The 144,179-nt window shown below is 39.8% G+C and overlaps 2 protein-coding genes across 12 annotated transcripts; both read right to left on the bottom strand.

Annotated features, from left to right (window-relative positions):
* Positions 1-34,187: 34,187 nt before the first annotated feature.
* Positions 34,188-59,080, bottom strand: elavl2 (ELAV like RNA binding protein 2). Of its 9 annotated transcripts, none has more exons than XM_088346645.1 (9): positions 58,728-59,080; positions 53,878-53,972; positions 48,532-48,619; positions 47,235-47,478; positions 46,072-46,175; positions 44,385-44,538; positions 41,314-41,539; positions 38,676-38,714; positions 34,188-35,786 (listed from the first exon to the last, which is right to left on the bottom strand). In XM_088346645.1, the coding sequence occupies exons 3-9, from the start codon at positions 48,601-48,603 to the stop codon at positions 35,459-35,461; spliced, it is 1,167 nt and encodes a 388-aa protein (XP_088202771.1). In that variant the 5' UTR covers positions 48,604-48,619; positions 53,878-53,972; positions 58,728-59,080; the 3' UTR covers positions 34,188-35,458. The 9 variants fall into 9 exon arrangements, with proteins under 9 accessions (XP_088202771.1, XP_088202775.1, XP_088202776.1 ...); XM_088346649.1 differs by having other exon boundaries at positions 47,235-47,475; positions 58,728-59,077; XM_088346650.1 differs by lacking the exon at positions 53,878-53,972 and having other exon boundaries at positions 41,353-41,539.
* A 4,380-nt stretch (positions 59,081-63,460) lies between these two features.
* LOC148357001 (general transcription factor II-I repeat domain-containing protein 2A-like) lies at positions 63,461-130,035 on the bottom strand. Of its 3 annotated transcripts, XM_088347378.1 has the most exons (3): positions 128,545-130,035; positions 67,981-68,126; positions 63,461-63,547 (listed from the first exon to the last, which is right to left on the bottom strand). In XM_088347378.1, exons 1-2 carry the CDS (start codon positions 129,746-129,748, stop codon positions 68,092-68,094), a joined length of 1,239 nt encoding a protein of 412 aa, XP_088203504.1. In that variant the 5' UTR covers positions 129,749-130,035; the 3' UTR covers positions 63,461-63,547; positions 67,981-68,091. The 3 variants fall into 3 exon arrangements, with proteins under 3 accessions (XP_088203504.1, XP_088203502.1, XP_088203503.1); XM_088347376.1 differs by lacking the exons at positions 63,461-63,547; positions 67,981-68,126 and adding an exon at positions 127,292-128,475; XM_088347377.1 differs by lacking the exons at positions 63,461-63,547; positions 67,981-68,126 and having other exon boundaries at positions 127,292-129,351; positions 129,514-130,035.
* Between the last annotated feature and the right edge of the window lie 14,144 nt (positions 130,036-144,179).

Genomic DNA, 144,179 nt, shown 5'->3' with positions numbered 1-144,179 from the left:
CCACTTGTTTGTTCCTGATTCCTCGTTTGTCTCCGGCTACGACCATTTTTTGACCACCGACCACGTTCTGATCTCCCGTCCCGGTTAACAATTCGTTTTTGACGACTGACCAGGATCTGATCTCTAATCCCGGCTAACGACCTGTTTTTGACCCTGGACCACACTCTGATTCCCCGCTCCGGCTATTGACACGATTTTCCCATTCGACCATGCTAGGATCTCCCACTCCGGGAGATCTACGCTCCGATCCCGTGAGCGGCTTGCTTCCCTCGTCCAGTGAACACCGGATGGCTGGCGTTTATTTTTCTTCTATATCTCAATAAACTTGTGAGTAAACGATAAGCATCTGGGTCCTCTTCCTGTTCTGGTCCTGACATAAATAAGCGGCCGACTTGGCTCCTCCAGCCCTGTCAGCTAGCATCATTTCGGGAGGTCGTCATTCCAACAAGATTTAGTGCGTTCTATTGTCTTTTTGTGCAGATAATAATCGATAAAGTTAGTGATAAGGGAAAGGATAAGAGCAAAACAGCGAGAACAACAATCAAGTTAAAAAAGGAAATTATTGTCAAAAACAAGAATTGTGTACGAGTGTATGCCATTTAAACACTGCTCAAAGGAACAGTAAATGGCCTCAAATTGTCTCATATTTTTTATCTTTATCTTTATTATGTCCACATTTAAATTATTATTTTTCATGTTTTATTATACTATGGATATTTGGAAGGCTTAAGAACATATAAAAAGACAATTGGTGGTTGAACACAAATCCCTAACGGATTATGCTCAGGGATCAAATATCACTCTATGTATATCCTATGTCGTCTTTTTTGGGGGTTTTCCTTATTTAGAAGTACAATAGTTTGTTTCCAAAACTATGTTCTGTGATAGCTTAAATCTTTTGGTGTTTTTTTTCTCCTGAAAAACGTAAATAAAATGTGTAAATACATCTTTTTTTCTAAAATTTTATTTCGTGTCTATACTTGTGAGATCACTTCTCCAGTCACACCGGATTGGACATTGTAGAGACTAATGCAGCTCTCTACAATGCATTGAATCCAACAAACCAAACCATTTTTGCTGGCTTAAGCATTTATTAACAAATAAGTACTGTATAATGTACTTGTAACAACTCTCTGAGGCTGATAAGCCAATCATATTCAAAACCCAATGCAAATCTGTGAAGCAGCAACATAAGGGCTATACAAATATACATGACTTGACTTGTGGAGAGGGATTGCTATGTTACGACGTTCATAGATTATTGTAAAGCCTTGTGAAAGCAAAAAAAGTCCATATTTGTCACAGGTCAGCATAAATTAGGGCTGCAATGATTAATCGAGGTTGGCGACAAAAATCGATGATAGAAGCAAATGACAAGTAATTCAATTGACGGCTACTGCCACAAAACAATCTTTCATGAATATAATTCCTCTGAAAGTTGCTCATGTGGAATAGCGTCTCGAATGGTAACATACAGAAATGACTGTTTCAACATCAAGTACGCAAACTGAAACTTCTCTGAAGTCTCGGAGCAATTTAAGTGACATACAGCAATTAAAAAGACTACTTGCAAAGCTTGCAAAGCAAATCTTACATATGATGGCAGTACCTCAGTGACACAGGAACATTTAAAGATAAAGCAAGTCGGCAGTTGAACAAAACTTTGTAAAATTCAAGTAACATTCAAGCCAATACGATTTTGACATGTATTGTACATTTTAGATTCGTATATTTCGCTATAAAAGGGCTTGAGCGTTATGCCAGACGGCAACAAAGAAACGTCAGTTCTTCTGTTACAGACCTTGCAGTTGACCACTGAATGCACTTCACAAAATGCATATACCATGTGTTCTATCTATTGTTGTACTTCTGCCGATAAACCGTTTCTTTTTTTATAGTGATACAAAATGTTTAATTCATTTTAACTGATTATTTATTTGCCTGTCCTTAAAAAATATCTAGAGGTCTATTTATGGATTTAACCAAGCACTGTGCCCATTCGGCTTTAGATAGGGAATTTTATTTATTTTTTGTACTAATTCGCAGTATGTATTTTTTTATTGCGCCTGTTTTCTTGTGTTTATCATTATTCGCCACATAATTAAAATAGCATCATGCTAAATTTAAGAAAAAAACAAAAATGTTCCAATTGATCGACTAATTGTTTCAATATTCTGTAGCTAGTCATCTATTAAAATTATTTAGTTGGTTGAGTTGGTTTGTGTATCAGTCAAATCTGCAGTATAACAGGGTGCCATTGGTAAAACAATAGCTTATACAGTGTATTGAGCTAAAGAGTTAAACAATCTGAGATATTTAAAAAAAGGGTAACAAAACATCAAACTCAAATTGTAAAAAGCTATTGAAGTGTTTCAAGCATGAACAGAAGCAGGTCCACACACTGGAGAATAACCGTCTGCACATTATCATCGAATATCGTTATCCGCCATCTTGGTCGGCGGCCAAGCACGAGTTTGCCTCCAGGAGACGAGAAAAAAAAATCTATTTCTGCCAACATAAGAGAGAGAGAAGAGTGGCAAACACCCACGCACTGGACTTTTCACTTGACATGTGAAAATAGGCTAATTTGATGTGTACCGCCGACGGTTCCGATTCAGGAGTTCCTCCTGTGGCTATTGAAACATTGGAGTGAGGGTCAGTGAGGCATTGCAACATCAACCTCAGCGCGGGGGAGGGGTGAAGGAAAAAAAACATTTTGGAAAATACAGTGAGACCTCGGTACTCAACCACAATCCGGATCGGTGTTCAACTACTGAATTGCTCCAGTGCCAAAGCATTTCTTCCTATACTAGGTCATGGTGTTCATATTTATACTATTCCTATGCATTCCAAATTACCCCAATAATTTATAAAACATGTACCGATACAATGATTATTTGAATGTCTAGATAATAAAGAAAAAAAAAAGATATATGTAACCATTTTTAAGCTTTCACTGTATATCTGAGCTGGCAAAAAAAGTTAATATAACGAAATAATCATAATGAATTCTCAATACATATTGTTGGAATGTCGAGCTATCATAAAGCCGACTGGGCAAAAGTAGCTAAACTGCCCTCTAATCTGACTTAGCGGTGTTTGCATGTTCTGATTTGTTTGATTTCAGATTTTTTTTTCGAAGACTGCAGCAAAAATTTTTGAAATGCACGTTGATTTCTTCAAATTTAGATTTTGCTGGGATTAGCTGTTTGAAATGCTATCCAACTGAGCCCCCTTATTAAATAACCGTGTTTTCACGAACATCTGGTTCACTGTGTTAAAAGGCAGTCTTTATAGCTGGTTCTATTTCTGTATTCAACACATACTGTACATAGGGCACACCTGATTATTGGGCGCGGGTGACCTCCACTGCGGCTACTTTATAACAACACTGACAAGCATACAATTAATGCATATTTAAGAATCGAGCAGGAGCAAAACTGAGTTGTTGACATGTCAAAGCTCGTTTTTCAGCTTCGTCCAAATTGAAAACCATCGATTTAGTAAACTAAAATTGTCTCACCACTGTTCGGTTTCCATGTTCTTCAGCATATGAATCAACACACTATGACAAACAAAAACACTTGAAGCATTCAATGGAGGGAAAGTGAAGTTTTGGATTTGATCACATTACCCCTATTTTAGCTAACCTGCACTGGCTCCCTGTTAGCTTAAGATGTGATTTTAAGGTTCTGTAGGTATTATACAAAATCATGCATGGACTTCCCTCATATCTTTCAGACTTAATTTCCCCCTATGTTCCGGTCCGGAGCCTTCGCTTTGAAAACGCGGTCTACTTGTGATCCCAAGAGCCAAGAATAGATCCGCAGGTTTGAAAGCGTTCTCCATCTGGGCCCCTGTGCTGTGGAATGCTCTTCAGCCTGAGATTCAATCTGCAACCTCAGTGGAAATGTTTAAATCTAAGCGTAAAACACACTTCTTCTCTATAGCATATGAATAATCTATAGTTTTTGTTGATAATATGTGTATTATTTGCCCTCATGTAGGTTTTAGATGAGGGGATGGTGTCACAATAGTCTGTAACAATAGTTTGCAATAGTCTTTGATCTGTGCAGCCCTTTGATACTCTTTGTGACTAAGGGCTATACAAACAAACATGACTTGACTTGATTTGAATGAATACTTAGGGGGACAACTCTCCTCAGCCTCCGGTCGCACAATAAATTTCAAATTGCTAGATACAAAACAGCGATAGCAACCATGCGTACTTTGTCATACAATTCGCGCATTGACGTCACGTGTCCTCTTCTGTGCATGTGGGAAACATGTTGCGTTCACACAGAAGACGAATATAAGTCACATTTCCTTGTAAATGTGAACAATTTAAAAAAAACATTGGATTTCACACAAAAATAGAAATCGAGCATTAAGCTCTGCAGAATGAACCTATTCATATATATGCATCCCACACCTCACCATTTAGCAGTGACGCCCAACCTTTGGCAACCTCAAGGTATCCACAGCTATGTCCACCAACTTGATCGAGCAAGGGGTCGACCAAGGACCAAGGTGTCACTGTATGGTAAGCCCACTTTTTTTGCTGGGGTTACACTCCATAAATGCCCATTGATAGTCAAAAGCTGTGAAAGTAGGTACATTTATTTATTCATCAAAAACACTAATTTAGGGGCCGGTCACACAGCCGTTTGCGGCTGAATCACGGCTAAAATTTTGCGTTTTTTTTTTGCCCGTGGTTGCCCGGGATGGAAGATGCGCAAATTTGGCCAACCCGCTGTTCATCTGTGGTATGGCCGGGAAAAAGACGCCGGCGACTGTTCCGCTTCCTCATCGCGTCATTTCTGCGTCATTTTCTCGTGTGGACCACGGGTATAAAAGCTCCCGAGCCGGTGTTGTGCCCAAATCCGACTCCTACGCAACAACCACACCGCCCCAGCCCCCCGCGTGACTTTTTCATCCACGTTAACAAACGCATTTTGTAGAATACGATCGCACTTTATTGTTTAAATAAACGCGTTATATAGACTAGGATCTCCCAATTGTTATAATTAGCTCGCTTTATAGTTTTAATAAGCGTTTTATATAGAATACGATCGCTTTCGTTGGAAGCGCAGCAGAATGCGCGTTCACGCGAGGGGGGGAGGATTTTATATACGGTGTGCATTACTGTTCGATTACGTTCACAACAAAAACAAAGACGGAATGGATTATGTTGTATAACATTTCCAACAAATGCAAGACGATGTGGTTTTAGTTATATGTACGCCATTACATTACTTAAAAGTGAGATAAAACGAGGTAAAGGTAGTTGTATTAGCGAGAGGATGCAAATCACGGCACCGGGCTGTAGCAATCTTAACCGCACAAGACACAGTCCCGTAAGGATCAAGATTTCAAGCTATGGCGCCAATTTTATTTTGTTATCCTGAGAAGAAATGCCTAGAATTAAATATGGATTAAGACGAGAACACTACGCTGCCGGGGGAGGGGGGGGGGTGTTTAGGGGAGATTGCTCTATCTTCTTTATTCATTATCCATTATCGATCAGTTCATAATACGCTACAGAGCTTAGGAGCGGGGACTCTTTTTTTTTTTTTTTTTTTGAACAATTTTATTGAGACTTATCAGCAAATAAACAATGTGAGGTTTGAACATTTTTTCTCGACACTTTTAACAGCAATTAAGCATATTCACAATTTCGTTATATCATTTTCTAACAATATGACGTTTGAACAATTTTCGTCGACATTTTTAACAGCAATTAAACTCATTCACAGTTTATTTCATCATATCATATTCCAACAATATAGAATAGAATAGAATATACCTTTATTGTGGGCAGCACGGCGGCGCAGTGGTTAGCGCTTGTGCGGCACAGTTCATGTCATGGGAACCTGTCGTGGGTTCAAATCCAGCTCCAGACTTCCTGTGCGGAGTTTGTATGTTCTCCCCGTGCTTGCGTGGGTTTCCTCCGGGCTCTCCGGTTTCCTCCCACGTTCCAAAAATATGCATTTCAGGTGAACTGGCCGGTCCAAATTGTCCCTAGGTGCGGATGAGCGAATGAGTTGTCTGTCCCTGTGTGCCCTGCGATTGGCTGGCACCAAAAGGCCAAGCTAAGGTCCCAGATTTAAAGTATTGCTGCGAATGCACCGAAAGATTTATTCGAAATGAAGAGAAACTACGCTGACGGGGATCCATGTTCACCCCCTTGACGTCACGAGCACAAATGACGTGTGCTCGGCATTCGCGCTGTTTATACGCGGAGAAAGGCGTTTGACTGTCACACGGTAAAACACGCTAATTTTACGTAATAACACCGCGATACAGGCGCAGACATGCTATTACCATGCTCCACCCACGATTACCCGCTGAAATTTCCCGTCCTACCAATGTGTAACCACGCTCTGGCCGCGGCCAGAGCACGTCGTTCCGCGTCATTTCTGCGTCATTACCTCGTGTTGACCACGTGTGCGGCACGCGGTTTAACACGTGCTCAAACTTTTGAGCAGCTCAAAAGTTTTGAACGCGGCCAACCACGTGAAAATTTCCGACCGCGAGTAAAGCACTGCTCTATCTCGTCTATATGGCGGTCTCAAAACGTCCAACAGCGCTCAACAGCATCTGCTTCACGGCCAGAAATTTCTGGCCGTGGTTCAGCCTCAAAACACTCGTGAAAGGCTGTGTGCCCGCGCTCTGAAGAATTGAGCAGCGCTACATAATTTCGCGCTGCTACCCGCGCGCGAATTTCCGACTGCGTGTTAAGCACCGCTGTTTCTCGTCTGAATGACGATCTTAATGCGTCCAATGGCGTCCGCCTCAAAGGCAGAAATTTCTGGCCGTGATTCAGCCGCAAATGTCTGTGTGACCGGCCCCTTACATTGAAACCAAAGAACTGACCTTATTAACAGTCTCATCCATTTGTTTAACAAATTAAAGTACTGCACTATTTTTTAACAAATAACTGCATCAAAGCAAAACAAACAGAATGAAGGAATAGCTTCTTTCAAAGAACCATCCTGAACTCCCATTTATAGAGTTCTTAAACAGAATGCACTGCGCAACTGCTACTGTGAATATGCACATGTTTCTTATACATTATCCTATTACAGATGTTGCTTTTTTACATTTTGTATTTTTTTACACATTTTATCTTTTCAGTTCATTTTATTTTGCACTGAAAGAAGGTCTCAAATTGCTTTGTACAATTGTTTAATGACCATAAAAGTAGTTCTATTCTGTCATGATTACCTGTCCCGTTTTTTGCTCCCATTTTTCCACCTGTCCCTTCCTAATACCCCCGTCTGTCTCCGGCTACGACCTGTTTTGATCCCGACCACGTCTGCTCTCCCGTCCTGGCTTACAACCCGTTTCTGACTCCGACCACGTTTTTGCTCTCCTGTCCCAGCTATTAACGTGTTTTTTCCTCCCTGACACCGCCATCGCCCGCTACGGAAAATCCACTTCCGTATTCGGATCACTATCCGATTGCGAGAATGACTTGCCTCCCGCGTCCAGTGAGCACCGGATCGTGGGCGCTGCCCTTCGTCTTCCTATATCTCAGTAAAATTGTGAATAGTTACGCGATTGGGTCTACCCTGTGTGCTGGTCGTGACACTATTCTATTCTATTCTATTCCATTCTAATTTAAAAATAATCTTCCTGCTAAATTACACTGCTGTTTACAAAAAGGGGGGGAAATGATTTACTGCAGATGATTTTTTTACCATCATGTGAACATTTTTGGGAAAACAAAAATATGGCATCAAACTATTTTCACCTTCCTTTAGCATGTGGAAAAGTGCCACTTTGTCGGCAATAGAAAGCATCTTTCCTCGCATTTTGGTGATTTTTTGGGTTCCAGAGCTTTTTGTTGACATGATGGCTTTTAGAGAAACTGGAAATTTAAAGAGGATTCCATGAACGTAACATTGTTATTGATGCACACGCAGACAGGGGCAGAAAAAGGGTGCGGCGACTTTTTAGCCAATCAGAATGCAGAAGTGATAAAGAGTGATGAACAACAAGAGTACGAGTATGGATGTTAAGAGGGGACTGTATGAGAGCGTGATTGTGCCGATTGTGTTGAATGGTGCAGAGACTTGGAGCCTGAACGCAGATTTAATAAGGAAATTGAATGTTTTTGAGATGAAGTGTTTGAGGACTATGTTAGGAGTGACAAGATTGGATAGATTGAGAAATGAGTATCGTGGAACTAAGGGCCCGGTCACACAGCCGTTTGCGTCTGTATCGCGGGTAAAATTTTGCGTTTTTTTTTGCCCGTGGTTGCCCGCGATGGAAAATGCGCAAAATTGGCCAACCCGCTGTTCATCGGTGGTATGCCCGCAAAACAGACGCCGGCGACTGTTCTGCTTCCTCATCGCGTCATTTCCGCGTCATTTTCTCGTGTGGACCACTGGTATAAAAGCTCCCAAGCCGGTGTTGTGCCCAAATCCGACTCCTACGCAAACGAAAAAAAGATTGAATTACCACGCCTATTAAAGGACATCTTTGCACTTTTTTATACAGTTCACAAAAATGAATGGAACTAAATTTCAAAAATGAATGGAACTAAATTTCTTTTGGACTAATCTTAGAAAAGTCATAAAATATAAAGTAAGAAAAATATCATGTCAGGATTTTTTATGGGTTTTTAACAATAAAGCGGTGGGTCATTTTGACCCAGGGGAACAAGAGGGTTGCATACAAATTACATGTAATATCATATGAATGTGGATTATTTTAGGTACTCGAGAAATTTCTATCTATTTGACTTAACATGAGCCTCACCTAGAGTCTCACCTAGCTGTCATAATTGTGCGCCATCTTGCTTCTACGCATGGACAAGAAAACAAAAACGTTGGGAAAGCCCTGACAAATATATGAAAACGAAAAATGGTTGTTTTGGTCACTTTGAGTCTCTGTAGTTTGTATTCTTCCGTCTGCGTTTTAGCAATATCTTTTGGCTGCCTGGCATACTACAGCAATGTGTAGTGATAAAATAATAGATACTGTCCTCTTAACTTTCATGTTAAGGGAGGGTCTCAAACTATCACCTTGAGGGCCGCGAGTTTGAGACCCCTGATTATCCTAAAAAAAAAGAAAAAATAAGAGACTTGGCATGACAGCTGTGAGCAAGCAAGGTAGAGAGAAGAATAATCTGACCAAGGCAGTGAGACCTGTGAGTCCTCTTTCGACCCTGTTCTTTTCTATGGTTTTGCCATTTTTCTATTTGATGTTGTCATTCCAGTTAGTAAAATCTTCGTTGAACTGGGACTAGCCTAGCCGCTACTCGACCGAGAGTCCGACGCGCCACACGCCTTGTCGACAGTCGCCCGGCAGAAAGTGAAAAGCGGGGCTAGACGTAGAAGTAGGTCAGCTCCGAGGCGTTTGTTACATCATCATCATGGTCTTCATCATCAGCATGCATATTCATCACCGTCGCCCAGTTGTTACGGAGCAAACTCGCTTCACGCAGACATTCGCTTCTGTTCCCCTTAATCAACCCATTACGGGATAAATTATAAATTGTGATATTTTTACTTCAAAGGAGTGGGAAATCTTTTCCATGCACGCCGCCAATTAGTTACAAAGCCAAGGTGGTTGCCAGGCAGCTGGAGGGGTTACTGGGTTCCCGCGTCGGGCCATTTAGTAGGCAGGAGCTCTTCTGGCTGTCTGTGAACAACGACACTCCAAAAAGAACTCTAGCCCAAAAAGATTTTGGAGTAGAACTACCAAATATCGAATTATCGTTATTTCTGCACTTCCAGCTGCTGCTTTTTTATATAACACTGAGGCTTACAATATGATGTGGCTTATTCTTTTTTTATACCACGGTTCGCCAGGGTATCGGCAACAGCTTCGGATGCACGCCGGGCCCTTTCCATGTATCTCCCCAGCAGCGGTGCCCACTCTGGCCTTGCGTTCACGCGGCAGCGCTCTACTCCCCGTACGGTGTTGTTTTTCTACAAGCCGCACCAGATTTTAAGCCGCAAGATTAAACGGCCATAAAAATAAACTCATTAAATGTCAAGTCATGTTTATTTGTGTAGCCCTTAATCACAAGGAGTCTCAAAGGGCTGCACAGACCACAGATTATTGCAAACCACAGACTATTATTACACCATCCCCTGATCTAAAACCTACGTAAGGGCAAGGAAAAACTCAAAAACCTCAACATGAGGAAAATGAAGAAACCTTGATAAGGGTGCACGCAAGAGGTAATCCCCCTTCCAGCATGACCAGGCTGCAAGAGATGTTGCAATAACAAATAATACACAGATATTGTCAACATACAATATAGGTTATTTATATGCTATAGAATAGAAGTGTGTTTTAAGCCGAGATTTAAACAGTTCCACTGAGGTTGCAGATCGAATCTCCGGGGGAAAAGCATTCCACAGCACTGGGGCCTGAATGTAGAACGCGCTCGAACCTGCGGATCTCTTCTTGGCTCTTGGGATCATTAATAGACCAGCATTTTCAGAGTGAAGGCTCCGGACCGGAACATAGGGGGAAATCAAATCTGAAACATATGATGGAGCAAGTAAATGCATGGTTTTGTATAATACCAACAGAACCTTAAAATCACATCTTAAGCTAACAAGGAGCCAATGCATCTTAGCTAAAATTGGGGTAATGTGATTTCTTGTCTTAGTTAAAAGCCTCACTGCAGCATTTTGTACCAGCTGAAGGGTCTTGATTTTGGACTTTGGGAGACCGGAGAGTAGTGCAATATAGTAATCGAGACGAGAGCTAACAAATGCATGAATTATAATCTCCGCATCCGACTGAGACAGCATAGGGTAAATTTTAGCAATGTTGCGAAGATGGAAAAAAGCTGTTCTAGTAATATTCTTAACTTGTGTTTAAAAGGACAGATTAGGGTCAAATATGACACCTAAATTTTCTACTGAGTCACTCTGGGAGATATTACATTTGTCAATGTAAAAAAAAAATCATCAGGGAATGGTCTAGAACAGGAAACTAACACACGGTGCCGTGATTAAGAAACTCGTTTGCTGACGGTGTCCGCGGGTGTCAATCTTAATAAACTACAGCAGTATTCAATGTCAATTAAATTGGCAGTAACATTTACGCAGGAGTTTGACAAAAACAAAAAGAATCATTGCATATACCAACACTAGTTACTAACCAAGGAAGGGTACACAACAATAATTCTTCAGGGCAGAGTCCAAGGGTTTAGGAGGAGAAGACAGAAAAAGACCTGGGCTGCCAACATGAAGGAATGGACTGGTGCCAGCTTTGCCACAACCCAAAAACAAGCCAGGTAATATCAGCAGTGAAGGGAGCTGTCCAGAATTATGTCCGTAAACCTTAAACTGTAAACACAATCATTTTGAACAGCTTAATTTAGCGTCCCCATATTCGTCCCAAAAGGAAAAATATACCCAATATTTGGTTACCTGCTGCCACACTAAAATATTCAATCAGCTTGCACTTCCAGTGAGAAAGATTCTAAGCATTTATGTATAACGATTTATTTTTTTATTTTCGATGCAGCGGTAGTAATTCTCCTCTCCATCACTTTTTTAATGTGTGCAAGGGATGGGAGATCTTAAGATCATTTGCATGGCTCGGATTGTTGTGTGACAAGCTGTTGTTATTGTACGGGCTTCAGAATTTTAGTCAGTACAGTACATTGAGTTTTGTTTTAAGAATGTTTTTGTTGCGTCCTGCGAATATTGTTATTAAAATAAATCAATATTGACTGCTGGGCTAGTTGATTGGAGGTGTTGACTGGGGCTCATTTCAGCATACTGCGGGGCTTCACAGTGATAAATGAGGGATTACAGTAATTTTCAAAGGCTGTCTTCTAAAATGATGACAAATAGTAAAAAATGTCTTTATGGATTACAGTAATCCCTCGTTATCTCAAGGTTTGCTTCCGAAAAAGGTCACCGTTATTCATTTATCTATTTATTAAGTACCTTACTAGAACAAACAAACAAGAAATTACAACAAAATGAAGCAATGTTGATGGTTTACAAGAAAGAGGCCCATTGTTCCATGCCTGGAAAAGACAGAACGTCATGGCCAAATGTACTTTAGAAACGTTTTTTTTCAACTTGTAACTTCTGCACTGTCAAATTAGTATTTTAAAAATAATTAATAATCTGTTTTGGTTTGGGACACAATCAACTTTACTTCACATTATACTCTGTCACCATCCTGTGGGCGTTATGGAAAACCGTATTCACCTTCCGACCGGTAATCCCAAATTTGAAAAAGCGTTATTGGGCCGCAAAGAAAACAAAAAAATATGTCTGCAGCATTAAAAAATTAAAGCCTTACAAGGAAGGAAAGACATACTGTATCCATCTATATTCGATGGAAAACTTTATGAATGTTTGCCTTTTACAGAAACCATATATTTTTAGATAGTCAAACATTTGTTAAAACGCGCCAGGGAGCACCCAAGTCCTAGTCCAACTTTGTTGGTGATAGAAAGCATCTTCCTCTGCCATTTTGCCCCAGCCGCTAGTGCTTTTGTCAGTCTGGATCCTTTTGTTGAGATGATAGCTCCAATAAAAAAACTGTAAATTTAAAAAGATTGTATTACTTACGTGTACTACTCAGACCTAACCATCGTTGATGTGGAGGTAGACACAGCATAAAGGGGGTGGGCCGGTTGCTTCGGTAATCTGTTTTCAGATATCAATGCATGATGAAAATCTGCAAAGTAGCGAAACCAAAATAAGTAAACCCCTATATAGCAAGAGATTACTGTACCATGACTCCCCCTGATAGTCGTGTGAGACAGTCAGGCTTACATATTACAACAGCGGGTTTATTGTTCCTTGGGAAGTTCTGCATATTGTGTGCTTTCCATGTTATTCTTCATGCTCCACAGCCCCGAAGAAGAGGATGACTATCCTATAGCATCAAGTCAGCTGAAGGTCATTTGACCTACCAGCTCCCTCTCGGCGATGCAACCTCCCTCCCTCTCCTCACCTCCCCCACTTTCATCACCCTTGAAGCATGATCCTGAAAAGATATGACATTGACAGACACATAAACCAGCAGCCCCTCAATCTGACAACAACCAATCCGCCCCTCCCCCCCTCATGTCCTCCAGTCCCGGCTCCGACTAATGGAGCTTTGCCAATAATAAAGGAGCAGGAATCACACACTGCTTGATCGCTCTTCTTGTGGAGCATCAGCCAATATTGAAGAAAAGCCTCCCAAGCCCAAATGGCAGCGCTGCTATCTTCTCCGTTTGCATTATTTATTCAGTGGAAGCGATGGTGGCTTGTGTGTGTAGAGCAAAACAAGCACAAAAAAAGCTTTTTTTGGGTATGTAATGCTACATGTAAATAAACTAGGACGTTTTGTGGATATTTATGTTTAGCTTCTGCAACGCTGCAATACTCTCCCAAAATTTTTTATGTCCAGTTTTACCGTGATTTCTACCATTATACTGCAATTTTAAAGTTGTTCAACCTATTTTTATCCCACAACAAAAAAAGATCGTATTGACTCATTGACTTTAAAGGTCTCTTTACAGGACATATGTCAAAGTCACGGGCCACATCTGGCCCTCTAGAAGGCCACTGTAAATATCTTGATTTATTATTCAGTATCAAACACCAGCAATCGTTGTGTATTTGTTTTCCATTTGTGTTACTTCTACTTGCAATATATTTTATTGTAGTCAAGTAAATGATTATAATATTGCTAAAATAAAATATATAAGCTACTGACAGTGTCTGAATAATAGTGGTGGTGGTCGGTCCAAATAGCCATATAATTGAAAGTACGTCCTAGTGGCATCCTAGTGGCAAGAAAGAGAAAGAAAAAATATTAGAAAAATGAGAGAGAGAAAGAAAACACAGGATTTAACATTGTAATGTTTCACTATTTGCAGATGGGGGGCAAGTACTTGGATCAGATCGATACTATTATTCTGGGATCAATACTATACTAATACCCCTCAATCAATTTGCTACATGTAGATAGAACAATTCCGTATCCCTCCCAACACACAATGACCAGGTTTAAAAAGCTTAATGATTGTTTCTGTGGCAAAAAATGGTCATCATCAATCTTATCCTTGATTTCTGCAAATGCTAATCAGAAATCCAACAGAATGTACCATATTTTCCGGACTAAAAGGCCCACTCAAAAACCCCAAACTGGCCAGAATTTTGAACGTGTGCCTTATTATCTGATGCACATTATATGCGGACACAATTAGAAACGCGTTACCATATTAGTGCAATTATTGATCAGTCAATACATTTTATTGGTGCCCACAATTGCATAAAAATCAGGAAAGCAACGGTGACAGAACTGGATCATAACCACCAGGGACATTGATGGTTGCTCACAATTGCATAACATTAAATGCAATTGGAAGCAAACTCCAGTTATGCTGGTCAGGATCCTACCACTCGTCCACTAAGGATACAAACAACACATGAAAAGGAATTAGGTCTTATCTCATTATCAAACGATTTTTACCAGATGTGTTTTAGAAATGAGAAAATGTAAAGTGATGAAAAATCTGAATACAATTTTGTTTCATTTTTTCTCAGCTCAAACTAAGCATTGTACGCATTGCCATACGTTTTGAATACGTATGGCAATGCGTCTATTCATATCTTTTGGGACGACAGAATTACTATCCACAGGGTCTTTCTCTTCATTCAGTTCAGATTGGCCGAATATCTTCCCACAATGCCCTTCACTTTGTTTGTTCAAAATTTCGTGTGTTTCCAAAAGACTTTAAGAGTCGGCAGTAAAATACAGTATTTCAGTGGTCCCAAACCTTTTTTGTACCACAGTCTGTTTAAATGTCTGGCAATATTCTCACGGCCCGGCCCAATAATAGCTTTAACATTTTGGTACCGTGACTAATAATTGTATGCCAATATGATACAACCTAATGCTTTTTCTTAAGCTGCCTGTATCCTGCACTAGTTCCCAAGTGGTCTGAATCCAGGACTCACCATTCTTCCCAAATAACAAGTTGAGACCCAAAACAAGAGAAACATGTCACTTCTTAATTAAAAGGATTGTGCAGTTTAAGCATATTTAGTAAATAATATTCCCTTTTTTTCCGAAGCAAAATGACAAACAAAACCAAAATGACAAAAAGTATCGCAGAGACTCACATCGAAGATAACATCACATATGAGCAACCCCCTAAAATGATTTATAAATGTATTATACCAAAAGTAATTCAAAATAATAATAAAGCGTTTCTACAAACATGGCTAATTATTTATCCATGTAGTCAATAATAATGTACCAGTAAAAATGTAAAAATATATATTTTCTAAAAAATTTAGGTTTCAGCAGCACTTTATTAGCAGACACTTCCACATCATTTTCGTATTTTGCAATTGTTGTTCCTTTTACCCAATCTGTGTCACTGTTTTCCACTTTCCTTCCACTTATCACTTTCTCAGGACCCATTATCATGGGCAGAAAAGAAAACCAATAAAACCACAATAATATGAGATGTGGTCCCTCTTAAATGAGCCGATTCACTGAACAGAAATAAGATAATAAATAATTATCGCAATCTACTGTTAGGGGGAGTAATTGACCTTCCATTTTTTCTCAACCCTTGCATTATTGTTTGAAGGCAATGACCCATGACCAATTTTCCCTCTCATTTTCCACGGGTCTGAGCATTCACCCAAAGTTTGTGAGCAACGCTTGAAACAACAGTGAGCAACAGCAATCCCAAGTGTGGCAACTAAGTCATTATCAAACATGTCCAAAACTTAACATCAAGTTACATTTTGCTGAGTTTCCGGCAATGCAAAAAATGTTTTCACTTTTGAATGAATTGACTAATGTATTATTGCAATGGTTGTACGGCCAACAAACGTCATTTGTTTTTACAACAATTCTTTCACAAGATTTCCATTTCTTTTTTTTTCCTGGTATCTTTTGTCGCATAATACTAACATTTATGGGGGCTTATTTAGTCGGTTGCACGATACACAACTGTATTTAATCACATTTCTTAGTGGAAGTACAATGTTGGCAACAAGATTGACTGCAAAACAAACTTTTTCCTCTTTTTCCCTGTTTTTTTCTCCTTTTTTTAAAATTCCCTTTTAAAAAAGTCTCATTGTGTTATTTTTTCCTAGCTGTTACTTTTTTCTTTTTGTTCTCTATTTACTTTTTCTCCTTTGTTTCTTTCTTTTCTTTTTTTGGCTTTTTTTCTGAAATGTTCCTTCTTTTTTCTCTTCCTTTTGTTTCTTTTTTTCTTAGCTTTTCACTACTTTTTCATTTTGGTATTTTTTTTCTTTTTTGTTCTATTCCCCTTCCTCTAAGTCATTTTGTGCATAATTTTACATAATATTTGGTCATATAGGGATGAAAGAAGCAAAAACAACCTGAAGAGCCGTTTAGGACCCGAAAGAAACCGGTTCTCAAAAAAATCTACTGACTTTACTCAACTTCGTTCTACTTCGACCTTGACTTCAAAATACCGCTTTTAGAACAGAGCGTCAGGGGAAGCCGTGTATTTTTTTCCTTCATGCACTGTAACTTTGACTTAATTCGCTTCTTAATTAGCAATTTTGAGCCCTGATTTTTGCAAGCTGGCTAGATTTTCTTGTGCGCGGAAAAGCTCTGGGTAGTGCGCAATTGCGCATGCGCGCAGCTTAGAGGGATCATTGCGCTGGATAGATTTTCCTGTGCGCTGAGAATGCGCGGGCAGTGCGCGATTGCGCACGCTCGCAGCCTAGCGGGAACATTGCCCATGACCCACTAAAAGCAGGTCTGTGACACACTTTTAGATCTTGAACCACTTGTTGAGAACCACTGCTCTAGTTGATAGGATGTGGCGCACTCCCTGCCACGATCAGGGTTCAATATCCGTCTTGTCCAATGTGATAGGTGATATATTCCAACTGATCAATCAATCATACCTACGGTACATTTTTTTTTTTTTTGGTGCATCCTTAGCTCTTACTGTAGTATTTATTACATGTGTCTTACAGTCCAGTGTGCCTTAAATATGAAAAACATATATAAGAAAGGACAATTTTTTGGGGTGTGCGCCCTGTAATCCGGAAAATATGGTAAATATTCATAAATCTGAGGGGTGATTTTAAAAAATACATACCTGCCAAGAGTGGACGCCAACATTGACTTGTTTCACCGAGACATTTTACGGGAGGCTCAGTGGACTGTCACTTTGGATCTGCAGCGGCAAGCGTGGCTGTGCAACTCCCTCAACCGCCCTATTGTCCCTTTGGCCGCACGTCACGCATCTGTCATATTTGCAGTGATTCACAGTGCCTTCGCCAAGCATTTCCTCCCACTCTCCAGCACTCAATTTACGACGCTCCCTCTCCGCGCTCGTTGTCTTTGTTCCCCGGTTGTTACTTAGAATCTCCTCGGCTGTCAGTCTTTCCACCCTAAAGCTGCCTGTTTGACCCTTAGCAATGAGTCATGTTATCATTGGATTGAATGCAAAAGTATCAGTTTGGGATGGAGGTCGACCCCATGACTAGAGGCGAACTCTAGGTCAGGGGTGGCTAACACGGTCCTGGAGAGCCGCACGTCCTGCATGTTTTGGATGTTTCTTTGCTCCAACAGAGGTGACGCCAATTTTCAGCCTATTAGCGGGCTTTGTGAGAGCTTGATAACAATTCAGGTGATTGGAATGACCTGTATTGGAGCAGAAAAACCTCCAAAACATGCAGGACATGCGGCTCTCCAGTACCGGGTTAGCCACCCCTGCTTTAGGTATTTTATCTGTTATGGAGACAAAAAAAAAAAACAGATGTTTTGAGCACACAAAATAACCATTTTTGTTATTGCACTATTGATTGAATTTTTCATTGCACTATTGTTACAATGCCCCTAGAACTAGGGCTGCAACTCACGACTATTCTAATAGTCGACTAGTCACCAACTATTAAAAGGTTTAGTCGAATAATCAGATGATTAGTGATTTCATATTTAATTTAGCATGAATGTCCAGCTCATTGGCGTGATTTGTTTTGAAACGCTGATCTGAACCTTGACAAATGTAATATCACCCATAGTGACTCGGTCAAAAATCTAGATGTTATATTTGATCCTAGGAAATCTGAAAGAAAATGGCGCACTACCAAGCTTGAGGTTTTCCATCAAACCTGGAGTGACAGCTTGTTAAAGTATAAAGCAGCCCTTGCCTCTGCAAAATCAGCCAATTTTTGAAGGTGATTGCGGCTCAAAAGAATAACCCCCAAATCCTTTTTGGCACTGTAGCATCGCTAACAAGGCACGGATTATTCCAGATAGTTCTACCCATTCAGCCCATGACTTTATGGTCTTCTTCGATAAGAAGATTCAACACGTACGGGAAGAGATTTCTAAAGACCATGTCACATATTACAGGTCTGAAAATTATAGATGCGCGACATGGTGGCTGTCCAGGGATTTTTTCCCAGTTTAGTGATCTGTCACTTGATAATCTTAAACAGGTGGTGAATACGGCCAAACCGACTACTTGCCTGTTTGACCCGCTTCTGACTTCGCCGATTAAAAGTCTTTTTGGGACCTCGGACCTTCAGTTCTAAATATTATAAACATATCACTCCCCTCAGGTGTAGTTCCAGCGGCTTATAAGTCCGCTGTTATTAAGCTTACACTGAAACGACCCAACCTTGATCCAGAAAGCTTATGTAATTATAGACCTGTGTCAAACCTACCGTTTCTTTCTAAAGTACTTTCTAAAGGCTCACCACTCCACTGAGACAGCCCTGATTAAGGTAACCAATGATTTTCTACTGGCAATGGATTCCGGCGCTTCATCACTCTTGCTGCTGCTGGACCTTAGTGCTGCCTTTGACACTGTGGACCATAATATCTTAGTGGACCAGTTGGAAAAATGGATTGGTCTCTCAGGAACCGTCCTCTTATGGTTCAGATCCTACCTCTCAGATGGGACGCACTGTGTTGAATATGGTGAAATGACATCTGAGCCTTTTAGTGTTACCTGTTGTGTTCCGCAGGCTTTAGTACTTGGCCCCCTTCATTTCAGCATTTACATGCTTCCATTAGGTGATATTATACGCAAATATAATATCAGTTTCCATTGCTACTCAGATGACGTTCAACTTTATCTTTCGATGGAGGAATCTGCCACACTAAACTGTGGAAATTTGAAAACCTGCCTCACTGAGGTAAAAGAATGGATGTCACTCAACTTATTGTGCCTTAACTATGAAAACACCGAAATATTAGTTATTGATCCATCTAAATGTCGTGACTTGTTCTCAAAAACTGCTCCGGACATTGACAATGGTAATATCATCCAGAGAGACTCAATCGAAAATTTCGCTGTCACATTTGACCTTGATCTGTCCTTGCAAACACATGTTAAGAATATTACTAGAACAGCTTTTTTCCATCTTCGCAACTCTGAAAAGACCGAAATGATAGTTATTGGTCCATCTAAATCCCGTGACTTGTTCTCAAAAACTGCTCTGAACATTGACAAACGTAATATCACCCAAAGTGACTTAGCCAAAAATCTAGGTGTCATATTTGACCCCATTCTGTCCTTTCAAACACACATTAAGAATATTACTAGAACAGCTTTTTTCCATCTTCGCAACATTGCTAAAATTCGCCCTATGCTGTCACAGTCGGATGCGGAGATTATAATTCATGCGTTTGTTACCTCCCGTCTTGATTACTGTGATGCACTACTCTCGGGTCTCCCAAAGTCCAGCATCAAGAGGCTGCAGCTGGTACAAAATGCTGCAGCAAGGCTTTTAACCAAGACGAGAAAGTTTGATCACATTACCCCGATTTTAGGTAACCTGCATTGGCTCCCTGTTAGCATAAGATGTGATTTTAAGGTTCTGTTGGTAGTATACAAAATAATTGTTGGAATTTAATTATCAAAATCTACCGTTTACTAAATTGTTCAAATTAGTTATCTGACTCCATGAACCAAACACAACCTGCATTCACCCAACAATTTATGCGCGCTCGTTTCTTGAGGGAAAAATGATCAGGAACGCAGGCATTTTCACACAGGGGCAGATTTGTTTTCCCTAACAATTTACTAAGTGTACTCCATTGAAAACGGCCGAAGTGACATTGGCGTCCGTGGGAAACCTTCTGAAGTCCTTTAGCTTTCTATTCTTGGCCCACGGCTCCCCGCAAGATGGCGTCTCGGCTCCTCCCATGGGCGTGCCAAGGAATTGCCTTATTCTCAAAACAACGCCTGCCGTCCTCCGTCAGAGTCCTTTTATCAAAATTCCCTGGACAAAATATTATGCATTTCGAACAGCCTGTCCTGTTATTGAACTAAAGCCCACTCGGTGAAAATCTTGCATTAAACTCAATAAATGTGAATTGTATTCAATCGTATAAAATCCTTTATAGTCAAATGTATAAAATCCTTCATCATGCATGGACTTGCTCCCTCATATCTTTCAGATTTAATTCCCCCTTATGTTCCGGTCCGGAGCCTTCACTCTGAAAATGCTGGTCTACTAGTGATCCCAAGAGCCAAGAAGAGACCCGCAGGTTCGAGAGCGTTCTCCATTCAGCCCCGGTGCTGTGGAATGCTCTTACCCCTGAGATTCGATCTGCAACCTCAGTGGAAATATTTAAATTAAGCTTAAAACACACTTCTATTCTATAGCATATAAATAACCTATATTTTATGTTGACAATATCTGTGAATTTTTTGTTATTGCAACATCCACTGCAGCCTGGTCATCCTGGAAGGGGATTACCACTTGTGAGGCTCCTTCTCAAGGTTTCTTATTTTCCTTGCCAGCATGTTGGTTTAAGATCAGAGGATGGTTTAATTGTAACCTATGCAGTCTTCTTAGACATTCTGTGATTAAGGGCTATACAAATAAATGTGAATTGACTTGTTTTTCTTATGCGGAAAAGGATTATAAACACAAGAAAAAAAGGGCGCAGTAAAAAATACAACTTTTATTAAACATGCTGCGAATTTGTGCAAATATTAAATAGTAATGTTCCATCTAAAACCAACCAGGCAGTGATTGGTCAGTAGACATATATCTATAAATGAACCTTTGTCCATTATTCCATCCATCCATCCATCCATTATGTGCACCACTTATCCTCAGTAGGGTCCCGGAGGTGCTGGAGCCCATCCCAGCTGGCTTCACACCTAGGGACAATTTGGACCTACCAATTACCATGAAATGCATGTTTCTGTAATGTGGGAGGAATTCAGAAGGAAACTCAAGCAAGCATGGGGAGAATATGCAAACTCCGCACAGGAATACTGGTAGCTGGATTTAATCCCAAGACCCCAGAACTGTGCCACAGACGCACTATCTACTCAGACAAATAAGAAAATTAATTAAAATCAAGTAACCATTTTTTATCCTTGTAGACTCATTAGCAGCAGTAGAACAGTAAATAAAAGAAATGTGTGTGCATTTAGTGGTCAACTCCAAAATCTGTAAAAAAATAATTAACAATTTTAACAATTTTAAAACAGATTCATGATTGCTGATTCAGGGCACCTGTGACAGCCCAATTTGCGCCAACAGCCCTGAGGGCTGATTGGTTCAGAGACTATTTTTAAACCCCTGGCTTCCAATAGGAAGCCATCAGACCGTATGCTCCCAGCTAGGCAAGCTCATACCTTCCGACATTTTCCTGCCCTGTTTTCTCCTGCCTGATACCTGTTGCCAACCTGTTCTGGACCCGTTTCTGCCCTGATCTGCCTTCCCGACCATCGACCTGTTTGCCCTGTTTCCTGCCTGATACCTCTTTTCTGAACTCGATATCGCCCTTGCTCTCCCGTCCCGGCTAGTGACCAGTATCCCTGCTGCCTACGATTATCCTCGCTCGACACGGAAGTGCCACTTCCCCGTTCTAGCCACCTGCTACCCGTGTCCGTCGATCATCGGATCGTGGAAGCAAGCACTGCTCTCCCGCTTTATCAATAGAACTGAGTAAACGAACGCTACTGGGTCCTGTCTCCGTTTCTGGCTTGTGACATTTTAATCAATAGGGTTTTAAAAATTGATGTTTCTTTTTTAACGTTTTAACAACTGACGTTTTGTCTTAGGAGCGCATGCTCTAAATTTCCACTCAGTTTGTCAGGCAAAGTCTGGCATAATGCCCAAGCTATTTGATAGTGAGATATACGGGTATAGAATGCACTAAACATGTCACCATAACCATATTAGCTTGGTTGTTACTTGAATTTTACAGAGGCGAGTCAGACTCTGTTTCGTTCAAATGTCTGACTGTTCTGCTCAAATATTTGTGCATCACTGAGGTACTGCCATTATACGTAAGGTCTGCCTTGCAAACTTTGCAAGTAGTATTTTTATTCGTTGAATCCAGGCTAGAACGCTCCCAATTTTTAGAAACATTTGTACTGCTATTTCTGTATGTTAGCGCTCTAGACAGAGACAGAATTGTGCATGAGCAACTCAGAAGAGATTATATTTATGTAGAGACGTCTCACTCTGTGGGGAAAACTGGGGACATTAGTCGACAATGGAATTCAGTGTATTTTTTATTATTGTTTTTGGCGACAACGTCGACTATCGTTGCAGCCCTAATTGGACTTTGGTCAGCTTCCAAGCTCTATCTCGTAAATATTTTTGTCCATTCATCCTGGCATTCCTTTAATCTTATTTTTATCTTTTAAGTCTTTATTACGTGTTTATTCTGGAGTGCCACGTCTTATCTTCTTGTAAACAATGTTCACAATTCGTGACGATAATGACAATTTTAATACTTTTTCAGCCTGCAAACTATTTACAAATTGATCAAGTCAAAATTACCAGAAAAAAACCCAAACATCTAATCATTTTCAAATCTATTTAGGATTCTTTGTACAATATTCCCATTTTCTATGATTGACCTGATCGCAATCAATGTAATGAGCATCCCTGTACTACATCAATATTGCCCGAAACGTACAGATAATCCAACTTTCTCCTGTAAAAAGCATTCCCAACCACGCTTACAGCCTTAATAAAATTGACAGTAGTTACAGTAACGAAACCAGGACTCCCTTGAACTGTTTTTTATTGAACAGGAAACGATTGAAAGGTGAGGTAGCCTAGCTACGTAAAATTGGTTATTATGTTTTGCATAGTCACTGCGAATAAATGCAGTACAAAAAATACTGTATTGTCTCACCAACTTGTTAAGTCTTTACGAAGCACATGAGATTCGGAGCTGGATGAAGAGACATAAAGGAACCGTGGGAAATAGTTCAGCCAATAGCATACTGTCATTTTCATAATGCCGTGATGCAAATCACCATTCTATATGGCGTCAACCCTTAGCAGACAGGCATCTTAGAACTCTGCATAAACATGAACTGCAGCACATAGTTTGAATTTTATTCCTTTTAAAGCAAATAAAACAATTAGTTTCTATGTTGAGGTAGCCTAGCTACGTAAAATTGGTTATTATGTTTTGCATAGTCACTGCGAATAAATGCAGTACAAAAAATACTGTATTGTCTCACCAACTTGTTAAGTCTTTACGAAGCACATGAGATTCGGAGCTGGATGAAGAGACATAAAGGAACCGTGTTAAATAGTTCAGCCAATAGCATACTGTCATTTTCATAATGCCGTGATGCAAATCACCATTCTATATGGCGTCAACCCTTAGCAGACAGGCATCTTAGAACTCTGCATAAACATGAACTGCAGCACATAGTTTGAATTTTATTCCTTTTAAAGCAAATAAAACAATTAGTTTCTATGTTTCTTAGTGGGGAAATGCCGTAAAGAGGGGCATAAAATCATCTTCCACACTGTAAAGTAAAAACATAAGGCGAGGACGTCATATCCCGGCAGTCTACCGTATAGGCTTTATAAAACCAGTAATGATAATGTGTACTGTAACTGTTTTCAAAGTGATTTATTATTGGCATTGGCATCATAAATTGCTATAACTATTAATCAAACCAGAAGCAAACTTTAAAATTGAAACAATTTTTTTTATGGTTTGAAGTAACAGACATTATTGTGTTAACCACTGTTCAAACAAAAGATAAAAATCAAATGTATTTGTTAATTCTGTCACATAGACATGCCTACATGATTTCCTTTGCCTAAAAATTAACTTAAGTAATTTTGGAGCAGAGCTAATTGAGAAAAAAGGTGATTGTGAAGGACGCTCTTACAATCCATCTACATACATACTGTACTAAATCTAAATCAGATGCAAATCCACAACGTCTCTCCATCAATTGTGGCTTCTGACGCTTAACAGGAACAAAAAGCAATGTGGTTAATTATCTCGAAAGGTGGTCGTTTTATCAGGCAGTAATCACAACTGAGAGGTGTGATTATTAATGTGCAAGCAGGCTGTCACTGATGTTACATAGAAGAAGTTATTAATACACCTACACTTATAAAAAGGTAAGGTTTTTTTAGGTGTTTTTAGAGGACCAATCAACCTACAGATATATGCCATATGAATTAACTAACACATAAATAATTCACTTAAGAGCTGAATAGATGACATAATGCAACATATATTTATGCATTTTGTCATTTAATTTATTTCAGTGTCATGATGACTGATTTGGCTCACCTGAGCTTGCTCATTTGGCGCCAGACGCTGCGGGCTACTTGATTGGTTCCCTGTCCTTTTTAAGCCCAGTCCTTTCTCTCTCCTGTTGTCAGTCCGTCAGCGAACCTCTGTTTTCTACAAGGCAAGCACTTTGACTCCCGTTTTTGCACCCGATTTTCCACTCGTCCATTCCTGAGCTCCCCCTTTGTCTCCGGTTACTACCTGTTGTTGAGCCCGACCATGTTTGCTCTCCCGTCCCAGCTATCGACCTGTTTTTTTTCCGTCCTTGACACCGCCATCTCCCGCTCCGGAAGATCCACTTCCATATTCGGATCACGATCAGATTGTGTGAGCGGCTTGCTTCCCATGTCCAGCGATGAACTTGTGGTTAACGCTATGCATTTGGGTCCTGATTACATGGTGATCGTGACATTCAGTATTTATTTAGTAATATTTTATGTGTATTTTGTTGTGTAAATTGTCGTATATTGTCGCTTATTCTGTCATTTAATTATTTCAATATTTATTTTGACATTTACTCATTGATCAACCAAAAGTTGAAAAGCTCAGCTAGCTTTACCTCTCCCCTTATCTGAATAAGATTTTGTTGTGACAAAATACACACAAAAAAATAACAAAATGACTAAATGACAATTAGTGAGAGAATTACACAACAAAATGCACGACAAAGTGGATGAAAAATACACCACAAAATGCTAGGCAAAATACAGGACAAAGTACAAAGCGTAATACAACACAAAATAAATGAAAAAACACAGAAATGACAAAATACATGAAAAACAAAAATTCAAATTCAAACAGAAAGCAAAATACAATGGAGTGAAAAAGTATTTGCCCCCTTTCTGATTTCTGTGTTTATTTGTCGCTCACAAAGGTTTTAGATAATCCAATTTTTATCATCACACAGAGACAAGCCAATGAAAATAAAATGCAGTTTTGGAATGTTGTTTCCATTTATTCAGTCACAGAAAAAATATCAAAACCTATCTGGCCCTATGTGTAAAATTAATTTGCCCCCATGCTGAATTACGGAGTAACTGTGACTAACCACAGAGTTTAATTCCACAGGCCACAACCAAAATTGATTGCCACCACCTATGTTGAGTCAAGAAATCACTTTAATGGAATCTGTTAGACCAAGTGAAGTAGGCTACATAATCTCAAGAACACAATTCACATGCCACGATCCAAAGAGATTACAGAATATATTAGAATAAAAGTAATTGAAATATATCAGTCCAGAAAATGTCACAAAGCCATTCCTTAGGCAGTAGGGCTCCAGCAAACCACTGTCAGAGCCATTGTACACAAAAGGAGAAAACTGGGAACCGTTGCAAACCTTCCCAGGACTCGTCCACTATATAAGATTACCCCAAGAGTGCAACAACAGCTAATCCAGGAGGTTAGAAATGAACCTAAAAAACAACCCAAGAAACTGCAGAATTCTGTTTACCAGAAGACCCTAAAGGAGATCATACGGCCATCAGTTAGTGCCCTTAAACTCTTGGATCATGCTGCAGGACATCTCAAAAACAAAACAAAATGAAGGTTAGAGTGGCCAAGTCAGAGTCCGGATTCAAAACCAATTGAGATGCCGTGGTGTGAGTATATGCAAGAAAACCATCCAATATGGCAGTTTTGAACAATTTTACAAAGAACAGTGGGCCTAAATTCATTCACAGTGTCATGAAAGTCTCATTACCAACTATGGTAAATGTTTAATTTCTGTTATCGCTACCAAAGTAGGCCCAACTCTCTATTGGGTTCAGCGGGCAATTGCTTTTTGATATAGGGCCAGATTTTTTTTACATTTTTGGTGCTTTAATAAACTGAACCAACATTTCAAAACTACATTTTTTTCTTGGGTTGTCTCTGTGTGATATTAAAATTGATTTAATGATGAGTGTAAAAATTTGCAAAAAACCCACAGAAACCCACAGAGATCCCAGTTCGAATCCCGGCTCGTCCGTGTTACATGTCCTTGGGTAAGACACTGAACCCCTAATGCCATAAGCAGGTTAACGCCTTAAATGGCTGCACGGCCGCTATTGGGAAATGTGAAGCACATTGTAAAGCGCTTTGGAAAGTCATTGACTTGAAAAGCGCTATATAAATGCAGATCATTTCATTTCATATCAAAATGCAAGACAAAACACATAACAAAATACATGACAAAAAATGCAAGACAAAATACACCAAAAAAATACAATTATAAATACCTATATAAAAGAGAAAGTACAGGAAAAACTTGCGTGACAAGATAATTCACAACAAAATACACAACAACATATGTGGAAAAATACCATACAAAATCCATGACTACACAACAAAACATACTGGACTGTCTCGGAAAATTTGAATATTGTGATAAAGTTCTTTATTTTCTGTAATGCAATTAAAAAAACAAAAATGTCATACATTCTGGATTCATTACACATCAACTGAACTATTTCAAGCCTTTTATTATTTTAATATTGCTGAATTTGGCTTACAGCTTAAGAAAACTCAAAAATCCTATCTCAAAATATTAGAATATCATGAACAAGTATACAAGTAGGCTATTCAACTAATCACCTGAATCATCTAATTAACTCGAAACACCTTGCGAGGTTTCCTGAGCCTTAAAAACACTCAGCTTGGTTCAGTAAACTAAATCACAAGTATGGGGAAGACTGCTGATCTGACTGCTGTCCAGAGGACCATCATTGATACCCTCCATCAGGAGGGTAAGACACAAAAAGAAATTTCTCAAAGAGCAGGCTGTTCACAGAGTGCAGTTTAAAAGCATATCCACAAAAAGTCTGTTGGAAGGGAAAAATGTGGCCGGAAACGCTGCACAACCAAGAGAGATGACCGCAGCCTTAACAAAATTGTGAAGAAGAGCCGCTTCCAGAATTTGGGGGAGCTTCAAAGACAGTGGGCTGAAGCTGGAGTCCAGGTATCAAAAGCCACAGTTCACAGACGTGTCTGGGAAATGGGCTACAATAGCCGTATTCCCATGGTCAAGCCACTTCTGAACTCAAGACAACGGAAGAAGCGTCTGACTTGGGCTATGGAGAAGAAGCACTGGACAGTTGCAGAGTGGTCCAAAGTCCTCTTTTCAGACGAAAGCAAGTTTTGCATTTCATTTGGAAGTCAAGGCGCCAGAGTCTGGAGAAAGGCTGGAGAAGAGCAAAATCCAAGTTGCTTGAAATCCAGTGTGAAGTTCCCACAGTCAGCAATGGTTTGGGGAGCCATGTCAGCTGCTGGTGTTGGTCCACTGTGTTTCATCAAGTCCAGAGTAAATGCAACTGTGTACCAAGAGATTTTAGAGCACTACATGCTTCCATCTGCTGAAAAGCTCTATGGAGATGAGGATTTCATTTTCCAGCATGATCTGGCACCTGCCCACAGTGCCAAAACCACCAGTAACTGGTGCACTGACCATGGCATCACTGTCCTTGATTGGCCTGCTAATTCCCCTGACCTGAACCCCATCGAGAATTTGTGGTGTATAGTTAAGAAGAAGATGAAAGACACCAGACCTACGAATGCAAATGAGCTGAAGGCCGCTATCGAAGCATCCTGGGCATCAATAACACCTCAGCAATGCCACAGGCTGATTGCCTCCATGCCACGCCGGATTGATGCAGTAATCCGTGCAAAAGGATTCCCAACCAAGTACTGAGTGCATCAATGGACATTTTCAAATGTTTGATTTAGTTTTGCTGTTATAAAATTATTTTTTTTACTTGGTCTGAGGAAGTATTCTAATATTTTGAGATAGGGTTTTTGATTTTTTTTCAGCTGTAAGCCAAAATCAGCAATATTCAAATAATAAAAGGCTTGAAATAGTTCAGTTGATGTGTAATGAATCCAGAATGTATGACATTTTTGTTTTTTTAATTGCATTACAGAAAATAAAGAACTTTATCACAATATTCTAATTTTCTGAGACAGTCCAGTATATACAAAATACACAGAAAACTGCCAAATTACAAAATACACGACAAAATGAAGCAATAAATGAAATCTTGTATTTCAGTCCTATATTTAGGTATTACATATTTTATGAACGTGTTCATTCATTATATGGCGTATGTAGATTCATGTATTTATTACTAGATATGGTAGAATCAGTCCACCGTACTCGTATTTGGTAACTCAAAATGAGTCGACCAATGTAACGTTACCAACGACTTGCTGTTGAAGAATCACTATACTGACTAAACCCCCCCCAAAAAAAACTAGCACATATACTGTAGGCTGGCAGTCATCCATTTATCCATCCATTACCGTCACTGCTTATCCTCAGTAGGGTCACGGGGTGCTGCAGTCCATCCCAGCTATCTTCGGGCTGTGGGCAGGGGACACCCTGAACTGGTTGCCAGCCATTCGCGGGGCACACAGGGACAGACAACTTTCTCGCTCATTCACACCTATGGACATTTTAGACCGGCCAATTAACCTGACATGCATGTTTTTGGAATGTGGGAGGAAAACGTCAGTGCCCACACAAACCCACACAAGCACGGGGAGAACATGCAAATTCCATACAGGAGGTTCGATCTCATGACTTCAGAACGATGCCGTCGTGCTCTGGGAGTCATATTTTGCAAAACTTCAACACGTTCTAATCACATTTAAAAGTCGTCAAGGTCGTATTGCCACTCCATGTCCAAATATTTGACGTCATTGTTAGAATCATGGACGTCCGTCGGCGCCTTGTTCGGCCTGTGCCGCTAATCTCGGTGAAGGGGATAATTGTGTGTCTGAAGAGGGGGTTCTTGTACTGTGGGGGCTTTCGGTTGATTCGGCGAACCCCCCACGGTGGTCCTTACGACTCGGTTACCATGGCAATGTGCGGCCCCATCATTAGTGAAACATGAGCGAGTTGTTATCAGAATACTGATTTGGATTTGACATTGGTCCTGTGCAAGGAAGTTTACTTTCAAAATGTAATTCGATACAGGTACGAGCTACTTGTTGAAAAAATGAATCGGTAATGTAATCTGAATACCCTAAAATTGCAGTCATGTGACAAAGGACAAACAAACAAAACAACTAAATTTTGTAGACTGTAAACAAACAATGTAACCTTGAAAAAGAATTGGAGGGAACCAAGGTCATAAAGTTGTGTAACCATGCTGTATAATTTATTGAGCAAATATTTACTTTCGAGTAGCAGACAAGATATGCTCTGTTTTAGTTTAAATTAAGAGGAAGTTAAGAATACAATTTTTTTCAACACACAGTGTTCACTTTCAAAATTTCCAACAAACCCTGGGATGTCTTGTGTCCAAGTTCCAGTTTTACTTCTTAAAATGGGGATGCCAAACCTCCTGACAATATTCAGATCTATTAAGCTAAGTAAAACCTACTCACAATATCACAATACAGTGATTGTATAGTGATTTTGAACACTATTTAACTGCAAAACTCTCATATTTATTGTTCCCGAACACATTACTAACACGAAACTCCGCTCGCCCGACACCAATTCAACATTTTGAGTGCTACATTGAAGAAGAAATAAAATACAGACACAAAGTGCTTTTACCTGCAACACAGATTATAAGTTGTCCATCTGTAAAATCTGCACAACAGATATAGACATTACAATCACGCAATGTGCCGCATGGCTGCTTCGATTGTCAATAATTAAAATTACGACACAACTATTCTATCGACACATTATGTATATGTAAATAGTATTAAATTAAATAGTAACCATGCAAAGTAATCCTTATTTTAACTAAATATACCTGTAATACAATTACATCTTTTTTCCTGTAACGGAATACAATTACATTTTTTTGTAACACCTTCACATGTATTCTGTTTCTCCCTAACCCTGTTCTTGTGTATGCAGACCTTAGCTACTGTTTTCCAGACTATAAGGCGCACCTAAAAAAAACAAATTTGCCAGAAATGTGCACCTTATAATCCAGTGAATGTAAATGGTCTAATATAGCGCTTTTGAAGTCAATTAAGACCTCCCAAAGTGCTTTTCACACACTAACCAATGGCAGTGTCAGCCATGCAAGGCAACTACCTGCAATCGGGGGCATAGGGATTCAGTGTCTTGCCCAAGGACACATCGAAATATAACATGGGGGAGCTGGGAATCGAATCTGCAACCTTTTGAGCCCAAGACGAGCGCTCTACCTCATGAGCCAATGCTGCTCATGCGGCTCTTTAGGAGCTGTTATAAACTTGTTTAATGCGGCTCTTTCGAAGCTGTAACATGACATGCATCAAGAATGTTTAGCCGGCACTGTAATTTGCCTTCCCTACAGCTAGATGGCACTCCGACAATGAATGTCTGTTTTAGTGACGTAAAACGAGCGACGAGAAAATATTTGTTTGACAAAATGTATTGTAGTCAATTTATGTGAAATTACCTCTTGAAATGGCAGGTAAAAAGGCACAGCCAAACTAAAATATGAAGAAGAACACAGGACGTTTTTGCCAGAATGGGATAGTTTATATTATTTTATTGAACGTAATGGCAAGCCTATCTGCCTTATACGTAACGCGGCATTAGCACATTCAAAGCTTCAAATCTTCAGCGTCAATTCAGCTTACTCCACCCTAACATCGAACAGGAATTTCCAAAAGGGACTGAACTTAGTAAGAAAAAGTTGTTGACTACGAAAAGCAAAGCAGAAAAACAGTTGCATTTCTTTCAAAAAAATTATGAAACACTGAGACCGTAACGCTTGCTTCGTATCAGTTAGCTTGGAACATAAGCACGGGCTAAAAAGCTATACAACGAAAGAGAATTCATTAAAAATGCGTCATTGACGCCTTTGAAATCTTGGCTCCTGTAGACAACAAACTAAAACAGAGCAAATCAGATGTTCAACTGTCTCGCCACAGTATGGAACGAAGAATATCCGATATTAATGCAGTTGTTGAATAACAGTTGCACACTGACCTGCAAACAAACTAACTGCAAGAGCTACGGATGGAGCGCCAGCCATCATCGGATCAATGAACGGGCTTGTGGGACTGTACAAAGCTGATCAAACATTTCCAGACTTTTGGGATTTCCACTGCATCATCCACAGGGAGCAACTCGTGTCTAAATCACTCAAATTTGACAACGTCATGAAACCTGTGATGGAAATCGTCAACTTCATCTGCACACATGCGCTTAACCGGAGGATATTCAGGAATATCATCGCTGAACTGGACCAAGGACTTCCAGGTGACCTGCCGCTGCACTGCACTGTGAGGTGGCTGTCAAAAAGCCAGGTACTATCTCGCTTCTTTGAGCTTTTGGATCCAGTGAAACTGTTCATGGAAGAGAAGGACAAGGACTATCCCAAGCTCTCAGACCTCAAGTCGATAATGGATCTGGAACAGTGCTCACAATGTTAACTGTTGAAAATTATTGATATTATCATGTTGGTGTGGTTATTTTCATCAGATCTAGTTGAGTAGAGATTTGTGTATGCGTGCGTACATGATTAAAAGATGTGTATAATGTGGCATTTTTAGTAACAAAGAAAAAAAATAATCAACTCGCCCCCGTTAACAACTATGATGTGGCTCTTTGTAGTAACACATACGAAAAATTGGCTCTTAGTCGCTGAATGGTTGGCCACCCCTGGTCTAGACTGTTATTGGCCATTCAAATGCAAGAGGAAAGTATAAGGTGTGGTTTTTTTTCATCTCCTTGCTATCCCAGGACTAAAAAAGGAATTGTAGACAAGGAGGCGACCAACATGGTTATTGAAAATTTGATCCCTAAATGGATCTGTATACAAGTCTGTTTTGAAGATTTCGTAAACAGTAGGTGATCAGGAACTCTGGCTTTTTGAAATAATAGGGGATTATGGTCGTATTTCTCTTAGACAGTCTTATGGGTAAATAGAAAACTTAACATATAACTTACGCCAGAAATTTGTTTTCCCTGCCAATTACCAGCTACAGCATTAACAGCAATTGGTCTTCCTGAGGCGAACTACCAACTATCTATACTTATCTCGGATTCTCTTCACAAAAGTCAGAAACCCAAGTGTCTCTTTACATATTGTATTTACACAGCCTTAAACTCCCACTAGAATAGTTTAACCTTTTATCAAACTGGAAAACAATGTGCCTTGGACAATGACACCACAGACTGGGTCCCTTCTCTTAAAGCTTTTTGTGATAAAAACCTCACTGAGAATGTAGCTCCAAATTTCCCCAGCTAAATTTTGTTTATCACTAATGTAAACTTACTGGTATACAAATACATTTATGTGTAAGTACCCAGCCAGCATGGCTGCAATTACTTTGGTTGCCCAGATGAAGATCACAAAATTAGGAACCATCTAATAAATGACAGTAATACTAACTGTTCTGCTTTTTAGGAAAATGTAGTGTTATTTGAGTGCCCTATTGTGGATGTTTAGTGTTCGAAGAAAACAAGAAGCGCAGAATTTCTGCGGCAGCTAACGCCTACTTTCAAACGCACATTTGCGAACTATTATGTTCTGGACAATAAATTATGATGGGTTTAAGTATGATACATTTTGTTAAAAGCAGTGTCTGGAACTCATGACAAAAGGTTACCAGAGCAGACAACTCTAAAAAGTTGCCTGCCCCATTTTTTACAACTTGAAACAAGATGACTAATCGCAAAAAAGCCATTATTGCAAAGTATTAAGGACCGATAATCAGAATAACACTTAAAATTAAGGTTATTATAAATCTACTTATAACATTCATTGCAGGTATATGAAATCGCCGTTTTCCATCTGCCATCAGTATGTACCTGTATTTACTCATCTTCATTCATGCAATGTTTGCGTTGCCTCGTCTGTTACACGCCACGTGAACTCTTCTTTCCACGATGGTTTTAATGTACGATTACATTTTGTAGCATCATAAATTTTCTTAGCTTTTTTTCTTGCGTTCTCTGTGCGTCTACTTTGGAAAATGATATGCAAATGAGTGACCTGATAACGCTCGGGAATGTCCGGAAGCACCAAGTTATTCGGCGCAGGCTTCAGAGTATGCAAATTGCCAAACGAACAGAAATTCCGAATTTTCCAAACCTAACAAAAATTTCGAAAACGGAGTAAAGCAAACGTTTGATTTGAAAAAGATGCACAACGCGTCCGGGCAGACGCCTTTAACAGTGTCTGAAACATTTTGTTCAAAATTGAGTATTTGTTTGAATTGTTACCGTCATGCCTTACCTTTGCTTGGAATGTAGCTGTATAATTAGAAAGCTATCGTGACATTTGTTGTTTTAGTTGAATAGTGACCTTTTAAGGGTAATGGTTGAGGCCATTGTCTGGACAAACAGTAACTCAAGTCTGGTTATTCGAGAAGTCATTAACTAGCTTGTCTTGAAAATGTTAATCGGGCCATTTCATTCAAGACCTTTACTTTAATCTCAATTATCAACTTATTTGGGAATTTTGTTTATCCTAAATGTTATTGACCATAATTCATCGTGCTTTTAAGATGCAAATACCTTGTAAATAATTGAGTTAATATATTGATATTAATCTTTTACTTAATTTTTGTATTTGAAGTCTTTGTTATGCGTTCATCCGTAAGTGTCTTGTCTGATATTGTTCACAATCTTTTTATCCATAACGCGATTGTTCCAATTCATTTTCTTATGACATTTATTCTTCACAATCACACAGTGCATTGAAACACTCAAGACAATACAGTATTTTCCCTTCATTTTTTTTTACTTTATTTTATTGATGTACTTAATTAGGAGGAGGCAAGATTTTGGGAGGGGAAGCAGGAAAGGAAGAGGGCGGGTGTAACTCAACTCCAAAGTATTTAAAGACAAAACAAAACAAGTACATCCTTGTTTAAAGATCAAACCAAGTTATTGTGTTCCAACCAAACAAAACAATTTAGACTTTACAATTTTCAAAGCTCAAAACAAACCACGAGCAAAAAGAAAAAAAAACGGGAAGATATGCTGAACAAGAGTTGCAAAGATATTCATAATGCATATATATATATATATATATATATATATATACATATATCACTATTCTGATAACCTATCAATTCTAATACCCAATTTTTGACGACTATGTCATCCGTTATACATATTTGGCCACTGAAAACGGGTTCATATATGTGCCACATAATGTAGGTATTAAATGTGACTATGAACAAATGAAAAACTTAACCACATATCTACAATGGTTACATCAAAAACAAAATACAAGCTCTGCGGTATAATTTTCTTAAATCTTTCTCCGCGACACTATTTTACAGAATGAAATTAAATGCGCAGTAAACGCTTTTGGCATACTAAATTAAGGAGTTAAACCATTCAGAATCCCCAACTCAAAGTAGAATTTGGCCAAGCAGTTAAAACTTTACACTTTTCGTATACTTTCAATTATTGTAAAAAACGCCTCTTAGGGAGTGGAAAGTGGGTTAACACAACCACTCCATAGATTGGGGAGCGTCGGTCCGGAAGCGCTCTGCTTTTGAACCTCGCCGCCGCAAATCGAAAGGCTATATATATCGAAAGATGGCAAAAGGCGACCGATTGCGCAGTCAATGTCTCCTGCTGCGAACTTTCTCGTCAAGTTCACAAGGTGTTCATACGAAGATTACCCGAAGACAAAATATTTTCGTTTCAATTATTTATCTTTTAGGTCATGTAAAAAGTTTTTCCAAATTTCTTCTCTATAAAAATAGACGCTTTTTAAACCCACATCAAAGAGGTTTCTGCGCTCTTTGGCAAGGTACTTGCTTTTAAGAATTTTTTTGTCTTTTCATCCGTTAGACATTAAGCGCAGACAAAACCAACTTAAGAGTATGAAAACGAGCGCAAAAATAAACAGATCAGGGGTAAAATTAGCCGTGGCTAACCGAACGAACAAACAAATGCCGGGATGAAAACACAAAGCGGCTGTATAGCACGGAACAAAAAGTGCTAACGGAGAAGACAAAGGTGGTTGGCAACCTTTTAAGCTTTGTGGGTTTTGTTGGTCTTGAAGGAGACCTGTAGCACGCGGTCTCCGAGCCGGTAGCCGTTGAGGCTGCCGATGGCCACCGCCGCCTCATCGTAATTGGTCATGGTGACAAAACCAAAGCCTTTGCACTTGTTAGTGTTGAAGTCACGTATGACTTTGACGTTGGTGACGGCCCCAAAGGGCCCGAACATCTGCCACAGGATGCTCTCGTCGGCGTCGGGGGCCAGGTTGTAGACAAAGATGCACCAGCCGTTGCCGTGGCCAGGTATGTTGATGCCGGCCAGGCTGCTCACCCCGTCAATGGCCATGGCAGAGAACCTGCTTTGACACACCACAAGCACCGTATTGTCTTTAATTAATCCTTCAAAATATCTCAGCTGCAAAATAACGAATGGATAGAGCATTCTTAAAGGTTTTTCAGTGTAGCATTACAGAGCGTCAATTTAGGGTTGAAAGTAGTTCTGAATCAAAGTTATCACTTAAAAATACAAAGTAATGCCAACTAATACTTGTTGTACAAATTTGGAACGAATGTAATGAAGGGTTTTAACAATGAAAAAGTACCATATCTTTCAGACTAAGGCGCACACAAAAAAAACTCAAATTAGCCAGAAATATACTGTCGATAAAATTAGAAAAGCATAGTTGCAATACTGCATATGGTAGCTATCCTGCCTTTGAGAAGCCGGGTGGTGTGCGAGTGCACTCCTGCTGTTTAGGAAGTTAACTAGCCGCCTAGCTAATGAAAAAGGAGCTACTTCGGAGTGAGCGCAGCAGCACAGTGACCGTTCATGAATGGATTTTAGTGAGAAAACCTGATGTCATAAAATTTGTTCAATGAAATATTTTAATTTAAAATGTACTTATCATGCAACCCTAGCTCTTATGGAAGTTTTAATTCCATGCGCCGTATAAACAAAAAAATATATCACTGTAGGGATTAGGCCCCGAGTAACTCAACCCAAGGAACTACCCCTACGGCAAGTGACTGAGCTCTTCAGTAGTGTAATAAAAATTTGAACCCAAATCCCCCCCAACTGTACATTTGTGATCAAAAGATAGGTCATCTGCATCTGTGACATGTTCATGCCAGGAAATGTTTCACTGCATGTCCAAAATGAGATTAGCCTATTGCCCATCAGTTGACAAAATAAAAAAAACTTTTTTGAAAGGCATCAACGGGAACTTGAAAGGCAGTAAACTACTTTGCTTTAAAAGACGTGCAAGCGCTTCACTTCCCCTCTTGCTCTCCACACCAGAGGCCCTACCCAAGGAGACCTCAAACAAATGGGGTGCAGGCATAGGCCTGGATCAGGATAGCTGACCAGGGTCACAACAGAATCTCGAAGATGCGAGAGCCTGTGGTTCCAGCAATACATGTCGCCTAGACAAGGACAACCGCCGTAAAATCCACCGCCAAAAGGAAAAGGGACCTGACTTTCTTCATCTTGCTGTGACACCATTGGCTGCTAACAGCTCAACCAAAAAAAAAGCATGGCAGACTAAGCACTGATTTAGTTATACACGATTGTGGTCCAATAGTTTGTGTTTTGTTTGCTACGCCTGGCGTTCAATTTCCAGCCAGGCCAACGAAAAAAAGGCAGAGACAAATGTTTGCCTATTCATCCCTAGATTCTTTTTTTCTTTTCTGTTTCAAATCTTTACAACATGTGCACATGGGTGCCACGTCTAATCTCATTGTAGACAAGGTTCACTTTGTTGTGATGAACAACAAAAAAAGACAATTCCAATGCCAATTCAAAATAAAAAGTCTGCCTCTGTTGAACACACTTGAAGACACCCCCGCCCCAAAAATGAACAGAATCTCCAGAAAGCGTCACGTCAGATGAGTTGCTCCAGTTAGCCTTGTGCAAAACATCCACCGTGACAGGTGAGGCGAGAGCTTGTCTGACAAAGACTCAGAAAGGAGGGGTTGCGTCTTTTGTGAGCTTCGCTAGGCTACTGAAAGACGTCTGACGCAAGCGACCTGAAAAAGGGAACGGGGGCAGTCCAGCAGAGATCAAGGTGAGCTCGGGTGCACTTGTACAAGGCGCAACGAGTTGCAATCCAGGGAAAAGCGCAAAACTACCCAATCCTGACCAGTGTTAAGAGTAACGAGTTGATAACATTCTGTAACTCAGTTGTCGTTACTTCGCTAATGTTTAAAAATACTTTAATTGCAATGTTTTCTGCCCATTGACACTTCCTTCTCGGCTAATAAAGTAATAAACTGCCCTCATCCCGCCAGGATCGACATGGCGAGGCTGGGATGTTTATTACTACCAACAAAATGCAAATGACTACAGTCACCATGGAGAACGGAGCATGCAGATGCGCCATTTCTCCCTTTAGCCATTTGTCCCACTGTATATACCCGAATCCAAGCCACAATTAGAACTTTAAAATACAATAGTGTAATCAGGGGATGAGTTTATATCCACACATTTAATAGTGAATCACCAGGAGCAAATTATAGGTAGCATATGTGGAGGGGTCTTTTAGGAAAAGCGTGCTAAATTCTGATGTATTTATTGGTAAAATTTCACCAAATTGCAATACACCATGCCTGGAAAACAACTCTTGATATTACCCAGAAATTCAAATGCAAATATTACAGGGGTTTTGAGACCAATAAATGTGATATTAAGTGTCTCAACAGTTAGTTTGCAAGCTCTCACGGTTGCACAGGCCAAGAAATAAAAAAGCTTCTTTGCTTCCTCAGGTTAGTGTACACCGTCTATTCCAGGGGTGGCCAACCCGGTCCTCAAGAACCGCATGTCCTGCATGTTTTTGGAGTTTCTCTGTTCAAATACAGGTGATCCCAATCACCTGGGTCATAATCAAGCTCCCGCACAGCTTGCAAACAATCTTAAAATTTGCATCATCTGAGAAACCTCCAAAACATGCAGGACATGCGGCTCTTGAGGACCGGGTTGGCCACCCCTGGGACTCTATTCCATTTCTTTTAATATGTGGCTATTAATAAGCAGTCATAGGTCAGCCTCAATGAGAGTATTTGATCATTTGTAACTGGTTGCTTTCCAAGTAATGCACTACTTTTGGCTTCCAGTAATCTTAACTTTAAATGAACTAATTTATCTTTTTCAATGACGCGCCCAGCACCGTGTGTAAAAAAAGTCATGAGACAGGTTCGCTTGTCAAGAAAATGAATTAAACAGTCACTCGACCAAATAGAAAAACAGCACAAACCTTTTGACGCCATACGCCATGTTCAGCAGGTTGTCCAGCCTGAGAGACGGAGAAAAGCGCGTCAAAATTGCGTCCATGCTGACAGCGTGATGCCGACAATATATCACATGCAATTTAAATTTTGTTCGGATTTGTCCCCTAGTCGATACCCAATTATTCACGTGTTTTCAGCCAGTTTGAAGCAAATTTGTAAAGGAAAAAAAGTCTATGCAATGAACAAAAAACAGTTACTGGATGGCTTGACTTTATGTTAGTTTGCAAATACTATCACTCATTCTACTGATTGGGGCTGAGGTGTGCGCAACGAGTCTTAAGAGGCAGAAAAAATGAATGCCTCACTACTGTTTCTGATCAGCAGAGTTATTTGTTACATATTAACTGTATTAATATGAAAAAAAAAACGATTTTGAAAAAATACAAGTTAAATGAGAAGACCAACACTGAATAATACATTTTTAATATTTTTCAATGATTAAGCTACATCAATTTACTTTTTCAGAAACCTTCAGTGCTTTAAAACTGTATAAAGAGCTAAATACTAGTGAAAATTGAATAACGGGAAGGGTAGAAAATGTTCCTATTTGTAAATTTTTTTCTCACTAGGAGAAATTAGAAGCACCTATATAGGTTGAAAGTGGTTCTTAGAAAATGACAAAAAATGTGTTTGCTATCTCAAAAACACTAAAAAAACTTCGTGGCTCTTTGGTCTTTTGTAAACACTAGCCTTTGATTGTATGCATGAAACGTTTTTCATTGCCGAGCTTATATCAATTATTACTCTTGACCTTTTGGGTGTATAGACAATTCAACACAAACTACAAGGTTAAAAAAACGTAAGATACTCTGGTATGTAGATATTTGTACTGGAGATTCTTAGTCAATGAATTTAACCACATTCAAAATGTTGAACAACCTCTTAACAAATTGAAGTAACACTTGAATGTTTAGATGAGTGAGAACTATTGAAATGAGATGAACTAATGTAGATGAACGTGTGAGATGAGATCCAGTGGCAAATTGAGGAAAAAGTACAAGGCTCGAAATAGTTCTATTTTGCAAAAAAGTGATTTTATTTCCAACTTGCATATTTTAATTACATCAAATGCATCAACCTAAAAGCCTTAAAGGGACAATGCATTATTAGGCACCTCCTAATGTTGAACAATTAACTTTATAAAATAAAAATACATGATCATATAAAAAAAGTTATTGTATGTTGAGAAATTTTTATTTTACATGTCTTACCTGGAAGCAGCTGTCAAAATCCACCACCATCTTACTGCTAAGGATATCCAATAACCCCCAAATTCTCACAAGGTTGGCAAAAAAAAAATTGTCAAGAGTCTTTATAGATTGTATTTTCCCCTGTGCTTTTAGTACCGTATTTTCCGCACTATAAGGCGCACCCAAAAGTCTTATTTTTTTTCAAAAGCTGACCATGCGCCTTATATATGGCTCAATATTAAATTCGCAAGGTCTCGCAACTTACGCCGACTCGATTTTCCTCCGAACGTGGAGTAGTCTGCAGTGTATGCTGGGATTTATATACCGGCGTTTCATTGGCTAACCAATGTGTCAATCATCATTTGACTCGATCGCTATTGGCTAAAGTTATTCGGAGCCTTGGATACGCTAGAGGGCCAAAACAAACCCTGCAATTGACCGAAAAAGATGACTGAATAGCAAGCTTGCTAAACTTCGCCATGAAGAAACATGTTTCATTAGTCTGTATTTGAAAACATTTTACTCTCCTGGATTTACTACACTCACGGTTGTAAGAAGACCATGATTGCGTATCAATATTGAACGTGAGAACTTAGGTGAGTTATGCGGCTTTATATTTTCCCGGTGTCTTGTTTTAGAACGATCTTGATGTTGCTGTGATGAGTTGAGTGAATTAAACTCAATTCCAAGTGTTTATCGTCATATGCACAGTAAAGTTAGGAGCGAAAAAGAAAATAGAAAGTAAGGAATGGTTGGCATTTCTTGAATTCCAAGACTTTAACCTTCCGAATGATATTTGAAATGACGCATTTAAGTGACATCGTACGGACACCGCATCCGCACGTGTCTACGACACGTATTTGCTTCCTTGCAAGCTTTGGGAATGTTAAGGGGGTAATCAGTTTGACTGAATCATCTGACTGTTTTGTCGACGTTCCCATTGTAGCGCCTTATAATCCGGTGCGCCATATCTATGGAAGATATAGGGCCAAAAACTATTTTTGGGGGTGCGCCCTATAGTGCGGAAAATACGGTACTTGTTTTGATGCACAACACAAGGCCCCGACATCTCGCAGAAACAATACAGGGTCCTTTTAAGACTTATCAATATTTATTAGAATTAGGGAATGCGATTGTTGCAATCTGCCTTCCTACCCATTTTGCGAACAGGAATCATTTTTTATTGTCTTTACCCATTGCCAGCAGTGGGTTGGTCTGCCCTTACCGCCAACTTTAGGCAGACCATTTACTAGCTAAATGAGGCGATTAGTGTAGAACTGAGCTTTCGGCGTCTGATTCTCAGCTTTGCTATTCAAACACGTTTTGGTAAGTTGCCAAAAACCAAGCCAATTTCAAGCCTTGTACCATTTCAAATATGAATGATTTTGCGCTCATGTGGCAGTGCCCTCTTTACCTGAAGCGTTGTGCCTGCTGTGCGAGTGGTCCAGGGTACCTTCGATTGGGCGAGTGGTACAGCTGGGACAGCAGCGCCTGATTGGTCTTCTGGCTGGGGTTGTTAGCAAACTTGACCGTGATTGGTTCGGCGGCTCCGGGCGGCTTCTGACAGTGGAGACCTTTGATGGCCTCCTCGGCCTCCACTCGCCGGTCGAAGCGAATGAAGCCTACCCCTCTAGAAAGACCTGCGCGACATAACCAATTGGTAATTTTTTGTAGAGGTAAGATTTGGCCTTAGAAAAAGGTACGATTTGCTAGTTTACAACAAAATAGAGCAGGGTATAGGAAACTATGGCTCTTTTCATGAGTACATCTGGCTTTAAGATAAAACGAAGGCCATAGTAAACTTCTCTGCAATTTTACAATACAAATAACCTGGTTTGCAGTATTTTGTGACATTTTTTACAAAAGATCACTGCTAACACTTTTTGAAAAAAGAACTTGCAACAAAAGTAACAATTTTAAGAAACAACAAAAGGAGACATGCAAGCCACTGAATGTTTTTTAAAATGAAGCAGTCTGGTGAAACTAATTGAACAATTAATATATTCCAGACTATTCAGATATATTAGATTACGGCTTTGTCAGTAATCTTCAATTTTTAACAGGCAGAATGTTCTTTTTTCCCCCGATAAAAATCCCTGTAGCATTAAAAAAAATCAAAGAAGCTGGTATTATTCAGGAACCCTCAGTGTCCTTCAATTTCTATTTTAGCAAATGTGGGTTAAATTGACTTGAAAGAAAGTACACTAATATTTACATAATTGAAATATTTCAAAAAGAAATGGATTGAAAAAATCATTTAACCCAAAAAATTACTTGCTAAGGACATCTGATGTACAAAAATAAACATGATTCTTCCTTTATAAAACAGTCGTGAACAGAGATCTCAGGGGTCGTAGAGAACCTTTGCCATATGAGCTTTAAATGAAAATCATAGAATCCAGGTACAATATTTGAGAGGTTTTTAAGGTGTGTTAAAAAAATAGTATGTTTACAGATCAGTGACATGACGATGATAAAATGACACATAATTGCAATGCTGGGCTTTGCAAGTCTCCAGATGAAAGATGGAGTGTCGTGGCTTCACATGACAGTAGAAAAATAGCCGCATCCAAACACATCTCCCCGCAGCACAGGTCTCGCTCCAGTGGCGTAGAGCACTCGTGTCCTGGCTCCTTCAATCCTATTTCATATTCTACCCACTGCATGCATATTTATGAACTTCTCGGCTGGAAAATTACATTTTGGTATTTCGCACCGATACACCCGTGATGCATTTTGCAGTCCCCCGCTGTGTCATTTTTCTCGCTGATTCTTCAGGGGCAAAAAATGATAAAAAATAATGACGAAAAAACAAAAAAAGGTGCAGAGATCTCATTTGCAAATGGATGTACTCTCTGGTCTTTCTGAAGGAGACCAGAAGGAACGAGTGCCTACGTGCATTATTTTGTGACTGCCCAAAATGCGTGTCTTCTACTTGAGTCGCCCTGTGGCATGCACCGAGCTTGACAGCGAGCTGAAGCATAGTTTGAGTTTTTGCAGCCGTGCTCCTCCCACACGCAATCAACTAAAATGTAACCTTTTCAAAATTGCAAGTCGACCTAACACAGGTGTGGGCAGCCTGCAAGCCACAGGCAGCCCCATAAGGCTTTTTAAATCAGACCCGCCAAATGTTTAAGGATGAAAATATGTGTAAAATGGTTCAAAAGTACTACTAATAAAAATGTATCGATTTAATGCGTCTCATCTACAGTGTCCCCATCACTCAAATCGCTGGCAGCATTTTCGGGGCAAGCATTTCTTTAAATTAGGTATTTTTTATATCAAGATACAGTAATCCCTCGCTATATCAGGCTTTACTTTTCATGTCTTGTGTTCTGCGTTCTGACAGGCTCAACAGTCTCACTGCTCATTATATTGACAGTACAGTAGTTAAAAAAAAGTTTTAGTACTATTAATTATTAAATGTAAAAAAAGGTTTGCACTTTGGTTCCAGTGTATGATAGAGTATTTAATTGTGTAATTATTAAAAATAAAAAAATATAGTTTTGACTTAATGGATTTGCCAATCATGGATTCGTTTTTTGACTGAGCTAGTATTTTGTTTCTATGTGCCCTGTTGACTGGCTGGGAACTAGTTCAGGGCGTCTCCTGCCCACTGCCTAAAGATAGATGGAATGGCCTCGAGCACAACCCAAGACCCTAATGAGGATAAGCGGTGCGGAAAATGGATGGTGAGATGGATGGGATCTTTTCGGAACATAAATGAAAAAACGGGTAAAACTGTATTAAGAAAATTTTACGGAATAAGGTGAATTCTGAGCTAGCCCCATTTTTCTTATTAAAGACAGAAGTGGGTGACTGAATATTGAACACTATTTCCAATAATTAAACTGGGAATAACATAGTAACAACATAGTAATAAGATGAATATATATTTTGGAAATACATATCAAACTAGGTCCCCTTTGCTTAAAATAGTAACAAAAAAGTAGCTCTCAGCTTTGAAAAGGTTGGAAACCCTGTTATAGATTTACAAATGCACATTTTGTTCCTGTTAATTCGTAAATGCATATCGTTGCTGGTATTCTAGAGACGCATCATCATTTTTTTTTTATCTTTTTGCATGAACGGAATGTTTCCCAAAAAAGGACAGAAAATTAAATTCATCTTTCTGAAATAGCAACTTTATGAAAAAAATACTATGTACTTACAATTTGTTTTTCCTCATTCATTTCCAAATTATTTGACTTTATTGGCGGATGTAAAAAATATTTCTACTCCTGGACCTGCAAAATTTTTTATCCCGATTCTACTCGCCAAACGAAACGTTTGCCCACCCCTGACTTTATCCATCGATTTTGGAAGGCATACTGCAAAACCTCCAGTAAAATTTCGTAGGACTATTATCTACAAACATTACCAAAAGCATTAATTTTTCTAATATCAACTTATGAAAGTGACCCACTAAAAGATCGTGGCTTATTTTTTTAATTTTTATATATTTTTTAAGACCTCCCAACTCACCTGTTACCTGGTCCACTAGAATGCGCGAGGTGATGATACGGCCATACTGTGAGAAGAGCTGCTCCAGTTCCGCCTGAGTCATTGTCTTCGGTAAGCCACTCACGTACACATTTGCATCGCGGATGGAAGCGGAGCTCGGACGAGCATAGGACACCTAAGGGCAGACACTTTGCACATAAGCACTAGGGGATTCACATTTATGCCAGTATATTAATCTTCCCAGTTGCAAAACCACTTAAACATCAATTAAGATGGGCCACACAGCTGAGAAAATGAACACACTTCAAACATCACAGGCCTACATGGAAAAACTTGGTAGGTGCATTCTTGGGAAAAAAAAAAAAAAAAAAAACACACATTTGACTTTTGTCTTATTAAACCCCTTAACGTTCCTGTAAAATTTGCATAAAAATCACAATCCAAGATGTACCTAAAGTAAATCAAAGGCGGTTCTTGAACCATTTGGAGAATATCAACAGGTATGGGCTCTTTTGAAAGGTAAAACTTGGAAGTTTTGTCCCAAACTGAAATAATCACTGCAAGTGGCAATGCTGAGTAATCTGAGTTGAACCACACAGAAATAGTATTGTATTCTTGCCTGATTTTTGCAATTAAATGCCTGCAGATGATTGTAGCATGATATTAGCTTGAAAACAAGTGAGACAATAGCTTGGAGCCTTACCTGGTACCTTGTCAAATATGATTAATCTGAAAAATTACACATTGTACTTTACAGTTTTCAAAGGGTAGGTTTAGACATTACTGAAAGTGGCCATTTGGAGACAACCAGTTTACAGCACTAAAAACTTTGCAAATGTGTATTTTACCTTGGCAAATTTTTCGGACAATATGGAAGTTTTAAAAGGTTTGAATTCTCTTTCTAGAAGTCGATCAATGATTGTGCACGATAGCACGTAATAATGGTGGTAAAAAAAAAAAAAAAAACATGCATTAACCACCTTCATTTCCGGCTCTGATTTGATTACACCCCCAGTGTATGTGTCAATCATTTGATTTGGTTACTACTGGCTGAAGATATTTGGAACTACAGTAGGCGATCCCCGCCTGTATAGGCTAATGAGGGCCGTGGACCGTGAACTAAAGCTTTCTATTGGCTGAAAGCGGTGTCTGTCAAAAGGTCAGAGACTGACTACCACACAGTCTGAAGGACTGTTGCATAGAATGCTTTGCAATTTAGGTCAGAGATGTTTATTGATTTTATCGATAATTACAAAACCATTGCTTAAAGACAGTATTATTCGGGCATACCTTTAATTACTGTATACATTTCCAATATCATAAATCAAAGTATATGGTATATAAAAGGCATACTACGTTATAAGGCGCACTTTCAAATTTCTGGCCAATTGTTTTTTAGGTGTGACATATAGAAAAACTTTAAAAGCTTAGTTGCATTGTTGTGTAGAAATAATAATTTAATCTCCCCAAGCAGCGCATGGCAGGCGTGACGACTACAACTCCACCTGACTAATGCTAATGGCCGCCACCACCCCATGAATGCATGGCGGCGCTTGTACAGCTCATTGAAACCATAGAAACAGTTGTGCTCCACTTGTGTGCCCAGATTAACAATAAGCTTCCACTTTCCCTCAGCGCCGTGGGTTTTTCTCCATCCTTGTTATGGCGCCACTCCTGAATACTAAATGCGTTTGTGATGACATTCTACCTTGATGGTCTTGGTCTGAAGCCTCAAGCCGTTCAAGGTGTTGATGGCTTTTTCCGCATCCTTGGGTTCAACGTAGTTTACAAATCCGTATCCGAGGCTTTGCCCTGCAGGCGTAAATATATTAAATCACATTAGTACAGTTACACCATGTGATTTGTCAAGAAAAAAATTAGCATCACTTGTTCACCTTAATTTAAAATGTAAATGATTTTTTTAGCTTAGTGTTTCTCAACCTTTTTTGAGCATAGCGGTTTTTTTCCACTCAAAAGTCTTGATGCAGTCAGTCAAACCCATTCTACAGATTAGTGCCAGCATGTTTTTTTTGTCTTTAAATTATTATGTTGCCTTAGTTTAGTTTTAAGAATTAAAAAAAATGTTCCACAAGCAAACAATCTTCGCTCGTAATAAGTCTCAATAATGTTATTTTTGTAGAAGTAAAAATGTAAAACATGAAAATCATACTAAAAATATAGTAAAATTCAAAATGGCAGCAAAATCTTCAAGCTGAGCCATGATTATATATTATATAAAAAGCTTCATACAGTCAATCTTGGTGATTTCTTACTGAACAAAAAAAGTGCCTTCAAAAAAGGTTGGAAACACTGATTTATTCAAGTCAAATACTTAAATCCTCAATTTTTTACTGCTGAATGGTTAATAAAGCAATTTTGATCTTAACAATGAAAAATACAAGTCCAGGTATCAGTGAAAAAGAAAAAAATATGGTCTGTAAAAATCAGGTTCCGAATATTATTGTGAGAGATTGAAAGTTGATATTTTCAGCTTGGAGGTCAAATTTATTCATTCATATATTTGAATTATCCCCCCCTCCCCCAAGGAGCTTAGCATTTCTAATTTGGGGTAATTTCCTTGTTGCCCTTTTTAATCATGCATCCATTTTTCAATCGATATTTTTATTATTCAAGACAATTCAAAGTGCTTTCCAAGGTTGTGAAATGCATCGGCTATATACCATTCTGTTATTTTATGTCCATTGTTTTAAATACCTATTTTTCGCAATTGTCTTGAAAAACCTATGGAGTGTTTTCACAAGTATTGTTTAGAATTGTATTGTGACAACCCAAGCGCTGTCTTATAGGTGAACTTTTATTTCCAGCACAATTAAAATCCTGAAAACAATCCTTTTCTAAAATCAGGTTTACCCGTTATTTTATCTCTGATAAGTTTGCAGGACTCGATCTCTCCAATGCTGCCAAACAAGCTCTTGAGCTCGTCCTGGGCCATATTCTGGGGCAAGTAGTTAACGATCAGGTTGGTCTTGCTGTCCTCCAGGTTGGCCGATTCCACGGGCGAGGAGCAGTTGTTGGAGATGCTGGATGGCCCATTGATGCCGCTGTTGCACGTGGGCCCGTTGGACAGCTGCGTTTCCATGGCAGCTATCACCTGCTGAACGGGATGGAGGAGTCAAGAAAGGAGCGTGTCAAGAATTAAAGACCGCCACTGTAGGGTGATAAATAGTAGTTTGAAAAGTTAAAAAAAATATTGCTTGGCTGATTGTGTCTTGGATGCACTAAAGCGGAGTGCACTTTTTACAGTTCAGGTCGCTGATATGTGGCATTCTGGCCCACCTAAATTGAACGGCACTCTGTGGCCGCAACCCAATATCCAGAGTTGACTATTCCTGAGAGTGGTGTTGAGAGAGCAATTTCTTGTTGTGCCTAGCGACCCTCTTTTTTAACGTCATTTCCGCCTGAAATTCATTAAACTTGTGCAGCTTCTTTCCATTATCCCCATTTGCACACTACTATGAGTTGACACCAGCAGAGCATACTTTTGTCAGGCCTGGCGGCTTAGTCATTCAGTCCACTAAAAAGTCAACTGCACTTGTAAACAATCTATTATCTTTGATTGCATATTGCTGCGAATAGGAAGGCAGCTTTTTTTGTCATTATTTCTGCATAAAATGAACTGCAATTTTGCGGCATGGTACATTATCTGCAATCCCATACTGTGGACCCGCAGAAGTTCTGGCGAACATAAAATCAATTGCACTGTGGGTCGCGATCCATTTTCTTCAGGAGACTATTGCTAAAAGCAGGGGCTTGGGAGATCAAATGTGTAATGCATGGCAACAGAGCGCATGTTCAAAATGAGGGTCAGGGCGTTTAATCCCCAGATTTTTACATAACCCTGGTCCCAGTATGTTCCCACCCTTTCTTCTGTTCAGGACACTTAAACGTGCCATTTTGGCCACCTAAACGTGCCACTTTGGCCACCTAACCGGAACTGCGGCCGCGATCCTTAATCCCTAGTCAACTAATGCTGAGCAACGACCGAAAGAGCTGGCAGACCGCATGTAGAAAGGTATTGGCTACTTTACAGTTCTTTCTTATTTCACTGTGTATTCTGTTTTCCAATAACGTCTATGGGATTGCAGTATAAGAATGGCAGAGAAAAACATGAATGTGTAAGGCAAAAGACCAAAGGCGCGGCACACACCCCGTTCCAGGGCTCAGACGCCCACGTGCCACTTCGAAGAAGAGAAGCGACATCACACAGTCTGACTGCCATGATAGTGAGATGTTGTCTGAAAAATGCACACAGAATTATGTCAGATCAAAGCACAGAGTGCAGGCAACAATTGGCGGCCATCTCGAGCCATAACTGCCAAGTCGGCTTACCATTCAAATTGAGACAGTAGAAAAAAAACCACAAAGCTGCTGAAATGCAAAAGCTTGTTACGAGTTTAAAATGTTCAAGCAGCGGTTCGGAACCTTTTCTCGAGCAGAAGTTAATGCATGACAATATTCTCGCAGCCCGGCCATGTAGATAATAATAAATAATGATATAAAAACAGTAATAAGCCTAAAGGCACTCTGAACTAAAAAACGACCACTTGGGATGTAGAAGGAATAGGAAAAGTATTGGATTTATCTGATCTTCATTTCTTCGCAGTAACATGTTGAATTTGTGGGGCCCTGTTTGAAATCATTTATTGACGTTAACTATTAACGACAAAATTTACATTTTGAGCATGAGATCAAATCTAATGCCTTTTGCCATGTCATCTACATCCCTAGTTTTTCTAGGTTAGAATATGGTGCTTCTACCATATTAATCGACTGATAAATCATTGCTCAAACACTGTAATATAAGACCATAAAACCTCGTGAATAACACACACCCAAATTTTGAGCTCTTTTGTGGGTTAAACTGTGCATTATATACAGTACAAGTAAAAAATATGCAAAATTATTTTCTAAAATAAGGCGAGTCTTTTTGTGCAACCTGGAACCCGTCCGTGGCCTGGTGGTTGCTGACCACTGTTCGAGTGGCCAATTCAAAGTGCGGCTGTAAATCCAATTGAGATTCTGTAGTGTAACCTTAAAAGGGAAGTTCATGTGAAGAATACCTTTAAATAAGGAAGATTTGAAACAACTTTGCAAAGAAGAGTGGGCCAAAATTCCTCCACAGGGTTATGAAAGACTACCAATAATCGTGAACGTTTGATTTGTTATCGCTGCCTAACTCGCTATTAGGTGCAGGGAGCAATAACTTTTTCGTATAGGCACAAAAAAAAAAAAAAATAATAATAATAATAATAAAATACAATAATAATAATAATAATAATAATAATAAAACTAAAATCTTCATTGAATCAACATTTCAAAAAAAACTTATGCTTTTAATGGGGTTGTCTGTGTGATATTAAAATTAGTTTGATAATCTGAAAACAAACTGTAAAATATTCAAACAAAACATCAGGATGGTGAAAAATACTTTTTTACCCCACTGTATGTGTAAGTGGGCCGATTATGGGCACCGACATTTGGGAATTTGACGGTTATCGATATCTGCATTTTATATTATTCGAGGGGCTGATTATTTCAGGGTTCTTACAGCGTAAGCCAAGTTCAATTCAGGACATTAATAATTTTCTAATGCCTTTTGAAATCAAATATAAGAAAGTTGATAAAAAATTTAGTTAAAGAACACATCAATTAGAGGCAATTTGAAACTGTCTTTTTTATAAAATCACATTTGGATCCAGTTGAAAACTTTCCATCTGAAAAACTATCCGAGGTTTTAGACATGGAAAACCATAAATGTGAGATTGTCACAAAATTTAAACAGTGAAATAGTAAAACAATACAATTGATAAATGCTACTAAATCTTTTCAGTTCAAACAAATGTAAAGCTGATGTGTTCACATTTTTCAGACTTTGAAAAATTGGATTAAGACATTTTAAATCAATTAAGGCCTTATTTTTAGAATAATAATTTTAATGCCTTAATAATTTAAGGATCCGCGGAAACCCTGTATTTAGGCTCAGATACAGCCGAGCCTCTCTCTCCATTTCCCCTGCCTTCCTTTTCACACGCTAACCACCCCACGCCTTCTAATTAGATAGGCAAACGGGGGCAGAGCCACAGAAGTGGGAAGAATAACTTTAAAGGCAAGCAAATAAAGGCAACACCACTAACATCTGAGTTGACATGCCAATGAATCAAGACCGTTAAGATTTTTAAAAATCTATGGTAGAAAATTTGTGTGTGTGTGTGTGTGTTATTAAGAAATAGCGTAAAAAGTGTAATCTTTTTAAAGCAAGCAAGTTCAGATGGAGACTTATTTCAGCTCTTTATTAACACATTTTTGAATCAAGCATGTGTGTGATCGACAGAACATAAACACGCTTAAGTAGGCTGAATGATGAGCCGTTACCATAGCATTAGTTCATCAATCAGGCCCTAAAATTGGATGGCCACACTTAATTTTATAAAAATTAAAAAAAATTGGGGAGCTATTTAAGTTTTTATGTAGCCTTCATACGGGTCGCAGCTGAAAATATTAAATTTAAGACTACAAAATAAGGACTTTCATTAACTGAATGAGATGCAGTGCTGTCTAGTTGATGAAAATTTGATGTTCAGACCATTTTTTTCTAGCAAATTCGGTGCACCTGACAGCAATCCAATTATGTTTATTCATAAAGCATAATCTTGGCGATCGGTTGTCAGCATTTCTCCCAACAATTGCCACCTTAACAGATAAGAGATTGTTGGCATGGTTGCCATCAAAAAACAAAAGGCAACAAAAAAAAAAAAAAACCTGTCTCGAGAAGCAGATTCCCTTCAATCTGCGTCCCGCGTATATTCCACCTTCTATTCTTGCCGCAAAAGCACAAACATTGGCCACCGTCCCGCTTGCAAGCACAAATATTTCATTAAATGAATAAACACTTGGATGGGATCTTGGCGATTGATGGCAGAGAATTATGCCAGGGTTTTTCAACCAGTGTGCCGTGAGACCTCGTTTTGCTATTATATTATTTTCTTGGCTAATGAAAAACAAAGGTTAGAACATAGTAAAAAATATGTTACACCTGCAGATCATTTAAGTATAATTTCTGTATTACAGAAAAATATATAAAATAATTTATTTTGATGAAGCAGTTGGATTGAACATCAACAATAAAATGAGGAAAAATGTTGCACATAATTTTGCTGATTTCAATTGATGTTTTTTGACTAAAATGAAGCTAAAAGTTGGAAAGTCTATTCAACAGGTAGATTATTTTTGCTCATTTCAAGTATTTTGGTTGTTTTGTTTTTCTTAAAAACAAAGATGAAAAATGAGTTAAAGTGAAAAAACATTTTCATATAGTAATAAAAAGAATGAATAACCTCTGACTTCCTGAGCCGTGGTAACCACAAAAACTTGATACTGTTTATTTGAACAATATGATAATTGGAGCGTTAAAGACCCACTGTAAAATTTGACCAATAGATGTCGCTGTATTGCAACTGAAAAACAGACCAAGTGACCAGACCGCACAATTTCCCTCATTTTTTTGTCCAGTGTTACAACGTTTTCGTTTTTGAGGGGGGTTGTAGCACCAAGATGGTGGACAACTATTCTGGCTCACGTCTGGAGTATTGAAAACTTCTCTGACATGTATAGAAAAAAAAAAAAAAAAACATTTTCATATGCTACTTCATGTATTTATTATTCAAAACAATTACTTTTTTAACCACTATGAGCCGCTAGATAATACACTGTACTTTTATATGAAACGAAACTGTCAAGTACAGGCAATTAGTGTGATGTAATGAAATTGACAAATGGAATTTGGAAAAAAAAAAATAGTTTCTGGAGTAAACCCTGGTGTGTGTATACAGTGATCCCATCCATTTCAGTTTCACTAGTTCACCATTTTGCATTGTGCATGGTGCTCTGCAATCTGATTGGCTTAAAAGTCCCAAAGATAACAGTCACACGTTGTGAATAAATACATCGTTACAGTAGTTTTATTTGTAGAATGCTTGAGCCTGGTAAATGATTTTTTTTCTCTGATTTCTATGCATTTCACAGTATTTATCCGTACAGTTTAAAAGAAAGAAAAAAAAATAATAATAATGTCTCAGATTTCTCCTATTACAGGCTTATTTTGAAATAGGGCTGCAATTAGTCAATGTTGTAGAAAAAATGATAAGTAGTCGAGAATGAATTTTATTGTTGACCATTTTCGTCAGACATGTTTTTCAAACAGAGGCATCTCTGCATGAATACACAGTAATCTCTGCTGAGAGTCGCTGATGCGCAATAGTGTCTCTGTCTCGAGCGGTAACAAACATGCATAAATGTCTGTGTCAACATAGAATACACATACCAAACTTCTGAAGTTGGGGAGAATTTTAGCCTGGATATAGCGAATAAAAATACTACTTGCAAATTTACTAACACAGACTGTGCATATATTGGTAGTATCTCTGACAAACATCTAAAGGACAAAACGAACAGTTGAATGAAATTTCAGTAAGATTCAAATAACATTCAAAGCAATACAGTTTTGATGGCATGCATAGTACATTCTTTACGCGTATAATTTTCTATACGTGCTTGAGTGTTATGCCAGACCATGCACGAAACAGAATTGAAATCAAATGCATGCAGTCCGAAGAACAGCAGTTGTTAACGAAATCAAACAGTTTTAAACCGTTACATACTTGTTACAAATTTTGCAGTGAACCACTCAATGTACCTCAAAAATGCACATCATATTTGTTTTATTTACTGTCCCAAATGAGCCTGTTGCACCAAATGCAATATTGCACAACCCTTACAATACCAACGGTATCACGATAACACTGTATGTAACATCCCACATGCCGACATTTCTTGTGTAAATACCATGTAAATTATAACTATAGCCTTATCCCCCTTGTCTTATAACTTTATCTTCTCTGTTCCTTTATCTTCTTGCTCATACCTCACTATGAATGTGTAAAACTGGAGTGTCATGCCCAATTTCGTTGTCACAATATGTTAGCCTATTTGTAACAATGACAATAAAGGTATATTCTATTCTATTCCTTTATCTTCTTGGCTCATACCTCACTATGAATGTGTAAAACTGGAGTGTCATGCCCAATTTCGTTGTCACAATATGTTAACCCATTTTGTAACAATGACAATAAAGGTATATTCTATTCTATTCTGGGTTTACAGGGATAAAAAAGGTTTATCTGATTTAAATTTGTTAATAAAATGCCTGTCCTAAATTGGACAGAGGTTTAAAAATTGGTGTATTCTCTACTGACCGAGCATTGTGTCTAATGCGTTTTAGGGAGCATTTTTATTTTTGTACAAATTTAAAGTTCAATAAAGATGTATTTTTACAGAACCGATGTTATTGTGTTATCATTTTCACATAATTAAATCAACCTTATGCTAAATTCAAGAAAACAGTAATTATCCGATTCATATTCTGAATAGTTGACTACAGTAATAGCTCTACTTGTGAATGTGTCTACATACAAAAAAAAATCAGGTTACAAAGTACCTGAAAGGGAAACTAATGCCTCGAGCATGCTCTTCGTGTCAATGTCACAATTGGGAGTTCAAAGACGAGGATGTGGAGGGGTTCCGGCAAGGAGGCTGGTAGGAAGACGCAGGTATAGTTCAAATAGCCCAAATGAAAGACATTTTAGCAAATCTCCATGAAGTGTCGAAATTTGTGGAAAGGAATAATTCGGAAAAATACTTAACAGGTCGGGCTTTAGTTCATTATGTCTGCCCAGCGCATTTCTGACAGATTGACAAAAGCCGGAAAAAGCAGACGCCATTGGATCAGTTTTTCAAGAAATGCGGGGCAAATAATTAATATTTTTATTATTTCTTGTATTCATTTTTTCTGTTATGTGCCTCTTGTTTTATGTTTATTGAGCTGTAATGTAGTTCTAACATGTAATTGTTACATGTTACGATGCTCTTATGAAATAAATACACTGCACTTTTGCAGGGCTTTGAACGGATTTGAACATTTACATTCAAAATGCATCTCTACTTACAAAGTATTCATGTAAGGATGCTTCTCCCAGAACAAATTAAATTTGTAAGTACTTTATTGTTTGTTGCAGCCTTATTTTAGAAACTAAACGCTTAGGGATCACCGTAATGCACGTTTTCCACAAGCCTCGTCCGCTAATAGTCATGCTCTTGTTTGTAAACATTTAAGCTCGGTAGCGGGGCGTTTGTGACTAAGCGGCGAACTCGTTAAAGCGCGACCTGGAGGCAAACTGTGAGCTCAGCGTGCGCTGATGCGACCCAGCACTTTTTGCAAGGGAGGCACGAATCCTCCGCCGAGGACGCTATTGACAGAATGTGCGTGACGAACTGCCGCACGGCATGTGTGTCCTTGAAAAAGGGGGAGAGGGGAAAGATGAAGCAGGAGAAAAAGACCTACAAGTGATGACCGAAAATAGCCTCATGGTGCTGCAGCACTTGCAGCCAAGATATGACTTATTGGGTTATACTACGTGGCTCGTACTGCTACTTCTCTTGATATGTTGAGACTCAACTGACAACTGGGAATATATCAAGATGAACAATGAATTCAAGATAACGACTCAGGATCTAATTAAATGCCTTTATAGGGACAGTGTGTAATATTTGACCACTAGATGTTGATGAATGGTGTAATGCAGGGGTCTGCAATGTGGTGCCGACTAAGGACAGCTTAGGTGCCCATGGACCGGTTCTGAAAATAACAGTGCTGGGTTGTTGATATTTAGTAATAATTATTCTAGTGGTTGAGTATTTAATAAATGCACATCAAACTGTGTGTGCTATGCCCCAACGAGGAAAAAAAGGATTAGCTCCAAAAATGGTGGAGACCCGAGTTGCAGTGCATCAAAAAACAAGTGCCAAGATGCACAAGTAACAATACAAACTAGGGGGCCTCGGTGACAAAAATGCCCAGTCTTTACGAGGTTTATGGGTCCGCGTAGCAAAAAATGTCAGCTCCCGTTAGGTGGGGCTCTTGTGTAAAATGACGCTTAATTCTTCACCCACAAGTATTTTTAAAAATTGATACGTATGTGATTGTTCATGTATTTTTGATTTTAATTCAAAAGACTTCTGTTTTTTAATTAGACTTTTTCTTACCACGAGGTGGCACTAAATATACTAACTGTCCCATCTAAAGTTTGGCAAAATGTTAACGCTCGAATTTACACACCTCTAACATGTATTAGTCACATTACATTAAGCTTAAACGGTGTTTATATTAAATAATTTCTTGCAAATCATGGAGAGGATTGCTTTGCAAATAAAGACATTTCACATTTTAATAAAACTGCAACGTATCATTTCGATAACATCTGTACATGCATACACAAGGCCTACTTCTCTGCATCAGGGCAACAGACACACGGACTAGAAAACGAGAGCAACTATGAGATCCGTTGACAAGCATTCAAGGACGGAACCTTGCACTAAAGCGTTGACATTTCAAAGTACAAAAAACATTGAATATCACACAACAAACCCCCACACATTTTCATACCTCCTACTGCCTCTCGTCTTAAATGTCGGAGAAAAACCACCAGAAACATTTAAACATACTTCAGCTACAATTGCATAGCTATAATTACAAAAATTACCTGCATGTTTTGCCTCTCAACTCCATCTTTAAAACAGAGTCTACAAATATTTCTACAACGGTGTGTTTTATTTAGCTTATTTTGTTTGACCTGATTGAACAATTTGTAAAGCCCTCGATTTGCAGCGATGGTTGTTTAAACAGCTAAAGTTAGTAATTTACTTATAATCAGAAATGAGTGGGAAAAAAAAATAAATAAATAAATATATATATATATATATATATATATATATATTTGTAATACAGATTGAATTACACACCAAAAAACACAGAGCAAGTTGCATTACCATTGACCAGTCTTGTTAAAAACCCATTATGCATTAATCATTTACCTTACATTAGCTACCAGTCAACGTAGGTTAAATCTTATAATTGTCACAAAGATGTTCCCATGTTTTGACCTATTTTTGTATGTGAACTTTTTTTATATTTCTTTTAAATTGGTTTGACTGCTCAGTCGTTGGAACTGAGCACTACTGCAGGAGTCAACTTTTTACCTATTGGTGCGAAGGGCTACCAATTTGATACATTTCTTAAAACTTACCTGGTGCCCACAGGCACCACATTGGAGACCCCTGCACTACAGTACGAGGTCGTGCTCTGGCATTTAACTTTAGCAATATGTGAAGCGCCATCGAGTGTTCAAACAGGGGCACTACACATATGCATTTCTTAACGTTACTTTGATTACTGTCCTGATATTGGTGTTTCATATGTAGTCTGCCAAAACAGCCCTCCTCCTCCCAAGTCCTCACAGATAAAATATGAAATTTTGAGTTTGCTGCGGGCTCGGTCCCTCAAATCATGTTAACTGGTTGGGTTCCAGCAGGGTTTAATAAACGCTAGCCGAGGCTGAGCTGGATTATTGAGTCCCGATTTTACCTCTAATTCAGAGCATGATTTGCAATTCACCATTTTATTGCATGCACCAAGCACGTTAAACCCTTTCCTGTCCACGCGATGGCGTAGTAGAGTAGAGGAGACCTTAAGTGTGCGAAGTATTTCCCTGCACGGTTAGACTGCTTTACGGGGCTACATTTAGTCGTCATTACATTCAAGCGCACATTAAAATATTTAGTATTTTGATACAAATTCCATTAATATTGGGGGTATTAATGGTCGTTTGGGTACATGTTTTATTCATATTTTAGGCTTTTAGGGATGCATGGGAACAAATACATCTACTTAATAGCATGGGAGGAAGTGGGGTTTACTCGAACAGATTACGGTCGAGTACACAGCTCTAACAACAGATAACAATTTCGTTTGATGTACTTTAATAGATTTCCAGTAATCCCGTTTTTGAGAGGAAAAGGGGCTTTAAGATATGTCAAAATCTAAGAACTAAACGACGAAAACATTAAGTTATCGCGAGTATAAAAACTCAGATGCACGAAGCTAATTAGATGGCTGTCAAACACCTGCGAACACTCCTGCGACTAAGCAAAAAGAGCAACTTTAGAATTCAGAAAAGGCAAACAATGACATTTTTTACAGCACAATAACTCGCATTTCTTTTTTTTCACCGCTAACATTAAATGCACGAATATGCAGTTTTTAAAAGACACTGCCCCTCCCACTTTCTCTAAATTACAATAATATATTTTCTACAATTAGACTTCAATTGAAAAATTATTATCGTGGGGAGAGAAAATGTGTTAAACATTTGAAGCGCGCATATATGAACGTGGTCAGTGGGCGAGCCTTGTTGCAAATGGACGCCGGCCTCTAGGCTCACGGCTAACATCGCTACTGAAAAGATTCAGCGGAATTCTCCACATGAAATTCCACCAACTCTTTTATATGCACTGATTTGACACTTGCACGCGAAATGGTGTCTTACCGTTAAGTGTTGAAGCGACGTAGCGTGTTAAGAGTTACTCTCATTCAACTTTGCAGTCTTCGTGCAGGCGAAAGGGGGGCGGTGCGCGTTCGCGGCTGACCTAAGTAAACTAATCAGGCCATTGACCAATCAAAACGGACGCAGCGTTGACCCCGGAAATTGAATAACTACTTGATTGGCAGCAGGTGTATACAATGGGCGACGTTGAAAAATAAACGATTTAAAATTACAACAAAAACAACCGATAAAAAGGTGATTTATACTACAGCCGAATTTGCATCTGTGATTTACAACAATTTGGTTGATACAAACACTCAAATCAGACGTTTTACATAAAACGGCGCAAGTGTATACAATGAACTATTAAAATGATCAAAATGGCTAAAAAGTCTAAAATGACAGAAGTGAAAATTGATAGAGCTGGTTTAATCTAGTCTGGATTCTTTGTTAATTTGTGATCCATCGGCAATTTGGTTGTTGGAAAAATGCACCTAAAGCAGACCTTTGTCCAGACACGCAAGTGTATACGATGGCAACATTTAAAACATGATTAAAATGTCTAATTTAAAAGTCTTCAATGACAAAAGTTGCCATTGCAATGTGGCTGAATTTAATTTGCTAATGAATCACAAAATAATGTACTGTATAGTCAATCTGGTGACTAAAAAAGGCACCCAAAGCAGATGTTTGTCAGAAAACTCGCAATAACAAAAACTATCAGTGCCGTATTTGAACAGAAAATTCAGAACCTAAAGTCCACGAAGATGTTAAGCAAATTTCCATGCACTCCCATTCTTTCTTCTGAACAACGAACCATAAACGCACCACGCGGCGTTCACATGCAACCAAAAACGGTCCGCTGTTCTCACAGACACAATACAACGTGCAAATAATATTTTCAGCTTACCGTTTTTATAAACCAAAGTTACGGACGTCCAAATAAGTAGCCAACGTTGTTCGTTTTTGTTTTTTTAAAGTTCAAACATAAAAGCACAAACGACATAAAATGAGGATGGAGAAATAATATTTATTAAATCATAACACAAATAACCCGGTGGGGGGGGGGAGAGGGAGGGGTGCACATAAAAAAAAGAAAAGGGAACCAAAGTAAAAAAAAAAAAACGGGAGCAACCCTGGCTTGTGCCTGCCTCTTGCTTTTTACAGGTGGGCACCACAAATAGACGGCATCACTGATTGCCAAGCGGGCGCACAGAGGAGCACGTCTTTGAAAAAGAACATAGTCCTGCCGGGAAATTTATTTATAGAGGCGATCGCCGCTCTATCACTCCCTTTCTAGAGTTCTCTCTCACACATTCGTTGCCTCTCTCGCTCAACATCCCCATTTAAAATACACGAGGGATGGAGGCGGAAGTATACGCACCAATTCTCCAATCAGAAACAAGAATGCGCGCAAGCGCAGTCTTTTCGCAAACGGATTCAATGCACCTTTGGATGGAAAACCTGCCACGGGTAGAAATAAATGAATAAATACCCACAGATATGTGTTCTATATTTGTATGTATAAATTAGCGCATGCATAGGTCACGTAATATCCATCATGACATATATGCAATTTATTCATTTTTCATTAGTTTTGGGTGTATTAATTCCGTCAGATGTTGTCACCAAAATAAATAAATGAGAACAAAGTCAAGTATACAAACACAGTGCATCGCTATGACAACATTTTTGAATTGCATTACAGGAAAATTGTTACCTTTTCACAATTTTCTAAAATAAATAAATTAAATATATATATATATATATATATATCCCCTGCCCACTGCCCGAAGATGGCTGGGATGGGCTCCAGCCCCCCCGCGACCCTAATGAGGATAAGCGGTACGGCTAATGAGATGAGATATATATATATATATATATATATATATATATATATATATATATAAAGTCCTGTTTAATATATTTCTGCTGTGAAGCCAACCTTAATTGCAATCCTCTTCGGACAAATATAAAAGGGTGACACAACACACTCTTTTGTTCAACAGCAGGGCCCGACAGCTTTCATTGGTTTACCCCTGCCGCATCATACAGGTGCCCTGCCCATCCCTTAGAACGCGTCCAAACATCCCACTATCCTTTCATAACACCTCTCCACTCATTCCTATCACCAACAAGAGCTCTAGCTTCCACTATATTTGGACCTCTTTCCTGTAGTGCACTCTTAACACCATCCATCCACGTCAATCGTGACCTTCTTCTTGGTCTCCTTCCATTTACTTCTGATCTGTAGATCCTCTTCAACATTCGCTCCTCATCCATCCTCTCCATGTGTCCAAATTAACAGAGTACTCTCTTATCCATATGATTGCTCATTTCCACTACTTCTCCAGTTCTGGCTCTAACAATTTCATTTCTCATTTTATCCAATCTTGTCACTCCTAACATACTCCTCAAACACTTCATCTTAAAAACATTTATTTACCTTCTCAAATCTGCATTCAGGCTCCAAGTTTCTGCACCATACAACACAGTCGGCGCAATCACACTCTCATACAGTCCCTTCTTAACATCTATGCTCATACTCTTGTTGCTCATCACTCTCCTCAGAGCACCCAAAGCCTTTCTGCCTTGATTCAGTCTGTGCAATACCTCGTACTCCATTCCACCAACTGTAGCCTGGCCCATGCTAAAGGCAATGCTTTGGCGGGCTAATTTTAGCACCTGAGTCATGGTTGTACCTAAAGCTTTCAACCTCTTCCAGCACCTGTCCATGCAAACTTATTTCGTACGCCATGCCCACTCCTTCACGTGAACACTTCTTCACCTTACTCTTCCCAACATTCACACATAACTTACGCCTATCACACACTCTTCCAAATTCCATTACCAACCTACTCAATGTTTACTCAGAATCAGCCACAAGCGCTGTGTCATCTGCAAACAACAACTGACTGACCTGCCACACTGTTCCACTGTTATCCATCATCTCTACACCTCTGCCAAATACTCTTGCATTCACCTCTTTCACCACACCATCCATGTACACATTAAACAGCCATATTGACATCACACACCCCTGTCTCGCACCAGTCAACACAGGGAACCACTCACTTGTCTTACTCCATACTCTTACACATGCTCTGCTGTTCACATTAAAACTCTTCAATGCTTCCAACAACTTTCCACCCACTCCATACATTACCATCACCTGCCACAACGCCTCACTATCAACTCTGTCATACGCCTTTTCCAAGTCCATGAAAGCCAGTTAAACATCTTTACCTCTTGCAAAATATTTCTCACACACCTGCCGCACTTCGAACACCTGATCCACACATCCTCTTCCTTTCCCAAAACCACTCTGCTCCTCCATCAACACCTCATCCGTTCTTTCTCTCACTCTCTTAATCAAGACTCTTCCATACAGCTTACCCAGGACGGACAACAAACGGATACCTCTCGAATTGTTACATTCATACTTATCACCTTTACCCTTATACAATGGCACCACACATGCACAACTCCAATCAACAGGAGCCACACCACTTAAAAAACATACATTCAACAAGCGTACTATTCAGTCAATCATAGCCGTGCCAACTTTTTTTCAAGCATTCAGCAATACAACCATCCAACCCAGGCGCCTTCCCCCTTCATTTCTTTCACTGCCTCTTGCACCTCACATGTTTCCACAGGCTTCGAATTTAAATCCCCCAACACGGGCATTCTCCTCATACTACCGATCGCCTCGACTCACTTCTCGCCCATCCTCCACATTTAGCAACTTCTCAAAATACCGTCCTTATCTTTCACTTTCTCTTCCTTTCCAGACTCTCTCTTTCTTACCCTTTTTACTTCTCTCCAGAACACTTCTCCTTTCCTCAAAGTTCACTTCTAACTTTCGACACATTCATCATTTGCTTTCCTTTTTGCTGCTTCCACTACCACTTTTACCAACCTTTTCTTCACTTTATACCTTTTATACGCATCAGCACTTATCTTGCAGCCACTCCACAAAGGCACGTCTCTGTCACAGCCTCCGAGACCTTGTCATTCCACCATTCACTTCCTTTCCTAATACCTAGACCAACTTTTCTCATTCCACACACTTCTTTCGCATTCCTCAACACTGCCTCTTTAAACCACTTCCAATCCACTTCCACACCCTCCACTTCTCTTTTACTAATCCGTTAATACTCTTCCCCTATCCTCTCTTTAAACTCTCCTTTTCTACAGTATTCAACTCTGACATTTTCACCTCTTCCCTCACACTCTTCCATTAACCAGCCCTTCACGATCCATCTATTGTTTTCTTTCCTCATAAAAATGATCAGACATACCACTAATTTCACCTCTGTAAACATGCACATCCAACAATCTACATAATCCATCAGTGCTCTGTCCACCATCTCACCACCCTCCACTCCAACAAAGGTATACTTATTCACGTCCCTCTTTTTAAACAACGTGTATACACATATATACACATATATGAAATGATCCAGTGACTTAATTAAATCGGAAAAAATGCAGTTTGATGTGCATCTTAAAGGGACAGTGTGTATTGTTAGCGCCTCCTCGTGGTTTGAAAATACTTCAGCCTACTCCCTTTTGGCAAATGTTTATGCATAGTATAATTGTATTGCACAGCTCTTCATTTATAGTTTGTGTTTGTTAATTAATGATTGGTGTTTTTGCGCTGTGCCTGAGAAGCCACAAATGAAAAATGAAATATTGATTTTAAAAAAATAAGCAAAAATATATGAATAACCAATGTTAAAATACTCACAGGTCAAGATATTTTGCATTTATCTAACAAAATATGAGGCGCACCTAAAAGGAGCTGGCATCATTGATCGCCATCTTGCTGCTACAGGCACCAGAGGGAGGAAAAAAAAATGAAATAAAAAAAAAGCAAAATGGCGCGGTTTAGTCACAGAGTCTTCGTAGGTTGTAGTTGTGGATTTCAGCCATTGGTTTGAGTTGTTCAGTGGTCGAATCATACACATTGTCCCTTTAAAGTAAATATCACAAATGCAAACACGCAAAAAAATAAATAATACAAAATTAAGCCTAATTAAATGTCAGAATAGGTAATGGAATCATTTTAAATGCATAGATCTGCAATTCAGTCCACCCAATTAATTAAAAAGAGAGCAAGATAGTGATGGGGGAAAAAGGAGGTAGTCCAAAAAGGTTTCATGCAGGTTTTCCATCTTAATGACATCCAAGTTCAAGTCCCGCTGCCCTTGCAGTTAGTCAAGCTCACAAGTATCAATTATGTAGATCATTAGCATTTAAACAGAATGCATGCAATACTTGAAGTGAAACTGCCTGAGAAACTTGAGCAGATTTGGCCTCTTCAAAGATGAAATCTCAAATATTAAACAAGCAAAGGTGAGTTGATGTCGTAGTTAATTGGATCTTTGTATGAGCAGACATTTTTAAGACAGTAAATAAACATGATTTGGTTGGGAAAAATATATTCAAATTGTCATTGTCCCCATATCTACTGCTCCTTATGCTAATCATACCTTTATTCACCATTTTCCACATAACCGCCATCTTGATTCAGCTCTAAGAAAAGTAAAAAGCAAAACTGTGTCAAAATGGTTGCCAGAAATTTTTTAAAAATTGTGCCCTTTTTTTCTTTTCCTGTTGCTAGCTGGCTTAGCCTACCTGTACTTGCATGGCAGTTTCCCCTTCCCATGTGTGTCAAACGTTTCCTGGGTGTGGCATCAAGGGCGAGGTCTTAAAGACATAGCTCTTGGAAACATACAAAAATACTCAAACACACAAAAAAAGTCTGGTACCGCGGTTCTCAAAAGACTCTGTATTGGAACAAATCAGCATTTGACCCAAATTCTGTATTATTTTTCTTTCGATGTTCGAATGAAAAATTGGAATTTGAAGAACTCCAGACACAGCTGAAAGCGTGGCCAAATGAGATAAGCTGCCATGTTGGCTACTCTAGCCCGCTTGGCTAGCATTATTTCGATCGATATCAGCATCCTGACAACATGTTTTTACAATTTACTGTGATTTTGTTTGTTTTATTTCCTTTTTTTGTCGATAATACTGATGAGAACAACAACCAAATTTAAGAAAGATTTTTTTTGAGAGAATTGTGTCTGCAATCAAGCTGGTGCTCAAAGACGGTTAAACATGTTTCATTTTTACTGTGTTAAATCTTTATTATGTATCCATTTGGATGATAATTGTTGTAACGGTACATATTTTAGTAATATTGTGGGTATTTGGGAATGCATAAGAATAAATACTATTATTTTTCATCGGAAAAAATGATTTGCTATTCTAAACAAATCCGTAAGGGATTCTGGGATATCACCCTATTGTCATTTGTATATTGTGATTAATAATGTACAATATATATATTTTTTTAAAAACAATGTTTATCATGTATACATTTAAATATTTATCATTCTTTAGGTACACATTACAATTATGTTTTGTGTATTGGTTGTTTTGGTACATGTTATTGATATTTTGAGTACTTTGGAAGGTGTATAGTGTATAGTGCCGATGGGGCGCTGCTGACCTCGACCCGGGACGTTGGGAATCGGTGGGCGGAGTACTTCGAAGACCTCCTCAATTCCACCGGCACGTCTTCCTCTGGGGAAGCAGAGCCTGAGGACTCTGGGTTGGGCTCTCGTATCACTGGGGTTGAAGTCACCGAGGTTGTCAAAAAACTCCTCGGTGGCAGGGCCCCGGGGGTCGATGAGATCCGCCCAGACTTCATTAAGGCTCTGGATGTTGTGGGCGTGTCATGGTTGACGCGCCTCTGCAACATCGCGTGGACATCGGGGACAGTGCCTCTGGACTGGCAGACTGGGGTGGTGGTTCCCGTCTTTAAGAAGGGGGACCGGAGAGTGTGTTCCAACTACAGGGGAATCACACTTCTCAGCCTCCCTGGTAAGGTCTATTCAGGGGTACTGGAGAGGAGGGTCCGCCAGGAAGTCGAATCTCGGATTCAGGAGGAACAGTGTGGTTTTCGTCCTGGCCGTGGAACACTGGACCAGCTCTATACACTCTTCAGGGTCTTTGAGGGTGCATGGGAGTTTGCCTGTCCGGTCTACATGTGTTTTGTGGACTTGGAGAAGGCATTCGACCGTGTTCCTCGGGAAGCCATGTGGGGGTTAGCTGACTTTTATTCAACTATGCCCAAAGACCAGGAAGACCCCTATGACTACTGGCTGAGACTAAACAGAGCAGCTGACCTTGCCTCTGACTGCTTGAGTGAGCAGGGCAAAACATTTGACAACCCTGAAATAGAGGTTGCTCGCATGTTTATTAGGAACTGCCCTTGCAAAGAACTGGCACTCACTAACAGATCTAAAACCATCGATAAGTGGTCAGCATGTGAAGTACTAGAGGTGCTGAATGTCGTGGTGAAGAGGGAGCTGAGCCGAAAGGCAAAGCTCTCGATCTACCGGTCGATCTACGTTCCTACCCTCACCTATGGTCATGAACTTTGGGTCATGACCGAAAGAACTCGATCCCGGATACAAGCGGCCGAAATGAGTTTCCTCCGCAGGGTGGCTGGGTTCTCCCTTAGAGATAGCGTGAGAAGCTCAGTCATCCGGGAGGGACTCGGAGTAGAGCCACTGCTCCTCCGTGTTGAGAGGAGCCAGTTGAGGTGGCTCGGGCATCTAATAAGGATGCCTCCTGGACGCCTCCCTCGGGAGGTGTTCCGGGCATGTCCCACCGGCAGGAGGCCCCGGGGGCGGCCCAGGACACGTTGGAGAGACTATGTCTCTCGGCTGGCTTGGGAACGCCTCGGGGTCCCGTCGGATGAGCTGGAGGAAGTGGCTGGGGATAGGGACGTCTGGGCTTCCCTTTTAACGCTGCTGCCCCCGCGACCCGACCTCAGATAAGCGGAAGACAATGGATGGATGGATGGATGGAAGGTGTATGAAGGGCGGCACAACGGATAAGTGGTTAGCGTGTCCGCAGCACAGTTCTGTAGTCATGGGTTCAAATCCAGTTACCAGCCTTCCTGTGTGGAGTTTGTATGTTTTCCTTGTGGGTTTCTTTCTTCCCACGTTTAAAAAACATGGATGTCAGGTTAATTGGCTGGTCCCTAGGTGTGAATGAGCGAGTGAGTTGTCTGTCTCTGTGTGCCCGGCGACTGGCTGGCAACCAGTTCAGGGTGTCTCTTGCCCACTGCCTGAAGATGGCTGGGATGGGCTCCAGCACACCTGCGACCCTACTGATGAGAAGTGTAGCAGATAATAGATGGATGGAATGTAAATGAATGTGTAAAAATGAATACCATTACTTTGTATTGAAAAAAAGGTTTCAGTGTTCGAACACCCATCCCTGAACAAGTTATGGTCAAGTACTGTGTCATCACTGTATTGTCATTTGTATAATAAAATATATGTCCACATGCAAATATTGAACGTACAGTATGTATGTATGTATGTATGTATGTAGGTATGTACGTACGTATGTCAAGCATTTACAAGTTACAAAAAGAACTCTATTTTTTTCATCCACTGACACATCTCAAGGTGTTGATGTCCTTATGTGTCAGACACATAATTATGATTTATTATGCATTAGCCCAATTAGGATTCGGGACGCGCTTGGATTAAACATGTCTGGTGAATGCTTTCAATTGCATCTGTCCAAATAATACAAAGAAAAAGTTCATATTTTTCTCCGTTTTTTGGAGGTAAAAAAAGCAAAACAAGTAACGACACTGTTGACTATTGAATGGTGAGTGTTTGCTGAGTAAATGACATTCAACACCTGATTAATGGAAGAGTGGCGACCCGAATTGCATTTTCAACCCATCCCTGCTGTGTTTGGGGAAACACTGTGGTTTCTCATTTAAAGATACAGTGTATTGTATTCAACAACATTGAGTGATAAGCAAGGAACTAGTAAAAGATGATTACTGTAATCCCTCGTTTATTGCGGTCAATGGTGACCAGAACCCACGAAATACGCGAAATTCCATAGCAGTACCACGCATCCCCCATTTTTTAAATGTGGCCTGCCAGCCAGGGCTCACACTAATAGTTGAATGGGGATAACGGATTGCTGCCCTACAGGTGCTGTTCGTTTAGGTGTAAAGAATGGAGAAAACCCACCAAGCACAAATTTGCTCGCTCGCCTCCTGCTTTCAGTAATAGTCAACTGGGGATAATGGATCCAGGCCAAAACAGTGCAGTTCCTTTCTAGGAAGGCCACAATGTCAAGTTGAGCAACCTCCAACAAAAAAAATGATTTGCAAGCCTGTGCTCTCTGAATGGTCAACCTAAGATGATGGATTACGGCCACAAGTGTTCATTTTATCTTTTGCTGTGCCAGAATGGGACGCCTACAGACAAAAGTGTTTTCAGGTAATCCCCGCTTTCAGCAATATGGGATCGGGATTGATTGATTAGGGCCGCACCGGTGCTGGAAATTGTAGGTGGAAATAACGACAGAAAAGAGCCACCAGGTCCAGCAAAAGTGTGCTCAGCTGGTCCCTGCTCACATCAATATGCGATCGGGGATAATGGATAGATAGATAAATAGATAGATAGATAGATAGATACTTTATTCATCCCCGTAGGGAAATTCACACTTCCAGCAGTATCCTTGTGTTGAAAATAAAATAATAATAAAGTAAAAGGAATATAATACATAAATACCCAATGTAACGTGTTGATATAGAGTATTTCAATAGTGCTACATAAAATACTTACAATAGGGTATAATGCAAATGTGGGGTTTAATGTGGGCTTTTACTTCCCAGGGTGGAGTTAAAGAGCCTCATGGCATGAGGAAGAAATGATCTCCTCAGTCTGTCCGTGGAACAAGACTGTGACAGCAGTCTGTCACTGAAGGTGCTCTTCCGTTTGGAGAGGTTCACAGCTGCATGAATGCAGTTCACTTTTTTAGGGAGAGAAAGGCAAAAAAAAAAAAAAAAAAAAGAGTTCCAGGCCTGACAAAATATTGTTCTCGCAGAATTTTTTTCAACGTGCTATGCACTAAGGCCACATGATACCAAACTCCAAGTAACAAGGGTTTACAGTATTTCATAAGCCCACTGTTAATTAAAATTGTAAAGTATGTCATAATGTGATACACTACTGAAGAAAATACCATTCATTTTTTTCTACCTTGAAACCAAGCAGGAAACCTTGAGGATAATCGTGCTTTTTTTTCCTGATAGTAAATCATACCTGGTCTTTGCACAAGATGACTCAATTAACGTAAACCCGAGGGGATGATTTCAATCACAGAGACAAACATTTGCCGGCTTCACAATCGTGACCTGTAACCAATGAGCCGTCTTAGCTCAGTTCATCAAGTTTGGGCCTTGAGATTCCTGCAACACAAGAAAAGCGTCCACATTTTTTGTATGTAAAAACATAGGGAGGTCACTTTCTCGAGGCATCGAAGGTGACTTAGCGTAATTGTAACTTGTCAATCGCTAGTAATTTACAGATTGTATTAGATGTACTTTAACTTCAAATACTGTTATGCATCGGTATTCGGACACCTCTGTAATTGAAGAAATCTGTATTCAAACAAAAATTTAGAGTCCTTTTTGGTTTTGTGTTCGAATGAAAAACAGGAACCTGAAAAACGCGAAACTGCCGAACTCATGGCCGAGTGAGATGAGTGGCCATCTTGGCAACTCCGGTAGCATCAATTCGAGACATGTTTTGACAATTAATTGGGATTTAAGTCAAGTCACGTTTATTTGTATAGCCCTTAATCACAAAGACTCTCACAGGGCTGCACAGACCACAGATTATTGCAAACCACAGAGTATTATGACACCATCCCCTCATCTAACATCTACATGAGGGCAAAAAATATGCAGATATTGTCAACATAAAACATAGGTTATTCAAATGCTACAGATTAGAAATGTGTTTTAAGCTTAGATTTAAACATTTACGCTGAGGTTGCAGATCGAATCTCAGGGGGAAGAGCATTCCACAGCATTGGGGCCCGAATGGAGAACGCTCTTGAACCTGCGGATCTCTTCTTGGCTCTTGGGATCACTAGTAGACCAGCATTTTCAGAGCCAAGGCTCTGGACCGGAACATAGGGGGAAATTAAATCTGAAAGATATGAGGCAGCAAGGAAAAGAGGAAAACTGTGAGGAACACAATCAAGTTGAGGAAAGATTAAGATAATGAAATACGATTTAAAATTATTTATTTCTTTATATTTACCATGTTTTATGAAATGAAATGATCTGAAATGATCTGCATTTATATAGCGCTTTTCAAGTCAATGACTTCCCAAAGCGCTTTACATTGTGCTTCACATTTCCCAATAGCGGCCGTGATCTGTGCAGCCATGTAAGGCGCTAACCTGCTTATTGGGGGTATTGGGGGTTCAGTGTCTTACCCAAGGACACTTCGACATGTAACCCGGACAAGCCAGGATTCGAACTGGGATCCCTTAATCCTGAGACGATCGCTCTACCTCCTGAGCTACTGCCGCCCCGTTTTATCTTTATTATTAACACATTTAGATAAGTATTGATGTTTAGGTACACATTTTATCAATCGTTTGTGTATTTACGGTTGTTTATCTACCTGTTTTAATAACATTTGGGGTATTTGGGAATAAATCTAAACATAGAAAAATAGATACCATTGTTTCGATTATTAATATTATTGCTTTGGTATTGTAACCCAAACACCAGCCATGGCTGAGTGAGATAAGTAGTCATCATGGCTACCCTAACCCTTTCTGCCGATAATAATGGGTGCAGAGAAAGTGAGTGATAAAGGAAAAGGAAAAGAATAAAAGGAGTATGAAAAAAGATCGAAGTTGAAGATAAAAATGATTGCAAATATGAGGTCGGTGTCTGGGTGTCCGTCATCGAACTGCTGCTCAATAATACAGTAAATAGTTTTAAATTGTTTTATATTTTTATCTTTAAAATGTTTCATCTGTGTTATGTTCAACTTTAAATAATTATTGTTGTTTTGGGAAACATTTTATCAATATTTTAGGTATTTATGGTTGTTTAGGTTCACTGATCTCTTTACCGCCAGGGTCGTTACTTACTGTGGTGTCTCTTAGCCAAATCCATGCTTTGCTTGAAACTTGATTCAATTTGGAGATTCTAAATTCGACAACTTGTTCCTCAACAGCGTCGACCCCAGAGAGTATTTTACAGGCCATGAGGCATACTCAGTAAGAAATGAGCACTCATAACGACAATTATTTTGCTTTGAAGAAGATTTTTAGTTGAAAATACAAGAAAATAACAAAATAAAAGATGCCATTTCCAGGTTTGTTGCATTGTGGACAGTTTCACATAGAGTCCACTGTGAGGTAGACTTTGAACACAACTCTTAAAAACAACAAATCTTACAACGCTCTGCACTTTGTTGCTAGGTAGCATAGGCTGCCAAACTATGAGTATTTTCTGGCCATACACAGTAAAAAACAAGCACTAATGACAAAAATTATTTCTTTTCGACAGAAAATATAGTAAAAAACATGACAAAACATGGAACAAGCTCAACAAAATTTGCTGTTACAGGTTTTAACAATACTTTGGGTATTTTGGAATATGTAAGGACATATAAAGAGGCATACCATTATGTCGTATGGGAAAAAATATTTTAGCATGGTATTGGTTTTTCATTTTAGGTTGACAGGTGGCAATATTCATCATGTTACACAGTGAATTTGCATTTAGAAATTGAAAAGCCTTACTTTTTTTTGTAAAAAGACTACTGTACGTGATTTACAACATATTGGTTTTCTCTTCACAAGGATTTGAAGACATACAAGTAATAGACAAAGATGTTAGCTTTTACCATCCTATGACCTTTACAAAAATTTGTGCTTTGATATTTAATAGGATTGTCGCTGCAGATTTAGATTTGATCACAAATGCCATGTTTCTTTTCTGCAGAAAATGAAAACTGGAGCCCAGAGCTGCTTTCCACTCTTCTGCTACAGTCAAGTAGGTCAACGCCACAAGCTTGACTGATTCCCAAATGTCTCACGTTCTTTCACCTGTTTCAAAACAAATTCGTAACAGACGTGTGCCTCAGAAATCCCGAAGGAAATTGGCATTGTGAATATTTATACTTATCTTTATATATTTTTACACGCCGTCAAATAGGACTGTCCAAAAAGGGAAATAAGATCTGTTTTTTTGCATTTTTTTCCCCTGGATTTATCAGCACTCTGGAATGTCCGTTCTTAAACCTAAACAAACTGCAAAAATAAATATGAAGATGCTTGGGACATAGCGACAGCAAAATGCATTAGCTTACTACCTGGCCCATGCTAAAGGCAATGCTTTGGCGAGCTAATTTTAGCACCTGAGTCATGGTGGTTTTAGAAACGTGTTTTTCACACAACACAACCTTTCCACGGTGTCACCGCTGACTTATTTGCCAGCTGGGGGGAAAAAATGAGCAGGAGGACGTTAAAAAAACATAAGTAAATTATTCAACAGTTGAGCAGCTCTTACCTTGAAATGGTGGTGTTTGAGGAGAGAAACAAGATCTCTAAAAGCTATGTCTAGACACAACATTGGAAGTTACGCTTGACCGGTTGTATCAGATGACATTGGAGTGATACAGGATGGTGCTGAACATTTTCGCGATTTTGATTATTTTCATATATAGTGATACTTCGGTACTTGAACAATTATGTATTCAAGCAAATTGGTGTTCGGCCCAACAACACAAGGATTTTACCCTGCAGTAAATGAATGAAAAATCGGAACTCCAACAAACCCAACCACAACCAAACCTCATGGTTGAGTGAAATGAGCAGACAGTTTGGCTACTCTAATCCAGTCAGCTAGCATAATTTGAGAGGGATTGTCCTTCCCACGACAGTTATTGAGATTCAACTGTGATTTTGTGTGTTTTCTTGCCTTTTCTTGCCAATTATAAAGGGTCCCAAGACAGTCAGTCATAAGAAAGGATGACAACAACAATCAAGTTGAAGAAGGAAATGATTGCCAATTACAACAATGAGGTATTATTGTCTGCCATCAAACCGCTGCTCAAAGGTACAGTACATGCCTTAAAATGGTGTTGGATTTTCATTTTTATTATGTTTCATATTTTTTATCTACACATTGAAATAATTGTTGTTTACATAGTGACACACATTCAGGGGAGGGGTGTGAGACTGTGCCTCACTTTTTATCATGCAAAAATAATAATTAAAATATATTAAATGGTCACGTTTATTCTGTGTTTAAGTTTATACTTATTTAATAATCACAATTTTTGTATTTTCTTTTACAAATTTCTGAAATTTCACATTACCCTTCAAATAGTAAAAGCGAGTGGTCGCTGAGAATCACTTACTTTTACCCCAGGGATGGGCAATAGGTGAACTGTGTGCCTTGTGTTAATGTGAAGGAAAACAAGGAGGACTTTTTAAAAGCAGGTTATCGAGGCTTATAAAAAAGGAGCTGCATAATAACTTCATCTATAAGTTATTTCTTCTACGTTACAGGATATTTCTTTGGAAAAAATGCTTCTTTTTAAACCAAACATGTTTAATGTTGTAAGTCAAATGAATAATAAGCTGCATCGGAGGTTCATTTATTTGGAGATCTCACTATGCGTCACAAGCAGGTTTGGGTAGGGTTACTTTAACTTGATTACTTTCAATTACTTTTGGATTACTCCAATACCAAATATGCTAATAAAAGACAAAATAAACTAAATATGAATAAATTTATGACTCACAACACGTGGTAAGCTTTCTCTCCTGGCCATGATCTCTTTGATCTCCGGCAAAACTAACATAAAATGCGACAGAAACAAAATGAAAATAAATCCAAACAGCTTGCCAAAATCATTTTTGCCGTTCCATGTATTCAATTTCTCCCCAAGCCTGCACAAAATGTAGTCATTTATTCATATTTAGTTTCTTTTGTCTTTTATTAGCATATTTTGTATTGGAGTAATCCAAAAGTAATTAAGAGTAATCAAGTTAAAGTAACCCTACCCAACCCTGGTCACAAGACATTAACCTTACCAATAGTCACTGTGTTTAGGTACACGCTTCATAAATATTTCATGAATATTTCGGGTAATTCAGAGTAACGTGTACAAATAAAAGCATTAATTAACGGTGATTATCATGAAAACACAAATATCCCAACACACAAGATAATTATATAATGAAAAAGTATAATAGTAGGCCATGAGCCCAAATCTGCAATATTAAAATACTAGGCTTGCAATTTTTTGGTTGATTAGTACGGAATCCAGAATATATGACATTTAAAAACATTGGGTAATTTCTTTAGGGCAGGGCTCATCAAAACATAAACATTCTGTTGTGTAGTGCACAGTCCTAACAGGTCCATGATCCACTTGGTTGTCGGAGCACTGGACCACCGGTGGTATAGATGACTGCCAAAAAGGCAGTTGGTTTATCTACACTATTTCTATTCACGGTACCAGAGCCAAATATTCATTTTGTTGTGCGTCTCCCATGGCACAATGACACTAAATTCTATTCTATTATTCAATTCTTGTGAGTGACAAAACATAATTATAACATGTGAAATGCACAACAAAATCAGTCTCCCCTATCATCACTAAAAATATCCTGATAGTGTGATTGCTTACCAGTTCAGTGCTGAACATGGTAAGAATCTGTCCCGCCATATAGTGTGTCACTGTTTAAGAGCATTTGGATTGAAGCCCCAGACTGCAGTGACCAAACCTCTCATTAGTGATATTAATCAAAAAGCTAGACTGAGCTTTGCTGAGGTTGTATGGACAGATGAGAACTGGTCCAGAGTTCACTTTAGCAAAGCAAATTCAATTACTTGGGTCTGATGGGAAGCATTATGTTTGGCGACACGTTGGAAAAACACGAAACCCAGAGTGTATAAGAAGTCAGTGAAAGGTAAAGGAAGAAGTGTCATGGTTTAGGGCATGTTTTCTGCAGCGGGAGTTAAGCCTCTCGTACAGCTACACGGCCGAGTGAAAGCAAATGTGTATCAGAACCTTTTTCAACAGCGCATGGTTCCTGACTTGTGTTGATCGCCCAATCAGCCAGCAATATTCGTGCAGGACAATGCTCCATGTCACAAATCAAAATGGATAAAGAATTTCCTTAATGGTAAAAACTCATGGCCTGCCTAGAGTCCTGATCTCAAACCAATAAAAAACCTCTGGAAAATACTTGTTGACAAAGTTATGGTCAACAAACCCACTACAATCACCGATCTTCTGGGGAGGCTGGAAGAAGACTGGACCAAAATCACACTGGATCAGTGGGAGAGACCTTTCCTGTGGCAGCAGATGTGCTGAAGTCAGCCACACCAGAGGCCTGTACACTTCGTCGTCTTGGGTTCAAGGGATCCCAGTTCGAATCCCGGCTCGTCCGTGTTACATGTCGAAGTGTCCTTGGGTAAGACACTGAACCCCTAATACCCCGAATAAGCAGGCTACCGTCTTACATGGTTGCAATACAAGGCCGCTATTGGGAAATGTGGAGCACATTGTAAAGCGCTTTGGGGAGTCATTGACTTGAAAAGCGCTATATAAATGCAGATAATTTCCATTTGTTCTTATTACTTGCTCACTGTATGATTGCTTTAGATTTTTTTTCAATGCCAAAGTCATCATTGTTCTCTTGTTTTGATCAGTGCATTTTCTGAAAAATATATATTTTTTGTGAAATGTCTTTCATCATTTTGTGGAAAAAAAGTGTTTTAGTACAATGATATAGACACAATAAAATGATATTTGCTGTGTCTGAAACTCATGACAAAAAGTTAATGGACACCATAAAGTTGCCTTCCCCATTTTTCACAACTTGAAACGCAATAAGATGACTAATCGCAAAAAAACTGTTGTTGCAAAGTATTAAGGGTTGATAATCAGACTATATAACAGAATAACACTTTAAAATTAAGGTTATTATAAATCTACTTGTAACATTCATTGCATCGCTGTTTTCCATTTGCCATCAGTATGTACCTGTATTTAGTCATCTTCATTCATGCAATGTTTGCGTTGCGTCGTCTGCTACAAGCCACGTGAACTCCTCTTTCCATGATGCTTTTAATGTACTTTTACTTTGTAGCGTCATCAATTTTGTTAGCTTCTTTTGAATATTTCTTCTGGGGCTGAGGTTTTGGCTTGATTCCTAACCACTTACCCATTTTTCTTGTGTTCTCTTCGCGTCTATGATATGCAAATGTCCGACCTTATAACGCTCGGAAAAGTCCGGAAGCACAAAGTTATTCGATGCAGGCTTCTGATCGGCTGCCGATTATGCAAATTTCCAAACGAACTGAAATTCCAAATTTTCCAAACTGAACAAAGGTTTGAAATCGGAATAAAGCAAACGTCTGATTTGAACAAAATCTCCCCCCCCCCAAAATAATTGTTTTTTTCTTTTTTTTTTCCTTGAAAAAGTTGTCGGGCACCTGGGCGGAGATGTTTTGTTAGTTGTACGCCCGACGTAAAAAATGCATGCCCCGGGCATCCTGGCAGACATTATTTCAGACACTGCTATTGGGAACAGTGACAATGGTATTATTTCAAAATTATCAAATCTTTTTACTAGGTTTTCACTCATTTAGATCTCCAGTGTATGTGGAGGGGTATCTGGCCCGTGGGCCATAGTTTGGAGACCACTGCTTTAGTCAAGAAAGATAGATCAAATTGTTACAAGAATAGTGTAAGTTACTGTATTTTTTTCCCTTTAAATTAGATACTGATTAAGTGAAACAATAATTATATAAATGTGCTTTACATTTTATACAAAAGATAGCAAAATGGAACGTTGCCGTAGAGAGCAAGAAGTAACCGAGGGCATTTCAGCAACTCAATCTGCTGCACTGCGCAAGCAACAAGCAGATGGCGGCGAGAAAGTCAATACCCACTCTTGTCGCAGCCACTAAAACAACTGGCGCTCATCCCTCCAGCAAACAGCAGAATTAATACACCCATTGCAGGATTGTGGGCTAAGAAATAAACAAAAACAGCATGAAATCAATTAGGTATTGATGCAGTCTTGACACGATCCAAGTTCTACTTAACCTTATTTGTCAGGGCTGTGATGTGTTTGGATCATAGACATATCTGAATAGACACAGCGAGGTTTCTGAAGCTTCCATCATTCTGTACAAGTTGATCAACATGGCGGCTGATAACGAAAAGTGCATTGCCATTATTCGGATTTTAGGCTTTTTGGAACTTTTCGGATTGCTGACAGAGTACTCAAAAAATTGATTATGGGGGCAAATACTGTACACCCCCGCCCTAGGTTCTAAGCTCTTGTTTATTGAAAAGAATAATGGCATTAATTATTTGATTATAAAGAATGATTTTAGTCTGGCTCTTTGGCAGGGGCTGCTGCCAGGTATGGGAACAATGTGCTGCTGGGACCTCTAGAACTGGTTGGTTGGTCGGTTGGTTAGGAGTGTGGGGGTGGGTGTTGCCCTCTCAGGCCTTTTTGATTTGTTTCCTGCATGTTAGGCTTTTCCACCACAACAGCATCTAACATTTTTCAGGGAGAGATTATTTTTACGTTAGATAGTTGTGTCCTTGGTTCTCATTTTATTTTTTATTTTGGGTTCGGAAAAAAGTCACTGACCTAGGTGAAATGTTGCCTCTGGAAGCGTCATGGACTGACAAATGGGTGCATGCCAGACCCACCACCTCAGCCCAACCCCCCCCCCCCCCCCCCCAATTTTGTGCCTTTTCAAATCTTTGTTTATTTTTGGCTATTTTTTATTTGATTTTTTGTGCCGTTTTCACAATACTGAGTCCATGGGGATGGAGTGTGAAAGTTTTAGAACGTGACTGCCTTTCACCTCATCTAATTTCCTGACTACTTAACTCAGCTAAGACTAAAAAAAATGCAGGAAAGGCCAAATTTCTACCGGCACGCACCCAAACATTGAACAAAAAAAACAGCTCATGCAAAGCTGAGAATGAGAGGGTGTAGTCAAGGATCGCAAATACATAATTCTATTTTATTTTCATCCCTATGTTTGCATTTTTATTTATTGCAGTATTTTTTGTTTTGTGTATGGACTTTAAGAAGTACAAACCTGATTTGAAATAGACGACGAGAGGACTGCAATAACCCCCCAAACCCCTGTCCTCCTCTGGGAGGCCTCGTGATCTCCAGTGCACATTCTGAAGAAATAATGTCTCCTAATGAAGCAGTTAATGCAGGAATGGTGGAACATTCATCATAACTGACAATTTAATGGCACTTTCACGGACGGGACGCTTGCGACACTTCCACCTTCCTTCTTCTGCTCATCATCATTCCATGAATACAACCAGCTCTAAAACATTTTTAAAAATTGCAATCTTTATACCCATGGTAAGAGTGTCCAAACTATGGCATGGGACATTTTGCAGCCCAAAATTCTTTTTTCAAGTTTAATTATGTTTTTCATGTTTTTTTCAGATAACGAGATTTGACAAATAAAAGCTAAATAACAAAGAATGTGTACAAAATATACTCCAGGCCACACCAAAAATAATAATCTGCGTTTCACACTGTAACACCACTCCACATACACACAGGAACGAAAAATATCTTCAGAACACTGACGAGATCCTTGACGTTCTTGGCAGTGAATGAGATAATGACTGGGTTTGTTTACATGCCACTCTCTCCAACAAAAAGTAAACTGCACTAGTGTGACTGCGATCCATTATCCATTATCCCATTATCACATATTGGTGTGAGCGAAGGGTAATGGGTAATTCTGTCGGTAGGTGTCCGGTTCTGGGCCACCTAAAATTAAATGCATGGTTGTGGCAGTGATCCATAACCCTCGTCTGTCAGAGACCAGAAACGGAGACAGGACCCACTTTCGTTCGTTTTTCACAGTTTTATTTAGAAGGAGGAAAAGGCTTGCACCCACGATCTGGTGATCGTCGGTCACGGGTAGCAGATCCCTCGGAACACGGAAGTGGCACTTCCGTGGCAAGCGAAGGCAGTGTCAAGATCGATGGCCTTGACGGTGGAGCAAAAACATAATCGAGTTCAGAAAAGGGGTCAGAGCCGGGAATAAAACAGGAATTAGGACAGGAGAAAGTCGGGGTCAAAAAGGCTTGCCTAGCAGGAGCTGAGGTTCGCAGACGGACTGACAACGGGCGACAGGAAGACTGGGGTTTAAAAAGTGACAAGCAGCCAATCAGCGTCCGAGGCAGTTGGCGCCAAAGGAGAAGACTCTGGTGCCTCACATAAGTAATCATGACACCGTTGACTTTTGCTGAAATAAGGTTTTGGCAAATCGCTTTTTTTCCCAGGTTCGGACTGATGAAGCTCCCTGGCCGACTGTTGCTGTCAGCAGGGTCTGGCAGAGGCGCATGTCCAAAATGGGAGGGGTTGCAGTACAGTACTTGCTAAAGTATGCAATTCATGCAGGATTTTTTTCTTTGTCCTTTGGAATGCAAAATGTTAAATCCAATTTGATTAGTGCCTGCACGTAAACTTAGTCAACTCATAGTAAAACTGGTGTGACTCCATTTTTCTCTTCTTTTAGGATTATGGAGATGAGTTTTAGTTACTGTTCAGTGCAGGGGTGGTTCTGGGATAGTGAGCCACACCCACCCTTCTATCGTAAAAATGTCTTCATCTCCAAAATAAGAACTACTACAAAAGTACTACAAAATGTAATTAACATAGAATTATTTGCTCGATTTGTTTTATAAATTACAGAATTTCAAAGCATCCCTTGTCAATTTATTAAGTGTAAGGAAGGCCATTAAACAAGAGTTGCGACACCCCTGATATAACCCTTGCTAAAAACAACTGTTTTACTTGCGAAGTTGTGTTCTTCTTCGAAGCCCTACCAATGTCAAGTCCTACTTCCCGAATAGGTTATCGTAAAACTTGTACGAGTTTGTAACTCAGTCAAGCTGTTCACAGAATTGAACTCGACATACAGTAAACATTTAAAAAAGCCTCTTAAGGGCAATCTGCATCGCATCAATATTTGATGGCACTCCCAGCTCGACTGCAGAATCGATTTACGTATTACAAATGCATCGGCGAGAGGCCATCAATGAGAAATGCAGCCGATCGGCGTCACGCAATTAAATGACTCATTCGAAACTTTGCTCCCGACATTAACGCCATTCACCGAGGCTTTCACTAAACTCGTCAGGTTCAGATAAGCTTTGGTTAGCGATGGTCACGCTCACAATTTTTCCTTGAACGGCCAAGCGGTCTCCCAAGACACATGCGTGAGTGCACACAATCTCCAACGTGTGGGAGGATCTTATCTAACCTTTCCCCGCCTCATGAAAAATTCAGCATCCTGGCCACCAATCTCCTCCGTGTCAGGATGCTGTGTCCAATATTGAGCTTGCAGTGCTGGGAACAAAGGAGGAAATTGCTTTCGCCCCCCCACTTGCTGATCAGTCGAGAGTGCAGTCGGTCGCACATTCTACAAGCCTGTTGTTGACTGCACAGTGCACGCTTTGCAATGGTAGTCTTGTTTTTATAGCGGAATTTGCTATGTGAGAGTGGGTTGCAGTGAAGATTTGGCAGAATAAATATCCTTAATATGCTAGTTTTGTAATTGTATGTATACTTTGGATATATATGTATCTATATATGTATCGATCCATCCATCCATTAACTGCACCACTTATCCTCAGTAGGGTTGCTGGCGTGCTGGAGCCCAGTCACAGGGCACACAGGAACAGGCAACTCACTCGCTCATTTACACTAAGGGAAATTTTGGACCGGCCAATTAACCTGACATGCATGCTTTTGAAATATATATTTATATAAAATCGGTTTTTAATCTTTTTCCCATATCTTAGGGCTTTTTTTCAAAAATACAAATTGGGTTTCATAACATAATATTTTCCCTAAACATTTGATTCCTCAGAATAAAGATCTGGCAGCTTCTGCTGGTGGCACGGTATTTAAATACCAGTTACTTGATTACATTCAGGTGTGGGTATTGGCGAACAGGTGTGTGGGCCAGTCCGTCTGTCTGTAGGCGCCCTCTGGAGGACGGTGGTGTGCAATATCCTAACAATTAAGTGCATTTTATTGCCTTTTTACACTGATAATAATGGGTCCCAAAAAAGTTAGTGAGTAGGAAAGTTTTAAGGAAAACAGCAAAACAGTGGGAACAGCCATCAAGTTGAGGAAAGATATGATTGGCAAATACGAGGTGTATGAGTGTGAACCATTGAGCTGCCCAATGCTTTAAAATTGTTTTAGATCAACTTTTTTTACTTACACATTTGAATACTTATCGTTTTTTGGGTTCCCCTTTTTCTAATATTTTTTGCCACTACGCTTGTTTCGGTTTACGTTTTTTTCTTATTTTAGGTGTTTTGAAATGTTTAGGGATTAGAAAAAAAATACAGGTACTTCGTATGGGAAAAAAAAGGTTTCAGTACTCGAAGAATTCCTTGGTCGAACATCGATCCCCAACGGATTACAGTATGATTGAGTAGCCACGTCTCACTGTATATCACTCTTCGATATTAGCTCTAATTGTAATATGTCAGGAATACAAATATCAAACCATTATATCCGGTGCATTGTTTTCTGTCATTGATTCGGCCACAAAAATGAAACTATTATGGGTTATTGCCATATTGAAAGTATCCATTTATATCTCCCTTGCCAGAGAAAAAAATGGCAGGAAGAAAAAAGTCCTGGCATTACAATACCACAAGGCATATTTATTTAATCCTAAGGGGAGCTTTCAGGTCATCCTTCAGTCCTTCCCGGTGACATTTTCCAAGTTGACATTTTCTGACATTTGCCGTTAAATATTGCCGCTATCGCCGCTGAAGAATTAAAAGTGTTTCTTGAAGGGACGGCGCCTTTTAAGGCGACACGGGTTTACACATGCCACAGACTGAGTAGTGTCGGTTGGTATTACTATAAAGCTGCTCTTAATCCGGGTAGGGTGAGCGCCAATTTGATTGAGAGCGATTGTAACAGAGAGCCTAACTTCATCTGGCGTCAATTCCAGTTTTCGTCAACGACGTTTAAGAATTAACATGCATGGGCACGCGCTAAAGGAGAGGAAGAAATAATCCTAGGATTAATACTTTTACAAGTGGCTTCAAAATCCTTTTGAGGAAATAGTGATTGAAAGCGAGAAACAAAGTCATCTGGAGTTTTCCTGCTAATAGATGATTTATAATTAAAAATGTCTTTATTGCCATTGATGATAAATTCACTGTAGTTAAGAATAGGTTGTCGGAAAAAACTTGACGAGTTATGAGATCAGATGTGGCATTTCAGCATAAACATGTAACAAAAGATGTAAAACAGAAAGTAAGATAGACAAACATTTGAAAGCTATTGCATGTCAACTCTGCTATTTTGTAAATGCACCAGAACAATAGTGCAACGAAAAACAGCGCATACTGTATTTTTACGACCATACTGCGCACATAAATGTCTCGGATTTTCTTCACATTGCGGCGAGCTCTATCGTGCAATGTGCCCTTTGTCTCATATTGTCACGACCAAACAAACAGTGCACCAAATGCAATAAGTTTCACACAACACTTTATTAAGGGATCGGGGATCATGGAGAGAGGAAAAAACTGCGATCTGGTGCTCACTGAGCAGGAGGAACAGGAAGCCCCCGTGGCCTGTGACAGGTGGCGAGGCGGACACCTGGGGCCAGAAAGCAGAGCGTGATCCTGGATCGGAGCAAAGTGGGTAGCTGGGACAGGAGAAGGGAGCGTGGTCATGGATCGGAACAAGTCGGTTAACCGGGATAGGAGAACGAAGCGTGGTCGGGGATCGGTCAGGGAACCGGAGGCGATTGGGTAGCCAGGGGCAGGGGACCGATAGCAGGAATCAGGGGAAGGAATCAGGCAGGAAGATGAGGTGGGCAGGCAGGTCTTGGGAAGCTGGAACAGGTGGGAATCAAACCAAGAGCCAGAATCAAAAGTGCTTGCATTGCATGAGCGGAAGTACGCTGTCAGACTGACAAAGAGTGACCGGAGACGAAACACCTTAATAGGGAGAGGGATAATTAGGACACAAGTAGCAGCTTAGGCTGAAGGTGTGAGCGCAGGTGAGGGTAATCAGAGGGCAACTGACAGGATCGTGACTCATATAAAGCGGCAGTCAGGGACCAGCTCTGTGGTCTTAGGGTTGGGTTGGGCGCCCAGCCCCAAGACTGGAAGGTCACAGGTTTGAGCCTTGGCCGAGTCAAGACTTAAAATGCCTTCCCCGTGTTAGCCACAAGTCTCCCACTGAAAAAGAGGACACGTGACGTAACACGTTATGCGTTGTTTACAGAGCAATTTGAAAGTTAGTTATTGTCTTGGTGCATCGTTACATGAAACAGTGTCACTTTTCACCCGGACCAGAACTTCCGTGGCGCATAAACTTACAGCGGATTATGATGATAAGAATTGTCGATGCTTGGGCGAGACTGTTGCTAGAGCTTTCAGAAAGTGACTCTGAGAGAGAAGAAAGCAAACCTTTTGATGGAGATTTAGTGAAACTGTTCTGGTCAGAAACAGGACAAGGATTTTGATGATTGTGTTATGGATTACCAGTAAAAAGGGTGGGTGCAAAACCGTTTTGCACCACTAAATTGTAAGTGAATCAAAACAACAGTGCAACAAAAACTAGTGGAATGCAATTAGCAGAAACACATTTCCAAAATAAGAGTCGGAAAATAAAATATGAATGTCTAATTTTCTCTACGTATGCAATACATATATTTTTCACAGTCTTGTGTGCTTATTTAAGGTGGTGGTGGCCCTGGAGAAGAAAATCAAATCAGCACTACAGAAACACTGAATCATTTTCAGTGTCCATGCTAAGTCTTTGCTTTTGAAGAAAGTAAGGAATAAACAAGATAAAATGGCTTCAATCTAAAATCCGTAATGTCAGATCCCAAGAAAATGTGAGAATGTAGGGGACATTTTCCTCAGTGTAGAAATCATCCACTATCTCCCCTATCGTGACTAGCAGTAAATCTTAAGAGCAAGGTGTGAGACTGGCTTTGCTTTACTGCAATGCATCAGAACATCTTTGCCATATACCCTGAGAATATCTTCCAAGCTCATTGAGATTCCAGAGATTCTTTTTCAAAACCATCCACTATTTCAAAATATTCCTTGTTATATACTATTGTTCTAGTACATTTCTGGTGCTTAAATTCGTCTCAAGTGGTAAACATGTCAAGGAAATGTATAAACTAAAAGAGAACAAAATTATTAAGATCCTTACAGGCACATCAAATCAAGTCACAATTATTTGTTTAGCCCTTAATCAAAAAGTCTCAAAGGGCCGCAGCGGCCAAAGTGACGATATCCCTTGATCTGAGACCTGCAGAAAAAAATCCAGCACGAGGAAAATCAGAAACCTTAATGAGGGGCCAAACATCATGTAATCCCCCTTCCCGGATGACCAGGCCGCAGCAGATGTTGATTTGGCACCATTACACAATGCATAGTCCTCATCAATAATAAACATCAGTAATACCTGGAATTGTTCAAAAAGACCAAGACAGCAAAGATGCAACTTCCCATCTCTGTCGGCCTGTCAAAACTAGATAAGAATCAAGCTAAACTTAATTCAATTGCTCAGTCTTGGATGGAATGCCTGAGTAGCAAGTGTTTTACTCCAACCAGCAGATGAACCAGCTCAGTAGCCTAGATGGTAAGGCGCCCGCTTTGAGACTGGGAGGTCGGTGGTTCGCGCCCCGGCCGAGTCATTCCTAAGACTTAAAAAGTGGTCGGCGGCGCCCTCTGTTGGCTGCGGCTGCATCGGCTCGCTACAACGGGTCAGGTGCAATCGACATTTCGTTCTGTGTACATTGTTACACAGAATGACAATACAAGGAAATTATTATTATTATTATTATTATTATTATCATAGTGAATATGTTGCCATGGTCTTTTTCATCGAGTTGAAGACTTATAATAATAAGAATAATAAAGGAGCAAATGGACCTCATAAATCCAGCCAGGATTGCTGACGCTTTCATGACTTCTCCTGGTCTACCAACAACAAATATGTGGTGACAAACAGCGACCCCACCTTTCGAGAGTTCTCAAGAAAAAAATCCTGAAAAAGAAGGCTCTGGTTTCCTTCTACAGTGCAACAGTTGAGAGTATAGGGCATCACGGTATAGTATGTTGGGGTAACCTTGAAGAGAGTCAGCAGCACAGCCCAGGTCATCATCTGCTGCTCTCTCCCCCGTCTGGAGGACATGAACCACTAAATTATCACAGACTAATTTCATCCCCGCCAGCATTTCTTTGACATGCTGCCTTCTGGCAGACGCTGTAAATGAAACAAGGGAAAATAGGCTCACAGACAAGATTCTTCCCCAGTGTGATCTACCCCGCTGAACAAACACATAATACGGAAAAATCTTATTATCGTGCCTGTGTATGTAAACATTTACAGTATATTCATAATTTCTTTAGCCAATCCTATTTTTGAAAAATGTAGGGTGTATTCATCATTTCTTTCGCCACACTTTGAAGATGATGGTGGCGCGCATGGACGCAGCGGCTCACAGCTCTTCAACTAATTTTTTATTTATGACCGTTCTCTTGTCTTTTTTGCTTTCTGTTCTGGACACATGCGTGGCCAATAATTATAAATATACCGTAAATGTTTACATACATCCTTCAACATCTGCAAAAAGCTCCTGAAAATATTCTATGAGACAGTAGTGGCAAGCGCCCTCTTCTATGCGGCAGCGTGTTGGGGAGGCAGCGTCAAGAAGAAGGATGCCTCTCGCCTCAATAAACTGGCTAGGAAAGCGAGCTCAGTTGTGGGCAAAGAGCTGGACAGCCTAACAACAGTAGCTGAGAGACGAGCACTGAAAAAGCTGAGGTCAATCATGGACAATCCATCGCATCCACTACACAGCATTATCTCCAGACAGAAGAGCAGTTTCAGCGACAGACTGCTGTCACTGTCTTGTACTACGGACAGACTGAAGAGATCTTTTCTTCCTCATGCCATGAGGCTCTTTAACTCCACCCGGCAGAGTAAAGGCCCACATTAAACCACACCACCTACATTGGATATTACCGAATCTTACTGCAATATCTATTCTGTGTAGCACTATTTAGTTACTCTATATAACACGCTACAGTGGGCATTTGCACGTCACACTGGGTATTTGTATATAGTATTCTTTTGGCTTTATTATTGTACTGTTCTCAGCTCAGGGATGCTGCTGGAAATGTGAATTTCCCTTAGGGGATGAATAAAGTATCTATCTATCTATCTATCTATCTATACATAGGCAAGATAATAAGATTTTTCCGTATTATGTGTTTGTTCGGCAAATCAATCTGTTGATTGAAACCAAATGTATCAATTAGAGACCGAAACGCAACAGTAAGTGAACTGAATGGGAAGATTCATATAAATGTTAAAGTCCCCCTATATAACGTTATTTTGTTGTTGAGTTATTGTTTTTGTTCTGTTTTTATTTTGATGTTCGAATAAAGTCATCATTCATTCATTCATTCAATATAATTTTGCTGAAACGTAGCATACCTCGCTCTGTTGCTTATGCTAACTGACGACTCACTCGTACTATTTCACTTTTTGTAAACTTTACAGACATCACAAACAACCTTTACAAACTTATTTTCACATATTATCATCCTCACAGTAAGTGTGTTATCAGTATAAACATCTTACCTGCAAAATAGATGGTAAATGTCAGTCTCACACAACACAATTTACTTGTTGACATTAAGAGTGATTTATTGAACAAGTCTCATTAAATTATGTGAGTTCCAGTGAGACTTGCTCCAAAACACCCTTCTCTGACCTGTGAGACTATGTCATCTAGTGGTGATATACGGGTAGTTCACTTTTTCTGCTTTACAAAACAACACCAAAATCCCAAAATATAACATTTTAACTAGTCAGCAACCCTTGTTGTGCCACAGTGACAGCTTGTTAAAGTATAAACCAGCCCTTGCCTCTGCAAAATCAGCCTATTTTTTGAAGGTGATTGCGGCACAAAAGAATAACCCCAAAATCCTTTTCGACACTGTAGCATCGCTAACGAGGCAACAGATTATCCCAGATAGTTCTACCCATTCAGCCCATGACTTTATGGTCTTCTTTGATAAGAAGAATCGACGCATACAGGAAGAAATTTCCAAGGACAATATTAATACATCACTTATTAAAGGGCTGAAATCTATAGATGCGCAACACGTTGGCTGTCCAGAGTATTTTTCCCGATTTAGTGATCTGTCACTCTATAATCTTAAACAGGTGGTGAATATGGTCAAACCGACTACTTGCCCCGCTTCTGGGTTCGCTGATTAAAGGTCTTTTTGGGGTCCTTGGACCTTCAGTTCTAAATTTTATAAACATATCACTCTCCTCAGGTGTAGTTCCAGTGGCTTTTAAGTCCGTTATTATTAAACCTACACTGAAAGGACCCAACCTTGATCCAGAAAGCTTATGTAATTATAGACCTGTGTCAAACCTATTGTTTCTTTCTAGAGTACTTGAAAAAGTTGTGGCACAGCAGCTGAATGATTTTATATCCGAGAAGAATCGATTCGAATCAATGCAATCAGGATTCAGGAATAACCACTATATTGAGACAGCCCTGATTAAGGTAACCAATGATCTTCTACTGGCAATAGACTCTGGCGCTTCATCACTCGAGCTGCTGGTGGAAAAATGGATTAGTCTCTCAGTAACCGTCCTCTTATGGTTCAGATCCTACCTCTCAGATAAGACGCACTGTGTTAAATATGGTGAAATGACATCTGAGCCCTTTAGTGTTACCTATGGTGTTCCGCAGGGTTCAGTACTTGGCCCCCTTCTTTTCAGCATTCACATGCTTCCATTCGGTGATATTATTGGCAAGCATAATATCAGTTTCCATTGCTACGCATATGACACTCAACTTTATCTTCCAAGGAATCTGCCACACTAAACTGTGGAAATTTGGGGGCCTGCCTCACTGAGATAAAGGAATGGATGTCACTCAACTTCTTGCACCTTAACTCTGAAAAGACCGAAATGTTGGTTTTTGGTCCATCTAAATGCCGTGACTTGTTCTCAAATACTGCCCTGAACATTGACAAATGTAATATCACCCAGAGTGACTCAGTCAAAAATTTAGGTGTCATATTTGACCCCGATCCGTCCTTTCAAACATACGTGAAGAATATTACTAGACAGCTTTCCTCCACCTTCGCAACAATGCTAAAATTCGTCCTATGCCGTTTCAGTCAGATGCGAAGATTATAATTCATGCGCTTGTTACTTCCCGTCTCGATTACTGTAATGCACTACTTTTCGGTCTCCAGAAGTCCAAAATCAAGAGCCTTCAGCTGGCACATAATGCTGCAGCGAGGCTTTTAACTAAGACAAGAAAGTTTGATCACTTTAACCTGCATAGGCTCTTTGTTAGGGGCCGGTCACACAGCCGTTTGCGGCTGAATCGCGGGTAAAATTTTGCGTTTTTTTTTTGCCCGTGGTTGCCTGCGATGGAAAATGCGCAAAATTGGCCAACCCGCTGTTCATCGGTGGTATGCCCGCAAAACAGACGCCGGCGACTGTTCCGCTTCCTCATCGCGTCATTTTCTCGTGTGGACCACGGGTATAAAAGCTCCCGAGCCGGTGTTGTGCCCAAATCCGACTCCTACGCAACACCCACACCCCCCCACCCCCCCGCGTGACTTTTTCATCCGCGTTAACAAACGCATTTTGTAAAATACGATCGCACTTTATTGTTTAAATAAACGCGTTACATAGACTAGGATTTCCCAATTGTTATAATTAGCTCGCTTTATTAGTTTTAATAAGCGTTTTATATAGAATACGATCGCTTTCGTTGGAAGCGCAGCAGAATGCGCGTTCACGCGAGGGGGGAGGATTTACCGTTCGATTACGTTCACAACAAAAACAAAGACGGAATGGTTTAAGTTGTATTACATTTCCAACAAATGCAAGACGAAGTGGTTTAGGTTATATGTTCGCCATTACATTCCCTATAAGTGAGATAAAACGAGGTAAAAGTGGAAGTATTAGCGAGGGGATGCATGTCTCGGCACCGGGCTGTAGAAATCATGACCGCACAAGACACGGTCCCATGAAGATCATGATTTCAAACTATGGCATCATTTTATTTTATTATCTTGTAAAGAAATGTCAAGAAATATAAATGGATTAAGACGAGGTCACTACGCTGACGAGGGGGGGGGGGGGGGGGTGGCGGTTATTAAGAGTTATTGTTCTATCTTCTCTATTCATTATCCATTATCGATCAGTTCATAATACGTTACAAAACTTAGGAGCCGGGACTCTTACTCTCAGCCAAAGGGCCAAGCTAAGGTCCTAGTATTAAAGCCTTGCTACGACCATTGAGAATGCACTGAAAGATTTATTCGAAATGAAGACAAACTACGCTGACGGTGATCCATGTTCACCCCCTTGACGTCTCGATCACAACTGACGTGTGCTCGGCATTCGCGCTGTTTATACGCGGAGAAAGGCGTTTGACCGTCACACGCGTAACACGCTAATTTCACGTAATAAGCTGAGGTCAATCATGGACAATCCATCGCATCCGCTTCACAGCATTATCTCCGGACAGAAGAGCAGTTTCAGTGACAGACTGCTGTCACTGTCTTGTACTACGGACAGACTGAAGAGATCTTTTCTTCCTCATGCCATGAGGCTCTTTAACTCCACCCGGCAGAGTAAAGGCCCACATTAAACCACACCACCTACATTGGATATTACTGAATCTTACTGCATTATGTGTTCTGTGTAGCAATATTTGGTTACTCTATATAACATGCTAAAGTGGGCATTTGCACGTCACACTGGGTATTTGTATATTGTATTCTTTTGGCTTTATTATTGTACTGTTCTCAGCTCAGGGATGCTGCTGGAAATGTGAATTTCCCTTAGGGGATGAATAAAGTATCTATCTATCTATCTATCTCTATCTAATAACACCGCGATACAGGCGCAGAACATGCAATTACCATGCTCCACCCACGATTACCCGCTGAAATTTCCCGTCCTACCCATGTGTAAGCACGCCCTGGCCGCGGCCAGAGCATGTCGTTCCGCGTCATTTCCGCGTCATTACCTCGTGTTGACCACGTGTGCGGCACGCGGTTTAACACGTGCTCAAACTTTTGAGCAGCTCAAAAGTTTTGAACGCGGCCAACCACGTGAAAATTTCCGACCGCGAGTAAAGCACTGCTCTATCTCGTGTATATGGCGGTCTCAAAACGTCAAACAGCGCCCAACAGCATCTGCTTCACGACCAGAAATTTCTGGCCGTGGTTCAGCCTCAATACGATCATGGGAGGCTGAGTACCCGCGTTTTGAAGAATTGAGCAGCGCCAAACGTTTTCGGCTGCCACCCGCGCACAAATTTCCGACCTCGTGTTAAGCACCGCTGTATCTCGTCTGAATGGCGATATTAATGCGTCCAATAGCGTCCGCCTCAAAGGCAGAAATTTCTGGCCGTGATTCAGCCGCAAATGTCTGTTTGACCGGCCCCTTAGCTTAAGATGGGATTTTAAGATTCCGTTAGTATTTTACCTTAGGGGCCGGTCACACAGCCGTTTGCGGCTGAATCACGGCCAGAAATTTCTGCCTGTGAGGCGGACGCTATTGGACGCTTTGAGATCGCCTTACAGACGAGATACAGCAGTGCTTAACACGCAGTCGGAAATTCGCGCGCGGGTGGCAGCGCGAAAAAGTTTTGCGCTGCTCAATTCTTTAGAACGCGGGTACACAGCCTTTCACGGGCGTATCGAGGCTGAACCACGGCCAGAAATTTCCGGCCGTGAAGCAGACGCTGTTGGGCGGTGTTGGACGCTTTGAGACCGCCATATAGACGAGATACAGCAGTGCTTTACTCGCGGTCGGAAATTCACACGCGGTTGGCCGCGCGAAAAAGTTTTGAGCTGCTCAAAACTTTGAGCACGTGTTAACCGCGGGCGGCACACGTAGGAGTCGGATTTGGGCACAACACCGGCTCGGGAGCTTTTATACCTGTGGTCCACACGCGGAAATGACGCGAAAATGACGCGATGAGGGAGCGGAACAGTCGCCGGCGTCTGTTTTGCGGGCATACCACCGATGAACAGCGGGTTGGCCAATTTTGCGCATTTTCCATCGCGGGCAACCACGGGCAAAAAAAAAAAAGCAAAATTTTAGCCGTGATTCAGCCGCAAACGGCTGTGTGACCGGCCCCTAAGCTTAAAATGGGATTTTAAGATTCCGTTAGTATTTTACAAAATCATGCATGCACTTGCTCCCTCAAATCTTTCAGATTTAATTTCCCCCTATGTTCCGGTCGGGAGCCTTCGCTCTGAAAACACTAGTCTACTAGTGATCCCAAGAGCCAAGAATAGATCCGCAGGTTTGAAAGCGTTCTCCATCCGGGCCCCGGTGCTGTGGAATGCTCTTCCCCCTGAGATTCGATATGCAACCTCAGTGTAAATGTTTAAATCCAAGCTTAAAACACACTTCTACGCTATAGCATATGAATAGCCTATATTTTATGTTGATAATATGTGTATTATTTGCCCTTATGTAGGTTTTAGATGAGGGGATGGTGTCATAATAGTCTGTAGTTTGCAATAGTCTTTGATCTGTGCAGCCCTTTGAGACTCTTTGTGATTAAGGGCTATACAAATAAACATGACTTGACTTGACTTGACACTCCTATTTTCGAAATATATAGCTGCTAATAGCATAGCACTGATTTTCTTTGCATTGTTTTTCTGATGCACTTATAAACGAGAGTTGCTACCAGCACTCCCTTGTGAATATTTGCTATTTTATTCTATTTCATTTTATTGTTTTTTATTATTTTTATTTTATTACTTTTATCTCTCTCTTTTAAATAGGTTCTGTTTGGTCTAGAAGGTACTGACTATTTCATCAAAATGCTAAAATATACCATTTTTTTATGTCTCCCGTAAAGCATGGAAAGTGTAATTTGGCAAATGTTGAATCTTCAACACATCACAGAAAATAATCAGCTGCTCTCTGGCCAGTCTGTAGGACTATATTATTAAGGGCTACTCTCACCCCAGGCTAAGGTTTCTTCCTCAGGGCTATCACCCCTCTAAAACGAGCACATAAGCCTGAAAATAATATCTTCAGAAAAATAAGATTTATTATTAATTTTTCTACTCTTATTTTGGAAGTGAAAACATTTTTCGAAACCTGCTATCATTTTCCATTGTCCATTCTGTTGCTAATTGCATATAAGTCCCTTCAAACACATAAAATAGGTGCCACCTTTTGGTCCGGAGGTGCTGATGATTTTTTCACACTGACGAAAGGCAGAGAAGTTGCAAAAGGTTTTAACGTCTCCCGCAGAGCTTGGAAAAGTGTCATTTGGCAATTTTGCTGAATTCGGGGCATGGGGCAGTTTCTTAGAGCGGCAATTGCAACCGAAAATGAAATAAATATTACAGTATTTGTATATAAGGAGTGCTCTCCTTGTGCTCTTTTGTGGTTTTAACTTCTGTAGATCTTTAAAACCTCAAATAGGGAAAAAAACACATAAGCTTGTAAAAGACAAATGGATAGCCTAGCTCTGCTAAACCTAAAATTCAATGGATACATCTAACTTTGACTGACGGAAACGCTTTTTTCTTTACCTTCATAGCACCTGTTTCCTGTTCTTTTGGGCTCGGTCATGTCAAGGTACGTTGCATCAAATCCGGGTAATGATGAAATGCCAAAGATCTTCCTGACCATGCCCGTCTCTGTTGTGTACCCCCAGGCTGAAGTGCATGGGCCAAGAGAGCACACGTTAACCTTTTTGAGGATTTCGCTTCTCGAGAAAATAGGGCATTCTGCTTCTATTGACTTTTATCCGCTTTTGAATACGTTTTGTGAAGTGTTTACGTGCAATTTGGCCCCATAGGATTCACAGGGACTCGGGTCTTTAATTTGCATAAAGCTTTCCATAAGTATAACTCCCCCAAAATGTGATGCCAAGGCATATTGGTATAAAGCAGGGGTGTCCAAACTTTTCAGAAAGCAGGCCAGATTTGGTAAACTTAAAATGTGTGAGGGCTGACTAGTCACCCTAGCATTATTTGAACAGTCTTTGATAAATTCACCCTCTGTGAAAGGTTTGCAGTGCTTGGCGATCTGCATCACAACCTCATAGCTCGCCTTTGTAGAATTCTTATTTGACCTGAAGGGTCTCATGAAAAAAGCGCTGCTTTGCCATTGAAACAGGTTCCAGTTGCTTCACATTTCACAACATCGATTTCCAGTTAGCTTTTTGTAGTCCTCATGTTTCATCTGGCAGTGTCTCTTGATATTAATTTTCTTTGAAAACAGCCTCAATCTCTTGGTAAATTAGGCAGACACAGTCCTTTAGGATTTTGGTAAAAAATTTCAAATGGTCTGGGAAACGGCAGCCCTCAGAGTCATCTATCCTTTTTTTGTTTACGGTTGCATGACGAAATTGGGGTAGGCTAAACCTTTCAAAGAAAGCCAAGGGAAACGTGACCAAAGGACTATTGCCATCATTTGATGAAACAGTGATAGTTTTTGTACGATTTTTTATACATTTATTTTAACTGCAGTCAACATTTTTGGCGGGCCACATATTATCAATTTTATGACAGAGGCCGCTGGCCACTAAACATTTGATCAGGGTTTATATAGGATGAGGTATTTTTTTATCCCTTGTTTAGAGTTGTTAATGGGGACCAGAAACTCCCTTTTATATGTAAAATCCACAAAGTAGTCATTCCCACGTTTTTGACATGCACTCTACCAAACCCTGCCTGGGGATAATGGAAAGAAGCCAAAAGGTTGCTGTTCTTTCTAGGCGGTAAGAATACACCATGCATGACACCAATATTTTCTTTCAACCCCCACGCTAAGATATCATCAACCAGGAATAGTGGATTGCTGATAAAAACATTACTTTCATTTTAGACAGCCCGGAATGGCATGCATTAAAAAAAACCTTCTGGAGATCCTGTCCCTCTGCAATATGGAACTGGGGATGGTGGATTGTGGGTGCATGAGTGCAGTTCATTTTAGGTGGAAATAACAGCAAAAATGCATGACACCATTTTGCTGTATTGGCCCTCGCTCTAAGCATGACTTCTGCCAGTCCATGCTTGCAGTAATACAGGGATTAAGGATAATGCATCACAACCAGTTAATTTAAAAAAGTGTACTTTGCCGATCTGGGCACGCAGCAACGTGCGATGGGGATAATGGATCACTTTTTGGTGGACAGAACGACAAAAAAGAGCTGTCCGGCCCTACAAAAATGTGCGTCAAGAACACTAACTAGAGCAGTGCACTGAATTAAATTACAGTATTAAAACATGATTAAATAAACTGTTTAATCTACATCTTCTTTTTGATTTAGTTCTATTAGTTTTCATCAAACTACAAAAAATAGTATAAAGTTTTTAATTTTGAACTTTCAACTAAGTCTGTGAAGAGCAGGGGATCATTTAGCACGCACAATGACAATAATCGCATCAATGGCCTTTTTATTTTGAAGCCCTCACAGCTTGACCTGCGCCGCCGAACATTCATCTACAGCACTCATTTGCACTTTAATGACGGCTTTGTCCTCACCTCACTTTGCCCTCCTTCATAGACGTTAACTTTAAGTGCCAAATCGCTTGGTTTTACCGCTACACAAAGCCTGCCTTTATGGATGTTCATAAACATTGGCCACAAATGAACATTATGACCGAATTTTTAAAGGGTAATGGCTATAAGAATAAAAACACGAAAATGAATATACCAGAACTGGGGTTGCGCACTGCTGTGACCGGTAATTATAGGAGACGAAAGTCATAATTTTAAGAGAAGGAACAAGTTCTGTGATTCCTTTTTTATTGCAGCTAAGAGAGGAAAGGAATCTCCCGCTAGCCTTATTAGTCGACGTGCAATAATGGATTGTGGCCGCATGGGTGCTGTTCATTTTAGATAGAAAGAACAAAAATAAGACCCAAATTTACCCGCTCTGCCCCGCTCCTAGCAATAGTCGATTGATAAGGATCACGGACAAAACAGTGCGGTAAATTCGTAGCTAGTTTTGCCGATGCTCTCATTTAGCAAAACCGAATGTCTGAAAGAAAATCCCAGTTCATTGCTTATTATCAAGTAATATGAGTTTTTTGTATTCATTACATATCATTTTAGTAAATCACTGAGTAGCAACATTTTAGATACAGCCCTGCTAAAGCCTTGTCCAAAAAAGGAAATATCTTAACTTTAGCTGACAATGTATGACATTAGCATTTAAAAATGAACACTGAATAAATTAGGAACATTTTTGATATGTAATATTTGGTATCATCTTAATCTGAAATACATGATTCTTCGTGAGCTATTTTCAAAACCATCAGTGAGCTACTCAGGGTTTATTAAAGGGCTACCCAGTGCTCGCAAGCACCAATTAGGTGACCATCGCAGTACAGCCCCAGAGCAGGGGTCACCAAACTACGGCCTGCAGGCTGTATCAGGCCCACCAACTGATTTACTCTGTCCCGTGGGACGATGCTAAGAGAAGCAAAAGACAAAAATTGAGCTGCTTTTAGTCAAACAATGACCCGCAATTTTTAATATGTCCACTTGAGGTCACCAAAGCTATGCAATCACCTGTGCAAATGCCCATTCAGATGTTATTTGATTAAAAATAGACGTCTTTTTTTAAAGCAATACAATTGCACTTTTTAATGCAAATGATTACATTTGTGAATTTCCCTTCGGGGATGAATAAAGTATCTATCTATCTATCTATCTATCTATCTATCTATCTATCTATCTATCTATCTATCTATCTATTTAGTGCTTAAAAAGGGAGATATTACTTTTGCCTTCAATCTTAAAGTTTTTATTGATGAATCAATATCATCTCATCATCATCTTATCAGCTGCACCGCTTATCCTCAGTAGGGTCGCGGGGATGCTGGAGCCCATCCCAGCAATCATCGGGCAGTGGGCAGGGGACACCCTGGACTGGTTGCCAGCCAATCGCAGGGCACACGGGGACAGACAACTCACTCGCTCAGTCTCACCTAGGGACAATTTGGACCGGCCAATTCACCTGAAATGCATGTTTTTGGAATGTGGGAGGAAACCGGAGTGCCCGGAGGAAACCCACACAAGCACGGGGAGAACATACAAACTCCGCACAGTAAGGCCGGGAGCTGGATTTGAACCCACTCAGGAGGTTCCCACGACCTCAGAACTGTGCCGCACACGCGCTAACCACTGCGCCGCCGTGCTGCTGAATCAATATAGTTGTTTGCATATTTTGTGGGTTTCATAACCAATTGGATGAAATTACAAAACACAAATATATTCGATAATATACCAAGGGCAGCATACAGACAATGAAACCTAACTTCTGCAGGTAAATACAAATGAGAAAAAATGGATTGGCTCATGGTTTCTATTTTTCTCATGGATTGCAGAGGCATCGGATTTAAGACTCTCTATCGATATATACAAAAAAATAAATGCACCAATCAGTTTTTTTCCCCCCGGCTGTCCCCTGTGCATGTTTTTCCAACCAAGGCCCATGACTCCAAAAGTTTGAAGACCCCTGCACTAGAGTGTTTGTTTTGGTCCTGGAAGACGGAAAGCGAATTTGCCCTGATTGTGGTTGCATAAAGTACTTGTGATTGATGTGTTTTGCTCACTGAACTGGCAGCCGACATGCAAATAAATGCAGGACGGCATCGTCTCAATGCTCGACGGCACCCTGGCATCAAAGCCGGGGAAAAACATCGTTTAATCTTTTTAATTAATCATGGAATAAACGCTCATCTGAGACACTTTGCGAAGAAATCTTTTCAAATTGGGAAAGAGGGAACATGCCGTCTGCCTGAATGGTGAGATTGTTGCTATTTAGATTTAATATTAGTGTTAAAAATGGTCGCATGCTCTAGCTGGGTATACACCTTTGCTAGCCGGAGGTCATTTGACCCAAGGGAAGATTTTCACAGCTGCTTTGATGGTTTTCGCAGTGCACCTTAACGCTCTTTGTAAAGGGCGTTAGTGTCACAGCATCAGGGGCATAGAAACAAGCTGTTTAAAAAGCACTCCCAACACCAACATTAGTAGCCACAAACGCTATAAACACAGATTGAGTCTTGTGTGAGGTCAGGTTAATGCTTTTCAAGTTTGCAACACAAAAGTTGATAGGACATACATTTAAAACTGATGTTTTTATTCTGCTTACTAATGATTAATGTGGTTCTATTTTGAGAATTGAACACCTTCAAAGAAGATTGCTTCGCATGCCAGGGCTGGGTTATTTTGACTGCTGTCTGTTATTTAGACTATTGCGCACTGTTCATTATTTTCACTATTATTGCTCACTCTTGCTTGCTATTTTTATTATTATTGTGCACTGATGTTCGTTATTTGACTATCATTGCTCACTTTTGTTTGATATCTGACTTTTATTTTACAAGTATTTTCATTTTTATGACTTATATTGTGCAATGTTGTTCATTATTTTGACTAATATTGTGCTCTACAATTTATTATTTTGACTAATATTATCCACTTTTTTTATTAGTTGGAATTTTGCACACTGTTGTTTGTAATCTAGACTAAGATTGCACACTGTTGTTCATCATTTTTTAAGTAATATGGATCACTGGCAGCACGGCGCAGTGATTAGCGAATGTGCGGCAGAGTTCTGAAGTCATGGGATTAAACCTTCCGTGTGGAGTTTGCATGTTCTTCCCGTGCTTGCGTGGGTTTCTCCTGGGCACTCAGGTTTCCTCCCATATTCCAAAAACATCCATGTCAGGTTCATTGGCCGGTCCAAATTGTCCCTAGGTGTGAATGAGCGACTGAGTTGTCTGTCTCTATGTGCCCTGCGACTGGTTGGCAACCAGTTCAGTGTGTCCCCTGCCCACTGCCCGAAGATAGATGTGATGGGCTCCAGTACCCCTGCGACCCTACTGAGGATAAGCGGTGCAGATGATGGATGAAATATTGAGCACTGCTATATAGATAGATAGATAGATAGATAGATACTTTGTTCATCCCCGAAGGGAAAAATTACATTTTGTTTTACTATCATTGCACCTTGTTTATTATTTTCACTATTATTGCTCACTATTGTCTGTCATTTGGACTAGTATTCCTTCCTCTTATTTGATATTTTGACTGCTAATGCAGGCTGTTGTTTTGACTAATACTGCGCACTGTTTTTTGTAATTTTTTTTCACAATATTGAGCACTTTTGTTTGTTATTTTGATTATCATCGCCTACTCTCTTTTGTCATTTTAACAATTATTCCTGCCTTTCGTGCATTATTTTTATTATTATTGCATGCTGTTTTTCATTATTTTGACCATTATTGCATTATTGTTATTTTGGCTATTATTGAAAGATTGTCCACCGTTGCATCATAGTCACGATTTGCCAATCATGTTGCTGGTCTTTGATATCCACACACTTTAGGCTTGATCAGCTTGTGGTAACCTAGGAGATTTTAACAAAAACATAGGGCTCAGGGCATGACCTTTAGAACATCTTGGATTTTTACATCCTGAGGATTTTCTTATGGTCCTCTCTTGTTCTCCTTGCAAACTCAAAATCCATTGATGTATGTTCTCTTTATTTTGGGTGTCTCTGAAACCATGAATTAACTGGTAGCAAAAAAAAAACTACCCAGTGCAGTGTTGAAATTCCTTAAAAGTCAGCCTATTTTCAAGGGCAAAGGCCACTGTCCTCATTTTTCATGTGGGAATCCCAAGTGACGGAAAAGTTACAATTTACACCTGTGCTTCAGTGGACCGACTTTGCACTTCACATTTTCTGGCCTGTTTGCCGCATAGCAGCAACCGGTGATTAATGACAGATGGCTGGGCAATGACAATGTCCTTGAGGAGTGAGGATTTTTTTAAATTAGAATTTACATTTAAACTTGGGTTTATTGTCATTGATAACAACGTAGTGAACATTGATTATGATGAGATTAGACGTTGCACTCCTGGATTAACAGGTTATAAAATAATTTTAAGAAATAAAAATAAATAAATAAAATAATTTTAGGAGGAGTAGGCAAATGTTTACAAGGTAGATATTGGAAATACACCTCAGTGGTATCTGCATCAGAAAATAGTGTAATGAAAATAGTGTAATGAAAATAGCGTAATGACATTAGCAGCAACATATTTCCAAAATAAGAGAAATCAAACATGTGTACACATTTTTCTATACATAAGCAATGTATGCGCATATATATATATATATATATATATATATATAGGATAAGCGGTACGGCTAATGAGATGAGATGAGATATATATATTGGCAACTGAGTGGTTAGGACGACCTTGGCACAGTTGTAAGGTCATGGCGTCAAATCCAGCCCCCAGCCTTCCTTTGCGGAATTTGCATTTTCTCCCCATGCGTGGGTTTCCTCTGGGCACTACTGTTTCCTCCCACATTCCAAAAACATGCATGTCAGGTTAATTGGCTTGTCCAAGTTGTCCCTAGGCGTGAATGAGCAAGTCAGTTGTCTATCATTGTGTGCCCTGATCTGGCTGGCAAGCAGTTGAGGGTGTCCCCTGCCAACTGCTTAAAAATAGCTAGGATGGGGTCCAGCACGACAAAGACCCTACTGAGGATAAGCGGTGCAGATAAAGGATGGATGAATATGATATCACACATAACCTAACTTAAAATGTCAAATATTTAAAGGAAGAACACCACTCCCATTTTTTTCCATTCGCTGAGTGGCAATTACTGTTTCATTTGAAATATTGCCAACTTTCTAAGACCAGAGAACCATTATCTTAATTTTCTTTTATTGTGTGTGCATGTATGTGTATTTGTGCTTTTCAGTACACATCTTTATAAAACGTTGGCCATTTTTGCATTTTTTTGACTCCTAGGTGACTCAAGTAATCAGAAAACCAGCAGAGATAAAAGGCAGATGGGGCAATGTGATTTTCCAAGTTCACCTCATGGGTTGTCTGAGCACGAATGAGGACGCAACTCTGGACAGCCTTCTCCACTGTTGACGGTCCCTGGCCTGTTCTTGGGTTGTGGGGAAGTAGGCACCAGTCCATTCGTTAACGTTGTCGGCCAAGTGCTTTTTCGGTTTTCCTCTCCTCCTTCCCCCTTGGATTGTGCCCTGGAGAATTATCTTGGCCAGTCTTGATGATCTTGTGACATGACCACACCACTGAAGTTTCTGTCAGCACACAGTTGACAACAGTTCTTCGTAGGGTCCAATGTGCCCTCTGATAGTGTTTTGTCTGGCACATGGGATAAGTAGGCAAGTCCTAGAACTTTCCTGTAGCATTGCATCTCCATGGCCTGGATTTTTTTTCCAGTTTTGCTGTGAGAGTCCATGTCTGGCAAGCGCAAAGGAAGATAGAAAAAACAGGCACTAGCATGAGTCTGATCTTATTTTACACTGCTATGTTCTTGTCCCTCTAGGTGGGTATGAATCTGGCAAGTGCTACTGAGGTTTGAGCTATGCTGGCCATGATACCTGCTTCTGACACCCAAGTGCCAGTTTGTTATTGATATTTTAATCATTTGCACGAGCTCCAAATAATTCACAACCAACTCATGAATCCCTACTATTGATTTCATGATTGTGCAAACTCTTAATATTTTTAAATGACAAATTATTTCAATTCCAGTTGTAACATGAAGGAAAAAAGATTACCTGCCCCTGCAGGAATTCAGTTAATGCTGATACTAACAAAATGAAAACTAAATTGCGAACACACATGTGGCTGAATTGCACTAAAACCGCAAGCTTGGTGTGCGCTCTAAATAGAGACGATTACCACAGATTGCTGGAATAAAGAAAACAGATACAGGGATAATGGAAAAAAAAACAGATAGGCAAATCGATGTGAGGAATAGTCTAAATGGGCTCGCATTTCCTCTCTGGGCTTGAGAAGGATATTTTACACCCAAAAGATTTTTTGATCGAACACTCAGTGAAGAAATTGAAAGGGGTATTTATTTTTGCATGGAAATCAAGGTATAAAATCAAGATAGTAATCCCTCATTTTTGTGGGGTTGCGTTCCAAAAAGACCCGCGATAGTCAAAATTTATTTATTTGTTCTTTTTGTTAACATACATAAATTGATGCAACCTGGACACATCATAAGTGATTTTACTTGAGGTCACAGAGTGTTTCAGGTTTTTCAAACATCATACACTCCCGTCTAGGCGACCCAGCTGAGGTTGATCAGTCCCCAACTTGTGTCCATATAGAGCTACCTAACCCATGATTCACCTCTCCTTAAGCATAGCCACTTTGAGGCAACCCGTTTTTGCAATCAGAAGGGATTTAGGTTTGTGGATAACTGGCCTGCTCTCTGGCGCCGACCTGACCTGCTGAGGAGAGACGGCCTTCACCCTAACTGGGAAGGTGCTCTCACTCTTTCTAAAAATATAGATTACTGTTTAAGCCTTCCATGACAGGGTACACTAGTGCAGGCCAGAGGCGTGTTCAGGAGAGTGATCAGACATGTAGTCTCTTGATAATCGCTTGCCGCGCACTGCTGAACGTTTTGTAATCGCTCACTGTGATTGCCTTACTGATCCAAAATGGCCGACGACAGTACAATGGATTTCGTTCTACAGCTTGCTTTGAGCGAGTTGGCTGATATGAGCGACAGTTCGCATATTGACACAGTTAAGGTTATCCTAAACGCAGTGGAAGGGTCATACCTGTCTTGCATTGTTCACAAACATTACCAGGCAATGTAAGACGATATATCACATCGCCAACAGCACTCGTCAGGGTGAGATCCTCCATCTTCTGCACTGTCGACGCCATGTTGGAAATCAAAGTAAGCGGTCTTTCTCCCGTGATTACTCGGGCACGCGAGCGCTCAATAATCACTGGCCGTTCAGAAGCTAGCGATAGCTCGCGATAGCAATCACTCACTCTCCTGAACACGCCTCAGGTCACAGGTGATTAGTGAACCTGTAACCATGGGTGTGGAGTCTGTAACGCTAGAGCTAACTAGCGCTATGCTAGATTCATGCAATTCACATAGTTTTTGTAGTTTAGAGCGTTCTACTGACTGCACCATACACCCTGATTTATACTCTTCTATAGCATCTTCTTCTGTGCTTCTTACCTCTGTTTCTCCCTTGTTAGGTGAGGAGGGAGAAGGAATAACATTATTTTCTACCAATAGTCATCCTGCTACTCCACCTGTCAACAATATTCCTGTGGTATGGAATTCGGGCCGCATCTGCCGTCATGCAAGGCACAAGACCCGGGACCGGCAGTCTAATCCTGTGGTGGTTACCACTAAGGTTGCCATTAAGGTTCAAAACTCGCGAAAGGTTTCAGCTCAGTCCACAGTGCTGAAGCTTGGCCTTCTTAATATTAGATCACTAGCCTCCAAGGCTTTACTTGTCAATGACCTTATTAATGAACACAATCTTAACCTTATTGGCCTTTGTGAGACCTGGTTAAAACCAAATGAGTTTGTAGTGTTAAATGAGGCTTCTCCCCCTAACTTTGTGAGTTCGCACTTGGCACGACCATGCAAAAAAGGTAGAGGTGTTGCTCTTATATCGGAAGATAAGTTGAAATTTACTCCCAATACCCCTACTAGTTTTAAAACGTTTGAAGCACTTGTTATGAGGTCCTTAATGTCAACACCAATTTATTTAGTTGTTGTGTATCGCCCACCTGGACAATACTCAAATTTTTTGGAAGAATTTTCGGAACTGTTAACAGACTTAGTAACTTATGCGGACAATGTTGTGATTATTGGTGATTTTAATGCTCACATAAACTCCCCATCAAATTCACTTGCAATTGCATTTAAGTCACTGATTAATACATTTGGTTTCAATCAAATAGTCGATGTGCCCACTCATAAAGATGGGAACACTCTAGATCTCGTCCTGACCCGTGGCATAGTAGCCTCAAATGTTACAGTGTTACCGTATCCTAATGCCATCTCTGATCACTATCTTGTTAAATGTGAGGTGCTGTTTAATATTTACTGTGATAAGGAAAATTTAGGCTTTAGCAGTCGCAATATCCGCCCTAAAACGGTGTTAGCCTTAAAAGAATTATTACCTACGGTAACTGCAGCCTTCCCTTCGTACACTGGGTCTGTTGACTCACTTACAAACAACTTCAATACTGCTTTGGTTAATGTTCTTGATTCTGTGGGGCCCCTAAAGTATAAATTCCGACCCAAGAAGAATACACGTTGGTTTACTGAAGAAACTAGGTTACTCAAACAAAGTTGCAGAAAGATTGAACAAAAATGGCGCACTACTAAGCTGGAGGTTTTTCGACTGGCCTGGTGTGACAGTTTGCTGAAATATAAAGTAGCTATTGCCTCAGCTAAAGCTTCGTTTTTCCTCTAAGATTATTGTTAAACATAGGAATAATCCGAAATTTTTGTTTGACACAGTGGCGGAATTTACCAGACAACAACTTAACGACATTATGGAATTTTTTAATAAAAAGATTCAACTAATCAGGAATGAAATTTTAAAAGAACGCTCTGTTTCCTCCTCCTATATCAAAGCTGTGGAGGTGTTAGGTATGGACCGTGTCGGCGGTTGTTCAGAAACATTCTCCAGTTTCAATGATTTGTCCCTTGATAATCTAACACAGCTGGTCAGTAGGGCCAAACAAACTACGTGCCTGCTTGATCCTTTTCCAGCTTCACTGGTGAAGGATCTGTTTGGGATCTTAGGACCATCAGTTTTAAATATTATTAATATATCGCTATCCTCGGGTATTATTCCTGTAGCCTTCAAGTCTGCCGTCATTAAACCCACGCTTAAGCGACCTAACCTTGACCCAGAAAGCCTAGGTAATTATAGGCCAGTTTCAAAATATTCTGTTTTGTCCTGTCTTTTTCCGACGCCTGCCTGGCTGATACGAAGGAGAAGGATGATTTGGGATGGGTCAGCGGACCAGCGTCTGACCTGCAGCATGTCAACCCCTGCATTTACCAGCTGGCAGAGACGGGAGGCAGCGTCGTGGCCGTCATAGACTTTCTGGACTGGTTTGCAGGCTGGGGGCGTCGTTGATGTCATGCACTTTCTGGACATTTTCAACATCTTACCTAATGTTTACTATTATGTGTACAGTAATGCTAATTGTAATTCACCCTGGTAAATCCTGGAAGGGGGATTACCACAAGTGAGGTCCTTTCTCAAGGTTTCTCTTTTCTGTCCTGGTGCCAAATGCACATATGGACACCCTTATGTCTGAACATGGACAGAAGTCCAATAACGATACAGCACACGGGTTTAGAAAAATCATGATTTTCAAAATAATCTTGCTGCTGTATTGTCATATTGATACAGGACACAATCACTTTTTTTACCTTAGATGTTTTGTTGCCATCATGTGACCATTACTTGGAAACAAAAATGTGGTGTAAAAATGATTTTACTTTCCTTTAGAATGTTGAGAAGTCCAACTTTGTTGGCGCTAAATTGCACCGTCCTCTGCCTTTTCGTGCTTTTGTCTTTCCAGAGTGTTTTGTTGATGATGGCTTTTAAAAACTCGAAGTTGAAAAGGTTTTGTGCATATCTAATGTAGGTTCATCAAGCTGTTACAGTCGTGTACAACTTAGACTCCAACGATATAGACGCAGAAGTAAACACAGGCAATAGCCAATCAGAATGCAGAATAAAATAATCGCTAAAAATCCGCAAAGTAGCGAAGCCACGAAGCGTAAACCGTGATACAGCAAGGGATTACTTTAAATCAGAGGATAAAGCACGGGTTTTTGAACTCAATGAAATTTCTTGGGCAAACTACAGCCCATGGGCCACATACAGGACGTCAGCTTCAGAAATTGAAAATAGTAAAGAATATAATGATAATACATGTCTAAAAAGGTTAAAAATACAAAGTCCTGGAGTACCAAGTCTAACTTATTTGTAAACAATGTTCACTGTGATAATGAAAAAAGTCAATCCTTCAAAGTTCACATTAAACATATCACACAGTCGGACTGTGCAGCAATCCATCCCTACTGTCCTCGTTCAGTAAGGTTCTTTTTTTTTTCCTGTCGGCTCTTGATTGATCACAGGGGCCGGTGAAAAGTCTCGAGATGAAAACAGCAGGTGTCTTCTCTGGAGAAGCAAGTGAGCACCGCACTGGCTGATGAATTCGGCAGGCCAGTGGAGAAAAAAACAATAAAAACCTCCTTTCGCCGACACACTGTATGCGAATAGAGAGACTCCATTGACTGAAAAAAAAAAAGAAAAAATCTGAACACGGAGGCAGCAGTCTTTGCGATGGTGACTCATCAGTAGAAGCAACACACCGTTACCAACCACCCTATAAGTTTCACTGACCACAAAATGTTTCTGAAGGGATTTCAGATGAGAGAAGAATTGAATCGATACCATTGCCAGGTATTCGACATCCTAAAGCAAACAATCACGGTTGTCACAAACTTTTCATACAATGGTACAATACAACCGGTTTAAATTGAAGGGTGTCAGCCATATTTAGTCACAATGTTGTAACTTTTTCATTTCCTAATTGAGCTGTGTTTTATAGCCAGATGTGTTGATAAGCATCACCGCATCAGTGCCCGTTGATATCTGCTCGTACCCTTTTAGATTAAGATTTATTGAACAGTGGAAAATTACACATTGCACCAACAGTTTCGGTTTGGTTTCCGGTTCTGGACTGCCCTCTTAGTCTAAGAATGATTGTAAGCTCTTTGCGTCTTTGCACTTGTAACCTACCAAAGACGGGGTTTGGAACTCATTTGTGCCTGGAATGTGCTGAAAATAAAAACTTGGAAGGAACTGTTAATTGTGTCCAGCCTCTATTTTGGACAAACAACATTCTCACTCCACAAAATTAAAAGAACGAGTGGAGGAAGAAAAACTGCATCCTCAATAATGGAAAAGTTATTTGCTGTTTTAAAATGACTCGAGTTTTTCGTTTCACTGCAGCAAAAACTTCCGACATTTGGTCGACTATGAATATGTTTGAACATAAAGTCATTGGAGTGCAGATGTATTGATGTAATTGTGTCCTAGTGGAAAATTGTTTTAGCACAAACTGCTACAATACAGTACTGTATACATCTCCTGAATAATAGATGGATTTCTGTACTAAAGTCCCTTCAAAGGAACAAAAGGACCACACGCTTTGCACAACCCTAGCACTAAATGCATTTTGCTAATCTATTCACAAAAGAAGTAACCATGTATGAAATGGCCATACAGAACATTAGAGGATGGATGACTAATCCTCTCTCCTAGTTACATATGTGCCTGCGGTCAAATAATTCCCCCGCGAGTGCTCATTTACAGGTTTTCTACACTTCTTCTCTCCAGGCAACACTGTTGGAGGTCAACAAAAACGACTCCATTAAAGGGGTCGTTTTGAAGCAGGATAAGACTTTCCACATTAAGATCATGCTGTCCTCAGATAGGCGGACGAAAGGGTCAAGGTTGGGAGGCAATTCAATAAAGCTGATTCACTGTCTTGCCTTATTAAGGAGTCAGTAAATGCAAGAATCATCCTTGAGAAAACACAGCAGGCCAATATCTTGTATTAGATAGGTATTTTTCCCTGTTCCTTGCGATTTTTTCAATCAATGACGAACTGTACGATGTACAGACGTGTGCTTTCATACCAAGAGAGGGCACGATGAACCAACTCCATTCTTTTGCCGGCAATTTATCATGCAAGAGGTGAAGAGTTTGTGCCTCTCAATGATGTTTTAAGCAAGCTGTCAAGAGTAAAGAGGAGTGCTTGAAGTCTTCTCTGACCAGGATGAGGGCTTCAGGATCAGTTGTCTGGAAAGCATCGCTGACTACGTTTCCTGGCAGGCAAAAATCTGATTCAAAAGGGAATATTGTATTTTTAGAGCAATCAGTTATATACGTACAAACAAACAAATAATCCTGTATACATGTCGTTTGTGTCACGAGGATTACCAGAACAGAGCAGGAGACCCCAGAGCGTTCGTACAATACTTTTATTTGGGGAAGCACAAGGGTTAGCGGGAAACTTCGGACGACGTAGCCAATCGCAGCGTGGGACGGAAGCAGGTTGAGTTTACCGGGACTGAAGAGATGATCGTAGCTTGGGACGGAGCAGGTCGGATCGGAGGCAGGCAGAGAGAATCAGGTAAACAAGGCACAGGTAATCGGGAGCGTCATACGGGGTACAGATGTGAGTTCTCCCTTCATGCCTCCTGCCTCTGTTCTGGTCCGGTCCCCTTCCACGCCACCACGCCGTCTCGTGACAGTTTGCAAGTATTCTGATTACAAAGGTGAAGCGGGTGCATTGTCATCACACCAAATAAAAAGCACCACGCATGACATAAGTTTGCTCTTTCAGAACTGTTCTCAACAATAGTTGACTGGGGATAATGGATCACAGACAAAATATTGAAGTTCATTTTTGGCGGAAATAACGACAAAAAAAAGAGCTACCAGGCCAGACAAAAGTATGTTCTGCTGGCTCTGAACAATACTGATTGGGGATAATGTATCGCGGCTATACAAGTCCAGTCACCTTATTGGTGGACAGAGCAATAAAAAAGAGATGCTATACCTGAGGAAAATGTGCTGTGCCGATCATCGCTTGCAAGAATATGCGAATGAGGATAATAGGTAGAGGAGTATTTTTCAACCTACGATGAAAATTATGCGTAAAGTGGCGAGGGATTACAATAGATGTTGTTCCCACATTTTACTTTTGTAATTGAATAATATGGTATTTTGAGAAGAAGTAACCGGTAGTGTGTTTTGTTGTATTTGTGTCAAAATATGAGACAAGTACCCAAAACATTCAACATTTCCGGCTGCCAAAATTGTGCTTAAACTCCAAATTCAGTGTCTCTTAAAGTTGTTTGGACAGCTACTAAATAGTTTCTGCCCAGATGTGCAAAACAGTTTCCCAGAAGATTCAGTTATAGCCAAACTAAAGTGGAATTGATACTTCTGCCCTTTCTCCTGGATAATTTACATGTCATCCAGGGCTAATTTCGGTTAAATTACAGTACAAACTTGTAAAGGTCACGGATGGCGCTAGCTTGTGAGTGATGCCACGCAAGGAAGCGCTTGCCTGTCCGAGCTCATCAGCACTTGGCACACGGGAGGTGACAGACAGCATGGGGGTTGATCGATGCGCCCACGGCCATTAGGTAAGTGGGGCTGAAAGGGCAAGTGTATTTAAGTGAGCCACTGGAGATAGTAGGGGTGCGCTTAGCCAGGGCGGGTTGTGGGTTTGGTTTCTTGCTGCAGTGTTGAAGCGTAACTTCCCAATTTAGTGTTTTCCTACCTTTTTGGAAAACCAAATACATCTGCGGTGACTTGCTGTTATGTGAGAGTCGCCCATGTTATTTACCACAAAAGTTCGATCCAAGTTGACTGTTTTTATTCTTCAAAATATTCCCCCTTTGATGATTTAGAATCATCAACCAAAATCATGAAATGTATTTGAGTTAGGTTTTTTCATTCATCGCAACAAGAAAAAAACACATTTGGTCAAATACCAATGTATTGGAACAAAGTCATTAGAGTACCAAGGTACCTAAGTAGGTATTTCATTGAGCCACTGGGGGTAGTGGGTATACGCTTAGCGAAGGCTGATTTTTGGTTTGGATTCTTGCAGCAGTGTTCAACTGGTGTTTCCATTAACTTTTTTGAAAACGAAAATCCTTTTCATTAAAACAAGTGCCAGGGCGCACAGTGCGTCAATATTGTTTGAAAATGAATTGCCAGCAACAGTGTTTTTTTTTAAAGGTTAAACGGACAGTGTGTAATATTTAACCAGTAGTTGTCACTCTGAAGCAACCAAAAAAACAATACTACAATGCTCAAGTAAAAATCCAATCCTATGGAGACTCAAGGTGACCAAAAAGCACAATGTTTCTCATTTATTTGTGTCCACCCCTTTGCGTGGTTTTTGCTTTTTTGGGCACCCATTAGGGTGGTCTTTATAAATAGGGAGGATTTCCAAAATGAGTATTTTGACAACATTGACAGCTGAATATGGTGTGAAACCACGTGAAAAGACATCTTGTGAAGTTTCAGATGAATCGGCCGTATTTAAGAGATGCCCCAAGGTCAACTTGGCCCAGTAATACAGGATTCCCTCGCTACATTTCGCTTTGGTTATCCCTGGTTCCGTGCTTTACAGATTTTAAATTTAAATGTATTGTTTTGATTGTCATTGATATCAACGTATTGCTCCTTATGTTCTGAGCAGAGATCAAGGAGCAAATGTGATCGTTACTGGTAAGTTGTATGTGTGTGTGTTGGGTTGGCATGCCCGTCTGTGCGACTGTGATTATCTGGTGTATGCTGTCAGTCAAACAGCAGGGCACGGGCAAAAGTCAATGTGTCCACTAAAACAAACTGGCAAGCATAGCGACAGCTAGCGTTAAGCGGCTCTTGACATTGAAAAGAAATTCCTCAATTTAATCAGATTCTGAGGAAAGTCAGAAGAGCGGAAGGAAATGGTGACAACCAGTGGGCGCTTAGTGGATTGTTATCGGGTCCAGAAAGCAGAGGCTGGTAGTAACAAGTTACATTTACTCCGTTACATTAACTTCAGTACGTTTTGGGACATTTTGTACAACTGAAAGTATTTTAAATTCACTATACTTTTTACTTTTACTTCAGCAGATTTGTAAAAAAGAAAGGGTACTCTTACTTCGCTACAATATGCTACATTGAAGCCGTTACAAGTAACTAAAATCCCCTCCGCATACATACGCGTATTTCTCAGAGTCTTTCGCTTGCTTTCTTTTTCTCTGGTGAGAGCCACTATGCGGACCAAGCCCCGCCACTTCTTAAGGGGCAGTTTCACATACCAAGCATGCGAATGCAACAAGGAACCCGACAGAGGTCTAGCTCATCAGCCAGCCGAACCGCCAGCTGATGATGGGAAAGCAGCTGCCCTCCTTGCAGAACGTGCTGGATCGGTTCTTACACTTCGACTCTCAAGCAAAGAAGACGGCCAAGGAAGCAGCGGGCTTATTGGTGGAGTAGGTGTTCTTGTTTTTGGAGAGGGCCAAGATCTTCAAAAAAGGCCGATGAGCCGTATTGATTCCTCATTGCATTTAGAGTTGCCATACTTTTCACTCGATTGCTTGGCTCGGCCAAAACAACTTTTGAAACTGAGTTGGAACAAAATTAGGGATAAATGAAATACGATACTAAAATATAGTTTACCACACAATTGTGACACACATGTTTTGTTTTTAATGTTTTATACCCGATGTGAGTATTTTAAACCCATATTTCAAGTGCAATAAAAAAGAAAATCATTTTAAAACTACAGTTCTGATTGCTTATGTTACCAGGCCAATTTGGCCTATTTTTTTCTTATTTTTGTAGACAAATCGCATACACTTAAGATGAGCAAAAAATATCTACCAGTGGAACATAAACGTTTCAAAACGTTGGTATCATGGACACTAAATACAATTAAATTCCTTTTTTTTTTACTACATTTTAATAATTGTTATTTTTTTCGGTAAAAATAATAATTAAAACTAACAAAACCATGGTCAATATATTTACTTTATTTCATTAATTGTTATTTTTTACAGATCAATCCTGAGGGGTCAATGTGTATTATTTGACCACTAGATGTCACTGGATTGTGTAGTGCAACTGAGAACAAGTGCTATGAAAAGTAAGGTTTATCAAGAACTACGGAAACTCAAAGCGACAAAACCACACACATTTTTTTTCCCATTTAGTTTGCCAGCCAATCATGTCAGCTTGTTTAGGTGAGCCTCGTGTTATGTATGTAGAAATTTTTTTCAACCTGCAAGTAATCAAAAAATTGCAAGTTCATAAGATAGTTTGATTATTTTTACTTACCATTAATATCAAGATTATTTTTTTCATGAGTAAAGGTTTTCTTTTACCACTAGGAGGTCCTGACTAATACCCTTAAACAGCGTAATAAAACAAATTAAGTTATAATTAGCATATACAAAGAAAAATCAATCTGCTGCCACCTACTGATATGGATGCAAAGTATAGTTGATCACTGGAGGAAAGCAAAAATGCTAATCAACGCCATGCTTTTTTTCAAAAGGTAAAATTGGGCAATTCCCTGTGGCACACAAGTCTCATGGGACTTTGCTGGAAAAACACTATACCAAACTTAGCGTAAATGGAACACAGAGAGCCCTTGCTACTTCACGCTTCGGTTAGCGCTGGTTGGAAACATACGGGGGCATGGTGCCAGATTGCGTTTAGCGTCACATAACATTGACAGCCCCGCAAACCCACGTAACGCATCAAGTGCCCAGGAGGGCATGATAAAAAACTGTAAATAATAAAAGGTGTTCATGATATGCACTAATATGGTTAAAAAATACAAAAGAAGCGTTAACATAATTTCCAGAGAAAATAGGTGAATCTGCTTTGTGCCACGGCCTATCTCCAGTCTCATGGTGCCCCCCCTACCCTCGAAGTGGTATGTTCGATTATGCCTCATTCGCAATTTAGTGAACACCTGAGCATACATGGCCTCGAAACGGCAACAAGAGTCTGAGCGGAGAAAAGAAAAAAACCCAAAAAGAAACAAGATAAAGCTCACGCGTTGCTTGCTGGTCGTCAATGTTAAAATAAAAAGGTCATTTTTGTACCGTATTTCCACACCCATTTGGTGCACTGTTTTAAAGGGCGCACTGTCCTTGGTTCAAATTATATTTTTGTTGGCTCATATGGCGCACTGGCCTATTCAATGCGACCGCTCCGGCGCACTGGCCCATTAGATCCGAGTCTCACATGACCGCCTCTGACATCATAAAGCATTCGTGCTTCGGGCACCCAAATGGCTAGCAACGGCCCTGAACGGGTGCTCTGGTCTAGCCTACCGTCACTGTTACAGCTAGGCAACGACTCTCCTAAACCACTGCTCTGGACCCTGTATCATTCCAACACCAGGTCCATTAGCCATGAAACAGATGACTTAGAGCTACAACTCGTAGGAAACCGCTACCGTTTTATTGTAATCTTCGCGGAGAGCTGGCTCATTTCAAGGACTCCCAATGCTAGCGCGCATCTAGCTAGCTGCTCTCCAAATTGCATTCTTAAACTGAAAGAAGAAGCCCTCCAATTTCACTTTACTTTTGTATAATGACATTGTGTTACAGTCGTATATACTTTCAGTCAATAATGATGTCTTCTCGAGGTAAGTTTCACCATTGAAGACTTTTATGAAGGTGCAACGCTACTTTGTGGATTTTTACCTTCCTCGGGTGGTTCTGGTCCCCATTAACTGCGAAAACCGAGGGATATCTGTACTGGCAGCAATATTGTGTGTGTTTGCAGCCACAAGTCAAAGAGTGGAAGCAGACTCTTAATCATTAAGCTTTCCAATTTTTTTCCCAAGATTTGCCATCTCTCTAAGTGCCCCATAATTGTCTTTGAGGTCTCCAAGCCAATCTCTACATTGAAAAAGGTCACAAGGATGTAGAAGAAAGGGCAGTCGTGCCTCCCTCTCATCAGCCTGCCACTGATGTGTGACGGCTGGCAACAAGAAAGGACAGTATTGACTTGTGAGACATAGTGGATAGATCTCTGAGATGGTAACTTTGAACGCAAAGAGCTTATTCATCGCTAATGGAAGCGGTGTGTGGGGAGTGGTTTTGGAGGAGATGAAAGGGTTTGATTGCTGGGGAAAGTGTTGGTGGAGGTTGGGAGCAGTCATCAGTTTTTTGATGAAGATCTTGACAAAGAAGAGCTTTGGTTGTTGTGTGAATGGCCCAGAGAAATATATGCAAATGGTAAAGTCAGTACAGTGGAACCTCGGTTCTCGACCATAATCCGTTCCAGAACCCTGTTCGAAAACCGATATGGTCGATCACCGAAAATCGTTTTTCCCATTAAAAGTAATGTAAAATCGTTTTAATCCATTCCAACAACCTGAATGTTTACCACGAACGTAAACATGAAGCTAACCCAGCGTAATCTTCCGTACGAAAGACTACGCCAACATGAACGTGTAAAAATAAAAAAAATCAGGTCGTTTACACGTCATTTAGCACCCGGGTCTCCACAACAAGTGGTGAGCGGTTAAAGGATAAAGAAAAAAATTATGAATAGGATTTCTTACCTTTGTGGTGGTTTGCAGAAGCCATGCTCTATTCCCTCGAAAGAAGGGAAACCCGCACATTTTCTTCATATTTTGCTATTATTTCTTTCTTAAATGCAATAGTTGTACGCACTACTCTTCTTTTTTCACCTGTAGCAACTTTGCTGCTTGCACCGACCTTCTTCCGCGGCATAATTAGGGGTTAAAACACTCCGTTCACCGATATTAAAAACGAAAGCAAAAAGAAGTGCACGCTCACATGAGAACAGTTCTTCACGAGGGGTGGGGGCAATCTACACCCGTACGCCGCTCAGCATCGCCCCTAGCGTACCGGCGTTCGAACTCCGATTTTTTGAACGAAAAGCGAAGCAAGAATTTCTCGAAATTTTGGGTCGAGAACCGATTTGTTCGAACTGAGAGGCTTTCGAAAACCGAGCTTCAACTGTACTTTAAACCCCCGGCATACGGAGACCTCACCTTATGACGTTTTGACTTGGAATACGTTTTTTTTGGGACTCCTCTTTATGTCATTTTCCCCACTATACGACATCAACAAACATTAATTAGCATGCCCCAAATTGGTATAAAATTTTAACTATGGTGTACGTGTAAATGACGGGTTATGTCTCTAAGATGCCTGTCCGTTATTGGTCAACGTCATATAAAATTTCATAACAATGTCTTCCTCTACATTCAGATCAGAATCTTGTATGCCTCATCTAGACTTTGTGGGTCACGGATACAATAGTGTGTATTTATGCAATGGGTCCTAAGGCTTGCAGTGATGCTAAAGGGAGAAAAAAAACATTATAATTCATGAGCTTATTTTCTTCTTGATATTTGACACCTGCAAAAGAGACTATATAGGAGGCTAGTTCGTTCTTTTGACCAATATACATATTTATTGTTCATTATTTGGATTATTATGCACTGTTTACATTATTATCACTAGACCCCATAATAGTAATAATACTGCTGATATCTCCAACATTTTGGATGTATCTGCTTTTTGTAGGTAACGTAGAAGATTTGATAAAAAGAAAGGCTGAGGGGAGGATCTTTTAGAACTAATTAAAATTTCTTATCTGAGGTTTCCACCCTCTGTTGTTCTCCTTTTAAGTTTAAAAGCCATTGATGTCTTCTCTCCTTATTTTTGAACAATAAACTTAAACTATAAACGTATCAATAACCATAAAAATGAAACTTTCCATTACCATGCTTTTGACCAATGAATGATTGGTCCTTGTGTGAAATATAAAAGCCAATTACCGGTAAATCTTAAAGTAAATCTTAGGCATGAAAATCCTCGCATATGGAAGTACAATTTGTAATCCTCCGTCACCTTCCTTCCTCTGCATTCCGGCCGCTACTCCACTCGGCTAGCTTTCGTCAAGTCACACCAAAGGTAAATAAGATGGATAATATTTTCTAATCATATATACATCCATTGCATATATGTGGTAGTTACCGTACGCTATGTTGTTATTTTAAAGTTTTTTTCTGAGGTGTGGTTCGTAAGGCATTAGCTACGCATTACCTTCAGTTTCTATCCCCCATTATACCGCCAATACACTGTGTGATCCCCACCTCAGAACGGATTCATGTCCTATCCCGAGGTCTACCACATTGGTTGTTCCTGCTCCAAACAATGCAACAACACATAGGAACATTTTTGACATCCCTTGTTTTTCCGAATCGTTCTTCTACTCTGCAGAAAACTTGATGTGATCAGATACGACTTGCAGTGGCAAGCAAGAAGAGTTGAGCTGTCATCCAAACCCCAAATTACAAATGGACCCAGAGCAGCCAAGCTCTCACTTCAATTTTCTAATTTGCTTGTCTCAAAGATCTGCAATCTCATCATGTCATAAATAATGGTCAGCTCCAATAAGACAAATCCAAATTTGGTACAATTATTATTATTTTGTTTCAGCCAGAACTAATTTTTCATAGGTTCTCATTTCACTTGTTAAAACTGCCTAGTTAGATTACCGATGTTGTGATTGCTAACTCGAATCACCTGGAGCAATCACGTGGACGCCCTCTGATTGGCTTATTTCCCCTTCTTAAGCACGCTACGCCCAGACCTCTTCGTCTGAGGATTACGTTTGTACCCTGTATGACTCTCCTGATTACCTGTTCTGTTTTGATCTGTTTACCTGATTCTGCCTGCCTCCGATCCGACCTGCTTCCTTCCCACGCTACGATCTTCTCTCCAGTCCCGGTAAACTTGACCTGCTAGACTTCCGCACTCCATTTGGCTACGTGTTCCGAAGCTACCTTCCCGGCTCTGCTGCTGACGTCCGACAGCCATCGCGTCTCCCGCTAGCCCTGTACGCTTCCCTAAATAAAGAACTGTAACGAACGCTCTGGGGTTTCCTGTTCTGTTCTGGTCCTTCTGACAACCGATATGGATTGGGTGACCTACCATGAACAAAATTGACAAGTTGTGCAAAACAGACAAGAGAACTTTACAGAGAGTAATCAACACAGCCCAGAAAAATCATTGGTTGCTCTCTGCCTAGTAGGGAAGACATTGGAGACATTATTGGGGACTCCTCTCACCATCGCCATGCTGTCTTTGACCTGCTTCTCTTTGGCAGACAAACACACTCAGAGGTATATTTTGTGTTAAGGTCAGGGTTGGGGGGGGGGGGGGGGGGGTTGCTTTAAAATGTAATCTGATACATTTGTTTGTTACCTTTTGAAAAATGTAATCAGTAACATAATCCAAATACCTTAATATAACTAAATATATATATACTGGAAAAGGCAAAGTAAATATAATATAAATAAATTTACTAAGATGTGTTTAAGAAAAATTAACAATGTAACCTTGATAAAGAACTAGGAGAAACCAAGGTCAGTTTGCTGTCTGCAGTCCTACAAAAAAGTGCTTGAGTTTTAACCACGTTGTAATGTTTATTAGGCAAAAATAAAATGCTCGCTTTCAATTGGAAGACAAGACAGGCCCTATGTTTACATTGTGTTTACATTAAGAGGATATTAAAAACCCAGTCTTGTTTAAATACACACGATGCTCACTTTTTGAATTTACAACACCGAGATGTGTTGTGTCCAATTTCAAATTTTACTAGTTTGAAGTGGGGACTTCTTGACAATAATCAGTTTTAGTAGGCTAAATCAAACATCCATCCAATATAATAATATAGTGATTATATAGGGATATTAAGCACCAATTAACTGCAAAATTCAAATAGAAGAACCGATTCTATTTAAAATGTGTCCTTGAATGCATCCCAAGGACAAAACTGCCCTGTCTCTCAAAACTGCAGGCTTGCACCAATTCAACAACATGAATGCTACAATGAAGGATAAATTCATTCAGACACAAAGAGAAGTGTTTTTACTGTACCTGCAACAAAGTGAAGGAGTTGGATGTCTATAAAATTTGTGCAACAGAAACGTACATTAATACCATGCCCGTGCTGCATATCTCTCTGTCTTGCGCCTCAGTGATTGAAATTATGATAGACATAATTAGTCTATAGGCACAGTATGTATATGTAAAGTATAGTTTCAAATAAAATTGTAACCCTGCAAAGTAATCATTGTTTTAACTAAGTATACCTGTAATTCTGATTGTATTTTTCTTCCTGTAACTGTAACGGGATACAATTACACTTTTTTTGTATCCTAATTATGTAACGCCATTACATGTATTCCGTTACTCTCGAGTCCCAACCCTGGTTTTGGTCTGATACAACCCCTTCCACCAGAGGGCGCCACCAGGTATAGCACTGGGCACAGGTTTGTCCAATCACCACATACCTGTCCCTGATTATCTGGAACATTCATAATAAAAGTTTGGACAGCACACATCATGAGGTCCTTTACAATTTTCACTGCCATGCCAGGTTTTTGTTTTTTTGTTTCTGGTTTCTTTTGTGGCCATTTTGTTATAATTCCATGCCCACATGGTCGTTTTTTACTTTGTTCCCTGCATTTTCCATTCCCAGTTTCGGTCTTTGTTTCTGGTTTGGACTTTGGTCAGGTTTACTTTTGTTTGGACATGTCATTTGTTTTGTGCCCCATTGTTTATTTGTTACTTTGTCCCTGCCGCAGTTCTTGCCTCTGATGAGATAAAGAAATGTATCCTGCTGCCTTCTACTGGATACAAAATATTACTCATTATTTACTTTGCTGATGAATGAAACATCACTCAGACCCCAAAACACTTAGAATTCAATTACAGATCCCTTAAAACAAAGATGGAAAGGTTTGGAGACCTTTTCTTGTGTTAAATATGGCGAAATGACATCTGAGCCCTTTAGTGTTACCTGTGGTGTTCCGCAGGGTTCAGTGCTTGGCCCCCTTCTTTTCAGCATTTACATGCTTCCATTAGGTGATATTATCCGCAAGTATAATATCAGTTTCCATTGCTACGCAGATGACACTCAACTATATCTCCCGATAGAGGAATCTGCCACACTAAACTGTGCAAATTTGGAGGCCTGCCTCACTGAGATAAAAGAGAGGATGTCACTCAATTTCTTGCGTCTCAGCTCTGAAAAGACCGAAATGTTGGTTATTGGTCCATCTAAATGCCGCGACTTATTCTCTAAAACTGCTGTGAACATTGACAAATGTCACATCACACAGAGTGACTCACTTAAAAATTTAGGTGTTACATTTGACCCCGATCTGTCCTTTCAAACACATGTGGAGAAAAATTCTAGAACCGCTTTCTTCCATCTTCGTAACATTGCTAAAATTCGTCCTATACTGTCTCAGTCGGATGCGGAGATTATAATTCACGCGTTTGTTACCTCCCGTCTCGATTACTGTAATGCACTGCTCTCCGGTCTTCCGATGAGCAGACTCAAAAGCCTTCAGCTGGTACAAAATGCCGCAGCGAGGCTTTTAACTAGGACAAAAAAGTCCGATCGCATCACCCCAATTTTGGCTAACCTGCATTGGCTCCCTGTTAGCCTAAGATGTGAATTCAAGGTTCTCTTATTATTATACAAAATCATACATGGACTTTCCCCCTCATATCTTTCAGATCTGATTTTCCCCTATGTTCCGGCCCGAAGCCTTCGTTCTGAGAGTGTCGGTCTTCTGGTGATCCCAAGAGCCAAGAAGTGTTCCGCTGGTTCGAGACCGTTCTCCATCCGGGCACCAGTGTTGTGGAATGCTCTTTCCCCTGAGATCCGATCTGCAACCTCAGTGGAAATGTTTAAATCTAAGCTTAAAACTCACTTCTACTCTATAGCATATGAATAACCTTAACTTCTCATGTGCAACAACTTGTGAAGCCCTTTGAGACTCCTTGTGATTAAGGGCTATACAAATAAAAATGACATGACTTGACCTGACTTGACTTCTTCCCCAGGGCCATCACCGTCCCAAAGAAGCACACAAGAATGTGGAAAAAATAATATGCATATGTGTATTTTCATTCAATTTTTCTTATTTTGGAAGTATGTTGCTGCCAATATCATATATATCACCAATTTCATTGCACATTTGTTCTGATGCACTTACTACCTTTTAAATGTTGGCCAATTTACTCTTACATTCTGTTTTTCATCTTAATATTTTATTACATGTTTACTCTGGAGTACCACATCTAATTCTGTTGTTATCAATGACAATCGAGACAACTGTAATTCTAAAAGTGCTAGAGAAAATGTCCAAGACATGCTATATTGGAGAACCATAAAATCAGCAAGAGCTAAATCCAGAATTGTAGATTTGTTTTCCTGTCACTACAAAATAAAAATAAAATGTCTGTTTGAAAACTGCAACATCAGATTGTCACTGTCAGGAAGTCCAGTCCTGCTGAGACAGGCACTTTTCCTCACTGATTCTTGATCCAACATCGGCCTGACAGCAAATAAGTCTGTTCCGCGGGGAGAGATGCAGCACTTCCTAATCCATATTGACCTTCCTTAGATGTGATTCAGCTTTTTTTTGTAGTCTGGATGAAGATAAGAAACCAAGTTGGACTGGTGTGCTGATGTGATTCTATTGTGCTCTCTATTGTTCCCTCACTCCACCACCGTGCATACAGCTCCATTAGCAACCGCTGACTTCCTCCATAGTATGATCACAATAAATTTGTATTTTATTTTGCTAAAATCATTTTTTATTTCTTATGGTGTTTTTTTTCGGACAATTTTATTCTGTTTTTTTAATCAAACACCAACACTGGAGATTCCACGGGATGGCAATTCGTTATTTGACTTGACTATGAAATCATTGTCCGATCACTGTCATTGGCCAGTCATGTTGCTGTTCTCTGATTTTCGAAACCTTTAAGGCGGATCTGCTTTTGTAACCAAGAAGATGTATTAAAAAGAGCTCAGGGTAGAGCCTTAAGAACAGGCTGGACTTTTTTTATTTCAAGGTTTCTCCCTCTTTTCTCTTTAAAACCCATTGATGTCTTCTTTCCCTATTTTCAGTGCACTAAAATTTAAACATATCAAATTTTTGTTTTAAGAATGTACTCTAAATGATCACAAAGCTTTGGCTATTTAGGGATAACTTGAATGATTTTAGAAGGCTGAGAACAAATTATTTGTTTTTTAAAATATTTCTTATGTGGAGAATTTGCTCAAGATACAAGTAATTCCACATATGAGCTTTATCCGGGAATGAATTAAAATATGTAAAGCCACTATAGTTACAAAAGCGAGTAACTAAGGGTTGGAAGTAAAACAAAATAGCTGTTCGTTGGCTGAAGAACACATCAGATCATGGAAGTGCAAAACATTCCGAAAAACATTCTTAGTACCATTTGAATTAATGATAGATAAATTCCCAGAACACTTTTGGAGAAGCCCATTTCAATGAACTGCTACCTGAAAACACTCAAGAGAGATTTTTTTTTAGCTCGTGCGAATGCTTAAACTATTCACTGATAAGCTGCTACAGGTTCTTAGCTTAGCGTCTCCATGGCAACGCCTCGTCTTCTGCGTTCAAGGCAGAGGCTTATGCGGTCTCAGTACCCGACACAAAATACAATTTTACTCCCCTCTCCCTAGGATGATCAATATCTGAATTGTACAACCGTAGGTGCACATCGGTTGTCATGGGAAGAGACAGCTCCGAGTCAATCTACATAATCTATCTATCGCTGCGTTTGCTTCAGGGACAAAATCGATGGCAGGCCCAAGCTATTGAAGGGACTTTAAATGCTCTCTGCAAACTGTAGTCTTATTTTTCAAGCTCTTTTCAAAGAACTTTTACAACGAATCCATTTCTTTTTATCATGTCAATGTATAGCGTAAACGACCAGTAAGGGCTGTAATCACACAAGCGTGGTGAATTGTCGTAATAGTCAGCAGCCTGTAGCTCGGCGACGGAAGCTGTAGCATGTCCGGACGGACGTCAATCACATCATCCTGCAATTACGCCGTTAGCCCTCCCTGGAGAGATGAAATACCGGTTCCCAAGGATAGATGTGCATGATCCGTCTCACCTATGGCAAGATGTATTTGCGCTGCAATTTAGGATGTTGTTTGTCAAGTGGTGTTGAGTCAAGTTACTCGGGGTCGGGAGAACGATCCAAATGTCAATATTATTTTTTCCAAGCAAGTACTTGGATCGGTTCGATACTATTGTCCTGCAGTTGATACAGTGTCTTATAAAAGTATTGACCTATCTGGACCTGCCTAGAGTGATTTGGGTCTTAATAATATTGTCTGTTCTCCATTGTATCGTTTCACAAACCGTTGAGCTCATCACAAAGCTCTGTTTGTCTGTTTTGCAATCTGTTGATCATTGGTAGTTATTTAGGTGGACATTCAGTCATCATGGAACTTCTGGAGTCAGTTGCTTGAGCTGAGAGGACAGGGAGGCACAATTTTTGCAACACCTACTTTTCATTTCTTTCGTTGTAAATATAATACAAAACGTTGAAATCAAGAAAGCCTTCCGGATTGTAAAATACTCCGCACAAACAAAACAGGCAAAAGTCAGCTACTTTCAGGATGAGACAGGGAATAAGCTAACTGAAGAAAAATAGATCACAAATAGATGGCCAGAATACTGCCTCAAACTCTACCACCACCCGACACAGGGAGACCCTGAGGTTTTCAAGAATTCCGGCCCATGAGAAAGTGACCACCTCTCTATCTTCAGAGAAGTAGAGTCAGCGATCAACTAATTGAAGAATGAAAATTCTCCATGAAAAGACAACATCCTATCAGAACTCATATGAAATGGTGGTAAGCAAACTGTAGACATCTTGACAAAGATTTGAAAAAAGATCCAGCAAACAGACAGTAGCCTTCTGTGTGGCCTAAATCGCTACTGAACAAACTGAAACCACAAGCTTAAAACAGCCTAGCTGAAGAACAGGCAGGTTTCAGGGAGGTAGGGAGCACCACAAAACATATATTTAATCTGCTCATCCTATGTGAGAAGTTTCAACAAGACCATAAAACCTCTATCAAGTGCTTGTTGGGCCAGAAACTATTTCAGACCATTGAACAGCTGTATGCCAATGCCAACAGTTTGGTCAATGTGAGACAAAGCTGCATTCTCCCTCCAACTTTATTCAACATCCTCCAGAAAGGATCTGGTACAAAGCTCTGGAGCAACATGAAGGACCTTCACAGCAAAACTGGAAAATAAATTCCAGGTCATGGAAATGTGATGCTACTTAAGACTTCTAGGCATCAGCTACCTCGCCTATGTGACAAACAAAATGGTGCGCAACACAATCAAAGGGAACATTGGACCTATTATCAACTCTGCGTAGATGAAAACTTCAGTGATATGGTCAAAAGATCATCAGGGCTGGCCAAGATTATTCGCCAGGGCACAGTCCAAGGGGGCAGGAGGAAAGGAAGACCGGAAAATAACTAGGCAGACAACATTTAGGAATGGACTGGTGCCAACTTTGCCATGACCCAAAACAGGGCTGGAACTGTCAACAGTGGAAAACGCTGTCCAGAGTTTTGTCCTCATTGGTGCTCTGAGGACCTATGCGCTTAAGGGATCCAGTACAGTACACTGAGTTTGTTTTGAGAATGTTTTGTCACATACTAGTACATACGTTCATGCAAATTTAAGTTTTTTGGTAAAGCCCTAATTGAAACAACACAATTTTGTTTGAATTGAGGTACTACTGTGTAAATGTGCAAATTTCTTTGGACTCATTATTATTGGCAAAAAAAAGGAAATAAAACAGTAAAATACCGGTTAAAACTTAATTCATTATGTCAGACTGAAGATCTATCTGGAAATGTTGCTACCCAACTGAGCAAGAGTAGCCAAGATGGTCGCTCATTTCATTTGGCCATGCGTTTGGGAGTTAAAATTGGGATAATTCGTTTGAATTTACTCAAATGTTTTGGTCGAACACTGAATTGTTCAACTCTAGGGTCGTGGGACTACACTGGTACCACTGTATTTAATTGTATACTGCTGTAACTGTAAAAGCAAAATGGAGCTAGGGTTATCGTTGGATAATGCCTTAATTTTTGGGTAATTTTGGGAACGTAACTCCAGCGATAGACGTGGGTTTTTTAAACAGTTTCAAGTGTTCCTCTGTCACATGTATATGTTGAATCAAATGATATTTTAGTTTCAATACTCATGGCGAATAAAATTCAAAGTGTTACAGAAGGTTCTGGTGATCTTTTGACACGGTTCCCACGGGAGATGAAAGCGGTGATTCAACCCTTTTAGGTAAACAAACGGCGCACTCTAGGTTTCAGGCAATTATGACACGTTCGCTGTCCCAATTTGCATCACTTGACAGGAGATAAATAACGATTAATGCGGGGATAATTGAGACGAGTGCGTGCGCTTTCCGTCACCCTGTTGGCCGGAAAAGAGGTAAAAGCTTTATGAGATCATTGTTTATTGTGACTCAGGTTATAACAGTTGTGTGTATATATTTTACCTAATTACAGGGAATTTCAAAGCCTTGCAATTACAGTTTTTTTATTCGAAAGGAAACAATGGTGACTAAAAACCTTTTCAATGCAGTATTGCCTGTTGAGCAGTCAGAGGAGGCAAGTGAAGCTGTGCCGCGCTTGTCAAAATAGAAATATATGATTAAAATATATTAATTGGTTAGTTGGTCAGTGTCAACGTTCTTTCTGAATTTAACGATTTGTTAGAATGTCTTTCTTTACATCGAAAAAAATCGTTTTTAAAACGATTATTTTGGAAGGCAACCCTAGGAATCTTCTATTCGCCTTTCAAAAATTATAAAATACATTTTTAAGGCCCTGCCCGATGTCCTGGCACCATTTTCAACCATCGTGACAAGATATCAAAACTCTCTACATGAGATATCTCCCATTGCTGTTCCTACCAAAAGTGACAAATCTGTGTGATCGCCTGTAGATTTCATCAAAAGTATCCAAAGATGAAACTCAATCTTTCAACCACCGCTGGGTCATAAAAACCAACGGCACTTGAAGGTGGCCGACGGCGTTTTAAGATGCAGCCCTCTGTGCCTGGCGGAGATACAAACCAGTTCACCGTCGTCCGGTCAAGAGAAACAGTACGAGTGCATCACATGAAATAATCGCTTTGAGGGGCAAGCCGGGTGAGTTTGTGGCTGTTTTGCCTCCTTTAAAAATGAAACTTTTCATGCCATCACTGCCACACATCGTTCTATCTATCTATCTATCTATCTATCTATCTATCTATCTATCTATCTATCTATCTATCTATCTATCTATCTATCTATCTATCTATCTATCTATCTATCTATCTATCTATCTATCTATCTATCTATCTATCTATCTATCTATCTATCTATCTATCTATCTATCTATCTATCTATCTATCTATCTATCTATCTATCTCTATCTACCTACAAAAGCCATATTCCCATCATAAGAGGGTGCGAGAGTCAGAACACACTCCCATTCACCAAACATTCATTCGCCTTCACTCTTTCCAACATGACACCCAACATGAAGGCACCAAAGCAGTGTCATCTGCAAACAACAGCTGACTTACATACAACCTACCCTCACACACAATACATGCTCTCCCTGCTCTCATACACACCTCGCGCACAACTCCATCCATATACAAATTTAACAGCCAAGGTGACATGACACACCCTTGCCTCAACCCACTCTTACAGGATACCACTCGATCACTTAACTTTCCACTCTCACACAAGCTCTACTATTCTCATACAAGTTTGCCACCCAACCCTATATCCTCAACACTTGTCGCAATGTCTCTCAATTGATCCTATCTATCTATGCTTTCTCTAAATCCATAAATGCCCAATACACCCGCATTCTTTCACTATAAACATTTCACACACGTGCCTCACTGCAAAAATCTGATCAGTACATCCCCTTCCTTGTCTGAACCCACACAGTTCCTCCCAAAGTACTCCTTCTGTCTTATCCCTTATTCTTCCAATCAAAATCCTGCCATAAAGCTTTTCCACCACACTCAACAGACTTATACCTCTTGAATTACTACACACGAGCCTGTCACCTTTCCCTTTGTACAAGAGAACCACTACGCCAGTCCTCTGGTACCACTCCAAGCATGAAACATATATTCAACAAATGTACAAGCCACAAAAAAACGCTTCGTTAATTGAAAAACAATATTGGTTTAAGAAATTAGACGAGCGCTCTACCTCCTGAGCTACTGCCGCCCCTACTGGTCGGACTTCTCTCTCGCTGACCTTTTAAAAAGAAATAAACATTGATGAAAATGTATACTAAAACGCTGAGTGGATACTGAACAACTAATAAAAACGCTTTTATTGTAAAAATAAATAAAATCCTTTACTCACTTGCGCCCCCTAATGGAGCAGTATGGAATTTGGAACTTTGTTACCATCTACTGCCATTTCCTGGCTTTCGTCATCATTGCAGCCTCAGTCAACTTATCTGTGATGCGCATGCAAGTACATGCATTTCTTGGCGCGCTCAAATAAACTCTCCTTTTTTCATGTTTCTTTAGATGGACTCTACTTGAGGGAGGCCTTTTTGTTCTTTCGCCATTTTCATGCTACACTGATGAGCATGGCATCACTCTCCAGCACTCCTCCCAGGTTCCATTCTTCTAACTAATGTGTTCCAACCCGAACAGCTCTGCAAAAAGTAAGATAAAAGCAAATAAGCATAGTGGAGAATAAAGCATAAGGGCTCTTTCAACTGATTTGTATTTATTTTAAATCACATAAATCTTAACAAATTCGTATTAGAGAAAATATTTACCTTTCACATTTGTCAGAACACGTCAAACAATGTACCCCACCTTTAAAGTGCAGCACTAGATTTTTAAAGCTGTACTGCTGCTGCGGTATATGGCACACTTTTATACTCATCAAAATCACGATCGGAGGAAAACTGTTCCGGTCAACACTTAAAAAAAATCTGTCAATGTTGGAGAATTTTTGGTTAATGCAACCTCTAAAGACCCAGAAAAATATGTACATTTCTTGCCCGCTGAGAGTCGATCCGCAATCTCAGTTGAACTGTTTAAATCCGGGCTTAAAACACACTTCTATTCTATAGGTTATGAATGACCTATATTTCATGTTGACAATGTCCGTGTATTGCATGATAATGCTATATCCGCTGCAGCCTGGTCATCCTGGAAAGGGGTATTACCTCATGTGTGGTCCCTTCTCAAGGTTTCTTCATTTTCTTCATATTGAGGTTTTTGAGTTTTTACTTGCCCTCATGTAGGTTTTAGATCAAGGGATGGTGTTATAATAGTCTGTGATTTGCAATAGTCTTTCATCTGTGCAGCCCTTTGAGACTTCTTGTGATCAAGGGCTATACAAATAAACATGACTTAGCTAGTTTAACTTAGATTCCATTACAAAAGTCAGGCTTTGATTTGTTATCATGAATCACCTGTCTTCCTCCCAAATCTTCACAAATAAAATATTAAATTTTCGGTCTACCTCCCTCTTGGTCCTGCAAATCAAGTTAATTGGTCGGGCTCGGGCTGGTTCGGGCTGGTCCGGGATTCACTACTCTTGGGCCCGGGGCAAGTGTGCCCCGATCTCACCTCTGATTTTTTAGTGCATTCTATAGCTGAAAAAAAAACCTTTAGTCATGTAAAAGAGACAATATTGATTTGATTAAGCAGCAAAAATACATGGACTATCATACACACATGCATGTATTTTAAAGACTCAGAGGCAGGAAATTTTCATTTGTTTTGCAAAGTTTAGCAGCAAACACCAAAAACCTTGTGAAACATTGGGCAAAAAATTACGAGAAAAAGGGTGCGGTTCGGTCACTCAGAGCCTCCGTAGTTTGTGTTCTTCCTTGTGCTTTTTAAGCACTCGTTTTCAGGTGCACTACACCATACAGCGACATCAAATATTACAGAGTGTAAATAAAAACAACCCAATATATATATTTTGCATGAAAACTGTGTGAAAAGAAGACAAAAATAATAGTAGCATAAGTTTATATGAAATCCCACCAATAATAAGGATACAGTTCATGCCTCTACTTACGAATGTATCTACATACGAATTTTTCAGGTTACGGGTAAACTCAGCGTAAAAGAATTACCTCACGGTCCAATTTTTTTTTCAGAATACGAATAAACAGACCAGTACCGTGCGCGCTGCTTTTCGGCGCTCCGCAGTACTTCACCTGGCAACCCGATTTGTATGTGTGAGTGCCGGCATGCTCATGTGTCTACCGCTTATTCGTTGTGCCCACTTCCTCTTTGTGTCCACTTCCGGTCCCATTCCCGCTCTGTAAACAGTATTGTACTCTACTATAAACAAGCGATACGAAACATTAACGATGGATCCCAAGAACAACATCCGAAAAAGTGAGCAGCAAAGAGAAAAAATGCGGAAAGGAGTTTTTCTGGACATTGCAACAAAGCAGGAAATAATTGAACAGTACGAAACGGGTATTTGTCATGTCGCCAAAATAGCTGGCCGTAGTACATCTACGATCGCCATGATTATTGAACAGAAGGAAGCGCTAAAATGTACGGCTCATTCCAAAGGCCATTTCGAAGTAAAGAATGCCTGTGAACGATGAGATGGAGAGGTTGTTACTTTTGTGGATTAAGGGAAAATAATTCACCGAAATTACAGGATGCAAAAACACTGCAGAAGATCAGTAAAAAAATAGGCCTGTTAAAAAGTAAGAGAATATTTTGTTATTTCCTTTATTCTTAGATTTTCTACATTGTGAGCCTCTCTTTTTTGGGTGGTATTTAATTTTTTTGTAACTTTTGATTCTTTTTTATGATTTATTAAAAATAAAATCATACTTTTGCCTTTCTTGGAACAGATTAGTGAATTGGCATTGAAAAGGCGCCTCTACTTACAAATTTTTTAGGTTACAAATCTACTCCCGGAACGAATTAAATTAGTAAGTAGAGGTACGACTGTATGTATTTTCTTACATTTATGTTGACACTTGCATTTTGCTAATGTTTTAAACCCAAAGAAATGAGTGATATTGGATAAAATAACCTAAAATATATTTATTTCCTTTTGCATTAAAAACAAAAAACTAAATTGGGTGATTTGAATAAAAACATAAGTTCATATTAAACCCTTCAACAAAAAAAAATGTTTAAACCTTTTCATGAGTGAACCTACATTTTGCAAATGTCTTAACATAAAAACATTACTAAGATAAAATAAAATACTTTTGTGCCATTTTTCTTTAAAAAAAAAACAATTTGAGTCATGAAAAATATCTTTCAACACTCACTACTGCATCATTTGTTTTAAAAAAATCCAAAAAGGTATTTCATTTTAATTCCCTTAAAACTGTAATATTGTGATTGTAATTGATGTTCTATTACAAAAATAAAGATGAATCTGATTCCACAATTAGATTGCTCTTTTCTGACCCTTTTTAAAAAGTGTAGTGTTTTTATCTTTACATTGTATGCTTAAAGTACAGTGTCTATTATTTAGCATCTCCTGGTTGTAAAAACCTATTCATTTGAAGAACAATAATGAATAATAAGTAAGAATACATGAACTATTATATAAACATGCATTTTATTTGAAAAAAAAATGATGTGCAGTCACAGGAATATAAAATTAAATAGTGATATTCATTCAATCATAAAGTTCTTTCCGATTTAACTTCAAAATCTTTTGATTTTCTTATTCGAAATAACATATGTTTTAGATTATATAATGAATATTGATAATACTTATAGTATGAAACGTCTTATTGTGCCGAGCATCTGCAGATGCAGAGTGAGGCACGCAATTCCCTCGTCTCAGGGCAGAGGGCGATAGTGAGACCAATGTCTCTGATTTGGTGCAGCTCTAAACAATAGGATTATTGATAGCATTAACAAGGTAAAAGCAATTCAAGCCATCCACTCATTTATTTCTCGTTGCATGGACTTTTTTTCATAATGGAACAGCGTGTAGACTTCATTTTCATTTAAGGTAAGACATGAAAACGTTTTTTCCTATGCTACATATTCCTTTCTTGCTCTGCCAATCAAATGTGGGAGCGAGATTCACTGTCTAGAGCAGGGGTCACCAACCTTTTTGAAACTGAGAGCTACTTCACGGTTACTGAATCATACGAAGGGCTACCAGTTTGATACGCTCTTCTGAAATAACAAATTTGCTCAGTTTGCCTTTAGTTATACATTATTTATAATGATTAGTAATACTCACCTATGTAAAGACACTGATCATGTTAATGATTTCTAACAATGATTATCAAAAATGACAACAAGGTGGGAAACAGATATCAATATTCAACACTTTATCTCTATTAATCACAGTATTTGTTACATTTTCAGATGATCACTTACATCACTACATTTTAGCAAAAAATATCCCATTTGCACAAGCCACTGACATGCCCTGTTAACAAATCATGAACTATGTTGCAACATGTTTCAAAAAGTTAACAATTATGTAATGTTAAACAAAATCAACTTACATATTTTTAAATATGTAATACATTTTTTATTTCACATTTTGAACTAATGGCCAAGTCTGTGTTATGTTTAACAAAATTATAACTTTTAAATGTCATGAACACACTTTTAAATTGAACACAATTCTTCAATATTTTAATTCAACTTTGCCATGGCACTACCATGTTGTCACTGACTACATCTGGTATCCGTCCTTGGTTAGTGGGAAGACTGGCATTGCATGCTGTTCACCAGTGTGTTGTAATCTGGTGTGTAACTTGACACTGCAACTGTGAGTGAGTCTCTCAGATGTGCATCAGTGAGGCGTGTTCTGTGTTTGTTTTTGATGAAGTTCATGTCAGAAAATGCTGATTCACAGAGATAGGTTGAGCCAAACAGGCTGGCAACCTTCATGGCTGCTGTGCATACTCCACTGTACTTCTCTGTGTCAACAAGGCGCCAAAAGTTTGGTGCAGCCTGGTAGGCTTTGAGATGGAGATCATTTTGCAATGTTATAATTTCAATCTCCACCTGTCCAGCATCCAAGTTGAACGTTGCACTTAACTGCTCAGCAAAGCATGTTGTGTCCCCATTCATGAAAGGGTTGGAAATGAAGAACACACATGGTTCAAGCTGATGAAGGTCACAAAACCTATTCTCAAACTCTTGCCCAAGTCTGTTTATTACTTCAATGTACTTTTCTGCCACTTTTTCAAATGTCTCAGATGCAGAAGCATTGTCTTTCAGCACTGACTGCACAGAGGGAAAGTGCAGAACTTTTTTTCTCTGTAAATCTGCAGAGAATGCATTCATTTTGGCTTTAAATGCATTTAAAGCACTTATCATATCGACAACAGTCTTACCTTTGCCTTGCAGCTGGCAGTTCAGGAGGTTTAATTTCCCAGTAATGTCCACCAAAAATGCAAGGTCAAGTGTCCACTCTGTGTCCTCTAGCAGTGAGACATCTTCGCCTTTGGACTGCATGAACTCTTTGATTTCACGCAAAAGAGACAAAAAACGATGCAAAACTCGTCCTCTGCTGAGCCATCTGATTTCTGTGTGTAGCAGTAGGTCCCCATATTCTGCTGACATCTCCTCTAATAGTACCTTGAAAATCCTGTGCTGCTTTGCTTTGGAGCGGATGTTGTTTATGATTTTCACAACGGGAGTCATCACGTGCCCAAAGCCGATCACTTTCGCACACAACGCCTGCTGGTGAATGATGCAATGGTAATGCAGAAATTTGGGGAAGTCTGGGTCACGTTTACAGTGAGCGATGAAACCTGTCTGTCGGCCGACCATAGCAGGAGCCCCGTCTGTTGTCACCGCTACCAGCTTTTCCAATGGCACCTTTTTCTGCACGAAAAACTCCTTCACCGTGTTATAAATGTCAACTCCTCTCGTAGTTGTCTTTAAGGGCAGTAGTGTCAGGAGTTCTTCTTTTGTGGAGAAATCATTAAACACCATCCGGATAAAAACCAATAACTGCGCTGTACTGCTGCTGTCCACGGACTCATCGCACTGGAGGCTAAACCACTTGCACTTCGCCAGATCCTGCTCCAACTGATCGACCAAGTTACTGGACATAGCTGATACTCGTCTTGCCATCGTAGATGCCCCCAGTTGGACGTCGGAAAGAGTGGAGATTAGGTCGCTTCCATTTTTCTCGTCTTTAAATACAGTGTTAGCAATTAATAACATCGCTTCTTTGACAACTTCTCCATCTGTAAATGCCTTTTTTTTCTTGATCAGAAAATGTGTAGCTCTAAACGAGGCTTCGGTTGCTTTTTGTGAGTTTTTGGCCGGCCTCGTAAAAAAAGACTGTTGCTTACCCAGAGCGGTCTTTAGCTCACGGGCTTTTTCTGCCCGTAGGGCGCTTGCAGGTGGATATTTATCATGGTAGCTTTTGTGACACGTATTGAAATGTCTCTCCACATTGTGCCGTTTTGCTGTCGCCACGGTCGTCCCGCAAATCAGACACACGCAGGTTTCTTTTACAGTCGTAAAAAAGAACTCCTCTTCCCATTCACTGTGAAAGAGATACGTTTTCTTTCTTTTTTCTGCCATGTTTTTGGGGTACGAAAGTGCATACAGCGCCCGCTAGCTTACTCTCCACATCCCACAAGCTCTACTTTACTGCCCATAGGTAAATATTGTGCGCGTTAACCTTAAAGTATTTTTAAGATAGTATTTTTTAAATCTATATACATACAAGTGTGATTAAAAAAATAATAGCAACAGAACAAAATTAATTTTTAGACGCAGCTCTCTATGAGATGTGCTATTTTTGGAACAGGCCCGCGGGCGACTCATGTGGTCCTTGCGGGCGACCGGGTGCCCGCGGGCACCGTGTTGGTGACACCTGGTCTAGAGGGTGAAGAAGGAGCGTGTCGGGCGCCTCCAGAGGAATTTCTTGACAGTTGTTTGTTTTCCACAAAGCGTGGCGATAATTTATTTATTTCTCTGACAGATTGTGGATTTAAAAAGCTTGTTTTTTTGCCCGCCAGCTTCATCTTTTGCCTGGGCTAAAGGGTGTGTGTATGTGTATTACTGCAGCAGAACCAACAACATTATTAAAGACTCATCTCACCCTGACCACCACCTCTTTGACATGCTGCCCTCTAGCACAATGATTCCCAGCGGGTTTGACTTAAGGAATCACCTTCCACCCTTATTTAAATCTGTGACCCAAATCAAGAAAAACTCCACTACTCCACTTCTACATTTGAAATCAGAGCTAAAAGAATACAGTAGATTATAAACAAGCAGAAAACACATGACTTAAAGTAATAATATTCCCTTTCATGCTCAATTAACTGCATTTTTTATAAAATCCAAAGGCTTTTCACTTCAGTAGCTTTAGTCCTTCTTAAGAGACTCAAAATTCATCAAACAAGAACTATAAATGTATAACTCCTATATGTATGTATATATATATATATATGTCACGGAGTGGAAGGGGTGACCGGACCAGAACGGAGGCAGGAGGCAGGAAGGGAGAACTCAATTGCGTGACGATCAAAAACTTTTATTTACCAAAATAAAAGTTGTCCAAAACTCAGGGACAAGACAGAACAAACAGGCTTTAACAAAAACGTGCAAACACAGGTTTCTTCCAACTCAACTAAACAGGACAAGGCATGACAGAACAGAAAAGGTATAATGAGCCAGCACCCGCAAAACCCACAATCCAGCCTTAAATAGCAGACACGCAATTAGTTGAACTGCTTCAGCTGGTGCCCAGGGGGCGGGGCAGACTGGTCACCAAGGCGACCATGACATATATATATATATATATATATATATATATATATATATATATATATATATATATATATATATATATATATATATATATACGAAAGTTCCCCTGTTTAAAACCAGCACATGACAAGGCCCGTCTTAGATTTGCATATGACCATTTAGATGATACAGAGCGGTCATGGGATAAATGTTTGTGGTCAGTAGAGACCAAAATAGAACGATTTGGTCATAATTCCAGTAAGCTTGTTTGGAGGAAGAAGAATGAAGTGTACAATCTGAAGAACACCATCCCTACTGTGAAGCATGAGGATGTAGCATCATGGAAGGTGTTTTTCTGCACATGGGACAGGACAAGTTTTGTTGGATTTATTTCCCTTTTTTACCCATAATAATGGATTAGTGATAAGGGGAATCAAAAGTGGAAAACAGTGATATCAACGATTGAGTCAGAGGAAGAAACGATTGTGTACGAGTGTCTGCTATTAAAGTGCTGCTGGAAAGTACATCCTATGGTTCAAAAATGTTAGGTTTTTAACTTTTTACCAGTACATTAATGTTCTTCAACTATATAATTAAACACTGTGATTATAAAAGTTTAAGTACACGCTTTATCAATATTTCAAAATTAATTTTTGTACATTGCTATTTTAAAGCAGTTTTAGGGCGTCACTTATATGTGATGTAGGCTTATATGAAAGACTTGAAGTTGTTTTGGTTTTGCTGAATTTGTTTTTTTAATATATTGTACTAAATCTGCTTTAAACTACAAATCCTTTAATTTGATACATTTAAGAAGTGAAAAAAAATCATTATGTTTGGGTCGCAGCTTGTCAATAGGGTGAATGGTGGGACCTAAAGTCAGACCAGTTGGGAGACACTCATATAGACCTGTACATTACTGCGACATTCTCTTAAAAACGCCATCCTCGCTGTCATTATTTCCTTTTAAAGCCAGTAAAAAGCGGTGTAATACACAGCACAATGATGTTATAGAGCTCATGTGTCACATTTGCCATTTGGATTTTCCGGTGCTATCAAAAGGTCTCATCATAAAAATAGCATAATGAGTATCCAACTGCCCCATTGTCATGCTCCAGAGCAACAATATTATGCTAAAATGAGCACATTAGCGCATCATAACAAACAAGAACGCAGGAAAAAAAGAACATTTACGATGGACGCTAATTTGGGGTTCCGTGTTCAGGGTCATGCCATTTCAATTTCAATGATGCTACAAATACGGACCACATTGATATCATCACATGTGACCTACCTTGACAAAATAGATGACAAATAGATTGCCAGTGGCTGCAGTCAGCAACCTTTTAATTGGTTTGTCCAAAAGTTTTATGAAATCGAGATAAAATTTAATCAAGCCCTTGCACAAACTGCTGATTCATCAAGAAGACCAGGGCCGGCGTTTTTTGATTTATTGGCATATCCGTGGGGGCTGCAAAGGTGATATGTGTCCGTGTGGCAACCAATGAAGGTCAAACCGCACTTGACCGAAGATGCTATTTTTCCCCATGACAGGTTGTGTGCCGAAACGCCTATGCACCACATTTTGCTGCGACAGAACCTTCGTTACTGCGGAAGCAATTAATTAATTATGCTATCAAAATTTCACAAGGCAGTATCGTATTTTACGGGCTTTAAAGCGCAGCTTTGAAAATATTCCCCTTTGAAATATTGTTTTCTTATACAGTGGCCCCTCTATACACAAGCCACTCAAAGAACAATTTGAGATACAACGTGTCCTTCAAGCAAAAATTCTGAAAGACTTAAGAGAGAAAATCCAATTTACGATCATTTCCAGACGCTACCGCTAGAGGGCCAAGTTTTCGAGACGGCTTAGCGCCAGCATTAGCTTGTCCCAGTTAGCACATACTCTCTTGTAATCCCTCACTCTTCCATTATCATGCATACACCCCTGCCAGCACCGGGCGACTTTCTCCATTGTAAGTGCTCATAATAAACTCACATATTATCTCGGTAATGTCATCTTATTTATTTTATTTCTATGTTTTGTATGTTTAATTACCATTTGAATGAGCTTTTAGGCATAAAAAAATGTGTTTTCTGGCTATTTAGGTATTAATTGGTTTTCATTTGTTTCTTATAGTGGAATTTTTTTGAGATACGAGAAATTCTAGATACAAGTGTAGGGTACTACCCTGCTACGAATGCATTTCTCCTAAGACCAAAAAACATCCTTTCTTTTTCCAGAAAAAAAACAGGGCCCACAGACATTGCATTCATTCATAGGAAGTGACCAGATTCTCCAGCTGTATAATACATTTTAGAGCCCCGAGATTGTTCATTTGTAATAAAAAAAATAATGATTGCCAGATGTGTGTCATATTTCGGGCCAGAGATTAATTTCCTTGCATGTCCGAATAAAGTTTTGCATTTTATCAACAATTATTATAAACAACCAGTTGAAAAACTTTATTTTGAAAAGCATCAACAAGAACTCCCACTTGTCACAGGACCCACTTCTGATGACCGTGACATCATCATTGACCAGGACTAAGATTTCAGACCAAAGTCTCCAAGATTTAGGCCCGGCCAACCCAGAGCCACGAGGCTTGGAGAGCCAGTGGTTTGTCCGTCCCTATGAGTTAAAAGTGAACAGCTGCAATCTCAACCCCCAAAAGGGAGCATAACCTGGGTATATTCAGCTTCCTGCAAGGCCATGTGCGGCCTTACACACTGGCAACAAGTAATGGCTAAGGTCTTTTTGTGTGAATGCCTAAAAATTAAACCACACAATTGGAAACAGCACAAGCAGGAAGAAAAACAATAAAATTAAGCTGACAAACAATCTTGACAAAATATAATTAACATCACATGATTCAGATATTTTGTAAGCCAGCAGATTAGGCCTTGCAGGCTCTGATGGCACACTAATGGTGTATGTCGAGGCATGTCAGTGTAATTATGCATTTCCCATTTTATTTGGCTTATTTATGGTCAATAACGCTCTTAAATAACAAGGCACACTTTTGATTTTACAGAAAATGTGTGTTTTTTTGGGACACCTTATTCTTCAGAAAATACTGTACTTTGATTTTTTTTTCTCTTCTGCCAGCACAGTGATTTTTTATGACTCAGTACACCGCAAAGATATCGTAACTCACAGAGTATCGAGGCGCACTGGTCGTAAATATGAAGGGTGGTTGTTTTTCGCCGCAGATGAATCGGAAGAGTAATGACGGAATCCGTTTTAGGAAGCGGCAGGAAGACGGATTTGTCGCTGCACAGCGGAAAATCCGTAGGTAAATTATTTTTGAATCCTGCACACTGCTACGAGCAGCCCCCTACTAGCCCCATCCCAAACAAACGACTGTTTAAAAAAAAACCTGAGCCAATAACGGCCGAAACCAACTTGAATTTTCAAGTCATACACCTCCATTTGACCCTTCCAAGAGTGATCAATAAACCACCTATCTCACCTCACATGCAAAAGAAGAAGCCACTTGTTACAGGCATGTGTGTATTTATGTCCAGCTGGAACACTATCCACCTGAGCAAGGATATTTGTCTACAGGTTGAAAAGAGGCGACAAAGCCATTTCCTGCTTGTTCCATCACCTATTGTTCAACCTCCTCTGAATTATCTGTCAAGGCCCCATCGGCGTGCACCCTATTATTTCAAGCCATTGGACTGTCCTGGTATGCGATCAGTCGGATTCCTTTGACAGGGATATCAAGTCATCTGTAATGGCGGTAATGCTTCCTGTCAGAAAATGGTCTCGGGTAGCAGGAGACAATAAAAGATTGAGGATGGCAACCGATGTGAGAAATACGGAACTGACTCAGAAGCTGCAGCTACTGGTAAAATGGGTGCGGCAATTTTCTGCACCATTTGACTGAGAGTATTCTTGTATAGTCAAGTCGTCATTTTTATTTGTACAGCCCTTAATCACAAAGAGTCTCAAAGGTTATTACACAGACTATTTTTTCAGACTATTATTACACCATCCCCTGATCTGGAACCAACATGAGGGCAAGGAAAAACTCAAAAAACCTCAACATGAGGAAAATGAAGAAACCTTGAGAAGGGACCGCACATGTGGCATCCCCCTTTCAGGATTACCAGAGAGCAAAGGATGTTGCAATCACAAATAATACAGAGATTTTGTCCACGACAAGTATAGGTTATTCATATGCTATAGAGTAGAAGTGTGTTTTAAGCTTAGGTGTAAACATTTCCACTAAGGTTGCAGATCGGATCTTAGGGGGAAGAGCATTCCACAGCACCGGTGCCCGGATGGAGAACGCTCTCGAACCAGCGGAACACTTCTTGGCTCTTGGGATCACCAGAAGACGGGCGGTCTCAGAACAAAGGTTTCGGACCAAAACGTAAGGGGAAATCAGATCTGAAAGATATGAGGGAGCAAGTCCATGTATGATTTTGTATAAATCTAAGAGAACCTTGAAATCACATCTTAGGCTAACAAGGAGCCAATGCAGGTAAGCCAAAATCGGCGTGATGTGATCAGACTTTTTTGTCCTAGTTAAAAGCCTCGCTGCAGCATTTTGTACCAGCTGAAGACTCTTGATTTTAGACTTCGGGAGCCTGGAGAGTAGTGCATTACAGTTATCGAGACGGGAGGTAACAAACACGTGAATTATAATTTCCGCATCCGACTGAGACAGTATAGGACGAAATTTAGCAATGTTGCAAAAATGGAAGAAAGCAGTTCTAGTAATATTCTCCACATGTGTTTGAAAGGACAGTTCGGGGTCAAATATGACACCTAAATTTATAACTGAGTCACTCTGTGTAATGTGACATTTGTCAATGTTCACAGCAGTTTTTGAGAATAAGTCACGGCATTTAGATGGACCAATAACTAACATTTTGGTCTTTTCAGAGTTAAGACGCAAGAAATTGAGTGACATCCACTCTTTTACCTCAGTGAGGCAGGCCTCCAAATTTCCACAATTTAGTGTGGCAGATTCCTCCAACGGAAGATAGAGTTGAGTGTCATCTGCGTAGCAGTGGAAACTGATATTATACTTGCGAATAATATCACCTAATAAAGGCATGTAAATGCTGAAAAGAAGGGGGCCAAGCACTGAGCCCTGCGGAACACCACAGGTAACACTAAAGGGCTCAGATGTCATTTCGCCATATTTAACACAGTGCGTCCTATCTGAGAGGTAGGATCTGAACCATGAGAGGACGGTTCCTGAGAGACCAATCCATTTTTCCAACCGTTCTTGGAAAACGGTTAAAACCGATATTATGGTCCACTGTATAACCATTCTGGGATCCTAAAAAAATGCTAATTTGGACTATCCTGATCAAAACAAACATTGCCCCTTAAAAGTAAGGTCCCACACATCCATCTCAGGGATCAGGAATGTATGTCTCGCGAGCCAGGTGTGGCTATTTTTATGATTTAGGGTTTATGCACCTTTGTCATGGCCAAATTCAAGCATTTTTACAGACTTCTTAAAACCAATTTTCCAACTTATCCAGTAGCAATAAAAATAGAAATTTGGCATTAATCATGTTTTTTGCAGTGCCACAAATATATCTGCGATTTGCATATGTGATTTTTAATCTTGCGTGTGGATTTATAAAGAAATATAATTTTTTGATATTTAGTCAATCATGAATATCTTTGTGAATCTGAACAATACGTGTGTAAATATTTTGGTGACAAATCTCTCCAATGCATCTCAGCATTGCATTGTCAATAGTTGCAACAGCCTTTGTTACTCATGCTTTCAGCTCATCCATATCTCTTGGAATAGGGGGTTAATAGAGCAATTCTTTCACAAATTCCCACAAAAAGAAATTGCTAGGTGTGAAAACTTTATAAATTAGCCAGATGTGTTTTTTTATCCTCAATAGATGTCAGAAACTTTTGAAACAGGGGCAGCACAGCGGCGCAATGGTTGGCTCTACTGGTCATGAGATCAAACTTTTCTGTGTGGAGTTGCATTTTCTCCCCATGCTTGCTTTCCTCCCACATTCCAAAAACATGCATGTCAGGTTATTTGGTTGGTTCAAATTGTCCCTAGGTGTGAATGAGCGAGTGAGTTGTCTGTCTCTGTGTGCCCTGCGGCTGGCTGGAAACCAGTTCAGGGTGTCCCCTGCTCACTGCTCGAAGATAGCTGGGATGGGCTCCAGCACCCCCGCGACCCTACTGAGGATAAGCGGTGCAGATAATGCATGGGTGGATGGACTTTTGAAACATCTTGTACTTTTATCTTTATTTATTTGATTAAATCATCAAACGTCACGCAGTGAAATTCAATGCACTGAAGAATTAGCCTTTGTCTGGAAAGCGGATTCAGTGGTTCTGTTTGAGTTTGTCTTAAAATGTATGGTGTGAAATAAGAGAAATCAGAACATTTAGCTTTCATGGCTCTTTCACTCAAAAAGGTTCTCGACCCCTGATCTATTGTTTTTTTAGGGTCAGGATTATTTTAGCAGGGAAGCCCAAGCTAGCCACTCCCCAACCACTTCATACACCAGCGTCATCCTAAGGCATCTGAGGGTTTGTGCTGAAGGTTTCGGTTTTTTACCCTCTGTCTAAGAGAGAGCATGGACACCATTCAGAAGAAATCTCCCCGTCACGAATGCAGTGATACCAGTAATCGTATGACTCTATATTCGCACAAATCTGTGTTCGGCCATACAATTGGAATATTTTTTCCCGCGGTATTCAAATGAAAAAATTGGAACTCAAGCACAGCACATCAGAATGCGTGACCGAGTGAGATTAGCAGCCATATTGACTACTCTCGCCTGGTCAGCTAGCATCATTTGAAGAAAGATCATGACAACACATAATGAGAATTTATTGTGATTTAGTGCAATTTCAATTGCCGATAATAATGGGTTCCAAGAAAGTAATTATAAAGGGGAAGAAAAAGTGAAACAAATAAACGCTTTAAAACCTTTTAGATTTGTATTTTTATTATCTTCACATTTGAATAGTTAGCCTTGTTTAAGTAATTTTTTAATTAATATTTTGGGTATTTATGTCTGTTAAGGTACATGTTTTATTCATTTATCATCATTTATGTATGTTTTATTGAGATTTGGGGTATTTAGGTCAACTTTTAACTTTTTGCAGCTCCATATTGCTCTTTTAGCATTTCCGGTTGCCACAACCTGGCATAATTCACTCGGAGTACATGCAGTAATTTACTGTATACTGTGTTTCCTGATCGTCCTACACTTCAAAAACAATACTTCAATTACTTAGATTGCTTTGACCCAATTGTTTAAGACGACCCAGATTGTTTAGTATAAAATGAGCCAATTATGGAGAAGTTTAACTTTAAATAAAAATACAGTTTTGCTGAGTTTTCCTGTACAAAAAAAACTATAACATTACCCAATTTTTGTGGGTTTTTTTTTCTCTGCATAAAACGTTGGGTCAAGTTCGGATGCAAACATCGGTTATTTTTGACCCAACTGTTTTTAAGAGTGTAGTAATTGAGCTGGGCAGCACGGGGGATAAGTGGTGAGCGCGTCCACGGCACAGTTCTGAGGTCATGAGATCGAACCTGCCAGTGTGGAGTTTGCATGTTCGCCCCGTGCCTGAGTGGGTTTACCCAGGGCACTCCGGTTTCCTCCCACGTCCTAAAAACATGCATGTCAGGTTAATTGGCTGGTTCAAATTGTTCCTAGGTGTGAATGAGGGAGTGAGTTGTCTGTCTCTGTGTGCCCAGCGACTGGCTGGCAACTAGTTTCGGGTGTCCCCTGCCCACTGCCCAAAGATAGCTGGGATGGGCTCCAGCACCCCCGCGATCCTACTGAGGATAAGCGGTGCAGGTAATGGATGGATGGATGGAAGGAATTGAGCCATGGCATTTTGTAGGAGAATAAAAATAAAACAGAAAGCTCTCTATCAAATTTCACTCGATCCTTTAGAGATTCACAGATAGCGAAGAAAGCTTCAATATACGTATAGTGTCTCCCTGATGGAGATTTAATGTGGCTAGATTGAGTTCAATATTGATTAATGCTCCTTTAACAGCGTGGAGAGGGTTCAAAGGAACCACAGGGGAAAAAAGAGGGATTAACATCAGTCGCTTGGAATCAAAGTTTCATAAGGAGTGGTTTGCCCCCAAGCCACTTTGAAAGTAAAATGACTTGTTTTCATTTAGGTCTGCGTGCCAGCATATTTTTGGGATAAAACACATGCATTGATAAAGACTCCAAACCATCCCAACCCAAGCAACTAAAACCCCACAAGCAAAATGTACAATCGTCTGCATAATTACCCACGCTAATTCTAAATCCCTACTTTATCTGGAACTAGCCTGTGGATGAAAACACAGAGCAAGTTGCACCAATTATTTGCAGTTCATTAAAGAAATAGACTTTTTGCCATCACTGGAGTTGTGACGCCACTTTGTGCACTGAATAATGATACCGAAAACAATCTGCCAATCTCAACCATCAGTGAGGCTTTGCTTGGGAAATGAATCATTTTTCTGATTTTTGCTATCACACCAGCAAGTCAAATTGCAACCCAAAAATGCATGACTGATGAAACGTTTTGAAATCACAATTATGGTGAGTAGAAATGAGCACTGTTATCAGTACTATGGAAAAATTATAAAAAGACTGTTAATTATTTGATATTTGTAAAATCTCTGCTATCTAACAAAAATAAAACTATCTAAGTTGATAAAAGACAAAAGTACCTTGATACTTTAACAGCACTAAAAATAATATAGGGTTTGGTCCCCAAATTATGACGCCAAATTATAAAACACACCCCTAAAATTAGTATTTTGTGATATTAAGGGCACCGAACTATAAGCGCATGGAATTTAAACTATTGTAAAGGCTGGGGATGTAAAAAAAACAAAACATGCCTTATTTTACATTGATCCGGCAATCGGAATATATCACTGAACAAAATTGCTTACAATTGCATAACATTGGATGCAGTTGGAGTGAAACCCTGTGAGGAGTACACTTTTTCTTATCCACAAATTCACTAGGAATACAGACAACATATGAAAAGGCATTAGGTCTTATCTCATCGTCACACTGCTTTTGGTCAAGGCACCATTTCGAAATTGTTGATGTATTTATTGGACCGGGCTCCGAATATAACATCTCGCGAAGTCTTTACGAAGCACACAAGATACTGAACTGGGTGACAAGAAAGGCCTTTTGGGAGGTAATTTGGTCGTTCTGAAAGATATAGATAAACGCTGACTGCTGAAGGGTTCAAATATGACAATTAATTAATACGCATGAGTAAAATAAACAAAAAACTTTCGATGTATTAAAAACAGCAGCCTTTTTCCTCGCTAGCAAACGTTAATGGACAGTGTGTATTACTTAGCACCTCCTATTAGTAAAAAATACCCTTAGAATGTATTTTTTAAAATAAAATACTCATAGTACTTCTGAGGCTCACCTACAGCGATCTCATCTCACTGATACAGGAACCACACACAGAAAAAAGCTTTTTTGTTTTCTTTATTGTGATTTTTTTTCTCCCTTTTATTTCATTTTCATTTGTCTTTTCTTCTTTTCCTTTTATTTCTTTTGTCTATTTTTCATTCTCTTTCTTTCTTTACCCCCTTTTTCTTTCCTCTTTTCTCAGTTTTTTCTTTTCTCTTTTTTTGTATTTTATTCTTTTCTCTATTTGTCCTTTTTCATCTTTTAATTTTTTCTATTTCTTCAGGCATGGCTGGGCAAGTGAAATAAGCAAAATAATGTAGCTTGGTCAATTTGAGTCTGTAGTTTTTAATCTCCCTTGTGCTTTGTCATCAGCTGCTCCGTGCCACTTACCATGATTCACAGCATTGTACTCTTGTTTAGGTTGGTGATCTTGCAACTGGGGATGAAACTGTCTCTGAGCCTGTTAGTCTTTGTTTTAAGGGATCTGTACCATTTGTCGGAAGGCAGCAGGTCAGAGGCTTGTAGAAGTCCTTTATAATTTTGTTGGCCAATGGTCGATGGCCTTTAGTCAAGTCAAGTCATATTTATTTGTATAGCCCTTAATTACAAAATGTCTCAAAGGACTGCACAGGCCACAATAAGACCCTTTATCTTACACCAACATGCGGGCAAGGAAAAACTCTAAACCTCAGCAAGAGGAAAATAAGAAACCTTTAAAAGAGGCCTCACAAGTGGTAACCTCCTTTCCTGGGTGACCAGGGTGCAATAGATTTAGCATTGGGTAATAATACACAAACCATAGTGAACATCAATAAAATAAATCAATAGGTACCATGTTGAAATGTGTCCAGAAAGGGATTGACAGCAACAACGCCTCAAGCCTGTAAAACAGTCCAAAAAAGTCCCTTTAAACTGTAAAAAGAACTATCCATGATTGTCTGGGCTGTTTTGATGACTCCTGTGATGTTTTCCCGTCTGCAGTTGCGATACCAGCTTACCACACCACTATTCTTTCTACTGTGGCTCTGTAAACCTGGGCAAACATTACTATTGATCCGTCCGCGACCTCTATTTTCACGAGGTGTCAGGACCTAGGCAACGTTCCCCTCCACAGAATAAGGACTCCGACACCGGACATTAATTATTCCACAGGCCGAGGGTGATTTGACTAATCAGCAGTTATGGGACTCAAGGGGGAAGAGGGGACCATGGGGTGCAGCCCCTTGAGTGGCAAATGCCAATATTTACTCTGACGGCAAGGACAAAAAAAGGCGTGACTATGGATCAACAAGCCAATACGGAAGATGCCATCCATCATTTTGTCGGTCTGCTGTCCTGAGGGTGAGCTACTGAGTTTTGTCGATGAGACAACACAAACTATAGGAACGAAAAGGGGAGCGCAAGCAAAATATCGGTCGATGCATGACCATGCAAACAAGTGCCTCCTATAACTTTTGAGTACAGTAATCCCTCACTGTATCAGGCTTTACTTTTCGCGGTTTCTCTATTTTGCAAACTTTCTTCGTGCATTGTTTTCTGCATTCCGCCTGGCTAAACGGTCACCCCACCCCTTTTCAGCCTGTATCTGCCTGTGCGTCAATAACATGGTAGTCAAAGTTGTAAATGTACAAAAAAACACCTCGACGAATCTATATTCAAGGTTCACGGATCACCCAGCCACCAAGGTAATCAGGGCACAACTTCCTGTGGTGTATCTTGGGCAAGTACAGCCTTGCGGCGCCCATTCCTCTCTGGGTGTTTTTTTGGGGGGATACAGGTTTACTCTCCCACATGAAACAGTACTCAGTGTTTCCCATAGAATTTTGTGAGACCTTAGTGGGTGGACAGTGTGGGGAGTATTGCTCCTACGGAAGGATATTTTGTATTTTTTTCATTTTGAAACCAAACATATCTATCTAGATCAAAAAACTAGATCTATAATGAGTGTGTGCCCTTGTAAACTATTAAATCATCAACACACTAGTTAAAATATGCAAATACACAACAAACAAGTCGGATCACATACGCGCAAATCTCTTTCAATTTGGAGGTTCTCTAAAAGCCATAAAGTCAACCCAATGCTGTGGCAAAGGGCACCAAAAATGAAAAGAAGATGATTTTTATCACCCACAAAGTTGGACTTCTCGACACGCTAAAGAAGGTGTTGTAACCTTTTTAACCCAAAGAGTCATAAAAGCAAAACTGTTTTGATTTTTCTTTTTGAGAGAGCCACACCATATATTTCAAAATTCAACAAAATCACCAAACGTGCTCCCCGGCCAAAAATCAGTTGTAATTCTATGGTGATTTAAATGATTTTCTGAAATATATGAAAAATAATAATGCCAGAGCCTGTGTCCCATATCAACAAATATACCACATTAAAATTGTCTCGCTCCCATAGTTACTTAAGATCTTCATTTTGACCTTGATTTTTTTCATAAATAATGGTTTCAAAACCAGGTGCAAGCAGAGATCTTGCGTAATTATGTCACAAAAAAACATGCAAACGAAAAGTTATTGGATGTATTTTTTATAGCGCGGTGGGCGCGTGGGCGAGAGAGAGGTGGGTGTGCTGTGTTGCACAACCACGCCTACCCCTACCACTTATTCAATCAAATTGCTTTGTGTGCTTGGCTAGTGTTTTTGGGGTAATTACAGTTGTAGGTTTCCGATCATAAATTGTTTCAGTGAACAGTGAACATACATTATTTATTAGGCCTCCATATAAAGGATTCCTTGGCGATGTACAGACAAAACAAGGTCTGTTGGTGTGACACATTGATTCTAAACTGTAGGTAAATCTGTGCTGTTTATATAACGAACCGAATGATACACGTTATTAGAGATGCACCGAACCCGATGTCGGGCTTACCAAATTTGGAATATTGCGGAAGATTTTGCCCAGATAGCATTACATAACTGAGCCTTGCACTCTTGAAAAGAGCCGTACATGGATCGCGAGCCACAGATTCCCAACCCCTGATCTAAACTGTCAACAATTGCACATGACGCAAAGGTCAAATCGTTATTCCCTTCAAGCAATGCACTCAAAGACGTTAAATGACATGAGCATAATGGTCCTGCAGTGACAATCAAAGTGTCAAAGAAAACAAAGAGTCAACATCTTTCAATGGCTCAAAAATGACAACCCTCTCTTCCTAAAAGAAAAAAATCCATTGCTGCTTTCCATGCCATATGAGCATCACATTTACCAAAAGCTTTTAACAAATTGCATTATTTGAAAAGCAATTTGGGGCTGCGATGCAAAATATAGCTTTCACGTTTCAGTCGCCAGAACACAAATTGTTTTCCAGATGACGGCCCCCGTCCTCCTATCTGACACAACGGACGTCCTTGTTGTGCCCTCACTTCGTAGTTTACCGACGGTTTATTTGATTTAAATGTATTTTTCCTAAGAACTTACAAATGCATCACTCAACCAGATATTGGTGGAGAGAATACAAAAAAAGGTAAGGAGGCGATTTGCTCAATTGACAGCTGTGTTATTTGATCTGCTGTTAAGCTAATACAGTTACCATAATGTTTAGGCATCTTGTTCAAAACTTCCTGTTGCCTTCACATTGATTAGTCTGTCAGCAAATTGGCTGTTGATATCGGTTTTAGTTCGTCAGTCGTTTAACTCATTTGGTGTACTACTGTTTAGTCTACGGTTTTACTTGTTGTTAATTTGCATGGGTTTCTTAAAGGGTCATCAAAACAGCCCAGAAAATCATGAGCTTCTCTCTGCCTAGTCTGAAAGCTAATGTCAATAAGATTTTTATAAGACTCCTGAGACCACGGTATCCACCTTTTTGAACTACTGCCCTCCCCGATA

Source organism: Urocampus carinirostris, chromosome 11 (genome assembly GCF_059441175.1).
Source record: "Urocampus carinirostris isolate Australia breed hairy pipefish chromosome 11, RoL_Ucar_1.0, whole genome shotgun sequence".
Classification (NCBI taxonomy): domain Eukaryota; kingdom Metazoa; phylum Chordata; class Actinopteri; order Syngnathiformes; family Syngnathidae; genus Urocampus; species Urocampus carinirostris.
Note: the sequence above shows the minus strand (reverse complement) of the source record. Positions and strands in the feature narration are given on the sequence as shown.

Excerpts from the sequence above, each read along its gene's own strand:
- elavl2 (XM_088346645.1), bottom strand. The coding sequence starts at position 48,603 with ATGGCAGTCAGACTGTGTGATGTCGCTTCTCTTCTTCGAAGTGGCACG. Across the intron at positions 46,176-47,234 it reads TATCAGAGATAAAATAACGG|GGCAAAGCCTCGGATACGGA; the intron begins GTAAACCTGATT and ends TTACGCCTGCAG. Across the intron at positions 41,540-44,384 it reads TCTAGTGGACCAGGTAACAG|GTCTTTCTAGAGGGGTAGGC; the intron begins GTGAGTTGGGAG and ends TATGTCGCGCAG.
- LOC148357001 (XM_088347376.1), bottom strand. The coding sequence starts at position 129,748 with ATGGCAGAAAAAAGAAAGAAAACGTATCTCTTTCACAGTGAATGGGAA. Across the intron at positions 128,476-128,544 it reads CTGCCAGCTGCAAGGCAAAG|ATTTACAGAGAAAAAAAGTT; the intron begins GTAAGACTGTTG and ends CATTCTCTGCAG.